General features: G+C 36.1%; 1 long non-coding RNA gene across 1 annotated transcript; it reads left to right on the plus strand.

Moving 5' to 3' along the window:
* The first annotated feature begins 22065 nt into the window (after positions 1–22065).
* Positions 22066–78357, plus strand: LOC129050651 (uncharacterized). Its single transcript, XR_008514322.1, has 3 exons — positions 22066–22198; positions 72728–72839; positions 78046–78357. It is a non-coding gene; the product is annotated as an uncharacterized LOC129050651 (long non-coding RNA).
* Positions 78358–144179: the final 65822 nt, after the last annotated feature.

The raw sequence follows: 144179 nt of genomic DNA on the forward strand, positions 1-144179 counted from the left end.
GACTTCCTTCTTGCTCTGTGCTCATGTGACTTTCCCGGGGTAGAGGAAGCTGGAGAGAGAGAGAGAGAGAGAGAGAGCTCCTCTATGGTGTCTCTTCTGATAAGTACAGCAGTTCTCTCATGAGGGCCCTACCTTCATGAACTTATCTAACCCTAGTTACTTCCAAAAGGTTCCACACCCAAATGCCCAAATTCTATCACATTGATGAGTAGGCCTTCAACATATGAATTTTGTGGGGGACACGATCATTCATTACAAGATGGAAGATCAGAAATATAGGCAAGAATAAAAAGTTGTGAAAATGTTAAATATCTAAGTATTGACCTTGTCCTTATGGTATGATAATAATAATAATTTGAGCATTCTAAAATTTATGTAGAATTAAAATGTATGACATGCATGGCATAAATGTCAGGAAAGAAATAAAAGTGTTTAAAAGTCTGTACATTGTCTGAATAAAAGGTAAAAATATCAGTTAATATTAGACACTGGTGAAAAAAATATGTTCTAATCTCTAGGGTAACTATTAAGGGCATAGTGAAGGAATGCATAACTTGCAAGAGGTAGAAGAGGGGAATGGAATAGCAAGTAATGCTGAATCAAGGAAAAAAGCAAGAAGGAAGAGACAAAAATATAGAACAGGTATGGCAAATAGAAAGCACTTAGTAGGATGATAGATTTAAATACAAATGTAACAGTAGTTATATTAAATGTAAACTGATTAAATTCCATTTAAAATACAAAGTTCAGACCAAATAAAAACAAATCCTAACAACACGTTATTTTTAGAAGGTTCGTGTAAAACACAAGGATTCAGAAAAATGCATGTAAAATGTGAGAAAAAAACAGTATCATCAACATTCAAACATTATTCAAGTGAAAAATTATAGCTACATTAATAGCAGACCAAATAAGCAGGATGCCTAAGTAGGGCCAAAGAGGAAAACAATAATAATAGAGGAACTAAGATATCTATATTTATCTGTATCCAGTAGCATAGCTTTAAAACATATAGTACATAGACCCATGATGAACAGTAGGCAAATCTGCAATTTTTAGTGGCATATTTTAATACTTCCAATCTGTAACTAATAGAAGAATCAATGATGATGTGGAATATTTGAACAACACAAATACCAAACCTGATTTAATGAACATATTAGTATAGAGTACACAAGAAATGAAGAATACACATTCCTTTCTAATGAACGTAAAACCTTTGTAAAAATTAACCATTGAGTCTCCATACATTTCAAATGATCAAAATTTTTCAGTACATATTCTCTGTTAAAAAATACATTTATCTAGAAATCAAAAAATTTACACCACGAATATTTTTATTGCCAGAGAAGAAATAATACTATAATACATTAATAATAAAATAAAATAAGAAATTATTTTCAGAAGAATGATGATAAAATTAAAATACATAAAAATGTGAAATTAGAATCAATCAGTACTTGAGGTAGTTAAGAATCAATGACCTAATAATATTAAAATTTTAGAAAAAGAACAAAAATAATATTAACAAAACATAAAAAGAAGGAAATAAGAAAGGTGAGCACAAAATTAACCTAGAAAATAAACATATAATAGAGGAGATCAAAACATAGAATAGAAGGGATCAATAACATTTAATAACATGTATTACAATTAACAAATGACATCTACATAAACCATTTTTACTTACATAAAAGGTATCACAAAAACCCTACAGTAAACATTATACCTTGTTTTGAAATGTTGAAAGTTTTCCCTTTGAGACAGGAACAAGATGTAAATGTTCATTTCTTTTTTATCTATGTTATATTGTATTAAATGCTCTAGCCATAGCAGTAAGTTAGGAAAATAAAAATAGAAACTGTAAGTATGTATTGAAAATATGAAATAAAACTGTCATTATGCACAGGTAACATTACTGTGTATGCAGAAAATCCAAAAAGATCCACAAAAATGATTAAATATAATAACTGAATTTATAACATAAAGGATCCTAGATACAAGGAACTGAACAAAATTAATTGTATTTTTATATTCTAGAAACAAATAGAAAATGACATTTAAAAACTGATAACAATTTATAATAGAATTAAAAAACCCACCTAGAAATAAATCCAGCTAAAAATGTGCAAGTTGTCTATACTGGAGACTATAAGACAATGTAGAGATCAATTAAATACGAGTTACACAAATGGAGGACTATATCATGAACATAAATTGGAAAACTATTTTTGTCAATATATCTCTTTTTTTATGTTTATCAACAGATTTAATGAAATTCCAATAAGGCATTTTCATTTTTGTTTTGGAGAAAATTGAAAATTTGATTCAAAAATTTATTTTGAAATGCTAACAACCAAAAATTATGTAGGCAGTTTTGAGTACAAATAATAAAGCTGAAAGACCTACATTATCAACAATCAAAACAAAGAATAGTTTTTGATTTCATTTCTATCATGCTCAAAAGAAAAAAATGCAAACAAATCCATGCTTCTTGTGTTCGGGATATATGCTTAGATAGTAAAATTCTTCAGGTTTTCAATAGACAAGTCATAACAATGCTTCCATTTGGAGGAGTGTTGAGAGTGTGCGTTCATTGAGTACAGGCATGAATTGGGCATGGATAATGCATGCAAAATTCTACCTCCTGTGTGGTGGGCACATGATTTATTTCCTAATGATAAATCATTCAGCAGGTCTTTTTTGTTTTGTGCACTTTTCTGTATTCTATTTTCTTTGTGAAAAACATTTCAAAACTTAGAATTAACACATATAAATATATTCTGACATGGGTACATTGGAATAAAGCAATACCAATCTGTGACAGAATTTAAAAACTAAACAAAGTAAAGCTTGAACTGAGTTTTAAATGGGAGAGTAGGAAGTAAGTAAGCTAATGGAGAGTGGGGAGAATGGAAAAAGCATTCTAGACTAAGAAAGAGCCTATGCAAAGGCTTGAGGGCAAGCAAGAGATGCAAAGAATTGAATAAAACCTAGAGTGCCTGCAGCATGGAGAAGTGTAAGTTATATAAAACATATAGGCAGATTTATAGATAGATCAGGTTAATCTTATGAGCAATGGGTAGCTATTAGCAGGTTTTGAGTGGAGTGTTTTGCTGTGTGACACAAACAGATTTGCATTAGAAAAAGTTAACTCTGGTTGCAGTGTGGAGAATGGATAGAAAGGCCATATGAAATATTGTAGGGGCCCAGTTACTGAGAAGGTCTGCGTGAACATTGACAGGATATTCATCTGTGATGGAGACAGTGGAGATGGTGAAAATGGATAGATATGTGGCATTTCTAAACTTGGAGACAAACAAAAAGCTATTGAAACTTGGTTGTTTTATTTGCAAATTAAGTCTGTTACAATACCAACTGCTAAATCCATTTTGTTTCAGAGGATCACAAGCATCAATTAAGGAAATAATAATAATACTTCTAATAGCCAGTTGCATTTCTATCATGAAGAGAAACCAGAACTGTATATACGTATCTCTGCTGCCTGGTACAAATTGGAACATAGAGTCTCTACTTCTTAGATGATATCAAGCAAATCAATTTCTTGCCAGTAAATGCAGTGTGGTCACTATTTCTTCAACATGATTGTATCTAAGTAGGCATTTTTTGCTATGTGACTTACAACAGTTAAAAATGCATATAACCCCATACACTGTACTGACTCCACCTTTTTTCACATTTTCTTCCTAAGTCACAACATAAAGCTTCCCGGCACTTAATACCAAAGGGTCTACTTAATCAATTGTTCATTGTATTGTGCAATGAGTGATCCCAACTACATTGGTTAGTGGAATTTCATTTTAAAAATTATAACCTTTGAGTAAAAACTGGCTCAGCAATTGTCTTGGTATCAAATATTTTGTGTTCTACTTTCAATAACATAGTTTCCCTACTGAGAATTAGGATTACTCATTTCACTCCCTTTTGACTTCATTTTACTCCTTTCATCATTTATATTGTACAGTGATCGGCTTCTCAGAAAGGACTATAAAATGAGATATATTATGCAGTGTCAGTGCTTCCTGATCACAATATTTGATTACTAGAAATCCAAGATCTCTGTAATAGCATGCCATCGAGGTACAAGTGAAGAAAGTGATGCATAGCAATTTCAGTTGATTCATCAGCCATCTAAAATCAAGTCAGTAAAGGCTTTACTAGATTCCAACTCCTAACTGCAGACTTTTCATCACAGAATTCTCTTGATCATTTGCATAAAAGGCTTTTGTTTGTTGCCCAGAGAAAAAGGAATCAGATTAAAGTGGACATATTAAGGTAATTTAGCACTGCAAAATACTCCTCAAACCAGGAACAAAATCTTTCTGGTTTGATATCCACGTCTCACACGATTTTTTTGAATTGCAGTTAGCTATTTGTTCTTAAGATGTACGTTAATATATGAAGCACCGAACAATTTATTGAACTCTAACTCTTTCGTTTAAGTTATTGCCTAATCATTATTCACTAGATGAACAAATAAGGAAAGGTTAAATAATTCATAAGTATTGCTTTGAGAAATGCATTGTTCAAGAAGAGCAGAACTACTTTTTTCATTTCATGTAAGGGATTTCTGAAGTATATTTTTTTAGGGAAAATAAAATATTAACAAGAAATATTGTAGGTTACTGGACACTTTTATTCTATTTCTGCTGATATTTCTCTCCTGAGCAATTTAAGAGTTACTTTTAACACTTTGACACCTATCTTCTTTTAGTTTTCTTAACCATTCTCTGTGAGCAAATTTCTCTGGTCAAAATGAAAAATATCTTCCTCTCCTACTTTTACTTGTGCAGCTAGTTCATATAGATGCTTTGATTTTCCCCTGTTCTTCTATATTTGAGTTGTCATAAATGGATTTTGAGAATTTTTTTGTGTGTGTTAGTTTAGTGAATATAGTATGCCTGATCAAGGCAAAAACTTGCTTCCAGTAAGAGGCATGGAGCATAGCCCATTTTTTTCCTTTCCTACAACACATACAATCAGAGAAATACACGTCAATAAACTATCCATTATTGGCTGCACAGTGTTATGCAATCTTTTGTGATCTGGGTACTTCTTCTCACGGGATAGTTTAAAATCCACAATGTATTTATAGAGGTGATCCATGTCTATATTTCAATTCAAATCTATATTTCATCACAAGTCTTTTATTATTTTTGATGCACGTTTACTGATCTATCATTATTTTAGTAGTGTTTTGTGCCTACTATTCCTTTAGCAAAACCATTCTTCGAAGATAAATTTATATGCAAGCTTGTTTAAACACTATTTGTTTAGACTTTAATGTAGCTACGTATTTGTAACACAAGGCATAACATCAAATTGTCATTATACTTATGATGCTATAAAACCATAACAAATTATCAACCTCATTTACTTTGTGACATTGTTTAATTTGTAATTGTATAATGATGGCAGAGGGTGGCTTATGGGTAACCCATTTCCATCTTGGGAATTTTAAGTGTCATTCAATTGAAATTTAAAATTCAGTCATTTATAAAAAACATGAAGTATGGTTTTATCTTTTCTTTAAACTCTCTATTGTATGGCAATTGTTACATTGTTCTGTTTTCTTTTTCTTCTCATTTGTTCTCTATAACTATACCTAATTTTATACCAATACCATTATATTAATACCATTATGTGAATACCTTATATGAATAATTTGCAAAGAGGTCCAGTTCCCTTTCAATTCACAATTACCATTTCCATAGCTGGGGCAATTGTACTTCTGTGTATTATGTATTTATAAGTATGACTTTATTTGAAAAGTTGTAATTTTAAATACAATTACAATACCAATTGTAATTGTGTGTATTGTATATTTATAAGTATGACTTTATTTGAAAAATATAAATTTATATTAAGCATATAGTTCTCCCACTTCCAACTTTGTGCATAATTTGTAAACAACAATGCACAATGAGCCAAAAGAACTGCAGGAAATGCTGTTATGAAGCTTCGGATTTTCCCATAGCATTGTTTCTTTAAAATTTCAGCCTGAAATTTAGACAGAATTTAGGGCTATTAAGTACAAATTTTGGTTAAACAGAAGAAGTATATAAAGGATGAAAGGTCGTTATGATTACCACTTTAATAACTTTGATTTAAACAATGCATTTTCAAATAAGAGTGATAGTGACAATTTTGAGTCTCAAAATTAGAATTCTAAAGTTAGTCCCTTAGGCTTCTGTTTCAATGGGACAAACACAATCCCCACTAATCATTTTGTTCATTTATTTAACACTGATTTTCTTACTTAACATTTGAATGTGAATAATAAGAGCAATGACTCCTCTTCTTTTCTTGACTATCCACAGAAGCAAAAGAAATCTGGGGCATGAGGCAAGAGTGGCTTCAGCGATGTAGCCATAGGACATGCACTTTCTTTAAAGATTAATTTCAGCCAGGAAGTTAGATTTGTGCTTTTATGCTCCAATTTCAGTTTTCTTATTGGAGTCAGTCACTGCCTCAAACTCTCAGCAGTATTTCTATTTTTGCCTTCTTTAAATGGAAGGTTCATGGAAAAAGACACTACATATGGATGATTTATTATGGTCTGGGAAAGGTCACTTTGGGAATAAATTACTAAAACTTGTTATTCCTGAGCATGCACCATTTAAGCTGTTTCTACTAATGTTCAGATAGCCACTTAAGAATCTGATTTTGTCAGCCTTTTAAGGAGTACTTATTTCAAGAGGAATGTTCTCTAACTTCTACTGATTTGCATACAAATGTTTTGTATTCAAGAATTCTCATTTTGTTTCCTAGTTTTGAATCATATTTTTGTTCTTTCAAAACACTACTTTTTTGTTTCCTGACTAATTGGACTTGAACTTTTCACAAGCAAGGTACATGCTTCTGCTGGTTCCTCTGATTTTTGTTTTATACCTCCCACCATTTTGTTCTGCTGGAGACATCTGGATCCAGCCACAGCAATTCATAGAATTTCTGTAAGAAGGATTTACCCACCCTCCTTGAAGAGGAGAGGCTAATTTAAATAGATGCTTTTGTTTATTGTTATCTCCATTTGAGACAATATCCCATATATGAATAATTTGCAAAGAGGTCCAATTCCCTCTCAATTCACAATTATCATGTCCATAGCTGAGACAATTGTACTTTTTCCTTCAAATTCACTTAAATTATCTTCATTATTAACTATTCTTTTACTATCCTGTTGGCAATAATTTAATAATCGTCAAATTAAGTTTAATATAAGAATAATTTATTATTATTATTAAACACTCTTTGTTTAGACTTCAATGTGTCTACATACTTTTAATACAAGGCATTAAATTGATACCAATGCATTTTGTAGCCAATTTTGGCTACAAAATGCATTGGTATCAATTAAGCAGACAAAGCCACAAACACACGTAGTAGGACAAAAATTTTAAGGGAAAATGTGAGTGGCAAGTAGTAATTTAATTCTTCCTCTGCCTTTGTGTTGTAAAGCATTTATGTGTGAACTCGAAAATGGCAGAGAAAAATGCTTTATAACATTTAAACAGCATTATCCAGAGTCAAGATTCTTATTAAGGTGTTAAAAAAAATCACACATTCTAGATGTTAAAAGTTCTTTTGAGTTCTTTTTGTTCGGCAGTTGTTCAAATGGGTTGCCTTGTTCCCCAAATCTTGACCTCTGAACAAGGGATAGTAAAGGTCATCTCTCACTCATATTAGACTCACCCAAGTGTTACTTTTTTGATTTTTGACCACATATCATCATTCTTGGTACTGTCAGTTCTGTGCTTGCATAAGTCCGACCTAATAAGAGAAAAGGCTTTCAATGTGTCCCAGATAATATGTCTTAAATTTGGTTTCAGGTGACTGGAGAAACATTGAACAAATTTCCCCCACTTTGCAAATAACAATTTGCGGTTACTGTGCTCTAATGCATTGGAGGAGAGAGCCCTTTATTCAGACCTAAATCACAGACAAGATGGTCCTGTGCTTCTGCAGTCAAGTAAAAGTGGAATCTCTGTCAATGTGAATCAGAATCACTTCTCAGCAATACAGCAGCCTTCAGTCCTTGCTGACAGATTCCTTCTAAGCTGCACGGGGGCAACCATGCAGAAAAAGCAAAATCCTACCTTCAGCCAGGGAGTTTGTGAATATAACACGGCCAATCTCTGTGCATTCATATGGGTGATAAAACCCAGGAAAGAATGCTTGCTGTTGATGGGCATTCTCCTGTAGGGACCTTGCTTTTCCTGTGCTTATAATCTTTGCAGAGTATGAATCCAGGCGTCCTCTGGATGCAAATGATTTATGAAGGTTAATTCTTTGGAGGAGGGCTGATTTTACAATGTGTTTTGTGTGAGGTCACCCAATATCCTTTGAATTCTATGTGTGTGTTAATTGCAGCAATTTGAATTATTTTATTTAAATTGCCGGTGAAATTGTAGCAATTATAACAGCATGAACTGTTTCTGTTTCTTTTTTTTCTCTGCTGCATATGCCATTTTGGACTCTGCCAGGTTAACTTTATTAGTGCTATAATTTACTCCTCAACTTTTATATCTGCAGGTTTTACAGAGGATTGTTGTCAGCAACATGAGATTGACTTCTTTTACACATAATTTAGGTGATGCTACATAAAGACACAGCTATCTTCAAATGGCACAGACAGTTTTCTTTCAATGGTCATGTGTTAAAATTTCTATGTATTATATTATAAATGTTAATGCCTGGTGAGAGACTCAAGTGGTTAATCCATGGATTCCAAATCTGAGTCTTCATGATAAACAGGTACTCCCACTTTAAGTTCTGTGTAAAAAGATAAATGGAAAGAGCTCTTCAGAAGTTCACAATTTGATTTTTGTTGTTGTTATAGTGTTTGAGACAGGGTCTCATCCTGTCAGCTAGGCTGGAGTGCAGTAGTGCAATCACAGCTCACTGCAGCCTTGACCTCCTGAGCTCAAACAATCCTCCTGCCTCAGCCTCCAGAATAGCAGGGGCCACAGGTGTGTACTAGCATGACCAGCTGATTTTTGTATTTTTTGTAGAGACAGGGCCTTACCCTTGATTTTAACTGATGTCACCCAGGCAGATTTTAACTCCTGGGCTCAAACAATCCTGCTGCCTGAGCCTCCCAAAGTGCTGGTATCACAGGTATGAGCTACTATGTCCAGCTGGGAGTTCACAATCTGTAATACAAAATTGTCGTAGGCAATTTTTACAGATAGGCATCATCCTGGTAACACACATTTAAAAATGGAAGCTAATACAACTGTGTCTCTCCTTCACCCTTCCTGTGCACATTAAACCCCGTTACCCTAACTATGGACTTGAGAATAAACTACCTCAAGCTATGTATACCTGTCTGAGGACAGAGGAAGTAAGAAAGATCTCTTTCAAGTGTTTCTCCCTCTTTACTTGAAGGTCTCATTTTTCTTTCTCAAATATAGAAGTTATCTTTTGGGTCTGATGATCAAAAGTTGATGACTAAAGGAAGCTCAGAGGCAATTTCATCTTTAATATGTTCTTGTTCATACTAGCAGAGAAAAATCTAAATACACTTCCACTAAATTATAGAAAGACACATACACAGTCAATAACACAAACTGCATTCTTAAGAGATGCAAAAGCATTTATAATGTCACTTACTTTGGCTTACATATGTATCCTGATATGGTTTGGCTGTCTCCCCATCCAAAATCTCATCTTGAATTGTAATCCAAATTATAATCCCCACACGTTGGGGCAGGAACATAGTGGCAGGTGATTAGATCATGGGGGTGGTTCCCTCATGTGGTTCTCATGCTAGTGACTGAGTTCTCATGAGATCTGATGGTTTTACCCACCTTGGCTCTGCAATTTTCTCTCCTGCCACCAGGTGAAGAAGGATGTATTTGCTTCCCCTTCCACCATGATTACAAGCTTCCTGAGACATCCTAAGCCATGCAGAATTGTGAGTCAATTAAACCTTCTTGCTTGATAAATTACCCAGTCTCAGGCAGTTCTTTATAGCAGCATGAAAATGGACCAATACAGTAAATCAGTACCAGGAGTGGGGTGCTACTGTAAAGATACCCCAAAATGTGGAAGTGACTTTGGAACTGGGTAACAAGCAGAAGCTGGAACGGTTTGGAGGGCTCAGAAGAAGACAGGAAAATGTGGGAAAGTCTGGAACTTCCTAGGGACTTGGAAGGCTCAGAAAACAGGAGTATATGGAAAAATGTGGAACTTCCTAGAGACTTGTTAAATGGTTTTGACCAAAATGCTGGTAGTGATATGGACAATGAAGTCCAGGCTGAGGTGGTCTCAGATGGAGAAGAGGAACTTCTTTGGAACTAGAGCAAAGGTGACTCTTGCTATGTTTTAGCAAAGAGACTGGTGGTATTTTGCCCCTGCCCTAGAGATCTGTGGAACTTTGAATTTGAGAGAGATGATTTAGGATATCTGGTGGAAGAAATTTCTAAGCAGCAAAATATTCGAGAGGAAGTAGAGCATAAATATTTGAATAATTTGTAGCATAGCAATGCAATAGAAAAGAAAAACCCATTTTCTCAGAAGAAATTCAAGCCTGCTGCAGAAAATTGCATAAGTAATGAGCTGAATGCTAACCACCAAGACAATGGGGAAAATGTCTACAGGGCATGTCAAAGACCTTTGCTGCAGCCCCTCCCATCACAGGTCCAGAGGCCTAGGAATAGAAAATAGTTTCCTTGGTCAGGTCCAGGGTTCCCCTGCTGTGTGTAGCCCTGGGACTTGGTGCACTGTATCCCAGCCACTCCAGCCATGGCTAAAAGGGGCCAAGGTACAACTCAGGCCATGGCTTCGGAGGGTGCAAGCCCCAAGCCTTGGGAACTTCCATGTGTTGTTGATCCTGCTGGTGTGCAGAAGACAAGAATTGAGGTTTGGGAACCTTCACTTAGATTTCAGAGGATGTATGGAAATGCCTGGATGTCCAGGCAGAGGTATGCTGCAGAAACAAAGCCTTCATGGAAAACCTCTGCTAGGGCAGTGTAGAAGGGAATTGTGGGGTTGGAACCACCACCAAGAGTCCCCCACACTGCACTGCCTAGTAGAGCTGTGAGAAGGGGGCAATCCTACTCCAGACCCCAGAGTGTTAGATCCACTGACAGCTTACATCATGTCCCTGGAAAAGTGTCAGACACTCAGTATCAGCCTGTGTAGCCAGGAGGGGCTTTACCCTACAAAGCCACAGAAGTGAAGCTGCTCAAGGCCGTGGGAGCCTACCTCTTGCATCAGTGTGACCTGGATGTGAGACATAGTCAGAACTGATCATTTTGAAACTTTAAGGTTTAATGATTGCCCTATTGGATTTCAGACTTGCATGGGGCCTGTAGTCTCTTTGTTTTGTCCAATTTCTCCCATTTGAAACAGATGTATTTACCCAATGCCTGTACCCCCACTGTATCTAGGAAGCAATTAACTTGCTTTTGAATTTACAGGCTCATAGGTGGAAGAGACTTGCCTTGTCTCAGATGAGACTTTAGACTTGGACTTTGGGGTTAATGCTGGTGAGTTAAGACTTTGGGTGACTGGAAGACATCATTGTGTTTTGAAATGTGAGGACATGAGATTTGGGAGGAGCCAGAGGGGAATTCTATGGTTTGAGTGTGTTCTCACCCAAAATCACATCTTGAATTGTAATTTGAATTATAATCCCCACATGTTGGAGAAGGAACCTCATAGGAAGTTATTGTATCATGTGGGTGGTTCCCTCACACTCTTCTCACTGTTCTCATGGTAGTGAGTGAGTTCTCATGAGATCTGATGTGTTTATAAGGGGTTTTTCTACTCTTCACTCTGCACTTCTCTCCCCTGCCACCATATGAAGATGAATGTGTTCATTTCCCTTTCTTCCGTGATTATAAGTTTCCTGAGTCCTCCTAAGCCATGCAGAACTGTGAGTCAATTAAACCTCTTTCCTTTATAAATTACTCAGTCTTGGGCAGTTCTTTATAGCACTGTGAGAACGGACTAATACACATTCTTTCTGACGTCTCAAATCTTCCAAATTCTTTCTCAAATCTTCTTTTATCTGTTACACTTTTTGGTAAATGATATCCTTAGAAAATGTGTTGCCGTTTTTAAAGTTGAGAACGTTTTAAGAATATTCAGAGTATTTTGATATTTAAACCTAATAGGATAGGAACCTCTTCTTACATTGTGAGCTTTTAAACACTTTTCTAAACTGTAAATGTAATTAATTGAGAAACATGCAAATATAAGTTAACCTGTTGGGCAGACAGTTTCACCTCCTTCTCCTCTCATGCCTATTGGTCCAATTTATTACAAAGTATTTAATCATATAATGTTCTTAAGAGTAATTTGGCTATAATCTTCGTCCAATTTTGTTTTGTAAGGACAAATCAAGATTATTAACACTAAGATCTCTACCAAACTTTATATCGCAACATGGTAGGCACAGCTCTGAGGACCCAATCTGTAAAATGTGTCGCTGTTGCTAATCACTGTGTGACGCTATAAAGACTAGTTTACTATAAAAATGACTCTCAGGAGACTAGACAAAACAGAGAATGATTCATGGTTGCAAAATGAAATGCTACATTGTTTCAAGGATTATAATTAACTTCTGTGGTGCCAACTAGCTACAGCATTTGAGGTCACATGGTAGTGGTTATCTCCTTCATTCATCAATTACAGTTAGAGGAGAAGAGACTCACTAGTTTCTCATAGACCACACATATGACTAATTCAGGGAATTTGGAGATAACTTCTTGTGAACGTGGAAGTTTGAAACTGGATTTTCTGAAAGATTAATTTTTTTGTTTTGTTTTGTTTTGTTTTTCCAAATTCATGGCTTTCAGCCATAGAAATGATCACCTTTGTTTCTTGTTAGTGACTTTTGTTTACAGCTCTGCTCATTTGTTTTCTAAGGGAAACCTGGTTGCACACATAATTGCAAAGCAGAAATAAAACAGACCCATGTGAGATACTCTTGCTGCTGCAGATCTCTGAGTAATTAACGAAGGTAATTAAGTATGCTGTGGCCATTTTTCATATGCTGCTCTTGCTGGATTTGATCCAGTGTGAGCACAGGAGACCAGCAGAGATGTTGCCTGAAAAAAATTCTAATAAAGGAAACCAGTGGTTTCTACACTTCAATTTACGATATCCTGCTTATTTTAACCAGGTCATATCAATGATATTTTCTTCTTTCTACTTGTCTCCCAGCTGAAAATTTTTTCCTTAAAATGAGAAATTACAGTGCATCCCAGGAAAAAAATAACTTTTCACAGTACACATATACAGACAATTAAATCTAGCAGGGATGCTGTATCTCTTTACCTTTATAACGACAAAGTTTATTCCTTAATCTGTCCTTTAAATTCTGAAAGGTTTTATAATCCATGCCACCCACATTACCACTTGATTGCATACTGCATGCTTTCATAGTTTATATGCTGATGCATAAAACGGGGACTGGGCCAGAAGATTCTTTTCAATGCTCTGAAGCACATGGACTTCTTCCTGGCCCCCTGGTATGTTCTTAAATAATACTTTGATTTTCAACCCAAACTCTACTTGTTATTTCTCTGGTTGAAACATAGATCAGAAAATAATAACATTTATTATTTATACTACAGGAACACTTAAAAGTATAATTAAAAGAACAAAAAATATTTTTATTTTACATAACTATTTATAAGATATATAAGTATCTCATAATTATGTATTACTAGATAAACTGCATAGCCTATTACATGAGAAAAGAAAATAATGATGCCACTTTTCATTTGGAAGGAGCTTCTGACAGTAGTTCCAGTTTCCACTGCATAAAGATACTATTTTCATTACTACTTGAAAAACCAGTCAACCAAAAGGCAAATCCCTTAAGTAATACGTTTTGAAGTTAGGCAGAACTGAGTTTAAGTCCCTTGTCAGTTGCTTCCTATGGTTGTGACCTTGGGTAAGTTGCTCATTTATTCTTTGGTTGAGCCTCACTCTCTTTCTGTGTAAAGAGGAGAAAATGCTCCTTGTTGAGGTTGCTAAGAAGGTTCAGTGACATATGTGAAAATGTCTCACACAGTACATGACTTCTGACAGGAGTTCAGTTAGCTTCCTTTTTAAGTAGAAAACCTCAGGGACACAGAGAAAGAGGATATTGTTTCATACATGTCATCAATTTATATACTATAAAGAGAGTTTGCAATTTTGATGTTGTTAAATTTTTATTTGTACTGTGATAATCGCTTATTTCTTAATTTTCTTCACACATGTGGAGTGCAGCAAGCAGAGACTGTGTATAAAGTTTTGCATAAAAAAATTTCCAAGACAACTTTCAATTAAAGAGAAGACTGCAGTATTAAACGGTGACCTTTTTTGTTGGGGGTGGGGGGAAGAAAGAAGAAAAACACAGAGAAAAAAAGAAACATTAATTACCCTATCACCTCCTATTTTAATTGTAAACTTATATGAATTTAAGGCATTAAAGTTTCAGTGCTTAATTATGTTAAAAATTGGGTAAATTCCTGGCATCTCATGAATAAATATTATGTAATGACTAGTCACAAGGGTTCATACTCCATAATCTATTGAACTTCTTAGCATAATAACTATACTGTCTCATAAAATAAATTTTATAAAGTTATTTTTCATTAGAAGCTCTTCGACTTCATTCTTGTTTTAATGTATTTATTTATTTTTCTCTCTTTACTGAGACACAGTAGAGGGATGCCATAGCAATGTCTATGACCATATGTTTTATGGGGAGATGTGACAAACAAATTATTTAATAATAGTCATCTTCCCTCATTCCCTAGACTCAGAAACTATAAGGGGAAAAAATATGGTAGAGTTACGGTTTAATTACATAATTCTTCATGCTGAAAAGACCTTAAATCATTATCTTCCACTTCTTCCACATTTTTCCCAGAAATCCTCAGTACTGTAGTCATCACAGTGATCTAGCCTCATATCAGACCCACGACAACTACAAGGAAAGAAGTTGTATTCTGATGCAAATAAATGACCAAAGAATACAATTTTATATATGCATATAAACAGAAAGATATAAACTTAGATTTAAATAAATACATTTTATTGTTTAATTTATTTTCACATTTTATCAATATGTTTTTAGCTGTTTTGTTGAAATACTGCTGACATCTGCTGAAATTGAGATCATTCTCATTGTTTTGCTATAAAGAAGAGGTTCCAAACTGGCATGATTTCATCACAAAATGGCATGATTCTATCACTAAAATGTGGTTGGTTTGAAGAGATCAAAGAGACCTGCAAACAAATAAATTCTAGTAATAAAATTTTAGTAAATGGAATTGAACAATGTGTTTCTTTAGTTTTGAATTTTCTATATGCTTTATTTTGTGTGGCTCATATTTGCTAAGTGAATGGCTAATCTCCTACCAAAAGTTAACTTTTGTTAACGTGTACCTTTTCTCAATAATTGATCTAGCATTATTTTTTATATAAGAAATGTAATAATAATTAAAACACTCTTGTATATTTTCCGAATTCAAGAGGAAAAGAAAGAAAAATAAAAGAGAAATTTAGGTAGCTTCATAGTAAAAAATCACTAATAGCATTTTTTGTATTCCATAGCAATATATTTATATCTCTGAAAATTTTTATTTCAAATTTTGAAAAGTTAAGATAGTGTTTAATATATTGTTGCTGCCACATGAATCTTTCAATAATATCAAATTTCTGTGTGTTTATCTACATTTTCTCTCCAGAAATTCATTTAAGAATTTTTCTTTTGAGAAGTGTCTGTTCATGTCCTTTGACAACGTTTTGATGGGGTTGTTTGTTTTTTTCTTGTAAATTTGTTGGAGTTCATTGTAGATTCTAGATATTAGCCCTTTGTCAGATGAGTAGGTTGCGAAAATTTTCTCCCATTTTGTAGGTTGCCTGTTCACTCTGATGGTAGTTTCTTTTGCTGTGCAGAAGCGGGATCTAGAACTAGAAATACCATTTGACCCAGCCATCCCATTACTGGATATATACCCAAAGGACTGTAAATCATGCTGCTATAAAGACACATGCACACGTATGTTTATTGCAGCATTATTCACAATAGCAAACACTTGGAACCAACCCAAATGTCCAACAATGATAGACTGGATTAAGAAAATGTGGCACATATACACCATGGAATACTATGCAGCCATAAAAACTGATGAGTTCATGTCCTTTGTAGGGACACGGATGAAATTGGAAATCATCATTCTCAGTAAACTATCGCAAGAACAAAAAACCAAACACTGCATATTCTCACTCATAGGTGGGAAGTGAACAATGAGAACATATGGACACAGGAAGGGGAACATCACACTGTGGGGACTGTTGTGGGGTGGGGGGAGGGGGGAGGGATAGCATTGGGAGATATACCTAAAGTATAATAATAATAAATAATAAATAAATAAATAAATAAATAAATAAATAAAAGAATTTTTCTTGAATACTTCCCTGGATATTAAACATAAAAATCATATTAAGACACAATCCCTGACTTGGAATTATTTGCAGTCAACTGGGAGAAACAGAGAGGAAAACAAAGACAATAAAGAGAACTTTTTTGGTTTCACATGACCACGTTATAATTCAAATAGTCTTTAAAATCAAAGAAAATGAATTGTCCCATAAAACTAATAGTCCAGGTCCATCTTCAGAAAAGGCTGATGGACACTCATATAGTCAGGAAGTCATCTTTCCGCAAGTCTCAGCTCGAGTTGTCTTTGTGTTGACTTGTTTATCTGATTCAGGAGGATTCTAACTTCATAGGGGCAAGATGGCCTCCAGAAGCTGTAGACGTCACAGGAAAAAGATAATTCCTCTTTCCACATAACTCTAAGAAAAATCCCAGAAAGTACTATCACTGTCCTAGAGAATGAGACACTGTCAGTGGGAAGCCTTGACAGGACTCATATACATGTCCAGAGCACGAGGGACTTAACATTGCTACAACACACGGGCAAAGACATGCAGAGAGCATTCTTCAGAGCAAAATCAGAGTGATGTTTTACACTGGAGAGGAACCTGAGTGCCAGGATGGGCAGATAAAGATTGTAGACTGAAATACTCTAGTAACAACCATGCAGATGGCATGTCTATCCCATTATTGAAAATGGTCTCTATGTCACTATGGAAATGGTCCTGGGTCTCAATAAGAAAAAAAAAAATTATGGCTGGGTATGGTGGCTCACCCCTGTAATCCCAGCACTTTGGGAGGCCAAGGCAGGTGGATCATTTGAGGTCAGGAGTTCAAGACCAGCCTGGCCAACATGGTTAAAACCCCGTGTCTACTAAAAATACAAAAATTAGCCAGTCGTAGTGGCACGCGCCTGTAATCCCAGCTACTTGGGAGGCCAAGGCAGGAGAATTGCTTGAACCCAGGATGCAGAGATTGCAGTGAGCCAAGATTGTGCCACTGTACTCCAGCCTGGGTGACAGAGTGAGACGCTGTCTCAAAACAAACAAACAAACAAAAAAAAACAAAAAAAAAAACTAAAGAAAGAAGAAAGAGAAAGAAAGAGAAAGAAAGAAAGAAAGAAAAAGAAAGAAAGAAAGGAAGAAAGAAAAAGATTATTTTAGCTTCAGATAAAGGGCAGCTATATAATTTTACTCCCGTTCACCCTGTTCTGCCTCATGCCCACTTGCTGGGCAAACTGAAGTTGCAGTTTCAAGTGGACAATTCCAGGGTAATTTTGTTGTCTGAAGATTGAATGCAATTTCCTGCATTCAGTTAGTAAAATGAGCACAGCACATGTGTGAGTAGGTCACCAAGGATTCTTAAGAATCATAGTCATAGTATTTCTCTTCCCATCAACCAGGCTGGCTACCTCATATTCATCTTGATAAAGATGTCTCCAAGAGCATTTGTAACAAGATTTGAGTCCTGACCCTTCTTTACACAGGTAGGATAAATATTCCTTTCCCTGGAAGTTCGTGTGGAGAGGAAGAGAGAAGAGGGAGGGAAAGGGGAGGAGAAGACAATATTATCTGCTCTAGAGGAATTGAAAAGGAATTATGCAGATGTTGATATTATATAGAATAGAGCAATGAGTGGGGGAAGACAGGAACAAAATTATAATGACTATTTGAAATTATCATTTCACAGTAGCATTAATATTCTTTGTTTCTTCATTATATATTATATTATCATAAGAGCAGAAATACATGTAACATAGTTGTCACAAATATACGTATAGGTAATATAAAATTATTTGATTACTCACTATGGAACTGCTAGAGATAGAGTCTCTCTATAAATTGAATATAATAAGTACTAACACTACAGAAAACAATCATGGCAGTCAGGCATTTTATATTATTGCACCCACCTGAATAAATATGTTTTCCTCTTCCTGTCATTAGTAATAGAGATGTTTTATTTTTAATCCTTGTAAGCATCAAAACATTTATTTGACACTTCATAAAATCAAAACTTTCCAAAATCAGTGTAATTATACAATTGACCCTTGAACAACACAGGTTTGAACTTCAGGTCCACTTATACATGGATTTTCTTTGGCCTCTGTCACCCCTGAGACAGCAAGACCAACCCTTCTTCTTTCTCCTCCTCTTCAGTCTATGTAACATGATGATGATGAAGACCTTTATGATTATCCATTTCTACACTTAATAAATAGTACATATACTTTCTCTTCTCTATGATTTTCTTAATAATATTTTGTCTTCTCTGGTTACTTTCCTATAAGAATACAGTGTATAATACATATAACATATAAAATGTGCTGATTGACTGCTTATGTTATCGGCAAGGATTCCAGTCAACAGTAGGCTATAAGTAGTTAAGATCTGGGGGAGTCAAAAGTTATACATGGATTTTCTACTGTGCAGGGCGTTGTTTCTGTTAATCCTTCAAGGGTGAATTGTACTTTACCTTCTTAAGCAAATATATTGAAGATTAGAAAGGAAACAAACAAAAAAAATCTTTGTTCTTGTTTCCAAGGTCATATACATCTTTTAATTATTTTATTTTATTTTTAATTTCTGTTGGTACATAGTAGGGATATATATTTATGAGGTACATGAAATGTTTTGATTCAGGAATGCAGTGCATAATAATCACATAAAGAAGAATGGGATATCCATCCCTCAAGCATTTATCCTTTGTATTACAAACAATCCGGTTACACTCTTAGATATTTTAAAGTGTACAGTTCAGTTATTATTGACTATAGTCACCCTGTTGTGCCATCAAATATTAGGTCTTATTCATTCTGTCTATTTTTTGTACCCATTAATCATCCCCTCCTTCCTCTCCTGCTCTGCACTACCCTTCTCAGCCTTTGGTAACCATCCTTCTACTCTCTAAATCTGTGAGTTCAACTGATTTGATTTTTAGATCCTACAAATGAGTGAGAACATTTAATGTTTGCCTTTCTTTGCCTGCTTACTTCACTTAACATAATGATCTCCAAATCCATCCATGTTGTTGCAAATGACTGGATCTCATTCTTTTTTATGGGTAAATAGTAATTCATTGTATATATGTACCACATTTTCTTTATCCATTCATCTGTTGATGGATAGTTAGGTTGCTTTCAAATCTTAGCTACTGTGAAAAATGCTGCAACAAACAGCGTGCAGATATCTCCTTAATATACTGATTTCTTCTCTTTTGGATATATAATCCAGCAATGGGATTGCTGGACCACATGATAGCTCAATTTTTAGTTTTTTAAGGAACCTCCAAACTGTTCTCCATAGTGGTTGTACTAATTTACATTCCTACCAATAGAGTACAAGGGTTCCCTTTTCCACACATCCTTGCCAGCATTTGTTATTACCTGCCTTTTGGATATAAGCCATTTTAACTGGAGGTGAGATGATATCTCATTGTAGTTTCGATTTGCACTTCTCTGATGATCAATGATGTTGAGCACCTTTTCATATGCCAGTTTGCATTTTGTATGTCTTTTGAGAAATGTCTATTCAAATCTTTGGCACATTTTTTTTTGTATAGGATTCTTAGAATTTTTGCCTATAGAGTTGTTTGAGTACCTTATATATTCTAATTATTAATTCCTTGACAGACGTGGAATTTGTAAATATTTTCACAAATTTTGTGGGTTGTCTCTTCAGTTTGTTGATCATGTCCTTTGCTGTACAGAAGCTCTTTAACTTGATATGATCCCATTTGTCCATTTTTGCTTTGGTTTCCTGTGCTTATGGGGTACTGCTCAAGAAATTTTTGACCAGACCAATGTCCTAGAGATTTCCCCCAAAGTTTACTTTTAGTGGTCTTATAGTTTGACATCTTAGATTTAAGTTTTTAATTTATTTTAATTTTATTTTTGTACTTGTGAAGGATAGAGATCTTGTTTCATTCTTCTGTATATGGATATCCTGTTCTTCTAGCACCATTTATTGAGAAATTATTTTTTCTCCAGTGTATGTTCTTGGCAACTTTGTCAAAATGGGTTTATTGTAGGGGTGTGATAGGTGATCACTGGCAGAGCTGAAACTGAAACCTGTCTTCTTATTCCAAATCTATTTTTACTTTCATTACCAGCTACTGTGGCCAGTCTTGTGGGGATCTGAAATACCACACTGTATGAATTCTAGCTAGATGAACTGTGTTTTACTCAAATATGCAAAGGCCAAATGGCAATCTGCTAGCCATGCTAGCCAATCTGAGGATGGTTTCACTAAACTTTCACCTCTATTCCTATTCCACTTGTTAAGATGGTTATGATATTCTTTCTCAGGGCAAAAGAATGTGTTTGCTTCATTGCCATCCTTTGTAATTCTTTGTTACTGACAACACGTTAGCTCACTCTGTAGGAACTCAAAGGAGAAACTGAGGCAATAGTCTCCCAGAGGAAACTCTACTTATAATGGCAATAAGCCTTCAATCTTTCAGTAAACCAATGGAGAAATCTGGGACCTATTCCAACCCCCACTTCTCTTTAGACTAGCGGTGTCTAACACAACATACAGGGCTTAGATTTTTTTAAATAGGAAACTGAGAAGCCAGCTATAATTTCTGGTTTTTGTCCACCATATTAGAAGTAATATGACTCTCTTGATAAATTTTAAAGTAGTGGTCACTGTGTAAAGTTGAGATGAACCCTCTACCCAAAATATGGTTAAGTGTTGAGACTGATGACATATATGCAACATGGTACAAACACATTTTCTACTTAAATAATGAAACTTTCTGGGAAGAGTTGGAAAGGCCCATTAAGCAGTCCAAAATGGCCTTGATGAGCAGGGGGTAGCAACCAGCTTGGAGTTTTATGGAAGTTAGAAGGTGGGCCTGGGATGAGGGTCACTCTTATCAGCTGAGCATTGTGTAATTTTAACTTCCCACTAGTCCCAAAGGAAGGAACACCAGACTTCTTATTAGCTTTCCCAAATGTGGGACATAAGGGGAAGGGAGAGTTATGGGGCTTGAAATCTGTCAGTAATCAAATACCAAAAATGGAGTCAGTCTGTTTATTATACCTAATAAATATTTAGCAGTTGATAGAAAGAAACACTCTTTTCATCAAGCTTTATTTGTAAGTCCTGTCTTTACAATATGCTCACTCCTTTAAGGATGATCAGTTCAGATTCTGGGGGTATTGGTGGTCTTCAAATGGGAATACTCACTTTCCCAAGATGTATTTATGCGTAAAATAAAGCTAGCAAACAAACAGAACAAATGGTTAGGCAAATATGAACCTACCTCCCAGGAAGGGCTCCACCATCACAATCACATATCTCTTTTGCATATCAGCTCTTTACAAAGGCTTTGACTGCCCACAGGGACTTGTACACTACACTGCGTGCTGTCCATACTTCCTGAAAATTAAACAATAGTGGTAAACCGGCAATCTACAGGCAAGGCACTTAGCAGAGCAATCTGGCTGCTTCTGAATGACCATCAACAGGATTTGCTTCCTTTCATCTCATTCAGCTATGTAACAGAGTGCTTGAAGTACCCCCAGGAAGTTCCTTTATCCTTGGCAGAAGGGGTTTGTGAGTCTTGATTTCAATGCCCTTTTATGCTACTGACTGTCAAAGGGGTTGCTGTGCAAGTAGTGAATCTGTAACAGAAATGACAGCCATGACAGCCTCATAGAGCCAGCGTCAAAAATATTAGTGAGCAATTTAGTAGGCCATCAAGCACATGAATAGACTGGGCCTTTTGCCATGTATGATCCATCTAGGTGGGAAAATATTGCAGCAGGATCAGAGGAAAGAGGTGAGTGGAAATGGCACTCTCTGATGTTGGAGGGACCTTTTCGTTTTCTCAAAATGCTGATTACCATCAGGCCTGACCCATGGTCATTTTTTTCTAAGAACCTGCTAGCGGATCTGTAGGTGGCTCTGTAGGGAGCTCGAAGGCATTATTCCTCTGGGCTCTATTGCAGCTTTCATCACGAGTTTTACTAAAGCTTTCTCAATTAAATGTATCACCTAATCTTAGATGCACAATTTCAGCCCATTTTAACTCTGAAAGTCCATTCTAATTCCCCCTTTTAACATTAAGCTTGCCTATTTATAATGATACTTGTTCACAATTATTATTGCTGTTCTAGTGGAGTAATAGTTATAAAATGTTTTACATTACCAAAGTTCAGTCCTGTTTTCTAGCTCCTGCATCTCTTTTAAAGTTAGATCAGTTTATTTATTTATTTTGACTCAATGTACATTGTTATTTTTGCTTGCCAGCTTAGGTCTTTGAAAGAGCACGGATCACACAGTATATGAACATTTTCATTCTGCATGTTTCTGTGTGTGTGTGTGTGTGTCCACCCACTATATTATATTTTCTTTATTTAACTACAGCTATTTTCTAATTCTTGGATGATGAAAGAAGATTGCTGGAAACATTCTGTAAAGTGTCTGACTAGACCATAAGCTCCGTGAGAGCAAGAGCTTCTATTTTCCTTATCAGGCCTCAGTGCTTAGCATACTACTGAGTTTAGAATAGTGCTCAGCTAATAGTTATTGAATGAATAAATAAGTGAATGCTAGAGATTAACTTTTTCTTGTACTCATTTACAAGAATTGTCTACACTGCCTGCCACTCTTGTGCTTTTTAACCTTTCCTTTTACCTCTATTTTTGGACAATATTTTAACTTATTGGTACTTATAAATCATGGGCAGTGTAGATTGGTGGATGACATGATATGTCCTGACATTTCTTCAGGAGCTAACCTTATCTCCATTGCCACTCTTCTGTCTTCCATGCTTAAATTACTAAACATTGATCAATATTCACATCTGATCTGGAAATTTTCTGGCAATGGCAACTGAGTGCTCCTCCCTGTTCTTTCTAGGAATATCTTTCCATCACGGTGCTTTTCCCCTTATTTCTTGGTATATAATGTGTCCTGGGACTAATAGTTAACGAGTTATTTTACACAGGAAAACCATATCTCTGCCTTTTAAGCTACAAGTCCTTTATTTAACTGTATGATTATTTAGCCTGCTGCTTCTGTGACCTCTCAGTTTATAGATTGCATACTAGTTAATATTTAATTTGCCCTAAACGTAGAGTACTATTGACCTTAGTTTATTTTTCACTGACACAGAAGTCCCTACCAATCCAACCACTATGCTCAAGCTTTATTGTCCAGCAAAAACACATTTGGAACTTCCTAGAGTACTGAGAATGAACGCAAACACCAAAATTTCCATGTTTTCTTTCTGGAAAAAAAAAAAAATCTGGAGCAGATGTTGACTATTCAAATACCTATGGGGGAACCATGTAATGTGCATATGGAAATTAAGTTGTAAGAAAATAGAAAGTGGTCAGTGCTATTGATAAAACAAAATATGCATTCCCTGACTAAAGATTATCAAATTCTATTTTTGTAAAAAGTGGTCTAATAAGACCGTAATAAAAAAAGGTCTAATAAAACAAAATGCGTCTTTAAGCCATATTTAGATTGCAGTTTACACCCACCGATCTCAACACTCCTTGGCAGCTTACTTCTTTCACAAATTTAGTAAGTGGTATTTGACTTTGCATAGAAAAAGATGGATGGGAGAAACATTCAAGCTTCCTAGTCTTTTGGCTTCAAGGTTAAGTTTGAATATCTGTTTTCTCCTTTGTTAAGAGTAAATACAGACCATTGCTTCCACATTTGGGCATTTAATCCTTCTACAATCTGTTAGAGTACACAGATAGCTAGACATGAGCAGGAGGGGAAGCCCTTGAGAAAGGAAGTTCTGGAACATTTCCTATCCCAGAGGCTACCTGAAACATGCACGAAACATACATGCTAAGAGCAGAGGGGAGGGGAAATACCTATGCAGAAAGGAATGCCTGAAATCACCTCTTAAGATGCCCAGTAATTGCTGACTTTGCAGTTAACCTGTCAGACTGTAGCCAGCTACCTGAAGATAAGAAGAGAAAAGGGACAAAGGGGAAATTCCTAAGAGATGTGCAGGCACAGTAAGTACAGATTTGACCACTATATGACCTTCCCGGGCTGGCAGTAATGAGCAACGCTGCCATCAGGCAGAATTTGTATTGACTGACCACCTGGCCCACAGGTGATCATCAACTGAATCTAAGGAAGAATCCCACAAACTTAGGGCAGTAACTAGCTGAGGGATACGACAGAGACTTAAGAGAGAGGCAGGAACTTAAAAAGTGAGACTGACATACTAAAAATCGCAATGCAGAACTCTCAGGGCTGCTGGCTTATTCTCTTTTGAGGAGCCCACTCTGTCTCATCTTTCAGAGCATACTGTCTCTTTAAATAAACTCTGCTACTACTTAATCTTTGCTGCTACTGCTGATGTTTTCCAGCCAGACCATCCTGCTCCTCTCTTAGAGTGTACACTATTTCCTTAGTAAAACTCTCTACTCTCTTTATTAAATTATCTCTTGGCCGAATTCTTTCTCCCAAGAAAGACAAGAACTGAGAACCCCCACACTTCCCAGTAACAAATCTACCTTTCTGTTTCACTGTCAATGCTGACTACCTGATTATTCCACTTTACTCATGGAAGCTTTTGATACCCAGTTTAAATGTTTACTTTCCACTGAAATATCTTATGATCATCTTGAGTGTCTTCGACAAATGTTGTGAAAAGCCAGCTTTTGAACTCTGGGCTCTTGGCCACTGACTTCCTCATTTTTAGGCATCATTACTTCCACACCATTTCATCTACTCATTCATATGATCACACTCTGAACCTTCTTCTCATGTGGAAATGTTACTCTCTTAAAATCCTGAACTCAAACATTCCATTCGCTTCCCTAATTTCCTAACTTTAAAGTAGTCTAATAAGTTACTGCTGATCATTCCCCTCATTTAGTTATTCAGTCCTTTGGTCTACCTACTTTTTCTCTATCAGCCTCCTCACCCAATCCCTATCCTTATTTCATTTCTTATTCATACTGGACTTCAAGTTATCATTACTTTCATGACTCTCTTAGCAATATTTTCAACTCCATCACCTATTTTTGCTGTTGAGCTTGCACAGGGAACACGTTGATTAATTTAATACCCTTGCCTTTACATCTGAGGTGCTTAACACAGCTGAAGAATTCACAGAATGGTGCAGTTTGGTTCACTGTGCATTTAAAACTGCTTCTCAATCTTCCCATGTTTTTATAACCATGTTTTTCTAATCTTTCTTTCCAATTTTACACCTCTCAGAAGACACAATTTACTGATGTTCTTTCCTCTCTCACATAGTTTCACCTCTGCTTCTCTGCTGATTCCTTTCCACAAGCAGTTGAGCATTCTCTTATTGCTACACAAGAAAACACACACACACACACACACCCCACTTCTCCATCTCATATCCCTTCTAGATGCAGTAGTGTCTTTCTCCATTCACAAAGTTCTTGATATAGGTACTGTACTTTTTCTGCTTTATTGTCACTCATTCCTCTCCCAGCGCTTGATTCTTACTCTTTTTTTTGCCAAGGTTATCCTTGTTGATAAATATCAGTTTCAGTCTATGTCTTCCCAGATCTTTTAGCCATATTTGGCACAATTGACCTTCCTGCTTCATGAAGGGTATTTCTTTTGCCCTTTTTTAGACACCAGCTCTCTTGGGTTTTCTCTTACTGTTGTGGCTGCTGCTTCTCAGTTCCATTTATTTTCCTATACCTAGCCCTTAAATTCTAGTCTCAGTGTTATACTCTCCTCTCTTCTCCCTCTACACAATCTTCTTTGGAGATCTCAATCAATTTATTTATCATCTATAGAATGAACACTCTGAAATCTGTACCAATCTATATTTTACATTTTTGCTTCCCACTTTGTATGCCACTGTGAGGTGTACATCTCATATGGAGGTCCTTGAGACACTAAAGCCTAAACATGCCTAAAATTGAACTCATTACCTCCCGTAGTCTTAATTTTGTTTCTGTCATACTCTTCCTTTTCCCCATGAATGGCACCTTCCTTCATCCAGTTGCTTAATCCGAAAGTTGAACATGTTCTTCCTCTACCATTTTTCACAGTGAACTATTAATGCTACCAATTTTACTACTAAACATCTAATCATTAAATCTATTCACAATTTTATAAAAAGTTTTAAAAAGAAGCAGGGTATAATAAGAGTGTATTAAAGGGAAATCTAATTTATATTATAAAGTTTATAAAGAAAAATGACATACAAATTGATATCTAAAGAGGGACTGGAATTATGCAGATGTGGAGAATGAGAGTGGCAATGGGATGGAGAGCCCTCTAGGAGAAAGGAATAGCATGTACAAAGAAGGACTAAGGCACAGTTAAGGAACAGAAGATCAAGTATATAAAAAGTACCAATGTAAAGGAGAGAATACAGGAAGATGAGCGGGTAGGAAAAGCCATGGCTAATTCACCCAGGGCTTTGTATCTTCTATTAAGAATTTTAAACTCTATCTTGAGAAAAAGAGAAAGCTATCAATGGGTTGTAAGCAGGAGACATTGCCTGATAATTTGTCATATAGTATCTACATAATAAGAAGTGACTAATTTCATGGTGTTATTTTCATATGTATGTGTGTGTATATATATATATGGACACACACACATACACACAAATACAAAATAATTCAAGAACTTGAATTCTCTCTTACTTTGCTCTTATATTGTTCCTCTATGTTTCACTATGTTGACCCAAATAACCAGCCTGCTTAACCAAAGAGTAGAACCTCGATGAAAGGAATATTTCTAATAACCCAATCACTTCTTTCTTAGAAAGATAATTTTGATGTATTTGGTAAAACACATTATTCAGGATGTTATTAACTATCTCTATATATTTCACATAGATTTGGTGGATGTCTTCCAAAGGACCATTTGTTTTTTTCAACCCACAATATGTGGCACAAGTAGGTGGCTATTTTATGAACTGATCACCTTTATTTCAAAAGTTATAAGAAAAATTCTATTAGTGGTTTGGAGATTTTATTCTGATTTGACAAACAATGAATAGCTTTTTCTGATAGCACTTTTAGGATGCAGCTGGGTGAAAAATCAACCACAAAGGGAGCTCTATTTTATTTATCATTAGTTTTGACATGCTTCCACAGATGTTTTCTGGGAACCATTTAACCTGCTTAATTTGTCTCTGTATAATGGGAAGCAGATAGCCTCAATTAATGTACTGATTAGTAAATTCTTTAATGAGTTTCAGTAGTTTTACTCATTATTGCTGATATAGTACGCTGAATCCTGGAAGCTGGGATTTGAGCATTATTAGAACATAAAACCTGAACCATTGCAGAATTGCTTTTCTATGGCATATTTGTTGTTTACTGGTGACTTTTCTCTTGTGTGTATGTGTAAGTAGGGAAGACGTTGAAACACAGGAAAATGAATTCATAGACTTGTGGAGTTTGCAAATTTGTTGATGAGTCCATGTAAGCCACATATAATAAGAAACTGGCTGTGGCAACCCCTTGGCGACTAGGAATATGATTATTCCTATGAATGTGTCTGATACCAGGAACTAAAGCAGAGTGCAGCCTCATTATGTGGTTTTGATGCATACATCAAGAAATATATTTATTATGTATATTACATATTATAAATATACGTAAGGAGAGTTCATTTGGTGCTACTTCCTAAAAGTAGGCAATAAAATATCTATCCCTGGGAACAGGATTAACTCTTTCAAAAGGTAGCTTAACCATAGCAGCAGGATTTATGGAAAAGCATTAGAAAGTTATATTTGCCCTGAAAAGGGAGCAGTAAACATCTACTGTTTATGCATTACTGAAATAATAGATGAATCCTCTTCTCTGGCTTAGTATCTTACTCTTCTAAACAAGAGAATTTAAGACCTGTGGGATCGTCTAAATAGCATAGGTACTTGGATAGCATTGGCATTTTTGGTTAGAAAAGGAATATAGAAACTGTGGTCAAAGCATCAGGCATTCTCTTATGAAAGTTTACAGCCAATTTTTCTTCTGCTTTTATTGGGGGCATTTATTCTTATAGCTACAATGTGCCAGATCAAGCAAAGACCAGAGTATCCTGCAAAGGCCTGTTAGAGAACTTCTCTTCCACAGAAAGGTTCTTCCTTGTCGTCATATTTTGTGATAACATAAAGATTAATGACATTTATGGAAGTGTGTGTCATGAAGCAGATGGCTTGTTAGCACATTTTATCAAGCTCACTCATATACATACAATGTTAAAACTTTTCCAAGTTCATGAATTATAAAAGAACACTAGATGCTGTGTAGTCCAAAGAGTCCTTTAATTATTAAAATTAGATATGCCAAAGAATTCAAACCTGAGTGGAAATTAAAGACGGGCTTTGAATCAAGATAAGGATGCTGAATTTGTTTCTTGCAAAATTACTTCTCTTCAGGAGGTAGTGGATTTCTACTAGTATTACAACTACTAATTCAGCTTTACCCCTTATTACTTCCTGACATAAAGCCTTTGTTAGAGTTAAATTTATATTACAGGGACTGTTCACTTCTCTAAGAGGGTGAGACATGCTCTCTTAACTGAGTGTTTTTGTACATCCTGTCCTCATGTCTGAAAGCCTTACCTGAACTCCCATGTGTCCAAATTTCATAAACCTACTTAAATGTCAAGGCCTATCTCAAACAAAATTTATTTTAAGAATACTTTCATGATCTTTGCAATCATGTGTGATTTCCTTCGCCTCTGAATCACGTCATACTTCTTAAGGATATTTTCCATCTTGCCCTGCGTTATTTTCATGTATGTGTTTGTTTTGTGTCATACATTAGATAGCCTTTGTAAGGCTGATGACTCTATTTTCTTTATCTCTGTCCAGCCCCACATTGCCTAATGAAGTGTCTTCAAAATATTAGATGCTTAATGGATATTTATTGAATTTTATTTTTTAAAGTTTCTTGTAAACTTAAAATATGATTTTAATATGTATTTTTCCACCAATTTAAATGTTGAAACATTTAACACTGTTGAATGTTGAAATGTTGAAATATTAACCTTTTAAGCAATTATTTTTATTTTGGCTCTTGAGAAGTTCTGAGCTGTTTTCTGTTCATTTGTAATACCTTCTCTTAGCCTTTGCTTCTGATAATAATTTTTCTTTCCTCTTCTTTAGCATCTGGATCAATATTTTTTACTCTTATTTCCATGGTTATAGATTTTATTGTTACTGCTAGCTACCTCAGATTCTTACTGATTTACCTATCCAACATTTATTGTCTTTTAGGTTGTAGGCATTATGCTGAACAATAATGATATAAAGATTAATAAAAATATAGCCGACACTCTCAAGCAACTCACAGCCTACTAAAACTGAAGTTGGAGTACTTAAACAATTACAAAAAGGAAAATAAAAACAAAATCATAGCGTTCAGTTCTTTACTCTTTTGTAGAGATGGAAAATCATTTATGCCCCAAGCCAAATAGTGCTTTTTAGTGGCTTATTTTCCAGATTTCTGTGAAAAACTAGGTAGCCTTTTCTTTTCATTTATCAATCATCTTTTTTTTTTTGAGGCAAATATATCTTCATGCAGATAGGATGCCAGGGAAAATACCTGGTAGTAGGAATACCTATTAACCTTTTTGGTACTGCAAATGTTTTACTTACTTTGGTGGAAATCATTAATGTTTTAACCTATTTCCTTTTTTTTTTGAAATGGGGTCTCGCTCTGTTGTCCAGGCTGGAGTGTAATGGTACGGTCTTGGGTCACTGCAACCTCCACCTCCTGGATTCAGGTGATTCTCAGCCTCCCGAGTGGCTGGGATTACAGGCATGTGCCACCACATCTGGCTAATTTTTGTATTTATTTATTTTAGCAGAGACGGGATTTCACTATGTTGGCCAGCCTGGTCTTGAACTCCTGATCTCGTGATCCACCAGCCTCTGCCTCCCAAACTGCTGGGATTATAGGCATGAGCCACCGCGGCCAGCCTATTTTAACCTATTTCTTTTTTTTTTCTTTTATTATTATTATTATTATTATTATTATTATTATTATACTTTAGGTTTTATGGTACATGTGCCCAATGTGCAGGTAAGTTACATATGTATACATGTGCCATGCTGGTGCGCTGCACCCACCAACTCGTCATCTAGCATTAGGTATATCTCCCAATGCTATCCCTCCCCCCTCCCCCAACCCACAACAGTCCCCGAAGTGTGATGTTCCCCTTCCTGTGTCCATGTGTTCTCATTGTTCAATTCCCACCTATGAGTGAGAATATGCGGTGTTTGGTTTTTTGTTCTTGCGATAGTTTACTGAGAATGATGATTTCCAATTTCATCCATGTCCCTACAAAGGACATGAACTCATCATTTTAAAAAGAGCCCGCATCACCAAGTCAATCCTAAGCCAAAAGAACAAAGCTGGAGGCATCACGCTACCTGACTTCAAACTATACTACAAGGCTACAGTAACCAAAACAGCATGGTACTGGTACCAAAACAGAGATATAGATCAATGGAACAGAACAGAGCCGTCAGAAATAATGCCACATATCTACAACCAACTGATCTTTGACAAACCTGGGAAAAACAAGAAATGGGGAAAGGATTCCCTATTTAATAAATGGTGCTGGGAAAACTGGCTAGCCGTATGTAGAAAGCTGAAACTGGATCCCTTCCTTACACCTTATACAAAAATCAATTCAAGATGGATTAAAGACTTAAATGTTAGACCTAAAACCATAAAAACCCTAGAAGAAAACCTAGGCAATACCATTCAGGACATCATAGGCATGGGCAAGGACTTCATGTCTAAAACACCAAAAGCAATGGCAACAAAAGCCAAAATTGACAAGTGGGATCTATTTTAACCTATTTCTAAGGTAATGTTGAATCACATTACCAGAAAAATGTTGTTTTAGTGTCAAACTCAAAAGAAAGCCATTAGATTTGACAATGAGTATCCTAATCTGACACTTTCTTTCTTGAAGTGTATCTACAGAAGATTCATAGCATGATGTTTATAAGTGAAGGGTAGAGGTTGGATATAATATGAAAATGTTATTTTTCACCATATCTTACAACATGTTCTTATTTTTCAAGGTGAGATAGGTTTAAGTCATGTTTCTGAAATAATTTAACATATAATTTTATTTCCCTAGTTACTATTGTCAAAAGAATATTAACACATGGGACACCTGAGTTCAAATTCTAAAAAGTCAAATACAGTCATGCACTGCATAATGATGTTTTGGTCAATGACAGATCAGATATATGAGGTGGTCCCATAAGATTATAAGGAAGCTGAAAAATTTCTATCCCCCAAGTAATGCTGTAGCCATCACAATGGCAGAGTGCAATTACTTTTTTTTTTTTAATAAATTTAGTGTAGCCTAAGTGGATAGTGTTCATAAAGTCTACAGTATTGTGCAGTAATGTCCTAGGCATTCAGGCTCACTCACCACTCACTCACTGACTTACCCAGAGAAATTTCAAGTTCTACAAGCTCCATCATGGTAAGTGTCCTATATAGGTGTATGCCATTTTTAATTTTTTATTCCACATTTTTACTATACTTTCCTATGTGTAGATATGTTTAGATACACAAATACTTACTATTATGTTACAGTGGCCTACAGTATTTAGCACAGTAACATGCTATAGAGGTTTGTAGCCTAGGAGCAATAGTCTATACCATATAGTTTAGGTGTGTAGTAGGCTTTAACATCTAGGTGTGTGTAAGTACACTCTACAATGTTAACACAATGATGAAATTGTCTAACGATTCATTTCTCAGAATATATCCTTGTTAAAAGTACATGACTGCACACAAAAACAGAGAAGAAAAGGATGGTTACCAGGAGCTGCGGTGTAGGGAGGGGAAATACAAGTCAAAGGGTAAAAATTTTCAAATGTCTAGGATGAATGTTTAGAGATATAAGGTACACCATGGAAGCTATAGTTTTAATATTGTATTGTATACCGGACATTTGCTTAGAGTTGATTTCAGGTGCTCTTACCACACACACAAAAAAGCAAATACTGTGTGAAACGACGGATATGTTAACTTGATTGAACATAGTAAATATTTCACTATGTATATCAAAACATCATGCTGTACACCTTAAATATACACAATAATAAATAAATAAATAACTCCAAGTACTTAGCTCCAAAAAAAAAAATTGATCATGGAAAGAAACCTCTCTTTGAAACCTCTTCAGCCTCGATTGTCTTATCTACAAAATTAAGAGACTGGACTAGTGCAGTCACTAAGGTTGTTTTCAATGCTAGCATTTTATACTGTTACCAGTTTGATTCAAGGGGTCCTGCAAAACAAAAATTAATATACTTTTATTTATTCAGATAACTTCTTTTATGTTCTTTTGCTTCTCCTAGTTAAAATGAGAACTTTATTTCATTAAGTTTACTGCATTAAAAAAGTTATTCTGAGTATAAATGTTCTGCTCCTACAAACCTTAGGACTATGAAAAAGAGAAAACCGCGTTTGATCTCTGCATCTTGGCAGACAGTAATTGGACTGATCACTTTGAAAATTCACTGTTGGTCAATTAGCTATAGCTAGTCCTTTTAAAATATGCATTCAGGGTGACTAATTTTACGTAAAATTATGTACAAAGAGTCACATAATTAAAGTGAGATCCCCATTTGTTTGTAAAAGGATGATTTTTTCCCCAATTAAAAGCAAGCAAAATGAAGCATGAGTTTTTTTCTCTCTTAAATCGTTTCTAAAACCAGTATCTGATTATATATCAACAAAGTAGGTAGTTTAAAAACAGACAGACAACCAAAGCAGGGTTATACATGCATGTATAGTATTTAGGGACTGTCATGGGTCCCTCTCATTTCCATTATAACAAAACCCCCATTTCTACCTGTCAAAATTGTAGCCTACTCCTAGGTGATCTCACTTAATTAGCAGTCATGAAGATTATCATGGCACATTTATGAAAATTTTTAAAATGTCCTTCAGAAAGTTGACTGGGATAACTACATTGTTCTTTACTGTAAAATCAAAAGGTTATGCAGTCCCCTTCACATCCTGACCTCTCTGAGTCAAACCAATTACGGGCCAATTTTTGATAATGAGCAATCATATAATCATAAGATTGGAAGAGACCTTGAGAGGGCATCTGGTTCACTCTCCGCTACCAATGTGGGGTGGGCTGCACTAAAATCATCTTGGAAAGAAATCCCTACCCTCTCCTTTGACATTTTTAAAGCAAAGGATCCGCTGTCTCCGAGCTCTGGCTGCCCACAGTAGTAACTCCCTTGATCCTGCACCGTGTGTTGGCTTTCTCCTCTTCCCTGTCTTATCCCCCACTCCCATGTTCATGTTTCCTGGGCTCAGGTCACAGAGAAACTGCTTTTCCCCTGATCCTCATCTCAGGGTCCACTTTGGGGGAACTCATTTAAGACACTCTACATATAGCCTTTAATGAAGCAGAAGTTATCAATTAAAGAAAGAAAGCATTAGATTGGTCACATTAATATTAACCCAAACAAAATCTTCTGATTGGTGTATTGTTACAAAAAACAGATTGCAAAATATTAACCCAAACAAAATTTTGTGATTGGTGTATTGTTACAAAAAACAGGTTGCAAAATATCCTTTGCAAAAAAATAGCTCTTTCCTGCATGACTTACTACTGCTGTTTCTAAATCTTAAACTGCTTTTTGCTCAACTTTCATGATGATAATAGAGGTATCCAAATCAATAATTATGCACTTTAACCATTATCCACAATGCAGCTATTTCATCCAGGAATAGGTGGAACCCAATCCTTGTAATATTTCTGGGATGTTGAAAAGCTTTTAAGGGAACATTTGAGGATATCTGTCAAAAAAGATTTGAGAGTCTCATCCTACCCTTATTTTTCACAGATGTAGGTAAATATGGGTTTGAAAAAAAATCACCTCAGCTAAATCTGTTAGAGCTATATTTTGTTTAAATAATGTGTACAGGGGCCTAAAATGTCAGTTTTTCAGTTTAGTTCATTAAAGTTAACATAGATCTAGATCTATTGATAGCTTAAAATGCCATTTAGAAATAGAGCATGTTGAATAAACTTGTCCATAGCATAGCTAGGGGGCCACACACACTCAGCCTGCACTCCTGCTCTCCATTCTGTGTCACGTGGTAGATTTTAAAGGTCATCCAATTGATCACCATAAATAGTATTCTGTCACCACCTCCCTAAGAGCAAGAGGGTGAATCTTTGTGGAACGCAAATGACAATAATGAAATTCTAAATTTTCTCTCTTTAATTTTTTTTTCCTTTTCATCATTTTATAGAAATAGTGAATGGGAAATAAAATGATTTTTTTCTCTCTTTTTTGAGTGATAAAATGTATCTTGGTATACCACTAGCTTTGGGGTATCCCTGAGCTCTGACAGCTTAATTTCAATTGGGGTAAGTACAAAGCCAGGCCTTGAGGGCTGCTGTCTCTGGTCCCATTCTAGTAGAACATCAGAAGGAAGGCTGGGCATGGTGGCTCACGCCTGTAATCTCAGCACTTTGGGAGGCCACAGTGGGTGGATGACCTGAGGTCAGGAGTTTGAGACCAGCCTGGCCAACATGGTGAAACTCCGTCTCTACTAAAAATACAAAAATCATCTGGGCATGGTGGCAAGTGCCTGTAATCCCAGCTACTTGGGAGGCTGAGGCAGGAGAACTGCTTGAACCTGGGAGGTGGAGGTTGCAGTGAGCAGAGAGCGTGCCATTGCACTCCAGCCCAGGCGACAAGAGCGAAACTCCGTCTCAAAAAAAAAAATAAAAATAAAAGAGAGGGATTCAGATTTGCAGAAAAGCCTCCCTGCTTCTTGTCTTCGTTGTCTCAAGCCTACTGCATATGGCACCTTTCCTTTCAAACCCTCACTGGGAATGACAAGTCAATTGGACTTCGTTATCTGATTATGTGCTCATTCTCCAATAGGAGAGTAAACCTATGTTGTATTCAATCTGCTGGACTCTGGTAGGTATTTTTTCCATCTCCTCTTCATTCCATTGTTGAGGGAGATTTCCCCCAACTAAGATTATGAGGATGTCTGAACACACAGCACCCAGTACTGGACACATGAGACTGACAAAAGTTTCTAAGTCATGGATAGTCACAGACGCGGGGAGTAGGACACTACACAATGCAGGGCCACACAGGGCTTGTACACGACAGCAGAGTGAATAAGCATGGGTTGTGAGAGATAGGATCTATAGTAACAAGAGGATGCTGTGATCCCTGGTTCCTGTGGGAGTATGGTATTAATTTTGTTGAATACCTTAATGTGATGATAAGGAGGTGAATCCTGTTAGATTCACTTCTGACAGAACGGGGTGGAGTGTAGCTGCTCTAGCTGACAAAGGAAGCAGCTGGGTGGGGAGCCTTCCCATTTCTGTGAGGGCCACAACTGGTGAGAGCAAGGAAACTCATAGTTCGTTCTTTGGGGTCCTATGAGGTTTGAAGACAGCAAGGCAGCTCATGAAATTTTAGGCCTTATAATATAGTAGGTTAGGTTTTACTCTGGGAATTGGAGACCAATTAGGTGTGTCCCTATTATCCTAGTCACTGTCTGTGGTTCTGAGTAGGATTATCCTTGCTATTTGGAGAGCTTTCTATCCACTTCAAGTTCATCCAGTTTGGGCTAAACTTGAGATATTAATTTCATCTAGTTGATTACTATATAGAATCAATTTAGATTAAATATAGGCTCAACATATTTCATGTAAATTTGTGGATTTCATAATTGTTTTTAGGCACAATAAGCCTCCAAACCTACTTTTCTTTAACCTTATGTTCCTGTTCTTCTGAAGCCTCATTATACATTTTGACTGGTTTTTAAATCTCCTATGCCAGGTGTATCAGTGATCTATAAGAATAATTTTAAATCAGAGCCTTCACACCAACCTTACTCCAATTTCTATTCACTTGTTCATTAGAGACAGAGTCTCACTCTGTCACCCAAGCTGGAGTGCAGTGATGTGAGTATATCTCATTGCAGCCTCAAACTCCTGAGCTCACGTGATCCATTTGCCTCAGCAGCTGGGACTACAGGCATGCACCACTACCCTCAGCTATTTTTTTTTTTTTTTTTTTTTTTGTAAAAATGAGATCTCACTATATTGCCCAGGCTGATCTTGAACTGGGCTCAAGGGATCCTTCCACTTCAGCCTCCCAAAGTGCTGGGATTAAAAGTGTGAGCCACTGCACCCAGTCTTCAACTTCTAATAGCAAATAAAATAATAATAATGAAAAATATTAATAGATATGGTTATTTGTTTATTATTATGTGCTAGCTGCTTGGCTAAGTTCTTTATATACATGTTCTCAGTGAATCCTCACAATCCTAATTTCAGAAGTGAGGAAAGTTAGGCTCAGTGATCCAAGGCAACTTTTTCATAATCAGGCAGCTAGGTAATGGCAAAGTCAGAATTTAAATCTGAGTCTACCTTGACTCTAGGGATTTGCTATATCTATTATAAAACTCATAAAAATTTAAGTGATGTGATTAAGCATTTCAGAATTTCCAAATGAAGATTATGAGTTCATGGAGATTTGGGAAAGCTTGACACATTTAGAAACCCCTGAGCCTGACCAGGACAAGTGCCCAGTGCACTGTTCCTGGATGTCCTGCCAGCACTAGACCTCTGTTGCCAGCCATTATCTCACCGGATAACACCTATGATGCAAGGCAGAGGGCAGAGATCCTCTGGGAGTCACATTTTAGTGTGGGAAGGTAGCTTTTAATGCAAGAGTAACATCTTTGTGTGAGAGGGCAGCAGACATTAAAATGAGGCTATTAGAGCTGTACATTTTGGGAACAATGCCATGGGTCGGAGAGTAGAAGGGAATGTGCCTATAGCGGCAGTGAAATATTTCAAGTCCTTTGGGAAATTATACCAATAATTTTTAGTGTTCAGTGACAGTGTCTTCCTCCATTCCCATTTACTATTGTGGTTAACGCAATTGTATAAAGAGAAGTTTGATATTCCTTAAAATTATAATTTTTATCTCGCCTTTTTGCTGGATGTCAACTTCCAGGGAAGAAAAATAAGACAGACTGATTTTCTGAAGGATTTATAGCTTTGGCGTCACCATCTGGGTGGGACCTTGGTACCCTATAGGCAACAGAGTAATGGAAATTTTCCATGCTCAGGGTTGATTTGAGTTTGCCTATCTGGTCAGTGCCAACTTATTCTGTGGGCAGCATGTGTGAATCCCAAGATATTTTAGTTTTGTTAATCTGATCAGTGCCAGTCCATTTCTGGCTTTCCTGTCCACCTGCTGACTCCCTGGTGCTGGCTTCCTGCTGGTTTGTCCATCTGTTAAGAATTTATTTACAAAATACACTAAAATGCAAACTGCACCAGTGTGGGACTTAGCTTCCCCTTGCCGAGAAAATGGCGTCATGCCAGAGAATAATTTTCAATTGTTACTAAACTTGAGTACAAGAAATTGGAAGATTCAAGGGACTCTTACTTTCACTTGAAATCCCTCAGGCAAAATGTTAATGAAAATCATCTTTATTTCCATCCAGGGTAGGCAATGATTATACTACATAAAAGTATAGAGTCTAATTTCAGAGTGGTTTGTAGAAAGAGCATTATATTGATAATCAAAAATTCATAATTATAATCCAGGATATCTCATTACCAGTTCATATGATTTTAGTCAGAGTTTCAATTTTGAAAAAGGTTGCATCTGTCAATGTCCAAAATTCACTCCAGCAGAAAATAAGGATGTTTTTCATTTGCATGTAGCTATTCACGTGCATGTACATTAAGCACATGGATGTAACACATATGGAAGTCAATATAAAACACCTGGAGATTATTCTGGCTTGACTGTTGCCCCACACTGAGGGGAGGATGCTGTCGTGATTTATAGGTTGCCATGGTGGCAGGGGAGGGGCAAGATTTTGATAGATGAAGTAATAAAGTCCTTCAAGGGAACAAAAAAATAAAAACAAATTCAAATAATTCAAGAACTATTAAAGGAAAAAGTAGAATATTTATGGAGGTGAAAAGAAAGCAAAAAAGAGAGAAATAATCTGTAGTTTTTCAATTTTTTTTCTTTAAGGTTATGTGTATGAGTGGCAGAAATGAGATATTATTCACAGCTGGGCACAGAGTTGGTGATTAAATCAAGATGATAAAACAAATATTTAGAGGAAATTTTCACAGATACGGTTTTGGGGCCAGTAAGGGAATTCTGTTAGAAGGCTCTCAGCAGAACCTAGAGGGGAAGCTGAACTAAGAAGGCTCCACATCACTTACACCCATTAAAAATAAGATTCTCAAAATTGGAGCTCAGTAACTTGTGAAATTTTCAGCTTTCATGTGCCATTATACACTGACTTAATGGTCATTACATACAACCTTTTGTTAAATATCTTCATTGATTACCTTGAGGTAAGATGTAGAAGTAGTTTGGCAAGATTACATTTTTCTGTGTGTCAGGTATTCCCAGAAATACTCAAAAATGATAAAGGTGAGAGCATCCCAGTTGCCTTTGTTCAAGTTGCTATAATAAAACACCATAGACTGGGTAATTTAGAAACAACAGAAATTTATTGCTCACAGTTCTAAAGGCCGGGAATCTAAGATTAAGATGTCAGGAGATTCAGAATCTGGAGAAGGCTCACTCTGCTTCAGTGATGACCGCTTCTTATGGAGTCTTCACATGGCAGAAGGACAAACAAATTTTCCTCAGGACTATTTTGTAAGAGCACTAATCCTAGTTATGGGGGTGTAGCCTTCATGACCTAATCGCCTCCCAAATGCCCCACTTCTTAATATTGTTTCGTTGGGGATTAGGTATCGATCAACATATTAATTTGGGGGGAGCAAAAATATTCAGATCATAGCACCAGAAAAGGTAATATTTCATGAACTCTTTTTTGGGGTTCCACAGATAGGCTAGATTATATTGATATTACATGTTGAATTTTAATTAATTTATTTAACAAATATTTATCTAGAAACTACTGGCCGGGCATGGTGGCTCACGCCTGTAATCCCAGCACTTTGGGAGGCCGATGCGGGCAGATCACTTCAGGTCAGGAGTTCGAGACCAGTCTTGTCAACATGGTGAAACCCCATCTCTACCAAAACTACAAAAATTAGCCAGTCATGGTGTCTGGGGCCTGTAATCCCAGCTACTCAGGAAGCTCAGGCAGGAGAATTGCTTGAACCCCGGAAGCAGAGGTTGCAGTGAGCCCAGATCGCGCCACTGCACTCTAGTCTGGGCAACAAGAGTGAGACTCCGTCTCAAAAAATAAACTACTGAGTTCTGATTCTTATAAAGTTTACAGCATAGAATGGAGAAGACAGAGACATTAAACAATGTTAACACATATTTTGTTATAATTTAAGAATATATTTTATTTTTAGAGCAATTTTAAGTTTGAATAAAAATTGTGCAGAAAGTAGAGAGAGTTCCCATATACTTCTTTCTCCTCCTCTGCCCCCAAAATTTCCCCTATTACTAACACCTCACATTAATGTGGTGTATTTATTGCAATTAATGAACTAATATTAATACATTAACTAAAGTCTATAGTTTACATTGGAGTTAACTCTTTATGTTGTACACTTCTGTGGGTTTTGAAAAACATATAATGTCATGTTTCCAACACTGTAGTGTCTTACAGAATAATTTCACTCTCCTAAAGATGTCCTGTGCTTTGCCTATTTATCACTTCTCTCACCACCCTCAAACCCTGACAACCATCAATATTTTTACTGTGTTTATGCTTTTACTTTTTCCGAAATGTCATGCATGCAGTTGAAATTATGCAGTATGTAGCCTTTTCAGTCTGGCTTCTTTCAGTAAGCAATATGCATTTAAGCTTCCTTCGTGTCTTTTAATGGCTTGATTGCTTATTTCTTTTTAGTGCTGAATAATAGTCCATTGTCTAGATGTTGATCATATAAAATTCTCATACATATAAACAGTTTATTTATCCATTCACCTGTTGAAGAATACATTAGTTGCTTTCATTTTTGACTATTATAAACAAAACTAATATAAGCTTTTGTGTGCAGGTTTTTGTGTGGTCATAAATTTTCAACTGATTTGGATACATACCTAGCAGCACTAAAGCTGATTCATCTACCAAGCCTATGTTTGACTTTGTACAAAACTGCAAAACTATCTTCCAAAGTGGTTGTATTCTCACCAGTCATGAATGAGAATTCCTGTTGGTCCATATCCTTGCCAGCATGTGGCATTGTCAGTATTTTGGATTTTGCCACTCAAATAGGAGTTTAGTCATATCCCATTGTCATTGTTGTTTTGCATCCCCCTAATAATACGTGGCGTTGAACATGTTTTCATATGTTATTTGTCATTGATGTGTTTTCTCTGGCGAAGCGTTGGTTCAGAGCTTTAGCCCATTTTTTATTGAGTTGTTTGTTTTCTTGTTGAGATTTTGTGTTTGTGGAAAACGGGTTTTTCTTTTTTTCAAAAATTGCACCAGAGTAAAGCAAAGCTCTAGTTAATGTCATTAGCAGTGTTACTCTCACTATGATTTCACTGGACAGTAGCGTAATCCCAAGAAAAATATGTTTCATTGTCAGGTTTTAGGAATGCTTTGTATAATTCGGATATGAGTCTATCAGATACATGCTTGTGAAGTGTTTTTTTTGTGGAAAACATTCTATCAGGTCTGGCTTTTTTTAAATCCACTTTGATAGTCTCTTTTAACTGATATATTTAGACCATTTACATTTAAAGTGATATTGATATTATTGATTGGATAGCTACCTTAATTATAACAGCTTTTTGTCATGGGTTTTTTCTTTTTTTTTTCTTCTACTATTTTTCTGACTTCTCTGGTTTTAATTGAGAATTTTATATAACTCCATTTTGTCTCCTTTCTTAGTATATTAAGTATACTTATTTTGAAAATATTTTTAGCCACATCCCTAAAGTTTGCAATATGTATTTACAAGTAATCTAAGTCCACCTTAAAGTAACATTCTATACCTTCATGGGTAATATAGGTACCTTATGTTTAATTATGATTTTGTTAAGTGGTAAATTAGAGCACACGTATATTGGTTGAACTCTAAAATTAGCACAATATATAATCCCTCACATATTTTAATATTATGGATTACTCATAATGATTTAAATCTAATGGAAATATTAGGCAGAGTATGGTGTATTGAATTATTCATCTCAACATTTTACTCTTTTGTAATAGTATTATTACACCTCATGACTCTGTGGTGAATGGTGTTGAAAGATAATTCTGTATGGATTTTTTTTACATTTCTTTACAGTATGGATCTTCTTAGCTGTTTAAGTAGAAAACAACTTAGGAAGGTAAAGACAACATATCCCTGCAGAGAGATTTAGAGTCATACCTTCTTCTAGCTGGATCGTATCTCCCTATGATCCCTCCAGTTCATGGCTACTGTCCCACTTTGAATGGGCTGAGAATTTGAAATCTGTCCAGAGTCATACCTCTTCACAGATATTCCAAGAGAGTAACCATAAACCCTAAAAGCAGCATATATGAATAACTTAGACTCAATAATTTTGTATTATTTTAATTGATATATATTTATATATAAATATATATAAATTCTTTTAATTTATATTTATTAATAAAATGTATTAAGTTTCTTTAATTTATATTTATATATAACATTAAATATATATATATAGCAAAATGAATCTCTAGTTTATGGAATTTCAAACACTGTGGAAAAGGAGATGAAAAACATTTAGTCAAACGGTGTCCAAGGCCTCTGCTAGCACATAAAGGATCTTTGGACATCAGAAATACCCAGTCCTTAAGACACCTTACTTTCATCTGTTGGAAAATTGTGATATGCTGACTTTGCTGCAACAGAACACTGCCATCTGCCAGGAAATTGTTGTTCTAAATAAACAAATTGATGAGGTCTACAATGTGAATTGTCCCCTTTCAGATATGTTATTGTCTTTAGGGTACAAACTGTAGAACCATATGGGGCATCCCTGAGTGGGAGAAAACTTTTCTCAAAATTTTCACCCTTTTGAAAGAGATCCTAGCCTGGAAGTCTGCACCAAACTTCAGGTCTCTTAGAACTTCTCTGCTTTCTACAGACTGCTGAAGCCTCAACTGATTTTCATGAGAGGGAGATTAGCAAGGAAAAGGAAGTCATGTTTATTGAATGTCTACCTACTAGTTACCATATATAGCCCTAGACACTTTATAATGTCTCATTTAATCCTCCTCCTAACACTTTGAGTCAGGTTAAATTATATGTGTTACTAGGAGGAGGAAACTAAGGCTGGTGATTGCAAATGATGTTCCCTGCTAGTAAATCGTCGACCCAGGATATAAGCCCAAGGTTGGCTCTTCCAAAGCTGAAGACTTTCAATGACAAAATTCTACCATCACACATGAATTCTTGACAGTATAGGTGCAAGAAGACTGAACAGAAAGAGTTCTATACAAGTATGTATCTTATGCCCATGTCTCATCACCTTGGGAGTACAAATTATTACCTTTCCAGGAAACTAAAAATCTTGCATTGACTACTAAACCAATGTTTTTCTGACTTTACTTTCACCACTGCCATACCCTGGGACCCCCTGGGAGAAGGTGTCAGCAATGAGGGCCCACAATGTGGTGAGGTCTATAGGACATTCCAATTCATATGCTGTCACCTCTGGGGATTTGGGATTTGCAACAGTGGTACAAATCACAACTGTAGCTGCTTTCACTGTTCTGTATGTGTGGCTTTAACATTGTTTTCTATTTATTGTTTATTATCTTAAGAAGTAGTAGTTTTTAGGGTGCCTTTCATAAGTTAGGGTACCTGATGTTACTTCATGGCTCTGCTGTGGGATATTTAAAAAGTCACAAAAATTTTCTATCCGTGGATTTTCGCAAGTGAAAAACAAAGGTAATAAACACGGTATGCATATAGCAAGATTAAATATATTAATATATATAAGGGAATTTTAGATTCATTGTCTTTGTTGTTTTGAAGGCAGTAGCAGCAGAGGCTGTATTTTTTTAAATGCTTGTCTTAAGCTGACTAATTATTAGAATTTATTTATAAACTTCATATGATGATTTCACTTGCCAATCAGCCCCTGCCTTCTTTCAGCCATTCCCTGCTGGTGCTGCTAATGCCTTCCACCTGTACATTGAGGTTCACTCAGTTTCTGAACAACATTGATCTTGGTAAGCTACCTATTAAGATCATTGGCACCTCAACCTATGGGACATGGAGCTAGTTTTGCTGCCTTTGACTGGATTCTGTCCTAGGCACCTATAGGCTCTTCAAATTGCAGCCTGCCCTTTATCTCTTTCTGCACCTGGAAAAAGTCCGCTTTGCCAAAGTCATTTAACCTCACATCTGTTTGCTTACTGATCACTTTGCTTAATGAACACTTTATTTAAAATTTAACCCACTTTGCCAATTCTCTCTTGCCCTTTCTTGTCTTGCTTCTTTTCTTTGTTGAGGTGTCATCATTGGGCTTTTGGCTTGATTTTGGAATGTGGTACCTAAGCTTTCCTCTAGTACTGAAGCTTTCTTTCTCATCTGCAGTCCACTTGCTGGAGTTAGACACCCTCCATAGCTTCTTCTAGCTGGATCCTATCTCCCTATGATCCCTCCAGTTCGTGGCTACTATCTCACTTTGAATGGGCTGAGAATTTGAAATCTGTCCAGAGCTGCACGTCTGAGGCTAATGTTACCCACTACTTGGGCTTTCCTTGGTGCAGCTCACCTAATGCAATAAATCTTCTGAGTTTTCCAAACTAGGCTATATTGACCACATCTCTTATGACTGCACCCAGTATTTTAAGCTTCTACTTTTCATCCAGAGGCAAACTTTTAGGAAGCTGTCTTTCTTAGCCTGTACCCTTTCTTCCTAAGTTGCTAAAGCTCTATTACAACTCATGCTTCAGTTCATGTCGAGTGTCCATACTAATGAATTTCGTCCCCCAAAACTATGTTTTCCTATGTTGGCTCATACCTTACATCCTGCCTTTTACTATTTTCTGTCTTTCATAACAAAACAGAGTGAGTAGAGATGCTTTGTAATCATGTTTGAGTAGGGAGCCAAGAGCCTATGACTCCTAGAGGCGAGCTTGCCTCTCCTAGCACAGACTGTTAAATAATGCTAGGCAGTCATGCATTTCTGCCAGAGTTCAACAAAACAAATTTTCAGAAGTCCCTGTCAGTAAAGAGGCAAGCAAGCACACAAATAGAAGTGGACTTACGGCAAAGCAGTGCTGTTGTAAAGAGAAAGTGGTAAATTTAACTATGGGCCTTTTGACTCCACAATGTATGCAGCTATCTCTACAGACAGAAAAAAAAAAAGCCTCTAAGCATGTTCCACTGAATTTTATTAAACATTGTATTTGAAATCAGCTCTGACTGAATCACACTTTAGGGTTTGTTCAATGCGATCTGTAGAGACACATTATTAAAGTGCCCTGTTCCAGGATAAAAAGTCAGATCCTCATTAGCTGGGACAAAGAATGTTAGCATCCAAGCTCAAGAATGGAAGGAAAATCCCTATCTCTGAGTGACAGATGCGGGTGTTAGTGGTATTGTCGCATAACCCCGGGAATTCATTAAAAGTGTCAGGCTGTGTCACAGGGGCATGTTGCATTGACAGCCCCAGTGGAAAAAAAACAGTGATAATTGCTTTCATTCTATGCTTACCTTTTACCTTAGCAAGGAAATACGATTGTAAATAACCTGATGCTGACACATTGCGAACTTCTGAGCAGAAAACTGCTTTGTGAAATGTACATCTCAAGGACTGCAGGGCACTTTTCGTAAGAGAACTAATAGAATTTATCCAGCTTCTTTTACTTATGTGTACACTAAATCCCCTTATTCTTAACTAAAGCCAGGTTATGTAGTAACTCTTGACTTCTTGAGACAAAAGACAAAGTAATCAATAGTGAACAGAAAAATATAGTAAAAATAAAGAAAGAAAGAAGCATAGAGAGAAGAGAGAGAAAGATAGAATCATATGTTTTAGAGGCAGACATGCATGTATTGAAAATCTACTAAAGTTCTTACTGGTGGGAAAGAGTAGTTATACTTCTTACTATTTGACACTCTTGTTGTTAGCTGGCAAAGCACAAAAAAAATCCGGAAGAATGTACAAAATAGTCCTTTATCTGATGTGGAGTGTGTCTTTCTATTTATGAGAAGTCCTCAGGGAGCTTGGGCTTCTGAAATGGCCTTTCTAATCTATTCAGCTTTTCATCTTCGCTCCTCAGAAGTCTTTCAGTCTCCAAGATTAGTACCACACCCATCACCACACCCATCACCACACCCTAGAGCAGTTCAATCCATCTGATCTCTTCTTGTGTTTCCTTTATTTCCTCTGCTCTACTTTTCTAGGGTATCTCTGTTATTTGCTTCGACCTCCAGCTCGAGTTTATTTCCACCTGTTTCCAATCTGTATGGGCCCTAAATTGAAGGTAAAGTTGAGAATATTTAGGACACATTCAGTTTTTGTAGATAGCTCATCCATAAGCTAACTTTATCTTTAATCCTGCCAAGATGCATCTTCTTTAACCTGTTGCTGTGCACTATTATGCTAAATAGTTTTAAGGCAATGTAATCATCCAACAGGTTCTTCCTGCCCACTGCGTAGGCAAAATCAATTTACTTAGATCATGGTGTTGCAGTAAAGAAAACGCTTAATTAACTCAAGACTGGCCACGTGACAGAACTGGAGTTATTACTCAAATCAGCCTCCCTGAAAATTCAAAGCCTAGGGTTTTTGTGAATAATCTGATAGGCAGGGGCCTAGCGAATGGGTACTCTTGCTTGGTTGAGGATGAAATCATGGGGGTGAGGAAAATGGTACACATGTGCTGAGTCTGCCACTGGCTGGGCAGCTACAGGACCTGCTGAGTCATGAGTCATGGGTCCAGGTGAAGTCAGTAGGTTGGCAGAATGCAAAATTCTAAAAAAACATCTCAGAAGACCAATCTTAGGTTCTACAATACTGATATTGTCTATAGGATCAATTGGAAAGTCACAAATCTTGTGATTTCTGGTCACATGACTCCTGAGCTGTAAGGGATTATAGAAACTACACCTGCATTTTAGCAGAATTCAGGCCCCTCCCATAACCCTCATCTGATGGCCTTTCATTAGTTTTTGGTCCCTAAGCAAGGAGGGATTTAGTTTTGGAGAGGGCCTAGTATCCTCCTTGTTTCCAAGTTAAACTGTCAACTAAATTCCTTCCATAGTCAGCTTTGCCTACACCCAGGAATGAGTGAAGATAGCCAGAATGTGAGGTTAGAAGCAAGACAGAGTCAGCCATGTTAGATTTCTCTTGCTGTTGTCATAATCTTTGCAAATGTGGTTCCAGTGATATACTGAAAGTGACTCAGTCTTTTCCCCAATGAATCTTAGAGCCAACTGACTCTTTGTTAATCTTAGCCTTGTTATGAACTAGCTCTTTGTAAGAGAGAATGTGTTTATATTAACATCAAGTTTTAAAAAGAAATGGTACTAGAAAAATAATCCTTAGTTCTTTCAGTTTGATAAAAAGTATATATTAATGCCTGTTTTTTAAAAATAAAATAAAGTAGAAAATGCTCTAAAATGTTTAAAAGTTAATGCACATTTAATAAACAGTGACTTCTAGTACTTAGGACTAAACTGCTGAAGAGGATCTGATAATTGACAGGGATACATTGGACCCTGTCAAATGTATACTTCTTTGTCATTATTATTAAATGTTATACTTAAGGAAGAGGACATTTGCATAAATGAGATTTTGTAGCAAGCGAATTCTAGAAAAAAAAATTTATTTGAGGGAACATTTTTGCATCAGCTACCCAATGCAACTTTACAGTCATGTAAACAGCATTCAGAACTGGATTTTGATCTTGACCTTCTGACTACAAGCTATATATAATGAACCAGGCAATTAAGAAGGTGATTTTATTCAGGTTGGTACAATAAGGCTAACTTTCATAATGAGAAAGATTACAAGGAAAAGATAGGATTGAGGTCTTATAAGGGCCAGTCAACAAAGGAATTTTGAAGAAACATGGAGATAGGTCTTGTCTGAGTCATTGAGAAAGGGTGGAGGTGGGTCTTATCTAGGACTATTCCAGGTCAATGTAATTTTTGCAGTTAGCTGGTTAGGTGGTGAGCCTTTCTGGAATACAGAAAAGTTTGGGGATGGGGGAGTTGGTTCCTACAGTCCCTAATTTCTTGGAGTATAGAGTCAGGTGAAGTTCAAAGTTGACTGTCTCTTCTTTAATTTAAGGCAAATATTGCTCATTAATTTTGTGGTGATATTTTATATATATATAACAAATATATACATACATATATGAGTGGGTTCTGAGTGGGTTATAACAAGGTCAAAAAATAGGCCTCTGGAGGCCTTTTCTAGGACTTGATCCTGCAAAACCAGTTGAACCATTTATAGAGAGGTAGTGAAAAAAGTCATTTGCTTTGACGAGTTCAGTCATTTTTAGAAGAGGGATACCTAAAATGAAAAAGAGAAACATTAATATTAGAGATTATATTGAAAAGCCAATAGCTTAACTCTGAAGTTAACCAGTCCAGTGAATTTCAAGACATTGAAGGAGGAAAATCTGTCAGTTATGCAGCATGGATCGTTGAGTTTTTTCCGGTACTCTAGATAGTATGTCAATGCTTTCATTGAAATTGTCCAGTCTTAAACCTCTTATATAATGACATGGATGACCTGAGCATTTCATTCAAGCTTTCTTAGTGAATCAAATAATAATTTGTCTAGGGAGAAATCCAGTCCATATATGAGGTCTTCCATATCACTGAGCTTTGGTTCTGAAGGCTTCTTAAGATCCTGAGGAAAAGGTCAAGCTGGAAGGGAACACAGAGTCTGGATGGGGATCTGGGTTTTAAGGTTTTAGCTGTCAGTGACCTTAGGTCAGGTGGGAGGGAGAAAAATTGGAAAAGTTAGTTTGGAGGATTGTAGCCAAATACTAAAAGAAACGGAAAGAATTCAAAGTTTAGCAAAGATGAACAATTTGCAGGTAGGTAAGCAAATTGTCTTTTTAAAGGGCGGGAGAAGGAGGAGGAAATAAATGAAATCTCTACCAGATAAGAGAAGATGATTCATTGAAACAAAGAATTCCTCAATAGCTTTACCTTGAAAATATAATGAAATACCTAGAAATATATAATTAATATTTTTATTTTTTTGGAAACTGTTTACTAGTGTTACATCACTTATATTGCATGAAAATATTTAAACCAAATAAAGCACAATATATTGTTATTGTATAATAATAGTTGGATGAGTAAATTAAATTTTTTAGGATATCATTACAAGCACCAAATATTGCTAGAGAAAATTAATATATTTACCTAATTCTCTCTTTGGAAGTTATAAAAGTGAAATTTTGAGAAGAGAGAAAACATCATGCACAGTTTAAACTAACTTTTGCCACTTACATACACACATATACAGACATGTACAGACACATATGCATAGGTGAGTTACATTTATACGCTAATAAGTTACTATGATTTTTTTCTGGGTATTAGTGCTATCAGTGAATTAGGATTTTTATCTTTGCACTATTATATTTCCTACAAAAGAACATGTATTAGTTAAATTTAAAAAGTAATTAAATACCTGGAGTAAATAGATGACATTAGTAATGGGGCTTAGCAACACCTGAGGAGTCACATGAAGACTATAACGACAAAGAGAAATGATTCAAATCTTAAAAAATAAAATGTGGCCTCACAGTAAATCCTTCAGACTGCTATTTAGTTAATAATAAGTGAGAACAGCATTTAGTTTATATTCAGAATAAAAGACGTCAGTGGAGAATTTCCTAAATTTCCTAGAAAATAAATATTAAAAGATGTAGTATAATTTTTTATTCTTATAGTCAAATGAATATAAGTTGGTTTTCAGAGTTTACTTTTTATTATTAAAATACTCCTATGATAATCTATCAGCAAATTGCCACAGGCTTTGGTATTGACTTTTGATTGCTAAAATAATCTTTTTAATTTATTTTTTTACTCTTTGGATCAAATATAGGTCTCTATATTCTTTTAAAGATTGAAAAGTGGCAGAATATACCACCCCAAAATATGCCACTGTGGCATAAAGATTATTTTGAGCTGGAGGAAGCTGAGAAACAGCAGATACAAGCAGAGCTCTCTGTCTTCCCCCATTTGCCTGAAAAGCAGGACAAATATTTAAGAAAGCATCTCTCCTCCCCTGTCTTACCAGAAGCACAAAGGTTGATCACTGAAAATGACATCAGCCTGGAGTCAGCACCACAGGATCCTATATCACAAGCTTTACTAGCTGGAATTTATTTAGTTCCCCATATATTTGTCTTCCCACAGTTTGCTGCCCCTGGAGACTCTAGGCCCTTTTCCCTTTGTCCTGTCATTTCTTTACAAATTTATTCTTCTTCAGTGAAGATGCTGCTTAAACAAGAGTTGTAACCACTTCATTGAGAGTTACATTTTCCCTGACTTTTCTCCCATATGTATGAGGTATACATGTTAATAAACTTGTTTGTTTTTCTCTTGTTAATCAGCTTTAGTTACATGGGTCCCAACTGAGAACTTAGAAGGGCAGAGGGAAAATTATTTTTGCTTTCTATGAGATGGACATGTGATTAAAATGGCCATTAGTATATTAGTAAATTTCATGTTCTTATAAAGCAAAATTTATCAGGGGAGAATGAAACCTCTCTTAATAGAAGGAGACTAATGCAAATTTTCTGGAATTAAAATAAACTGTTCCCAGAAACAACATAGTAACTAATGGAATATATCTTTAATATTAAAATGTCAGGATAAAGCAAAATTAGATCGAATGTGTAATGAGAATTATCTTAAAAACCATCAGAAACATCTAAAAGCACTGATAGTTTTGCATATGGCACAAAATATTTGTCTTAAAAATAAAAAGCATATTTAAATGAGTTATTTGGCATTGGGGGAGGCTTTTGTGTGAAGAGTCTAGCAATACACTTCTGTCTCTGGAATAGGGAATGGAAGGCAAATCCAACACAATATAAGGACTACTATGTTATTTTGAGAAGCACAATAGTAAAAATGTAATATGGTTTCAAGGGTGACAATGGCGGCAACTAGAATACCACTGGAAAGAATCACAAGGCTCTTGTGGGCTGTCTCTGTCCCACCCTCCCTTGCCTGTGAGTCTCAGTTATCTCATCCTCAATTTTGGGGTTCTTGGAGATGTTTTGAACCACCACACTGGGAAGTATTTAGTTGAGGCTTATTTCATCAGTTGAGGCACAGCAAATTTTGGGCCCAGCCACTGTCATCTCTCCTAAATGATCATAGAAAACACTAGACAGCTATTGACAGGCGCACTCTCAGACAATAGCATAGCAAGAATGACAGGCCTTTGACTAAGTACAAGAGTGGTTGGAAATTTGGTTTGATTCCCAATCTAATCTATTGTTGCTACAACAAAAACTTTTTTCTTTTTTCTTAAAGACAGAGTCTTACACTGTTGCCCAGGCTGGAGAATAGCAGCATGATTATAGCTCACTGCAGCCTAGAATTCCTGGGCTCAAGCAGTCTTCCTACCTTAGCCTCATGAGTAACTGGGAGTTTAGGCATGTGCCATCATGCCCAGCTAATTTTTTAAAAACAATTTCTTGTAAAGATGGGGATCGTGCTATGTTGCTTAGGCTGATCTTGAACTCCTGGCTTCAAGTGATCTCTAAGCCTTGGTCTCCTGAAGTTCTAGGATTACAGGCTTGAGCCACCATGCCAGCCAAATTCCATTCTTGACTTCCTACTTGGCCATTCCTCTTGGATTCCAAGGCCTTATTTGGAAATTTAAAAAAAAAAAATTGACTTCCTTCTTTCCTTCCTTCCTTCTTTTCTCTCTGTCTGTCTTTATCTCCCTCTCTCTTTTTTTTTTCCATTATCAATCCTTCTTATTTCCTAGGTAATATGAATAGATTCCTGACTAGAAAAAGGGTCAGAGTTAAGAAAGGACAAAACATTTAAAGATTTCTGCTTTAAGAGATTATTTTGCCATATGGATGATATTTTGCCATTTGTTGAATGCCTAGTATATACTAGCTATTTGGATGCATTTCACATAAACCTTCAAAGCAAAGCTTCAAGATCAGTGATTTATAGATGAGGAAAAGATTAAGGGGGCAGCCCTGCTATAAATTCTTAAAAAGGATCTCTGGATTTTAGAGAACACCCTCTTCAGCAAGCAATAGCAAAGGGGCAAAAGAGAAGGATGATACTCAAATATGAAGTCGAAAAAATGCAGTATTTTCTGTGTTCTACCAATGGATACATTTTACCTTCAACCCAGTTCTCTGCTTTCAAGCCTTTTCTACAGGTTAGTAAAGATCACTAATCCCCAATTTTATCTGTGCTTTCCTTTTCAGTGCAATGCAATTTACCAGAATGCTCTGAAAGACATAGATATATTTAAAGCTAGATAAGGGAGTACATTATATAACTCTCTGCTGTTTCACTACAGAAAACATGGGTGCTTTGATAACCTCAATGAAAATAGGATACTTTCAGAGCTTCCTCCAATGACAGAGAAATACCTAATCTCATAGGCATGACAAGGTCTTATACCTTATACAATTTGATGCTGAATGGTATAAAAAAAAACTATCAGTGACCTCAGGCAACATGTGCATATATTTCAAAACACTTCTTCAATATCACTAACAACTGGCCAACCAGCTTTTGCGCAAAAGCATTCAAACAGAAATCCTCCACACTAGTCGTATGGACTTGAGTTCAAATAAAAAGATTCAACTGTCAGCACTGTCACTGACTAAATATATGAATTTTCAGCAAGACATTAACCTTTCTGAACCTCAATTTCTTTGTAAAAGAAAGAGCCTAATACTTTCCTTGTAGAATTATTATGAAGATTAAATTAATAAAGGAAAAAGTAAACTTTAAACATTTCAACTGAGTTCTACTTTGTAGATGGCATACGTAAAATCATGCAGTATATAATTGTTGCTATCAAAGGCTGGGTTTCTTTAAAAGGTTTGAGTACAGGTAGTGTATTTGTGGGGTCGTCCAGGAAACACTGGTAAGAAAGTAAGGAAGTGAAGAATGGAGAGAAATTTAATGAAGTGTGTTATTGAGCAGGTTTCTACAGTGGGCAACCTATGTTCGATTATGCTGGAGAACTCTGGGAAGCAATATAGAATACTCCTCAGCAATGTTGCATTCAAAAAGTAGAAAAAATTGGTGCTTATCTTTAATTGCCTGAGGCATAGTCCTAGGAGATTTAATTCCATGGCACTTCTACTCCTGGCTCCCCTGTGCAGAAAGAGTAACAGGTGATTGCAGTTAAAAGGTGTTGGTGTGTATCCACAACATTTACTATAGATGATTAATAACAAAAACTGGTAATTAATAATAATTTAAATATCAATGCTATGATAGTTTTAGATTTTCTAAATCTTTTGCAAAGGTAACATGGCTTGGTCTTCCTACAATCTTTTTTTTTTTTTTTTTTTTTTATAGAATGAATGTCGCTCTTGCTGGGATGTTCAGTAGTGATTCCATGAAACTGAAGTCTGTATTATGATTTGGTCTTGAGCAATAATTATTTTTACTCCAAAAGAAATTATTTTCTAATTGCCATTACTCTTAATTATTAATAATAACTGAGGGTAACTGAAAGAGCTGCATTAAAATATAAACTATGCTTCATATGTGATTTACAGATATGTGATTTACAAAATATAGAAATTACAGAAAGATGTATATGCGATATCTTTTGGAATGCAGTGTGACATCTCATTTTGTTAATAAGTGTACCACTTTGTGTTGTTATACAAGGTTAAAGGTTGCCACTTCGGTTTGAACGTGATTGAGGTAATGAAAAGAAACCTCATTTGTACAACCTTCTTCCCATGTGAATTATACCATTTTCTTGGAATTACATAAAATTTTAATTGGTACTATGTATGAGATTTTTTTCTGAAAGCAACATATTGATCATTTCTGCAAAACACTATTAGAATGATCTCACAAATAAAATTTTGTACACTGTTTTCACATGAATATTTGTACTATATGATGGAGAAGATATGTAACTACTGTAATTGGAGAAATACTGCTTTTTATAGTTTTTTTCAAGAAGTCAGGCCAAATGCAGTGGCTAATGCCTGTAATCTCAACACTTTGGGAAGCTGAGGCAGGAACGTTGCTTGAGGCCAGGAGTTCAAGGCCAGACTGTGCAACATAGCAAGACTCTGTGTCTCCAAAAAAAAAAAAAAAAAAAAAAAAAGCTGGTCATGGTGATACACCTGTAGCCCTAGCTACTTGAAAGGCTAAGTCCAGGGGATCGCTTGAGCCTATGAATTTGGGGCTGCAGTGAGCTATGATAGCCTTACTGCACTCCATCCTGGGCAAAAGAGCAAGACCTTGTCACACACACACAAAAGTCAGACACTTTTAAAATAACAAAGAAAATAATTTCTTTGTTATTTTACTTGCTTGCTAAATTCTCTTTCAGAATACTCGAGACTTGTCTCATATTTATCTTGAGCACAATGATAAAAACATGATAAGAGGTGTTTAAAACTGTTAATTTTGACAGGTTTACAGGTATCATAGTAATAAATATTAAATTTAAAATATTTTTCTATCAGTTTTTTGGTTGAATCTTTAAAATGTTGAGGACAAAATGATAGCAGCAAGTTGTATTTCTACATTCCTTAGTGAGAACTTACATGATGAAACCCCTAAAGTGTTATGGATTATCTTCTTTTAGTGAGGTGTAGTGGTTAAGAATATTTCTTTTTCCAGTGGCATCATTCAAGTCTCACTATGTGCACTTTATAGTTATGTTATGAAATCCCTCTCATATCAAAGTCACGCAGAAATGAACAGATTGGTACAAGCAGACAACAACTGATACCAGTCTCTAAGGTGCCAAGGACTTCTTGCTCTTACCTGCTTTTGGCCAGGTAGTGAATTGGGTGTGGAAGTTTTCTGTCCAAGGAAGGAGGCTTGAAACCATATTTGGGACTCACTGGCAATTCTGTTTGTTAATGAGACAACAGACCTAAGAACGCAGGGAAATGTGTGCACCTAGGCCAGCTACCACCTCTCTACTCCGCCGCCGTCAAGTTATGCTGTTTGGTATTATTCCTCAGAGTTGTCAGAATAATCATAATGAACAAATAAATTATAGCCACAATAGGTACATTTAGAATCTCCTTCCAGACACTGGGCCCTGTGCTTTACAAACATCATTTGAAGGAACTTCCTTTTCATTTCTGTTTCCTGTGAAGAAAGCTTCATTAGAATACTTTTTTGCCTCTTGCTACACCCCTATAGTCAGTACTCCCTTGAGATGAGGCAGGCAAAGAAGATATGCTCTTCCCTGCTCTTGATCGGGTAGTAAATTGGGTGTGGAAGTTTTGGTCCCAGTAAGTAGGCTATTGTACAATGCTGTTAACAATTCAGAGGGTCAGTTTAGGTCTGGGATAGAGTATAATAAGCAAGCCATGGTCATCACTATAGATTTATCAGAAATATAGGTAATCTTTTTACCTTTATTTGCCTAAATTTTAATTTGTCCTCAATTTAGGGTTGAAAAACAAAGAAGAGTTTTTTTTAGCAAATACCTTCAAACATTAACACACAGCATTTTATTTAATCTCCCCCCACTCCCCATCAACATTCCTAGTGCCTACATGTTATCACTTTCGATCTGACAGATATGAAAACTAAGGGATTAAAAGGTTAACTTGCAAATTTCCAATATAAGAATCATAAATATAAGAGCAATAAGGTTTCTCTGTGCATATTACTAAAGAAGACTTATGCCATTTTTATGATCTAGTTCTAACTTGTTTCATTCTTATAATACATTTGTTTAAAAAGATAAATATTTTAAAAAATGTATAGTAATGGAATAATTCTACAGTAACCCAAGAGTGAAAGCTAAGTTTTTTTTGTGCTGTACCCACTGTATATGGATGTAAGTGCCCTGAGAATAGTTAAAAAGAGGTTTGTATTGCATATAGATAACATACAGAGGACACAGGTACTGCTGATAATAAATTTGTGAAATTTATCATAGGGACACCCAAGCCTGTTAAGACCTACTAAATGTAACTTTAAAGTAATGCTAATTCAGAGAGGGGAAAAAATTATGCATCATCTGTCGACAATTTGATAGCCAGTGATATGTGTAACCAATTGTCCTTATTTACATTAATTTGCATTGTGAAAAGCAATTTTACAGTTTCAGTCAGACTTAATAGGCAATTTGCAGCGAGTGCCTAATGGCATAGTTACTTAAGCCTGCCCCAGGGGGGCTTTCTAGAACTGATATGAGACTAAACCTTTTAAATGTACAATTGAACATCTTAAAAGTCAAAAAGTCTTTAGCTATTAGACCCAGTTTGCATTTGCTTTGTCATATTGAGTGCCACTGCTGAAGACTCCCTTGCATTCGAAGACCATTTCTCTCTGTAGGTGAGAGATTAGATTCTACAAAATATTGTAGCATACACCGGATGACTTTTTCTCCCAGACAATATTTAAAACAATACAGACTCCAGGTAGGTCATAAGTGTTTGATAAGATGCCTTTGGTTCCTAAGACTTGAAATATTTTCTTTTTCTAGAATAAAGCATATGTGAATATGCCTAACATTATATCCCTTTTCAGACTTAAGAAAATAAAGCTTTTACAGAAATAGCTTATGTTTCCATACCTTTCTCATTTTCAAAGTCTTTTCACATACTCCATCTGATTTAGTCATTTTTATGTCTTCTTTTACGATTATTGCCTCCTTTCTTCTTCCTGGGCCTAGCACATTTTCTGACACATAGTAGGCATTTAATAAATATTTACTGAAGTTTGGAATTACTGAGAATTAGAACAGGTATTATACCTAGCTAATGTCTTGAAGAGTGGAAAATTCAGTTAAATATTGACTGTGTTTACATTCCATGATATTAAATCAATTTAATTGGTGCTTTACCCTCAATGGGGAAAGTCAGTTTTATGGAGGAGAGTACACTCCACTCCCATTACAGCTGATTGTGCCAGGGAGATGCAAACAGTGAAGGTCACTAAGGGCTTTCTGTGCTTAGCTCTTCTGTGGGAAGCAGAAGGTGGAGCATTAGATAGGTAAAGCTAGCACCGTATTTTTAAAAGCTACAGAAAGCGACATCATATTTTCAGAAAATTCTTATAAGTGGACTTATAAAAGGCAACTTGTATTGGTTCGCTCAACTTTGCACTATTTAATACAGAACACCCATGAAAGAGAGGAGAAAATCACACACCTGATTAGGATTTGCTAGCAAAAATATTAATATGCTCCAAAGAGCAGGTGCTATCTTGTCTGTAATGTATTCCTCTATGTTTTATTATTATTATTATTTATTTAATTTTTTTTTTTGAGATGGACTCTTGCTCTGTCGCCCAGGCTGGAGTGCAATGGCACAATCTCAGCTCACTGCAACCTCCGCCTCTCGGGTTCAAGTGATTCTCCTGCTTCAGCCTCCTAAGTAGCTGGGATTACAGGTGTGTGCCAACACGCCCGGCTAGTTTTGTACTTTTTGTAGAGATGGGGTTTCACCATGTTGGCCAGGCTGGTCTCAAATTCCTGACCTCAGGTGATCCACCCACCTCAGCCTCCCAAAGTGCTGGGATTACAGGCGTGAGCCACCACACCCGGCCATATTCCTCTGTTTTATGCCAAATGCAGAGAATGCAGAGCCCCTGGATTTGTGTTTGGCTGCACAGCTCCAAGAAAAAGTGGACTATTCAGACTGCTAGTAGCGCATGCTGCTTGGAGTTCTCAGACACTTTCCTGCATACCTATAGAAGTAACAGAGAAAAATCTTTTTGGCAAAAGTTGTCATAGATGCCATAATTGTACCAAATCCTAAAATTGTGTGTGAAATGGAAAGTGTATACGGCTTAAGAACAAAGATCTGGTTTAGAAGATTCAGGTAGGATTTCACACTCCGCTACTATGGAGACAATGACTTTTTAAAAATTGAGACGGCCCAGGCTGGAATGTCATGGTGCGATCATAGCTCACTGCAGACTTCATCTCCTGGGCTCCAGGGATCCTTCTACCTCAGCCTCCCAAGTAGCTGGAGCTACAGGCTCACACCTATGCCCAGCTAATTTTTAAAATGTTTTTGTACAGATATTGTCCTGCTTTGTTGCCTAGACTGGTCTCGAACTCCTGGCCTTAATTAATCAACCCATCTCGGTTTCTCAAAGTCCTGGGGTTGCAGGTATGAGCCACCACACCCGGCCGAGAAATTGATCTAAAAAAGTCACTTTCCTTGATAAACCTATACCTCATCTCCCACATGAAGATATTAACTTCTATACCATGATTATATATGAGGATTAAATGAGATGTATATCCTAGCACATAGTGAATAATGAAAAACAATACATGTTTTCTAGTACCTAGCATGTTGCCTTGTGTATAATCTATGCTCAGAAAGAATTTGTTAGAAAGGACAGGAAAAGGAAGTTTTCTCCTTCTGTGCTTTACACGAATACATAAAGGTTACTGTGGTATCAGGAGTTTGTAAGAGGTCAATTTAGATAAAGCTGATAGCAATAGCATTAGAATTGTAACTCAAATAGCAGGTAGGAGTTACTTCAGGAATAATGTTGGAATAATACTAAAGTTATGTGTTGAATGGCAGTTTTACACTGAAAAAGACTTTTTTTTTTTTTTTTTAAGACAAGTTTCGCTCTGTCACCCAAGCTGCAGTGCAGTGGCTCAATCTCAGTTCACTGCAACCTCTGCCTCCTGGGTTAGAGCAATTCTCCTGCCTCAGCCTTCCGAGTAGCTGGGATTATAGGCACGTGCCACCATGCCCAGCTAATTTTTGTATTTTTAGTAGAGACAGGGTTTCACCATGTTGACCAGGCTGGTCTTGAACTCCTGACCTCAGGTGATCCACCCACCTAGGCCTCCCAAAGTGCTGGGGTTATAGGCATGAGCCACCACGCCCTGCCTGAAAAAGACTTTTATAAATAATTAATTATATGCTTTTATAACTGCACTTTAGCTAGAAGAAATTTGGAAAACTATCATCTATCCATATAATTGTAAAATGGTGACTCTTAATTTATCAAGAGAACTATTAATAATTTGATGTCTTTCCTAAATAATATTTACGGGAATAAGCTTTTGTTGGGACACAGAAGTGGTTGGGTAAGAGTTAAATGTGTATGACAAGGAGACTTGGCTTTGAGTCTTCTGCAGGAATGGCCTCTAGAACATCTTCCATTGTTCACAGAACTCTGGTGGGCCTGCATTTTTAATTACCACCATTACTTCTGGGGAGGGCATTTTTTCTAAGTCCTGAATGTCCATAGCCCACCAGAACATTTCTGCTTCCTTGTGTTTTCTTCTACATGTGTATTAAAAACCTTTGTTTCTGAGTGAGATGGCTGTTCTAGGTCTTCAAACCATAGCAATGATACAACTGAGGTGTGGATGACAGCAATATTGTTGGAGTCCCCTAGTTTATTCTTTTAGGCAGAAGTCCTGAGAGATATCACTATTAGAAGATTTGGGTTTGAATCCAGATTTGCCGTAGGATTGCTCTGCTACCAATTTCATCATCTGTCAATATATACTAAAAGTACACACATGGCACGTGATATTCAATACATATCAGTTCTGTTCTTTATCTAGGGCAAAGGAGTTTTAGAAAGTGGGAGAAACTGTTTGACACTGAGGACAATTAAATGTCACAAAGAATACAATAATTTTAAAGTGAATTATTTCCCCCAATAGTAATATTGGAAGAAGTTCTCCTATTTATTTACATGTCATCTTTGAATTAGTTGGTGTAATGAAATCAACAATTTTTTAATGATTCTCTCTAACTATTCAAATGTGCTTCACAAATCAGCAACATCAACATCACCCCAAAAGACTGTTAAAAATGCAGAATCCTAAAGCTATCCTCATCCCAGATCTATTGAATCAGAAACTGCATTTTAACAAGATTCCTAGAGAATTATACACACGTCGAAGTTAACTGACTCCTACTGCAGACCAACCCTCTTAATTTATAGGCAAGGAAACTGAGACCTAGAGAACTTCAACCGTAGCCTGAAGATCATGGCCAGCTGGCACCAGAAGTAGAACCAGCTGGGGTCCAGATGTTTTTTCCTTTAGACTCAGCAATCTAGTGGATGTGCATCATTTTTCTGTTGTGTTGCATAGGTCTGTGTCAGAAGTCATTGTATAGGGCAGTGATTGGAGTGACAACACAGAAACAAATTACTCCTTTTTAAAAATATTTAATCTAATTTATTAATTAGTTATATTTACATATTATAAATTATATATTATTTATAAAATATGCACGTTTAGAAGTATGCCTTTTCTTTCTTTTCATGTATCACAAAACAACCTTGCTCAAACTCTCCAAAAGTATCTTTGACATCAGTCTCTTTGTTTATACTGGAACTATTTTTTTTAACTTTTTAAAATTAAAAAAATAGTCTTGTTTCTTTTATTTTAGGTTCAGAGGGTATATTTGTGGGTTTGTTACATGAGTAAATTGCATGTTGCTGGGTTGGTGTACAAAGGATTTTGTCACCCAGGTAGTAACATAGCACCTGCTAGGTAGTTTGTCAATCTTCACCTTCCTGTCACCCTCCAGCCTCATGTAAGCCCTGGTGTCTATTGCTCCTGCTTTGTGTTTATGTGTACTCAATGTTTAGCTACCAATAAGTGAGATCATTCAGTATTTGGTTTTCTGTTCCTGTGTTAATTCACTTAGGATAATGATCTCCAGCTGCATTCATGCTGCTGCAAAGGACATAATTTGATTCTTTTTTATGGCTGCATAATATTCCATGGTATATATGTACCACACTGTCTTTATCTAGTTCAACATTAATGGACATCTAGGTCAATCCCATGTCTTTGCTATTGAGAAAAGTACTGTAATGAACATACTTGTGCATGTGCAGTGACAATTTAATTCCTGGAAACAGAAGAAAGCGTTTTTCTTTTGAGACAGAGTCTCACTCTGTCGCCCAGGCTGGAGTGCAGCAGTGGGATCTTGGCTCACTGCAAGCTCCACCTTCCGGGTTCATGCCATTCTCCTGCCTCAGCCTCCCGAGTAGCTGGGACTACAGGCGCCCACCACCATGCCCGGCTAATATTTTGTATTTTTTTTTTTTTTTTTTTTTTTTTTTTTTTTTAGTAGAGACGGGATTTCACCATGTTAGCCAGGATAGTCTCAGTCTCCTGACCTCGTGATCTGCCCGCCTCGGCCTCCCAAAGTGCTGGGATTGCAGGTGTCAGCCACCACGCCCGGCCAGAAGAGAGGGTTTTTCTATTCCAATCAGCCAAGACACATTGCTTCACAGAAAATCAGTAGCAAGTACAAACAACATGCAACAGAAAGATTTAAGGAAAGTGTGGGTGGTTGCCAGGTAAAACACCATGAATATGAAGTTCAAGGCAGAGCTTCCTTATTTGGATGAAGAAATAGCAAATCTCTCAAAGAGGCTTGCCTTGGTTAGCAATGCTTGGTCTGCCCAGTATTTCTATTTGCAGTGAATTACACGAGGAGAAACAAGGGATTTCAGTCTGTGCCTGCACAGCTAAACCCTCTTCTCTGTTGAGTGATTAGAGAGCGGTGTGGGATTGCTTACTTTAAATGCCTTAATAGAATGAAATCAGGGATGTCATTCCTCTTTTTAAAATGCTGATATCCATAGAGAGATGTAAGTCTAATATTTTGACATGTTGAAATTAACAGCTACAATGGTTATTTGCGTATGACTATTTCATGTCCTGGGACCTTTTTAAAAGCTCAGAATATTTTCTGATTAAAACTGGAAACCAGAGGAAATAGGATTTGGGAAATAGATGAGTTTGTCCCTGTGCTTTGGTTCTTTTCACTACAGAATGAGAGCATTTACTTATTGAAAATTATTTTGCATTTATAATTGATTAATTAATTAATAGATTTATTAACTTAAAAATTTTACAGTTTTTCTCCAAATAATTTTAGGCATTTTTCAGGGATACATTTACTAGGAGATAAAAAATTTGATACTGAATTGGGGTTGCAAAGAAAAATGAAGGTCGCAATATGAAGCTGATGAGTCAATATTCAAAACGTTTACTATAAAGTATTACAAATTTAATAGATTTGAGAAGCAATTGTGTCTTTCAGATCCTTATAATTGGGAAAAAAGAAATGAATATAAAAGAATTTATGATGTCTGTAGCAAGGAAGTTGCTCTAAACTCAAAACAACTTTTACTGATCCTGTGGCTAGAGTGGTCTGTGTTTTTTTTTTAAATTTTTTTCTATAAAGGAAACATTTTGAGATCAAGTGCTTTGTCTATTTCATAGAACTCTGAATAGATAGGTTTTCACATAATTAATCTTCATTTTAAAATTCACCATAAAACAAAATTTAGACATGAGATGGATGCACAAAATAAATGTTACATGTAAGAAGATGTTATAATAATTATTGAAGTGCTAGGAATTTTAATTGGTATAGGTAAGATTCTTACTGCTAAACATAAAAAAAAACAGCGTTAATTTACAAAGTAGCTATGAGGAGCTACTGACACATAGTTAGCAGTCTATATAATAAGAACAGATATGCAGAAGACACACAGCAATGAACAAAACACTGTAAACAAATGCAGAGTCCTCACTACCTGAGCGCTGTGAACACACATTCTTCAGGGCACTTAGGTGACATGCAGCCATTAGCTAGTTGGTTTTCACATGCTGTCAATTAATCTTTAAAACCATTAAGGCCTGGCATGGCACTGGAGGAAAGCAATCACAGTAATCTTTCAAACTGGGAAACAAAGATAATTCTACTAATTAGTTTCCTCTCTTTGCTGAAAGCAATTGAAGTCAATGTTGGCATAAGCATACAACTTTTAGCAATTCTCCAAAGGCCTCCCTTTTATTTTTTTTATTCCCCCTTCTCTTTTACATTCTCCTGTTCTTTGATCTTTTTGTAAATCTTTTTTTAAAGTTTCCAGTGCAAAACATAGTCATTTTTTTCATCTGAAAAGGAATTTAATGATTACCAGAGATTCTTATTGAAAAGTATCTAGATACTAGGAATTATAAACCTCCTGTAATTTTAATAAAATTATTTAGTGTATGTACATTTACTACTTTATTCTATAAACATTTATTGCATGACTACTATGTGCAAAGCAGGAAGGTAAATAGAAACAGACACGTTCAATGCCCTCAGCTTAATTTCTAGCTGAGGAGATTAACATGAAACTAGTGATTATTTAACTATAAGCATAGTAGTGTAGTGAGGGCAACATTCTTTGGGTCTGTGTCCTTGCCCAAATCTCACGTAAATTTCATTGTAATCCTTAATGTTGGAGGAGGGACCTCGTGGGGGGTGATTGGATCATGGGGGCCAATTTCCATTTTGGTGCTATTCTGATGATAGTGAGTGAGTTATCATAAGATCTAGTTGTTTGAAAGTGTGTAGCACCACCCCCTTTTCTCTGTTCCTCTTGCTCTGTCCATGTAAGTTTTGCTTGCTTTCTCTTCACGTTCTGCCATGACTGCACGTTTCCTGAGGCCTCCCTAGCCATGATTCCTGTACAGCCTGTGGAACCATGAGCCAATTAAACTTCTTTTCTTTATAAATTACCCAGCCTCGGGTAGTTCTTTACAGCAGTGCAAGAATGAACTAATACAGAGGGTAAAGGGTAAGGTACTATGAGAACATGTAGCTTAGGCAGGTAGGGAAATGATGAGGAAATAGTTTTGAACTGAGTTCTGATGGATGAGTAGGAATTAACTGTGACAGGGATTGTGTGAGGGACTAGGGGAGAGAAGAGTTTGGGGACAGCATCAGTTAGATGAAGCAGCGTCTCTGAAAGCTCTGAGCATTTCATGTCAAGGAACTGAAGGATGGCCAATTAGGCTGAAGCCACAGTGTCTCTAAAAAAAGTAAAGAGACTCAGACTGAATTACACCAGTGGCTTTCCTGGTTCTCCAGCTTACAGATGGCATACGGTGTCATATGGAGACTTTTGGCCTCTGCAATCACACGAGCCATTTTCCATAATAAATCTCCTCATATACATATATACATACATATATCCTATTTATTAGGTTTTCTTTTTCTGGAGAACCCTGATTAATACAGCTGTGTACTGCTCAATTTTATACAGTCTACTTATAGATGCTCTTTGAATTTCCCCAAACCTCTTTTTTTTTCCCTCACCACACACAGAACATCATTAGTTATTGCAAAATTATAATTAGAGAAATAGTACCTGCCTCAAGGAACATGAGACACACTTGGCTCAGTAAAAAGTCTGTGAAGAGAGAAGTGCTCCACTTCATGCAGCATATTCTGCTTCTGTCAGTATAGTGATGGTGGGGGAGGGGCAGAAAAATGAACAAAGAACCAAAAGCTCTGTCCTGTTTTCAATAATGATAGCTAATATGATAGCCTGTAAAACCTCAACAAGATGAGGCAGAAAGAAAGCAAATCAATTTTATCAGTGGGCCTAATGGGACCTTGTTCTGTATCCAAGATTAGCAAGATTAACTCTTCAATAGTAGAGATCTGGAATCCTGTGTATTCAAGCCACTAAGTCACACTGGCCACTGGCACATAAGATATTCTGGAACTGGTCCTGAACTGTCAGAAGGTTAGTGCAGCTCTTTAATGCCTGTCGTTTCTGAAACAGCAACGCATAGGTGTATACTTACAAGTACAGTGTTTACAAACTATAGGGCTTTCATTGAGGAGAACCCATTAAAAGATATACCAAGCTATTTAAGTCTGAAGCCACATATCAGGAAATAGAGATTGCAAAAGTAACTCCTTTTTCTAACAAAAGCCAATCTAATGTTAAAAATCGCTGAAGAGTTTAGAAATTGATTTGTTTTCCCCTTATTGTTGTTGTTATTTTCAATGAAAGAGAGACACAATGAATGCCTTCATTCCACCTTAGCTTTTGTGGGAATATTTTTATGGATAGTGAAAATATGAGTCTTGCTCACATAACTATTGAGAGAATCAGGTACTACCTCATTAAAAGACCTTATTCAAGGATGTGTTTCACATTGAAATATTGAAGTTACTAAGGGTGATTTACAGATCTTAATGAAAATTTTAGGGGAACCGTGTCAAAAAATAAATAGTAAAGTGAAATGGAGTTACACATTGGAATATTATATAGCAGTTGAAATGAATGAATTACAGGGGTATACAGTTACATATAGACAAATACTAGTAGGAATATACTCAACAGGAAAAGTTCTGAAAGATTAAAAACCACATGGTAAACCTGCAAAAATTAAAAACAACTGAAAAATAACTTTTATATATGCAATACAAATATGTAAAAATAAATGCAAGTGAATGATGATCATGTGATTCAGATGATGGTTTGAGTTGGGAAGAAGGGCAGTGATATGATGAGGAAAGTATATCATTACACTTAAGTGTTGCCAAAGTTCTAGTTGTTCTTTTATGTGGTGGATTCTCACGTATTTATTTTCTTTTTAAAAGTGATAAAGTAACTCTAATAAATAAACTGTCAAAATGGCCTCAATTTGTTCTCTCTTTGTATTCATGCCCCTTGCAATGTAACTTTGAAGTTCTTCCCATGAGAAGGTGGAGTCTGTCTATCTATGCCTTGAATCTGGACAGGACTTGAGACTTGCTTTGTACAATAAAAGTGGAGAAGTGATGGTATGCCAGTTCTGTTACAGGCCAAAAGATGACTAACATTATTCATTATTCTACTTTCTTTTTAAATCCTTGCTACAACCATGAAAGCAAGTCCAAACTGGCCCCAAAATGTATTAGAGCCCAGATAAACATAATAAAGCCACCTACCAGCTTTCAGCTGACTCATGAGTCAGCCTGAACAAGACCAGAAAAATTGTGAAGCCAATCTGTAGGCTATTGAGTAAAATTAAATGACTATTGCTGAAAGCCACAGAGTGTGAGCTAGTTTGTTATATAGCAATGGGTAGCAGATACAATAACTAACAAATAAGAGCATCATGTATGGACACCCAATACACAATAAGAACAAGAAAGAAAGGAAGGAAGGAGGGAGGGAAGGAAAAAAGGAAGAATTAAGGCATCCAAAAAGATAAATTTTTAAATTGGGATATAAGATCTCCACCAGAGGCTGGGCACGGTGGTCACGCCTATAATCCCAGCACTTTGGGAGGCTGAGGCGGGCGGATCACGAGGTCAGGGATCGAGACCATCCTGGCTAACACGGTGAAACCCTGTCTCACTACAAATGCAAAAAATTAGCTGGGCATGGTGGTGGGCGCCTGTAGTCCCAGCTACTCGGGAGGCTGAGGCAGGAGAATGGCGTGAACCTGGGGAGGCAGAGCTTGCAGTGAGCCGAGATCGCACCACTGCACTACAGCCTGGGCGACAGAGCAAGACTCCATCTCAAAAAAAAAAAAAAAAAAAAAAAAGATCTCCACCAGAATAATAGTAAAAATATAATTAATAATATTCCATAATGCTCAATGCAAGTTAACATCCAAGGGTTTGTTCTTCTAACAGCAAATTTGTCTCTTCAAAGACAACCACCAGTGCTTGACCCATTTCAGTGCACTTCCTCTGGCTTCAGCTTGCCAAAATGAATCTTTAAAACATACAACATAGGTATGACATGGCCAGAGATTCAGTTGAATTTTGGAACAAAATATTTGGGAAATTAATAGAGTTATTTGAGATCATTAAGTCTATGACCCTTACAGATGTAGAAACTGAGTTATAGAAAATATAAGCAATTTGTTCAATGTCAATCCACTTGGTAGCTTCTAAACTCAAGAGAGCATAAACTTAAGGTTTCTGTAGGTATTTTTTTTCCTCAGGGGAAAAAAAAAAGATATAAACTTACAGCCCGTAGATATGAAAGTGGATACGTTCCAATAGAAAGTTCCTATATTCTCTTCCAACACCATACTTCTTATCTATTTAAAGAAGTCTGGAGAGTAAAGGAAGGAAGAGAATTGAAGAGTTTGTGGGTAAGAACAATCTTTACTCTCGCCTTCTTGCTTGGATGACTCTTGGATAAAGAGAAGAAAAAGAGGATCCATTTAGGAGTTTGGGGGTAAGTCCGAATCTTGGTGGTGGCACTCATCATCTGCAATATACTAAGCAGCAGAATGTTTAGACTTCTCATGCTCTGCAAATGCAAGGGAGAAAGATCCTACAGATCACAGAATGCCATTCTTGATCCTAACTGGTTATTTTAATCGTGCCTTTGGAGGCAGAGGAGGTAAACAAGCATCGTCTCCTCCCTTCAAGGGTAACATCTATCATTTTGGGAGAGCTATAGAGCCTCAGCACTACTTAATTTCAAGTTAAGAAAAGTCGCAGTGGGAATAAAGAGAACATAGTATCTCTAAATTATGAAGTTTTCTTGAATTACTTGCTTTGTCTTCCAAAGCTATGTGGCAATTTAAATAATTAGGATTTATTAGGTGAGAATGATACATGGTATTAGAAGAGGCTTCTTAACAGAGGCATGATTTTAATTTGCGTGCATGTGTATCATTTCCTAGGTTATCAATCAGTTGATCCTGAGAGCTCAGTTGATATTAAATATTTTTTTCATCATAGCTAACCTGACTATATAGTTAACTGGGGAACTTTTCTGGGAGGGGTGGGGGAAATGACATATGGTGAATATCCAAGATCTAATAAATAATAATACAAGATGGGGTGGCGTTTGGTTATTTGTGTTTTTGAAAAGCTCTCTGGACCCCATATATATATCCAGTTAGAGCTAGTTCAAGATCTTCTCACACAACATCAGTCACTGCTTTTACCATTAGTACCTTCTTTCTTTAGCAATGATCATACAGTTTTGAAGCAAGAAGACCCTTATCTTAAAACAGTGTCATTCCTAGGAATATGTGTATCTTACAAAAACCTTAAACAATTTCTCCTGTCAATATACCTTTTAATAAGAAATATCAGAGATATTGGTAGGTATGAAAGGTGATAGTTTGAACAGAAGTATCTACCTGGTATTCTTGCCTTACACTGCATGTGAAAGTATACACTGTTTATCTTTGAGGTCAACCTATAAACTGGCTTGGGATGTAATGTTCCAGTTGGAGTGCTTAGAAGTCATATGGTTGCTATTATTATTAAAACAGTATTAAGGAGTCACTTCTGAAATGATCTATGGAATTTGTATTTTGTTATCCAAAACAGCCTCGGAGCTGCATTATTCAATAGGGAGGCAGGGGATCAGTTCATTGTTTTGGCAAGTATCGGAGAGATAGATGATAATTCATTCTGTTAGGTCCCTGCTTCTGGTTCAACCAAACATGAAGTCAGCTCAATTATCTATGCCGATGAAAGGAAACAGTGACCTAAGTGATTGAAAAATGAAAAAAGAAAAAAAATGAATGGCTTGTCTTGATAACACAATTAACAAAAAAATTAAAAATTACCTACTCAATTATTCCAGAATTAAACTCTGTTTTCATCTCCCTTTTAGCCAGTTGGATGGGGAATCAAGCGTTACTTTATATAATGCAAAATGTATAATAATATTAATGGTGAAGACACTATTATTTAGCAGTTATTGAACACCTACTTTGTGTCAGATATAGCTAGAAAGATTTGGTTATTTTTACTTTATTTCTTTAATGTTTACATGGATTTCTTGTTAGTTCTTACTCTAGTAAGGACTAAAAAAATTTATCAAAATTAAGAGTTTAAACACAGTCATTTCATGGAATAACTACATTTTCTGTAGTAAACAAACATCCATTTACTATTAAATCACACATCTAGTATTCATTAAAATGAACATTAAAAAATTATAGTAGTAGTTTGTAAAAAAGAATTCTAACAAAAAATCATAGCCATCTGCTCCTTCTGTCCACAGATGTAGACTCTCCCTCTACAGATAACACTTTGTTATCTTTTAGATATTTCCTTTGATATTTACACTAACAAAATTTTTAAAATTAAAAAATAAAGCTTATACTGCTCTTTTTTGACTATTACAGAATACTGAGATGTTGCACTGTTACTATTTATATTAGTTATCTATTACTTAGTAACAAATTATGCCAAAATGTAGTGGCTTCACACAACACACATTTATCATCTCTCTGTTTCGGAGGGTCAGTTATCTGGGACCCACATCATTGGCTGGTTTTGTCTCAGGGTGTCTCAGGAAGTTGCACTTGAACTGTGATTGTATCATTTGAAGCTTTGACTGTGGCTGAATAATCTGATTCCAAGAGAGGCTGTTGGCACGTGGACCACTCCAAGGGAGACTCAGTGTTTTCAAGGCATGGCAACTGGCTTCCCCAGGGCATGCACATAGTGATGTTGGGTAATAAAAGATACCATGACTTTATATCACCTAATCTTGGATGTGACTTGTTATCTTCCCTATCATACTCTGTTGGTCATCCAGATAAACTCTAGTGCAATGCCAGAGGAGGATACACACAGGAGTTAATACAAGGAGGCAGGGACATTAGGTTCCCTCATAGGAACTAAATACCACATTTTCCAGCACTGTCTCTGAGCTTCTTGCCACTTTCCGTTTCTCTAACTTACTTCAGTCTAGCCAAGTGGTTGTATTAAAATTTTATTTCAGTCAATGCCCAATTTATACAACTATGGCTACAGGAGTAAATGTTTTGAGACATCACATGTCTGAGAATATCCAAACTAAGTCAATGTGTCTGGGTATAGAATTCTAAGATGAAATTTTTACCCCCAGAGTTTTAAAGGCATTGCTCAATTTTTGTGTATCTTTTTTGTAGTTGCTGTTGGAAAGCCAGATGCCATTCCTATATCTGATTCTTTTAATTTTTTTACGTAAGATTTTAAGATCTCTTTATCTTGAGTATTTTGAAATTTTTTTCAATGATGTACCTCACAGAGTTCCATATACAATATGCAACACAATTAACTCTGTGTTCTCTCTTTTTTTTTAATTTTAGAGACAGGATCTTGCTCTGTTGCTCAGGCTGGAGTGCAGTGGCATGTTCATAGCTCACTGTAACCTCGAATTTGGGGGCTCAAGTGATTCTCCTGCCCCAGCCTCCAGAGTAGCTGGTACTATAGGGATATACCATCATGCTGGGCTTAAATTTAAATTTTCGGTAAATAACAAATATATTTTTACTTGAAGTATGTTCTAAATATTGCATGGAACATATATATGAAAAGATTGTTTGTTGTTTATTTGAAATTCAAATTTTACTGAGTATCCTGTATTTTATTTGCTAAATCTGCCACTCCTAGTGCCTCAGAGTGCTTTTTTTCTTTCCTTCCTTCCTTCTTTCCTTCCTTCCTTCCTTCCTTCCTTCCTTCCTTCCTTCCTTCCTTCCTTCCTTCCTTCCTTCCTCCCTCCCTCTCTCCCTCCCTCCCTCCCTCCCTCCCCCTCTCACTCTGCCTCTGTCTCTCTTATCTAGAAAGTCTTTTTCTTAGTCAGTTTGGGCTACTATAATGGAAGACCATAGATTGTGTGGGTTGAGCCACAGAAATTTATTTTTACAGTTCTGGAGGCTTGGAAGTCCAAGATCAAGGTGCAGGCAGATCCAGTGCCTGGTTGGGCATCTTCCCAGTTTGCTGATGACTGTCTTGTCCTGTATCCTCAGGTGGTGGTGGGCTGGGTGGTGAGCAAGCATTAGCTCTCAGATCTCTCTTATAAGGGCTCCAACTCATGACCTAATTCCCTCCCCAAAGCTCCACCTGCTAGAACTATTACATTGGTAATTAGGATTTCAGTGTATGAATTTTTGGATGGGGGGACCAGGTCACAAACACTCAGTCCATAACAATCCTGTCATTAAGTGTAGGGAGATTAAATAAAGATATTTCTAAAATATCTTTACCCTTTCAGTTTTAGTTCAGTGTCACACCCACACACTCTCCTCTGTGGAGAGGAAGGGCTGTCTTCTGGCTGTAAGAAGTGGAGGCGAACCTGGTTGTTCAGTCTCCTTATTTAGACTTCCAATCAATGTTCCTGCATCAGACATATCCAAAACACCATCTCCTGTAATACTTCATGCTTCTAATTTATGCACATTTCTATGGTTTTTGTGCTATGAACCTGTTTATTTCTTTTTGTCACTCCTATGCAGGCTTTTGGGTTTTAGCTTTTTTTAAAAAAAAAACTTTGCTAAGTATGTTAACACTCTGTATCCTTTCCCTTTTCCAAAAATTTCTGAACTTCCTTACTGCTTGTGCTAGTTTGAGGTCATCTGAGCAGAAGACACCAAGATAGATATAGACATATCAGAAACATATTATTTCTTATAGGAAATGCCTGTGAGGAAAAATTAGGAGGGATCTGAAGGAAGCTGGGAGGGCTGTTAGACCATTATGCTGGTCTGATACTTTTGAAGGGGAGAGGAAAGCAAGGAAGAAAGAAGGGTTAAGTGGAAGAGTCTTAAGCAGCAATGCATTTTTTTAAGAGTTCAGCAAACTTGATGGGATGGATCTAGCCAAAGTCAACCCTCAGGGGAGTACCTCATCTCCCAGGACCTGAACTTAGCATTCCTATAGAGATCACTCTTTTACCAGGAGCAGCTTAGCTGCTTATGGGAAATGTGGCCTCTAGATGAATGCAGTGATGGATTTCAGAATGAAGCAGCTGAGCTGTTCATCATTTATGCTTCCCACAGTAGGAGATCAGAGAGGTACATTTTCATGGCCACTATACTGCTACTTTCCCATTCTATCTATCCTTGTGAGGTATGTATATATAATGTCATTTCAATGGAACTTCAGTAAAGGGTGTAAACAGATGCAGGTGTTCTATCAATGGTGTCTAGACAGGAATCCTGTGTTAATTGCTTTGTCGCCCAGGCTGGAGTGTTGTGGAGTGATTATGGTTCACTGCCTCCTTGAACTCCTGTGCTCAAGTGATTCTTCTACCTCAGCCTCCCTAGTAGTTGGGACTACAGGCACATGCCACCATGCCCAGCTAAATTTTAAAACATTTTTTATGTAGAGATGGGGTCTGATTATGTTGCTCAGACAGGTCTTAAGGGTAGAAAAACCTGCCCCTCTTAATCGAGATATGTCAACATTGAATTGTAGGAAGAGCATATTGGATGGGCTATCACTATCTATCTATCTATCTTTGTATGGTAATCCTTGAAAAATAAATTCTGATATATATCCTCAAATGAAAACTGGAAGAGATATAATTTGTACTTGCTGGAGAGTGTAATGTAAATTTCTTAATCTACTCATCACTTTTAGTTACATTTTATACATCACCCTAAAAGTATTGCTGCTTTAAAATAGAAAAGACATCAAGGAAAAATAATAGCCTGTTAAGACTTGACTACTCAGAAGCAGTTTCTCTTGATTTAAAGTAGCTTTGTCTTGTCTTACAAGATGCCATCTCGATAGTATATAGTGTGATGGTAAGAGCATAGGTTTTAGAGCCATACACAATGAGTTTTAGGGCTCAAATCATTACACTGACTAGCTTTTAAGCTTGGGCAAGTTATTTAATTCAGTTCTCTTCTTTGTGGAAAGGATAATAATAGCTAACTTATAAACAGATTGTATGGGTTAAATAAAATAAGACATGTTGAATACATAATACAGAATTAGTCATTGTATTTCCCTCCTTCATTCGGAAACAGGTCTTTGGAAGAACATTCCTTTTTTAATCCATCCATGAAATAAGCAAGTCTCTTCAAACTAAAATTCTTTTGTCATATAGATTGCAAGTAGGTTATGCTTAAAAATCTAATTTGAAAGACATAAATATATATTGGCTTGCATTGCATTTATATAACTTGAGATATAAAAATTTGAGAACAGCCCAGAAATAATACCCAGAACACTGGATTGTGGAACATTCACTCATTCATTAAAATATCTTCATTAAGTCCCCATTATATGCCTGGCATCAGGCTAGGATCTGGGCACAAAATATTGAACAAAGTAGATAAGTCCTAATAAACAAACACATAACAAAATAACGTTTACTGAATATTTTGTTGTATTAAATGTTATTTTTCCTGCCCTCCTTTTCAAAATTTTTAGAATATTTTCTACAGACACCACTTCTTTTCATCGCTTTATTACTTCACATATTCATGCCACATGATGATCATCTAGGCCTTGTTTTTTCTTTAGTTTATTTTAGAATTCTGGAGGGATTCAGAGAAGAGCTGCCTCACTGGAAGCCACAGAAAGTTTGTGCAATACATAACAGCTGTCTGTTTAGCCTTTATTACATTTCAAACATATTGGGCTTTAAAGGTTGTCTGGAATAAATTTGAAGCAGAGAGACATTGTTTCCATCAAAACTCAAATACTGTTCTTCTTACTTAACTTTTCAGCTAGTGTCCCGCTTTTCTGAATCAAGAAACAAAGTATACAAGAGTTCTACAGTAATGCCAGGTGAAGATGTAGATAGCAGTTCCACTTCTGGTGTGCCAAGGTGTGCCTGAGGTATGATTTCTACTACATTTCTTAAATCTAGGTGCTTGGAGTAGTGAGAGACAGCATTGATATCAGAGATTTCTTGGGCTTTAATTGTATATTACTAGGTCAAAATGCTAAAATTAGACACAGTGTTCACATTTTACATGCCTCTTCTGTATATATTTTTTGTGCTCCATCTCGAAGTCAACTTTTATCAATAATCTATAATCATCAAATGAGCCTATGGTGGTCTTTTTTAAAAGTATATATTTCTAAAGGGACTACAGAGATAAGTTGCTAGAAATCCTACCACTTAAAAGAACATCTTTTTCTGTTATGGTCACAGTACATGTACTCTATGATTTAGGTGTTCTGTGGAAGAGGGGATATATGTTTAGTTTATATTTTAGGATATGACAGTTTTCAGTGTACTTTATACTGGCTTTTAAGTGCTGATAAATTTGATTATATTTAGTATTTTATTACTTCTTATTTGTTCTTTACTTTGGTAAAATTTATTTTTATTGAGATAACAAAAGAAGAGATAGGTAGTACTCACATTCATGAGCTAATATTAATTAAGTCAATAACTACATATCAAGAAGATTTGCTTTCCTCATCCATATATTTCCCATTTCTAGGTGTATTTTATCAAACACAATAGAATTGAAAATGATGGGGTCACTTCAATTAAAATAAAACAGAGATTTGGTTGCAGCAGTTTTTTTAAGTGGAGAAACATTAATAACATTTACTGATTTTTATCTTTTTGAGTGATTCTTAATTATCTGATAATTTCCACTATTGAATTCTGGTTCAAATGTCCATGGCAACATTTTTGATGGCAGACTTGTGTTGCAGAAAATGAAGTAGGAGGAGGAGAAAGAGGAGTAGGACAAGAAGTAGGAAACAAAAAACAAAGACAAAACTCATGGATTTTGAGCTCTTTAGACCTGTGTCATTTGCCGAGTTATCTATTTATTAGCTATGTGATGTTGGGTAGGTTACTTAACCTCTCTTGATTATTTTTTTAATTTGTAAAACAAAGGTTGTTATGAGTAAAATGTAGAATAATATGCCTGGCATAGAGTAAGTGCTCAAATAAGCTTCGTCATTCTTCCTTGCATCACATCACTTTGGTAATTACACACTGATGAAATTCAACACATATTAAAAGGCCAAAATATGGTACATTGAACTAATTGGTTTTGGTACAACTAGTTTTCATTAAGTTTACTGATAGATTTGATGTACACATCAAAAATTCAGCTTATTTATTTTAAAACATTTATTGAGAATTATGGCATTCAAAACACCACAGGGAGGAGAGGTTAAAGAAATAGATAAAAAACAAAGAAATAAGGTCAACTGGAAAGTGACCACAGGGGAACAAATAATCCTAATGTAAATCAGGATCAATTAAGTGCTATTAGAAAGATGCACAATGTTATGGGGGTTTCGTGAAAGGAGAGAATATGTTAAATCAGGTGGGAATAAATTTCAAGTTGCATTTGATTCAGGTATTAATGATTTAAATTGGTGGAAATGGCAGCATCCAAGGCAGTGAAGACAGCATGAACAATATCCAGCAGCTAATAACTATGGGAAAGGCTTATGCAGCAGTGGATAGTTTTATGTGAGATTTTTGAAACATCAGCTTGCAAACCAGTGTTGCGTTCTTTCTGCTTACGTTGAATTTCAGCATTTGAAATTAAACTGTAATCTATAGGGAGATAGTGAGGATTTCTGAGTGAAGGAAAATGAACACCTTCTGAAGGCAAAAAAACTGCAATTGTTTCATCTTTGAGTCTGTTATTGAATGGTTTTTCAGAATTTTGCATTAATTTACTTAAGACTGTAAGCTATTTGAAAACAGGGGCTATTTCAGTCCATTGTTCTTTTCTGTATTATCAAAATATCTAATGGGCTTTAAGTACCTCATATGTTCTGGGCAATGTTCTAAGACTTTATAGATGTAAACCTCATCACAACCCTGTGAGATTGGGACTTCTACTTTTTCCATTGTAAAGACGAGAAGAAAACAGAAGCAGAGAGTGGCTCAGGATCTTTCTGTATATCATATAATTGGTAAATTTTGAGGCTTCAAGCCTGTGTGGTTCAGCTTGCTTTTAATGTCCCAAATTTGGTGTTTCAATGAATTCCATTTACAATATCATAAAAAAACTTAGAAATGAACTTAACAAAGGGAGTGAAAAACTTGTAAAATGGAAACATAAATACATTGCAGAAATAAATTTAAAAACACAAAAATAAATGGAACTACCTCTCATGTTCATTGCTTGGAAGGCAATATTGTTAGGATGTCAGTATTACCCAAAGCAATCTATAGCTTCAATGCAATCCCATTAAAACCCCAATAATATTTTTTGCAGAAATAGAAAACCCCATTCCAAAATTCATATGGACTCTCAGGAGATCCTAAATAGCCACACTTTCTGATTTCAAACTTACTGCAATGCTAAATTAGTCAAATAGTGTGGTATTGGCATAATGACAGATGTATAGAACAATGGAATAGAATAGATAGTGAAGCAATAAACCTTCACATACATGAAAATGATTTTTGACAGGGATACCAAGACCACTCATTGGTAAAGAACAGTCTTATCAACAAATGGTACTGGGAAAACTAGATATCTGCAGGAAAAATAATGAAGTTAGATTCTTAAGACCATATATAAAAATTAACTTAATGGATCAAAGGCCTAAATGTAAGACTTAAAGCTATAAAACTCTTAGAAGAAGACATAGAACAAGAGCTTCAGAACACTGGATTTGGCATTAATTTCTTACATATGACACAAAGCATATGCAACCAAATAAAAAAACAGAAAAGTTTGACTTAATGGAAATTTTAAAAAATATGCAGCAAGAGACACTATTAACACAGTTAAAAGGCAATTCACAAAATGGGAGAAAAGATTTGCAAGTTATATTTTTGATGAAGGACTAATATTCAGAATATATTACGAATTTCTAAAACTCAATGACAGGAAAGCAACAAACAACTAAATTAAGAAATGGGCAAGGAATTTGAATAGACATTTCTCCGAAGAAAATATATGAATAGCGAATAAGCGCCTGAAAGGATGCTCAACATCACTAATCAATTGGGAAATGCAAACCAAAACTACAATGAGATACCACGCGACATTTCAGGATGGCCATTTAAAACAAAACAAAACAAAAAACAAAAACAAAAAGAAACAAACAAACAAAAAGTGTTGATGATGATATGGAGAAATTGGAACGCTTTTTCACCATTAGTGAGAATGTAAAATGGTACAGCAGCTGTGGAAAACAGTATGACAATTTCTTAAAAAATTAAAAATAGAATTATCATATGATCCAACAATTCCACTTTTGGGTATATACCCAAAATAACTAAAAGCAGAATCTCAAAGAGATACTTGTGTACATGTTTATGGCAGCATTATTCACAATAGCTAGAAAGTGTAAGCAGCACAAGTGTCAATTCACAGATAAAATGTGGATATGTAGTCACTCCCTGCATCACGATGTTTCAGTCAGCGATGGACCATATGTACAACAGTGGTCCTATAAAACTATAATGGAGTTGAAAGATTTCTATCACACAGATACTTACCATTATGTTCTTACTTCTTTACACTATTCAGTACAGTAACATGCTGTACAGATTTGTAGCCTAGTAGCAATAGGCCTTACAACATAGCCTATGTGTGTAGTAGGCTATACCATTGTGAATACACACATCAGGGGTCCCCAACCCCTGAGCCACGGACCAGTACTGGTCCCTGGCCTGTTAGGACTCAGACCACACAGCAGGAGGTGAGTGGTGGGCTATCCAGCATTACTGCCTCAGCTCTGCCTCCTGTCAGGTCAGGGGAGGCATTAGATTCTCATAGGAGCACGAGCCCTATTATGAACTGCGTATGTGAGGGATTTAGGTTGCGCCCTGCTTATGAGAATCTAACTAATGCCTGATGATCAGAAGTGGAGCAGTTTCATCCTGGAACCATCTCCCCTAATCCTCAATCCATGGAAAAATTGTCTTCCACGAAACTGATCCTTAGTGCCAAAAGTGCTGGGGACCGCTGCACTGAAGGATGTTCTCCTAATAATGGAAACTCCTGACCAGCCATTTCTCGAATGTATCTCTGTTGTTAAGCAAGGCATGACACACGTTCACACACACACACACACACACACACACATACACATATACAATGGAATATTACACAGCCTCAAAAAGAAAGGAAATTCTGACATGTGCTATAACATGGATTAAGCTTGAGGAAATTAACCAGAAACGAAAAGACAAACACTGTATGATTCCACTTATATGAAGCAATTAGAGTAATTAAAATCATAGAAACAGAAACAGTGGTTGCCAGGGGCTGGGAGGAGGGAGGCATGGGAAATTATTGTTTAATACGGAGAGTTTCAGTTTTACAAGATGAAAAGAGTTATGGAGATGAATGGTGGTGTTGGTTGCAAATTATGAATGTACCTAATACCACTGAACTGTACACCGAAAAAGGGGTAAGATGGTAAGTTTTATGTTATATGTATTTTACAACAATTTAAAAAAGATTTTAAAAACTGGCAGTGAACCCAAAAGACAAAGTAATAAGCAATCCAGAATATGTTTTTTAAAATTATTGGGGTATATTAATAAAATGAATATAAGTTTGTTGTTATTGAGTTTGTTGTTTGTGTTTGATGTTGAGGGAAGAGGAAGAAGGAGTAGGGGGAGCAAAGTACCTGCTTAATTCATCATGCGATTCTTAATTCCTCCTTGCGTTCAGTGCCAACTATTGTGCTGCTTGAAAATTGACTAAAACCAGTGCTGAAACGTAACATGTGAATACATAAGTAGAAGACAGTGTGATTGCTTAGGATTCAGTAGGTGTATTTGACAGATTTAATAAATTAATGAATAATAAGATGTTATAATAATATGGGAAAAAGAAGAAACCCCTCACTAACATTATTTTAATGCTGTAACTGTAGACGTAGACATTCCACAAAAGAGATTCAGAATCGTGTTGTATATTACTTAAAGGTCTATAAAGAGTCCTTGTTTTTCCAGACCAGAAGTTTATGAAAATGATTCACACAAGGATTAAGCAGCAGCTCGAGTAATTGGATCCAAAGAAGGAATAGAACTGTTTAGTGGTTAAGAACTTAAATCATGCTTGATAATTAGATAATGTGTGTTTCATTCCAGGGATGTGAATTGTGAGACTGCTCCATGTAAAGGGCATAATGATTTATCAAAAGCAGAAGAGGAACCTGTTTATCTCTTACTCTGGTAAGAAAAGTAGGCTTAGCCGAGCATGATGATGTGTCTGTAGTCCCAGCTACTTGGGAGGCTGAGGCAGGAGAATCCTTGAGCCCAGGAGTTGGAAGCTGCATGAGCTAAGACCCTACCACTGCACTCCATCCTAGGTGGCAGAATTAGACCCTATCTTGAAAAAAAGTTTAAAAAGGAAAGAAAAATAGCCTTGGATGTGTACAACAACCAATACACCTAACCTAAATCTCTGTCGACATGCAGCCTCAGCTAGTTAAGAGGCAAACCCCAAAATTGTTCGGGTAAAAAACCCCAAATCATACTGGATGATAAACCTGAATTATCAGGTTTTGAATTGCTGAAAAACACATAATTGTGTCTTTTGTGAATGACTATGCTTAATCTTGGGCAGATTTAAAATTAAATTTTAAATGACGAGATAAATCAAATCCATAGTATTTGTAGTTTTGTGTTATATTTGGAAATAATCTGTACATATTTAGTATTTTGAGTATTTGTAACATTAAAGAGGATTTGACATTTTAGGAGTACAATTTGGCAATTTAAAGTTTTTAGCAGATTAGACTTGTAATTTTAATTTAAAATTTGTCACTGTGATTTTTTATACCAAGATTTTCTTAAATTTGTGAAAAATTATTAGTATTTTAAAAAGACATTAAAATTATTAGTTTAATTTTTAACTTATAAGAACTACATAAGAACTTATTAGACAATCAATGTACTTGAAAAATAAGATCGAAATACTAAATTTATATGTAGATTAAAATGTTTAAAAATTTTTAATAAATAAAACTTCTCTTAAAAGTAAATATTGACATGCTGGATTTATCAACAGAATAACATGATATATTTAAATTAGAAGTATAGCTAAAAATTAGGTTTTTAAATTTTTCCATTAATAAAATATTAATAATGTAGATATTGAGTAGCATTTATTTTGTATGAAAGTTACCTTCAAAGACACCAAAAATCTCATATTGATACTCTTTTTGACTCAATTAAATTACACAAGGAGGTATGGGGTTTTAAAAGAATAATTGTTGACACATAATTTTAGTTATTTCAACGGGCTGTTACTTATTTAAATGTGTTATTTATGTATTCAAAATAAGTATATATCTTTTTTTTTTTTTTTTTTTAAGGCAGGGTCTCACTCTGTCATGCAGGCTGGAATGCAGGGGCTGATCTCGGCTCACTGCAACCTCTGCCTCCTGGGCTCAAGCAATCCTCCTACCTCAGTTTCCTGGGTAGTTGAGACTACAGGCACCCACCAGCACACCAGACCTTTTTTTTTTTTTTATTTTTCATACAGACAGGTTTTCACCATGTTGCCCAGCTGATCTTGAACTCCTGAGTTCAAGCAATCCACCAGCCTCAACCTCCCAAAGTGCTGAAATTAGAGGAAATATATATCTTCTTCTTTTTTTTTTTTTTTTTTTTTTGAGATGGAGACTCCCTCTTTCACCCAGGCTAGAGTGCAGTGGCATGATGTCGGCTCACTGCAACCTCCACCTCCTGGGTTCAAGCAATTCTTTTGCCTCAGCCTCCCGAGTATCTGGGACTACAGGTGCCCACCACCAAGCCCGGTGAATTTTTGTATTTTTAGTAGAGATGGGGTTTCACCATGTTGGCCTGGCTGGTCTTGAACACCTGACCTCAGGTGATCCTCCCACCTCGGCCTCCCAAAGTGTTGGGATTACAGGCATGAGCCACCGTGCCTGGCTGGAAATATATATCTTTTTAATGAGGAGCTTTTCTCACCTGCTTCTAAGAAGTAATGCGCCCAATTTCACATAAATTTTCATAAATTTTTTTGATTTCTCAATGTGCTTTCATTCCATTCACAGAAATTCTTTTTGATGTTTAATTAGATACATTAATTGAGTTTAGACTCAGAAACTATACTTCTGAGTAGACAGTTTTTCAATAGTAGTTTCTGAATTCTATTGAGGTTTTATTTTTCTTGAAATTTTTATGTGCCTTTCTTTTTCTCCAAACACCCTTCAATTAATGTTATGAATACATATTCAGCTAAGAGAATTTGAAGGTAAGATAAAAGGTAATTCAACAAATACAAAACATTGTGTTATGAAGGGATATGTGTGGAAGCTCTTGGAAGTAATGCCCCAGACCTCTAGCTCATAACTAGTAATGAAGATATGTTTGAAAACAAAAGTGTTCCATCCATAAATTGACCTGTAATTCAAACATTGATTCTTAGACATTTTGTTAAATTATACAGTGCAATTTTCAAACAGACTGTGATGGTTAATATTGAGATGGTTAATACTGAGATTAACATTTGAGTCAATGGGCTGGGGAAGGCAGATCCACCCTTAATCTGGTGGGCACAATCTAAACAGCTACCAGCGAATATAAAGCAGGCAGAAAAATGTGAAAAGGAGAGAGAGGCCTAGCCTCCCAGCTTGCAGATTTCACCTGTGCTGGATGCTTCCTACCCTGGAAAATCTGACTCGGACTGGCTCTCCTTGCTCCTCAGCTTGCAAACAGCCTATTGTGGGACCTAGTGATTGTGTAAGTTAATACTAAATAAACTCCCCTTTATTGTTGCTTGTTGATTGTTGAAAAAGCCCACCTTAGGGATACTGTTCTGAACACACTGAAAATGTCAAATTCCCAGTTCCGAAGGCACCTCCTCATTGATCTTAGTTATCCCTGTGGTTTTGACTATTAAAGTGCTGGAAGATAATCTTGCTATTGCATGTATTTCCTTGAGAGAATAACAAGTTTGGTTTTTCAAAGCATAATATACTTATTGAGATATAATTTATATGGCATACAATTCACTCATTTTAAGATTACAATTCAATGGTTTTTAGTATATTCACATATTGTATAACAGTCACCACAATCAAATTTAGGACTTTTTGAATCACCCAAAAAAGAAATCCAGCATCTGTTGGCAATCACTCACCATTTTTTCCCAGTTCCCTGCCTCTATCAATATTACGAAGCAACCACTAATCTACTTCCTGTCTGGAGACATTTGCCTGTTCTGGATATTTCATGTAAGTGCAATCATACAAAATGTGCACCTTTATGACTGACTTCTTTCAATTAGCATAATGTTTTTGGGTTCATCCATATTATAGAATGTATCAGGACTTCATTCCTTTGTTTATTTGTTTGTGTTTTTTTTTTTTTTGCTGACTTGAACAGTTTGAAAATTGATTTTTAAAGATTAAGATACCATTACACACACAAAAATGCTCAGATCTTAAGTGGAGAGTTTAGTAAGTTTTGACAAAGTATATGCCCATGTAACCAACACATAAGTTGAAATACAGAGCATTGTTATCACCCTAAAATACCCCCAAATGTCCCTTTTCATTCTTTGCCTCTCCCCGTAAAAAGTAAATCTTATTCTAATTTAAATTTCATGGATTAGTTTTGGCCACTGTTGGACTTTATAAAAATAAAATCATACAGTGCATACTCTTTTTTTCTGGATTATTTTCCTAAACATAGTGCTTTTGAGATTCATTTATGTGGTAGGATGTATCAGAAGTTGCTTCCTCTTTACTGCTGAGTAGTATTCCATTGTACAGATAACATCACAATTTGTTTATTCTTGTGTTGTTGGGCACTTGGTTTGTTTCTGTTTTTCTCCCAGATTTATGAAGGAATAATGGACAAATAAAAATTGTACATATTTGTGGAGTACAGTGTGAGGTTTTAACATATGTATATATTGTGAAATATATCAAACTAATTAACATATCCATCATATATACTTTTTTGTGGTGAGAATATTTAAGATTTAATCTATTTTTCGAGTATATAATACATTATTATTGTTAACTACAGTGATAATGCTGTGCAGTACGTCTTCAGAATCTATTCATTCTAACTGAGACTTTGTGCACTTGAACCAGCATCTCCCCGAGACTTCTCTGCTACACTCTCCACCCATCTCAGCCCCAGGCAAACACCATTCTATTCTTTATGAATTTAACTTTCTTATGTTCCACATATAAGTGAGAACATACGGTATTTGCCTTATCTCACTTAGCATAATGTCTTTCAGGTTTTCCATGTTGTCCCAAGACAAGATTTCCTCCTTGTTTTTAAGGCTGAATAGAATTCAGTTTTGTGTCTGTCTGTCTGTCTGTCTATCCATCCATCATCTATCTATCTATCTATCATCTTTTATCTATAGCACATTTTCTTTATTCAGTTTTTTTGTTGATAGACCTGTAAATTGATTTCATATTTTGGATATTGTGAATAATGCAACAATGGATACGAAAGTACATATATCACTTTGACATATGTAGTGATTAAGTTGTTTTGAACATCTACCCAAAAGAGGGATTACTGGATCATATGGTAATTCTGTTTTTAATTTTTTGAGGAATCTTCATGCTATTGTTCATAATGGCTGCACTAATTTACATCCCCATTAACTTTATACAAGGGTTCCCTTTATTTCCACGTCCTTGCTAATGTTTGTTTTCATTTGTCTTTTTGATAGTAGCCGTTCTAACAGGTGTGAGATGGTATTTCATTGTGGTTTTTATTGGCATTTCTCTGATGGCAAGTGACATTGAGTACATTTTCTTATACCTGTTTGCCATTTTTGTCTTCCTTTGATAAATATCAATTCAGGTCTTTTGCCCAATTTTTAATCAGAATATTTGTTTTCTTGCTATTGAATTGAATTCCTTATATATTTTGAATATTAACTTCTTATTGTATGTATGGTTTGCATTCCATAATTTTTGGAATTTTGTGTCTTCATTTTCTTGCTTCTCAAAGTATTTTATAATTTATCTTGTGATACCTTCTCTGACTCATTGGTTTTAGGAGTGTCTTAATTTTGACATATTCATGAATTTTCATTTTTTAATTATTGATTTCTAATTTTATTTAATTATAGTCAGAAATCACACTCTGTATGGTTTCAATTCTACCTTTTTTCATTATTTTTGAGTGGAGTATTCCATATGTGTTGGTTAGGTCTAGTTGGTTTATAAAATTGTTTAAATTTTAAATTTCATTTTATTTTCCACATAGCTGATATGATTTTTATTACAATTAGGTATGGTAATTTCCAGTTTTTATTTTGAGTTGTCTCTTTGCCTTTCAATTTTGTAAGTTTTTTCTTCATGTGCTTTAGGGTTCTGTTAAGTGGATATATTTTTATAATTATTATAACTTCCTGATGAATTATTACATCATTGTTAATATATCATCCATTATCTCTAGTAACTTTCTTTAGTCTATTTTATATTATATTAGTTAGTTCAGCCACACCAGTTTTCTTATGGTTGCTCTTTGATGATATATATTTTCATCCCTCCACTTTTAACCTATTTCTATGTTTGAATCTAAAGTATGTCCTCTGTGGACCATATGTAGGTGGATTTAAAAAAAAATCAAATTTGAAAATATCTCTCATTTGATTAACTTTTAAAATCTATTTACATTTAATACCATTATTGATATAGTTGGATTTATATCTGCTATTTTACTTTTGTTTTCAATATGTTTCATGTCTTTTTTATTCTTCTTTAGTGCTTTCTTTAGTATCAACTGAATATTTTCTAGTGTGTAAAATTTTGATTTCATTGAAATGTTTCCGAATATTTCTTTAATGTTACAGTATAATGTTACCAGTTCTACATGAGTTTATCTTCTAGTGGATGCTTTAGGACTTACTATATGCTGCTTTCCTATGAGTGTCTACTTCTGGTTTATACTAATTTCAGTGATACACAGAAACTCATTCCTATATTGCTCTATTCTCTTTCCCATTTTTGAACTATTACTGCTGTATATTTTACATATATACATATTAACAACCCAACAGTCTATTGATATAATTATTACTACATATAATTTAATTTTTAAAGAAACTAGGAGAAAAAAAGAGTAAGTATATATTTCTAGAGATCCTTATTTTAATCTTTTTATTTATTGCTTCTGGTTCTCATTATTTGTTCCTCTGCATTCAAGCTATTATCTCACAGCATTCTCCTACCACTTTGCTTTGTCTTATCTCCTTTTCTTCATTGTTATCAAGTATATTCTATATTTCTATATGCTTTAATCCCAACAAGCAGTTATATGTAAATATATTCTTCATAAAATTACTTTTAAAGTAACTTTCGAATGAAAATGAAGAAATATGCACATATGTTGTATTTAATAATTGCATAATTATTTTTACCTGTCTGTGTTTGCATGTGTATTCTAATTCCTGTCTGTGCCACTTGCTTTTGGCCTTAAACTTTCTTTAGTATTTATTGTAAGGCAAATTTGTTACAGATGAATTATCTTAGTTTTCATTTATTTGGGAAAGCCCTTACGTTGTCTTCATCTTGAAACGTACCTTAGCTGAATACAAGATTCTTGACTAACTTTTTAAAAATTTATTTCACCCCTTTGAACGTGCCATCCCACTGCCATCTGGCAGCCAGTGTTTCTGATGAGAAATTAGCTGTTAGCTCTATATTACAAGTACTTTTCTCTTGCTGCTTTCAAGATTTTTGTCTTGTCTTTGGCTTTCTATGTTTTTAATATGATGTGTCGTCTGTGAATCTTTTTATATTTACCTTTTTGGTTACTCTCTTTGCTGATGTGATTGCTTATTTACTCAGAGACTTGGCTGAACTATTTTACTGAAGTTCATTTTTCCCACAGTGAAGCCTCTGATGTCATTTCTTAGAGGAGAAAGCCTTGCACCTGCCAACAATCATATTGGAATGATGGTTCTTTAGCAGGGCTCTCTTCGCCTCTTTCCCTGATCACTGTTAAGCTAGCTGCCTCTGTTAGTATCATACTCAGCATTAGGCTTTCCTAATTGCTATCTGATTGTGTTGTTGTTTGCAGCAATGTCATGGGGCATACATTTTTTTACACTCTGATCCAATTAAATTCAAGTTCCTTTGCAGGTCTAGTTTTTAAAGCCAGTATCTGAGGTTGGTTATGACTCAAGAAGACTCTTCTTAGCTATCTGTTTTCCTGCTTCTCTCTGGTAAACTAGCTGCCCTATGTTTTAGGAGGCACTAACAGCCTTTTCATAATTGCTTAACACCAGAATCTACATTGTTTTCCCAAATACTCTTAGGCTTAAAAATTTCCACACCCTGTTCCAAATAAAGTCAGTTCCTTTGCGTAGAACTTCAGAGTTCTCTCTTATTATGGCCTGCCTCTTTCTCCAGGCTAAATGTCTGAATCAGTACTCCAGAACTAAGGATGGTGATAGTGTCCTACTTTTCCCAGAGTGACAACACTGCTTTATCAGCAGCACCCTGGAAAAATGTGGTAGCATTAGGTTTTCTTGGCTTGCCTTTCCTGGCATTGAACATTTGCCCTACTAGCAGCTACGGTAAGGGTAATTGAGGCCCCCGTATTCTCTGTGTGCCACACATGGAGTACAGACTTTACCCTCTGAGAACTGACTGGATGGAGAAGGGAAATGCTCAAATTCTTGTTGGCACTTGCCTGGAATTGAACATCATTAACATAAAGCTGGGGATTATGAAAAATACTGACAGCCTGACCATACCATGAAGTTACTTTAGCCTTTCACTGTGAGCTTGGGGAAAAGGGAGTGGCATCTTCTTAGCCACAACTTCCTGGAGCAGAGTTTCCATCACATTGGAACAGGAGAAGGAGGAAACTGGTAATGGCTCAAGTACAATCGACTCTCACCGTTCTGACAGAACTTCAGCAGATTTTCTTGAACACATTTCTTAATTGTTATATGCCTTCGGTAAAATTTTCAGAGACCTTAAATGGTTATTTTTTAAATATATAATCTTCACTAATTATGGTTGTTTTACTGGATAACTGGTCCATTGAGCGCCTCATACAACCATTATGAAAGTGAACAATGACAGTGATTTTAAATTTCCCCAAAGAATTAATGCTAAACCAGAGCCACAAAAAATAGAAAAACCAAAAAGTTCTTTCTTTAGTATGTATGCTTCTGTAATTTTAGCAAGTGCCCAAATGCCTATCTATTTTGGCTCCATCTGTGACCCTTCCAGAGTGGTCTGTCTCTCGTCAATACTGGATGACAAATTTGCTACATTACCAGACACAAGGATCATTTAATCAACTAAATTGTCTAACAGAGTATAATACTGATAGATCTCAGGACATATCCAAATTTTCTTTTTGAATGGAAGTATTCATTAATTTTATAACCTAATCAGAGTGTTGGCGGTTGAGTAGAAATTATTCAGGGAAGTTTGGGTTAAGTGTGGGGGAGATGAAGAGAAGTAAGTCATCGTAACTGCTACCTGGGAGGCATAAGAATCACTTGAACCTGGGAGGTGGAGGTTGCAGTGAACTGAGATCACACCACTGCATTTCAGTGGATAGAGGGAGACTCTGTCTCAAAAAAAAAAAAAAAAAAAAAAAAAAAGAAAGAAAGCAGAAGGAGTAACAATGTGTCTAAGAAAATGTGAACTTGAGGAATTACAAGAAACTTTATGTGGCTGGGGTAAAAGATACGGGGTAAAATCTGGCAAGATATTTAATTTTGTACTTACAAAGGGCTATAGCAAAAGGTCCTTTATGTCAGGCTCAGTAGTTTTGATTAAACAGGAAAGTGGTATTGTGCCTCAGTTACTAGAAGAGTTAGATTGGAGTACATTTTTAAAACCTTTCTTTTGTGAGCCACTCTTTAGTTTTATTTGAATTGAATTTTCTCAATTCTTCAAGAAACATTCTTAGAACTTGGATGAAGTAGAATATCGTGTTCCTCAGAGTGATAAAGAGTTTGTAAAGTACAGCTAGTGGGCATAAATGGATTGCAAGGCATCTTTTATTCCCTGGAATCATAAAAACAGAGAAAATTATTACCAAACCATGGAGAACTCTGCATATAAATCATAGATGGAACTGAATAACTGGAACCTATCAGAGAAATGACGTTGTCAAAACAGCTACAGCTCTATTACGCTGTCCACTTTAGCCAGGTCACACACTCAACTGGATTAGTAACAGTGCTAGGTTAGCTGAGTTAAAATTGGATAGAACCGAAACAGATTCGTAAGGCTTTGGGTCTTTAGTTATGACAGAAAACCACCCTGGGGACATCATAATATCCATAGTTTATATTCCACTGGGCTGTTTACTATCAGACCAAAGGGGTTTCAGAAAATTGCTAATTCATGTTTAATTTGGTGAATTGTTCCCTTAGCCTTTAACTCTTGCATTTATATAATTATAATTACAACATAGTTATTTCTAATTACTTTAAGAAAATGGAAGATGTTTCCCCCTGTGTCCAGGCCAAACACCACAGGATTGTGACTCAGTAGAGTCCTTATTTTATTTTATTTTACTTTTTTGAGACAGAGTCTCTCTCTTGTTGCCCAGCTGGAGTGCAGTGGCACCATCTGGGCTCACCACAACTTCCTCCTCCCAGGTTCAACCAATTTTCCTGCCTCAGTCTCCCGTGTTGCTGGGATTACAGGCATGCGCCACCACACCCGGCTAATTTTGTGTTTTTAGTAGAGACGGGGTTTCTCCATGTTGGTCAGGCTGATCTTGAATTCCCGACCTCAGGTGATCCGCCTGCCTTAGTTGCCCAAAGTGCTGGGATTACAGGCGTGAGCCACAGCGCCCAGCCTTTTTCTTTTTTCTTTTTTTTTTTTTTAATTGAGACTGAGTCTCACTGTGGACAAGGCTGGAGTGCAAAGGTGCAATCTCTGCTCACTGCAAGCTCCGCCTTACAGGTTCGAGCGATTCTCCCACCTCAGCCTCCCAGTAGCTGGGATTACAGACGTGTGCCACCAAGCCCAGCTATTTTTTTAAAAAAATTATTATTGTTCCTACCCATGAGCATGAAATGTTCTTCCATTTCTTTGTATCCTCTTTTATTTCATTGAGCAGTGGTTTGTAGTTCTCCTTGAAGAGGTCCTTCACGTCCCTTGTAAGTTGGATTCCGAGGTATTTTATTCTCTTTGAAGCAATTGTGAATGGGAGTTCACTCATGATTTGGCTCTCTGTTTGTCTGTTATTGGTGTATAAGAATGCTTGTGATTTTTGTACATTGATTTTGTATCCTGAGACTTTGCTGAAGTTGCTTATCAGCTTAAGGAGATTTTGGGCTGAGACAATGGGGTTTTCTAGATATACAATCATGTCATCTGCAAACAGGGACAATTTGACTTCCTCTTTTCCTAATTGAATACCCTTTATTTCCTTCTCCTGCCTAATTGCCCTGGCCAGAACTTCCAACACTATGTTGAATAGGAGTGGTGAGAGAGGGCATCCCTGTCTTGTGCCAGTTTTCAAAGGGAATGCTTCCAGTTTTTGCCCATTCAGTATGATATTGGCTGTGGGTTTGTCACAGATAGCTCTTATTATTTTGAGATACGTCCCATCAATACCTAATTTATTGAGAGTTTTTAGCATGAAGGGTTGTTGAATTTTGTCAAAGGCCTTTTCTGCATCTATTGAGATAATCATGTGGTTTTTGTCTTTGGTTCTGTTTATATGCTGGATTACATTTATTGATTTGCGTATATTGAACCAGCCTTGCATCCCAGGGATGAAGCCCACTTGATCATGGTGGATAAGCTTTTTGATGTGCTGCTGGATTCGGTTTGCCAGTATTTTATTGAGGATTTTTGCATCAATGTTCATCAAGGATATTGGTCTAAAATTCTTTTTTTTGGTTGTGTCTCTGCCCGGCTTTGGTATCAGGATGATGCTGGCCTCATAAAATGAGTTAGGGAGGATTCCCTCTTTTTCTATTGATTGAAATAGTTTCAGAAGGAAGGGTACCAGTTCCTCCTTGTACCTCTGGTAGAATTCGGCTGTGAATCCATCTGGTCCTGGACTCTTTTTGGTTGGTAAGCTATTGACTATTGCCACAACTTCAGATCCTGTTATTGGTCTATTCAGAGATTCAACTTCTTCCTGGTTTAGTCTTGGGAGGGTGTATGTGTTGAGGAATTTATCCATTTCTTCTAGATTTTCTAGTTTATATGCGTAGAGGTATTTGTAGTATTCTCTGATGGTAGTTTGTATTTCTGTGGGATTGGTGGTGATATCCCCTTTATCATTTTTTATTGCATCTATTTGATTCTTCTCTGTTTTCTTCTTTATTAGTCTTGCTAGTGGTCTATCAATTTTGTTGATCCTTTCAAAAAACCAGCTCCTGGATTCATTTATTTTTTGAAGGGTTTTTTGTGTCTCTATTTCCTTCAGTTCTGCTCTGATTTTAGTTATTTCTTGCCTTCTGCTAGCTTTTGAATGTGTTTGCTCTTGCTTTTCTAGTTCTTTTAATTGTGATGTTAGGGTGTCAATTTTGGATCTTTCCTGCTTTCTCTTGTGGGCATTTAGTGCTATAAATTTCCCTCTACACACTGCTTTGAATGTGTCCCAGAGATTCTGGTATGTTGTGTCTTTGTTCTCGTTGGTTTCAAAGAACATCTTTATTTCTGCCTTCATTTCGTTACGTACCCAGTAGTCATTCAGGAGCAGGTTGTTCAGTTTCCATGTAGTTGAGCAGTTTTGAGTGAGTTTCTTAATCCTGAGTTCTAGTTTGATTGCACTGTGGTCTGAGAGACAGTTTGTTATAATTTCTGTTCTTTTACATTTGCTGAGGAGAGCTTTACTTCCAACTAAGTGGTCAATTTTGGAATAGGTGTGGTGTGGTGTTGAAAAAAATGTATATTCTGTTGATTTGGGGTGGAGAGTTCTGTAGATGTCTATTAGGTCCCCTTGGTGCAGAGCTGAGTTCAATTCCTGGGTATCTTTGTTAACTTTCTGTCTCGTTGATCTGTCTAATGTTGACAGTGGGGTGTTAAAGTCTCCCATTATTATTGTGTGGGAGTCTAAGTCTCTTTGTAGGTCACTCAGGACTTGCTTTATGAATCTGGGTGCTCCTGTATTGGGTGCATATATGTTTAGGATAGTTAGCTCTTCTTGTTGAATTGATCCCTTTACCATTATGTAATGGCCTTCTTTGTCTCTTTTGATCTTTGTTGGTTTAAAGTCTGTTTTATCAGAGACAGGATTGCAACTCCTGCCTTTTTTTGTTTTCCATTTGCTTGGTAGATCTTCTTCCATCCTTTTATTTTGAGCCTATGTGTGTCTCTGCAGGTGAGATGGGTTTCCTGAATACAGCACACTAATGGGTCTTGACTCTTTATCTAATTTGCCAGTCTGTGTCTTTTAATTGGAGCATTTAGTCCATTTACATTTAAGGTTAATATTGTTATGTGTGAATTTGATCCTGTCATTATGATGTTAGCTGGTTATTTTGCTCGTTAGTTGATGCAGTCTCTTCCTAGCCTCGATGGTCTTTACAATTTGGCATGATTTTGCAGTGGCTGGTACCCGTTGTTCCTTTCCATGTTTAGTGCTTCCTTTAGGAACTCTTTTAGGGCAGGCCTGGTGGTGACAAAATCTCTCAGCATTTGCTTGTCTGTAAAGGATTTTATTTCGCCTTCACTTATGAAGCTTAGTTTGGCTGGATATGAAATTCTGGGTTGAAAATTCTTTTCTTTAAGAATGTTGAATATTGGCCCCCACTCTCTTCTGGCTTGTAGAGTTTCTGCCGAGAGATCCGCTGTTAGTCTGCTGGGCTTCCCTTTGTGGGTAACTCGACCTTTCTCTCTGGCTGCCCTTAACAGTTTTTCCTTCATTTCAACTTTGGTGAATCTGACAATTATGTGTCTTGGAGTTGCTCTTCTCGAGGAGTATCTCTGTGGTATTCTCTGTATTTCATGCTGCTATAAAGACACATGCACTCATATGTTTATTGCTGCACTATTCACAATAACAAAGACTTGGAACCAACCCAAATGTCCAACAATGATAGATTGGATTAAGAAAATGTGGCACATATACACCATGGAATACTATGCAGCCATCAAAAATGATGAGTTCATGTCCTTTGTAGGGACATGGGTGAAATTGGAAATCATCATTCTCAGTAAACTATTGCAAGGACAAAAAAACAGACACCGCATGTTCTCACTCATAGGTGGGAATTAAACAATGAGAACACATGGACACAGGAAGGGGAACATCACACTCTGGGGACTGTTGTGGGGTGGGGGGACGGGGGAGGGATAGCATTGGGAGATATACCTAATGCTAAATGATGAGTTAATGGGTGCAGCACACCAGCATGGCACATGTATACATATGTAACTAACCTGCACATTGTGCACATGTACCCTAAAACTTAAAGTATAATAATAATAAAAAAAATTATTATTACTTATTTTTAGTAAAGACGGGGTTTCACCATGTTGGCCAGGCTGATCTGGAACTCCGGACCTCCGTTATCCATCTGTCTCGGCCCCGCAAAGTGCTGGGATTACAGGCTTGAGCCACCGCGTCCGGCCGCATCAGAGTCCTCCTTAGGGTGTCTCCTTTAAACAATGAAGTCTGGCACAGATTTTGCCACATAATAAGACTCAACAATGCATGTTTTAAATTACACTGAAAGTAGATGACTTTTAGTGCTGGGTGCTGTGGCTTACGTCTGTAATCCCAGCACTTTGGGAGGCTGAGTCAGTCACATTGCCTGAGGTCAGGAGTTCGATACCAGCCTGGCCAACATGGTGAAAACCTGTCTCTACTAAAAATACAAAAATTAGCTGGGTGCAGTGCCAGGCACCTGTAATCCCAGCTACTTGGGAGGCTGAGGTGGGAGAATTGCTTGAACCTGGAAGGCGGAGGTTGCAGTGAGCCAAGATCGGGCCAGTGCACTCCAGCCTGGGTGACAAAGTGAGACTCTGTCTCAAAAAAAAAAAAAAAAAAAAAAAAAAAAGACTTTTGTCCCTATTCTGTAGCTAACATGTTTTATGAAGAACACAACTCCAAAGAATACAGAATTTCCCATTTCCTTCTCTCTTCTTCTCTTTAGGGTCAGTAGTTCACCCCCTCTTCTAAGGGTAGTGTTCTTAATCCCACACTGCTCCTGGGTGAATTTATGCTTCTTAAAAATTGGAAAGCTGAATTGATTACTTATGAAATAATTAGGAAATAAATACAGGAAACTCTGGAATTTCTTTTCACAGAGAAGTAAATCTGAGGATTAGTCTGGCTATACTTAGATTAGAGAATATTAGATAAAACGGCACTTCTATTTGGGAAGAAAGCAATTCCTAGCTTAGGAAGATTTTAAACTTTTAAAAATGTGCCTTTTATTACAAATAGTTTTGAAGCATTTGTAAAGTATGGAAAGGTACAAAGAACAAAATTAAATTACTTATATTCTCATTATTCAATCCTAAGTTCTGTGAAGTTGAAGTAGTTCTTAACAATCCTCTACATAATTTTAAAACAATTAGATCATATAGTTTTTTCTTTTAACATTATTATTTGTACCTTTTCCTATTATTAAATAATCTTTAAAATAATTTTATTTGTTATCAGTCTGTTAGACATTTAGATTGTTTCTACTTTTCTACTTGAATAGTGGCACGGTAATGATGTTTATGTATCCATATTTGTTTGCCCTTTTATTATTATTTCCTATCACATTATTAGAAAGTAATTAATAACAAGATCTGAAGTAAACTAAGGATGATAAATAATCAGCACTCAAAAGACTGTGTATTATTAGTTGATCATGACCTTTGTATTTTCTACTGAACCTGGTCAAGACTTCAGAATACTTCATTTTTCATATATACAGTATGTATTATATATATTTATATATTTCATATATATAATATAGATAGATTTTATTATAAATATATATGTGTTTAAGATATTCCTTCAGTTTGAACCTTTTCATCTAAAAATTTATCCCTGTATTTAACCAATTCAATTTCTACTTTTGAATTCTTGGCTTCTAAAATTACTATATAGGTAGCTTAATTCATTAGTATGATTTTTGTACCCTCTTTTTTTCACTCAATCTCCTTAACTCCTCCAGATTTTCTTCACTCTCTGAATGTCTTGCTCCACTTCCAAACTAGCCTTTTTTTTTTTTTTTACATCCTTTCTTGTTCATGAACTTTAGTAGAGGAAGAAAAATATATTTTTTCTTGAAGCAAGAAAGGACCCTTGAAGCAAGGGTGTCCTTAAATCCTTAGAACCCCTTCACTCTAATTCAGTGACTTGCATAGGACTCAAACACATTAACTGAATAAACTCACTCAATAGAGATCAGTGATTTTTACAACTATAAAATAGCATTTTTATGACCCTTCTCGAATGACAGATTTTTGAAGCTAATGTAACCAAGTTTTGAGCTCTTTGAATTTTTAGTGATTAAAGAGGATACATATCCCCAATGATAGGGAAAGTAGGTTTTAAAATCATAATTTTACAGGAAAATTGAACAAAGAAATAAATGCAAGTCAATTACAGTGAAATGATTTTGGCAATGATGGCTTAGCTTTCTTTCTCTACCACAAAATAAAAAACACTTCCTATTCAAGAAAATATTTAATTATCTTTGACTAGCTGGAGAAAGAGAAAAGTCTAACCAGAAAGAAATCCAATGACATATCAGAAGTTTGGATTTCATATCAGTATAGATATTGTATGTTTGTTTTGTACAGTTTGCATTAAAGTCACTGCTTTGATTTCAGTGTTTAATTTCCTGGACTTTATTTGTTAGTGTCTCAACTTCATCAATATTGGCATGTAGTGCTTTAATAACGTATATTTAGTAGCATCTCTTAAAGGAAATCAGTGATTAGTTACAGTACTTTTTAATTTTACTTCGCATGTAACATTCATGTTTGATGGTACTGCACATACTTATTACCAGCATTTTCATGGAGATCAGTACTATGACTAAAACATAACTTTTAATGATAGTGTTATCAGTCTAAATTGGAGAATGCTAGTATAACTAGGCTTACTAGAGTATAATAGGAAGTAGTGACATTTCTGTAGTAATGAAATGTGCAATGCCAGGAAATTAAGAAAATATGTGTTTCTGCAGAAAAACGGAAGAAGTCCCCTTAAATTTACCATATATTATAAGAAGCTTGAAAGCAGAGTTCCCTTACGGAAGACCTTTGTCTGCACATCAAAATGCAGCTGTTGTCATTTGCAATGTTTTATGGTCTTCAAACTATACTGCGAAGATCAGTGCATTCTTTCAATGCCATCATTATTAGATCATGTAATCTTAGAATCTTCCATTAAAAGTTCTCCAGTAGCCTTAGCTGTTCAATTAGTCGGTGCCATACTCTAATGTTCACATGTTGTATTTATGTAGGATAATTAGATCAGCTTTCTGAGGTTATTTTTAGTCTTTTTAAAGAGTTGAGAATGCAATAGATTTGCTTCATGCTGTTATTTATGGGGAAAATGACTTGTATTTGATGATAGTTTACTCTGCTGGTATTTGGAGAAAATTGGCAAAGTTTTGACTTTTTTTTTTTCATCAATGGCTTCTGTTTCTGGCACTTGCTTTTAAAAAGTGCCATGCCTGCTGCTGTACATAATAAATTCATCACACCACGATTCAGCGCCAAGTCAACTTGGGAAAAAATAGCCTGGGCTCTGTGTCTGGGCTATGCATTCTGGAAATGATGGACTTATGAATCTTAAACCTAAAGTCTCATTATAGGACTGGTGAGAGCCATATGGCCTAAAAAGCCTGAGGAAAATGAATAGAGAAGTACATCTGGCTCTTTTGGCATATACCACCACATTCTGGTTTGAGTCACTGTGGAAATGTGAATAGGTCTTCGGGAGTGAGAGAGTGATCTGGTATTTCAAGCTAGGTTAATAAGCTGTCATTTCAGTTTGGGATGATGTTTGCTATCAGCAAGAAGGATTGTTTCTGTTTAGTTCAACCATCACATGGTTAGAGCTTATTAGGTATCACAGTGGCATATAGGTGCTGTGGAATGTGATCCCTGCCCTGTTGAAGCCTGCAGGGTAGTGGGCAAAACAGTTATATAAATGAATAAGTACAATATCATGTGATAAATGCTATCTATGAGATAAATAGACCATGCAAGTTGGAAGAAATGTATATTTGAAAACCATACCCTCACCTAGGTTGAACCCATCAGCTGTTTCTGTGCTGGGGTGAGAATGGGGGCTCTGTACTGCTAACCAGAGCCTCTCAAACTCATCCATGGCACCCAGGGTCTCTTACTAGGAAACATGTTTCAAAAGTGTGGTTATACTTACTCCAGAAATTTCTCTACCTTTCCAAAACAAAAAGTATCTTGTTAAAAAGGTTATAGTTATGTGACAAGCATATACTTCATTTTTACCTTGACATTTAAGTGGTTAAACAATTCATCTTGAAGATGAATCACTAGGATTAATGCACGGAAAGAATCCTGTCTGATATGTAAGAGACATTATATATTATATCACATTTTTTGTGTGCTCTTTAATTTGTCTGTCAAACTTATTTAAACTTCAGATGACATCTGCTCAGGTGTCAACATTTTTTGTTGTTTTTTAAGTTTTCCTTAACCCTTGCTTTAAAGAAGAGATATACATGACTAACTCTATTTCTTCTACCTTGACATGTATCACATTATATCCAGGCTTTACAATTTGTTTGCTGTGTGATTATGGACAAGTGATTTAACTTCTCTTTCCTCAGTTTCCTTTAATTTGAACTTCAATTTGAACTTTCTCTGAGGGCTAATTGGACTTTGTATGTAAAGAGTCAGGCACAGTATCTGGCACACAGCGATTTATGATCACTGTATTTGGCTTCTCTATGAGAGTATGCACTTCTTAATGCCAGGGACGGCTCCTTGCATATGGTCATATCTCTATAAACCTTGGCTCTACCTAATTATGTCCCAGTCCTTCTAGATTGTAATATCTTTTAGGTAAAAATGGTTGTAAAATGTTTTATTGTTTTTTTTTTTTTTTTTTTTTTTTTGAGAAGGAGTCTCGCTCTGTCACCCAGGTTGGAGTGCAGTGGCGCAATCTCGGCTCACTGCAAGCTCTGCCTCCCAGGTTCACACCATCCTCCTGCCTCAGCCTCCTGAGTAGCTGGGACTACAGGCGCCCACCACCATGCCCGGCGAATTTTTTATATTTGTAGTAGAGACGGGGTTTCACCGTGTTAGCCAGGATGGTTTCAATCTCCTGACCTCGTGATCCGCCCGCCTCGGCCTCCCAAAGTGCTGGGATTACAGGTGTGAGCCACGGCGCCCGGCCAATGTTTTATTGTTTAAACTAACCTGTCAGAGGAAGCATCTCATTTTAAGTCATGGAAATCCCTTGACTTGGAAGATCCTTCAGGCATGATAATCAAGTAGGGTTGTATAATCTTGTTCCAGGGCAGTGGAGGTCTTGGGAACTTGGGGTGTTACATAACTCTAAACTTACATCATGCCCTCAACTACATATTCACTTACAATTCTGGAGGCAGAATTATTAGCAAAATGGATTGAAGATATTCTATAAGGCCGTTTTTGGGGACAAAATCCAAAAGAATGATTTTATAAATTATATATCCTGCACCAGGACAGAAAGATGGCACAGAAAACGGTATGTATTACAGGCCACATTAAATGAGAACAAGTTCAACTTTATATGACGAGTCAGGTTGAATCTAAATTCCACTTACCAGGTGGTCTGGGCAAGTTATTTACTCTAAGGTTCAAGTTTACTGTCAATAAAATAAGGTGAATACTTTTTGTCCTAGGGATTAGCATTAAAATTAAATGTATTGCAGATGAAAGTACAGTACACAATGTTTTCTTGATGTTGGAGACTTTGATGATTGCTAACAAGTTTTTGGTGTTGAATCCTTCTAAAATTCTGGCTTTATGACATATATATTCCTGATGAAGACTGTTTCTTGTGGCCTTTGCCTCTGTCCTTGCAATGTTTGCTCCTGTGAACTCTCCAGCCAGATAGTCTGTCAATTCTCATGCCAAAGTTAGGCATGCATGAAGTTCTGTGCTTTGTTTTACTCCATGCTAATCATGAAGTCCTGTGCTTTGTGTTAGTCCACCCAGGAACCAGGAAAACTGAGCTCAGACCCTCGGACTGCCTAACCACAATGCTGTTTGCTTAGCTATATCCTCTTCTAGGCTTAGGTAGAGGCACTGTCCTCTGGAGTTCTCAATGGCAACCCCAGCAAAAGCCCTCCCTTGGCATTTACCTGGTCAGGGCAATAGCCTGGCTATCTACTTCCCTTCCCCTCCCTCCTTTTGCTGCCTCTAGTCATTCAGTTCCATCTGTAAGATGTGAGCACCCTTTTATAAAAGTCTATCATCAGTTGGGCCTGCCTCCTTGACATGCTAAAGGAAGTGACAAAGTAATTTCGAAACCCCCCTTTTTTTAATCAACAAATATTGGTTTTTAAACTTATTGTTAAAACTTATTTTGGATTCAGATGATAAGCTTTTACATTTCTGCTTTGACAGACAACCATAAAGTACATGGCTTAATATGTTTAAGAATACTGTTGCCAGGCTGGGCAATAGAGCTACCACTTGAGCATGGACACGCCTACATCCCAGGCAAGAGAAACTACACCAATTATCAGCTTACCCCAACCCTCACTATGTTTGGGACAAAACAACATTCAAAAGCTCATAGGAAAGAAATATCCACCTATCTCAGCCTCAACTGAGAATAGCCCTTCCAATTATTACATAATGCTATCTTTTCATCTTTATTTTACTACTCATTTTAAGCCAAATATGATCAAACTAAGGTACTATTAGAAGTTTTATTTATCTATTCCTAGTTTAGTACTTGCATCTATTTATTGTTAAGGACTTTTATAATGCTAATACCTACGGACAAGAGCATCCAAGCTCCTTATAACGGAAGCAGTCCTTTCACACTACTATATACACAGGATAGTCCATCATCTGTTGCACAGCTAAATCTGTCATTAAAGAAGTTCTTTATAGCAAAGTCTTATGGCTACATTTTTATGTACTTGTAACTTGCTCTTTTAACCCATTTATGACTGAGGTTGCAATATTTTGAATTTTTGCATTCAGACCTTGGTGACGACCTTGAGGAGTAGGATATAAATAACCCCCACATGCTTAGTGTTCCAATAATGGAACACTAGGCACAACAAACGACTCCCAAACATTAAAAAAACTTTATGGCAGATAAGTCTGTTGAAGGTAAAATGAGTAGACATCCTTATATAGTTTGATATTTTCTCTAATTTCCATCCCAGTCATAACAAAGTAGGATTTGGGAATCTAGGAGGAGGAAATTCTGGCTCTCTAGAAAGGCACTGTATCACAACGACTGGGCCGTATTCCATTTCATCATCTCAGTGGTCACCGATGGCTGTGCTCTCCTCTTCCTGGACTCACAAATTAGCTCCATTTTCCCACCTCCCTATAGTTAAATATAGCCATAGAACTGAGGTGTGGACAAGTAAATGTGAAACAGTTCTAGGCATGGCCCATAGTGTATCACTCCCATCCTTTTTCAATGCTGGTGGAAGACAGAGGATTTTGAGGACCTGGAGGGAGCAAACCATAGCATGGAAACTTACAGTTCCTTTCATTTTTTCAGCCAAAAAAGTTAGGAGGTAGGGAGTAAAATAACTGTAAAAATATTTTTGTAGTAAAATAACTATGAAAATGTTCTTGAAAACGGGAAATATACAGCTTTCAGCATATTGACTCCACTGTTTTATGATCCTATGAGGACAGATATATAGTGCCTGATTTTTAGTCTATGCTCTTTCTTAAATTTCTTATAGTGCATCTCTATATACTAATTATGTTTCTTTCTCTTCACTGTTTTTAATGGCATTAAAGAGGTGTACCAGTGGATTTAATTGGGGTCTTAAAAGTCACCATATTGGCTGGGTGCAGTGGTTCACACCTGTAATCCCAGCACTTTGGGAGGCCTAGGTGGGTGGATCACCTAAGGTCAGGAGTTCAAGACCAGCCTGGCCAACATGGTGAAACCCCATCTCTATGAAAAATACAAAAGTTAGCCGGGTGTGGTCGTGTGCACCTGTAATTCCAGCTACTCAGGAGGCTGAGGTGGGAGAATTGCTTAAACCCAGGAGGCAAGGTTGCAGTGAGCCGAGATTGCACAACTGCACTCCAGCCTGGGTGACAGAGAGAGACTCTGTCTCAAAAAAAAAGAAAAAAAAAAAATTTCTTAGGAATGTTTGTCTGTCATTGCCTGTGTCCATATTGGGTATTCCAAATTGCATTCCCTTTTTTCCTTCCATATATGAAACATAACTTTTAAAATTTGATTATTTAAGCTCATTTAAAAAAAGTATAAAATTTTCCAAATGTATTATAAAAGTGTTGTTAAACAATATAAAACATATTATATATAAAAAGTATATAATCATGTAAATATAAAAAGTATATTTGAAAAGTGAAAACAGCAACCCCTGGCCCTTTTCCACTCTTATTCTTTCATATTGGACATGTATTACTCCAAATGTTTTCCATTCACATAAATGTAAGTGCTCAATTTTAAGAGTAAAGGTTTAAATTCCCACAATATAAAGTGCAATTTTAAAAACTTACAACTATAATATTAGCCAAAGTTTATTTTAAATAAACCCTAATGTTTTTGAAATATCTTGAAATTGGGGGGAGGAGCCAAGATGGCCGAAAAGGAACAGCTCCGGTCTACAGCTCCCAGCGCGAGCAACGCAGAAGACGGGTGATTTCTGCATTTCCATCTGAGGTACCGTGTTCATCTCACTGGGGAGTGCCAGACAGTGGGTGCAGGTCAGTGGGTGAGCTCACCGTGCGCCAGCCGAAGCAGGGGCAAGGCATTGCCTCACTCGGGAAGCGCAAGGGGTCAGGGAGTTCCCTTTCCAGGGGTGACAGATGGCACCTGGAAAATCGGGCCACTCCCACCCGAATACTGTGCTTTTCCGACGGGCTTAGGAAACGGTGCCCCAGGAGAGTATAGCCCGCACCTGGCTCAGAGGGTCCTATGCCCACGGAGTCTCGCTGATTGCTAGCACAGCAGTCTGAGATCAAACAGCAAGTCGGCAGCGAGGCTGGGGGAGGGGCGCCCGCCATTGCCCAGGCTCCCTTAGGTAAACAAAGCAGCCGGGAAGCTTGAACTGGGTGGAGCCCACCACAGCTCAAGGAAGCCTGCCTGCCTCTGTAGGCTCCACCTCTGGGGGCAGGGCACAGACAAACAAAAAGACAGCAGTAACCTCTGCAGACTGAAATGTCCCTGTCTGACAGCTTTGAGGAGAGCAGTGGTTCTCCCAGCACGCAACTGGAGATCTGAGAATGGGCTGACTGCCTCCTCAAGTGGGTCCCTGACCCCTGACCCCCGTGCAGCCTAACTGGGAGGCACCCCCCAGCAGGGGCAGACTGACACCTCACATGGCCGGCCAGGTACTCCAACAGACCTGAAGCTGAGGGTCCTGTCTGTTAGAAGGAAAACTAACAGAAAGGACATCCACACCAAAAACCCATCTGTACATCACCATCATCAAAGACCAAAAGTAGATAAAACCACAAAGATGGGGAAAAAACAGAGCAGAAAAACTGGAAACTCTAAAAAGCAGAGTACCTCTCCTCCTCCAAAGGAACGCAGTTCCTCACCAGCAACGGAACAAAGCTGGATGGAGAATGACTTTGATGAGCTGAGAGAAGAAGGCTTCAGACGATCAAATTACTCCGAGCTACGGGAGGATATTCAAACCAAAGGCAAAGAAGTTGAAAACTTTGAGAAAAATTTAGAAGAATGTATAACTAGAATAACCAATACAGAGAAGTGCTTCAAGGAGCTGATGGAGCTGAAAACCAAGGCTCGAGAACTACGTGAAGAATGCAGAAGCCTCAGGAGCCGATGCGATCAAATGGAAGAAAGGGTATCAGCCCTGGAAGATGAAATGAATGAAATGAAGCGAGAAGGGAAGTTTAGAGAAAAAAGAATAAAAAGAAACGAGCAAAGCCTCCAAGAAATGTGGGACTATGTGAAAAGACCAAATCTACATCTGATTGGTGTACCTGAAAGTGACGGGGAGAATGGAAACAAGTTGGAAAACACTCTGCAGGATATTATCCAAGAGAACTTCCCCAATCAAGCAAGGCAGGCTAACATTCAGATTCAGGAAATACAGAGAACGCCACAAAGATACTCCTCGAGAAGAGCAACTCCAAGACACATCATTGTCAGATTCACCAAAGTTGAAATGAAGGAAAAAATGTTAAGGGCAGCCAGAGAGAAAGGTCGGGTTACCATCAAAGGGAAGCCCATCAGACTAACAGCGGATCTCTCAGCAGAAACTCTACAAGCTGGAAGAGAGTGGGGAGCAATATTCAACATTCTTAAAGAAAAGAATTTTTAACCCAGAATTTCATATCCTGCCAAACTAAGCTTCATAAGTGAAGGAGAAATAAAATACTTTACAGACAAGCAAATGCTGAGAGAATTTGTCACCACCAGGCCTGCCCTAAAAGAGCTCCTGAAGGAAGCGCTAAACATGGAAAGGCACAACTGGTACCAGCCACTGCAAAATCATGCCGAAATGTAAAGACCATCGAGACTAGGAAGAGACTGCATCAACTAACGAGCAAAATAACCAGCTAACATCATAATGACAGGATCAGATTCACACATAACAATATTAACTTTAAATGTAAATGGACTAAATGCTCCAATTAAAAGACACAGACTGGCAAATTGGATAAAGACTCAAGACCCATCAGTGTGCTGTATTCAGGAAATCCATCTCACGTGCAGAGACACACATAGGCTCAGAATAAAAGGATGGAGGAAGATCTACCAAGCAAATGGAAAACAAAAAAAGGCAGGGGTTGCAATCCTAGTCTCTGATAAAACAGACTTTAAACCAACAAAGATCAAAAGAGACAAAGAAGGCCATTACATAATGGTAAAGGGAATAATTCAACAAGAAGAGCTAACTATCCTAAATATATATGCACCCAATACAGGAGCACCCAGATTCATAAAGCAAGTCCTGAGTGACCTACAAAGAGACTTAGACTCCCACACATTAATAATGGGAGACTTTAACACCCCACTGTCAACATTAGACAGATCAACGAAACAGAAAATCAACAAGGATACCCAGGAATTGAACTCAGCTCTGCACCAAGCAGACCTAATAGACATCTACAGAACTCTCCACCCCAAATCAACAGAATATACATTTTTTTCAGCACCACACCACACCTATTCCAAAATTGACCATATACTTGGAAGTAAAGCTCTCCTCAATAAATGTAAAAGAACAGAAATTATAACAAACTATCTCTCAGATCACAGTGCAATCAAGCTAGAACTCAGGATTAAGAATCTCACTCAAAACCGCTCAACTACGTGGAAACTGAACAACCTGCTCTTGAATGACTACTGGGTACATAACGAAATGAAGGCAGAAATAAAGATGTTCTTTGAAACCAACGAGAACCAAGACACAACATACCAGAATCTCTGGGATGCATTCAAAGCAGTGTGTAGAGGGAAATTTATAGCACTAAATGCCCACAAGAGAAAGCAGGAAAGATCCAAACTTGACACCCTAACATCACAATTAAAAGAACTAGAAAAGCAAGAGCAAACACATTCAAAAACTAGCAGAAGGCAAGAAATAACTAAAATCAGAGCAGAACTGAAGGAAATAGACACACTAAAAACCCTTCAAAAAATAAATGAATCCAGGAGCTGGTTTTTTGAAAGGATCAACAAAATTGATAGACCGCTAGCAAGATTAATAAAGAAAAAAAGAGAGAAGAATCAAATAGATGCAATAAAAAATGATAAAGGGGATATCACCACTGATCCCACAGAAATACAAACTACCATCAGAGAATATTACAAACACCTCTACGCAAATAAACTAGAAAATCTAGAGGAAATGGATAAATTCCTCAACACATACACCCTCCGAAGACTAAACCAGGAAGAAGTTGAATCTCTGAATAGACCAATAACAGGAGCTGAAATTGTGGCAAAATCAATAGCTTACCAACCAAAAAAAGTCCAGGACCAGATGGATTCACAGCTGAATTCTACCAGAGGTACAAGGAGGAGCTGGTACCATTCCTTCTGAAACTATTCCAATCAATAGAAAAAGAGGGAATCCTCCCTAACTCATTTTATGAGGCCAGCATCATCCTGATACCAAAGCCTGGCAGAGACACAACCAAAAAAGAGAATTTTAGACCAATATCCTTGATGAACATTGATGCAAAAATCCTCAATAAAATACTGGCAAACAGAATCCAGCAGCACATCAAAAAGCTTATCCACCATGATCAAGTGGGATTCATCCCTGGGATGCAAGGCTGGTTCAATATACACAAATCAATAAATGTAATCCAGCATATAAACAGAACCAAAGACAAAAACCACATGATTATCTCAATAGATGCAGAAAAGGCCTTTGACAAAATTCAACAACCCTTCATGCTAAAAACTCTCAATAAATTAGGTATTGATGGGATGTATCTCAAAATAATAAGAGCTATTTATGACAAACCCACAGCCAATATCCTACTGAATGGGCAAAAACTGGAAGCATTCCCTTTGAAAACTGGCACAAGACAGGGATGCCCTCTCTCACCACTTCTATTCAACATAGTGTTGGAAGTTCTGGCCAGGGCAATTAGGCAAGAGAAGGAAATCAAGCATATTCAATTAGGAAAAGAAGAAGTCAAATTGTCCCTGTTTGCAGATGACATGATAGTATATCTAGAAAACCCCATTGTCTCAGCCCAAAATCTCCTTAAGCTGATAAGCAACTTCAGCAAAGTCTCAGGATAAAAAATCGATGTACAAAAATCACAAGCATTCTTAAACATCAATAACAGACAAACAGAGAGCGAAATCATGAGTGAACTCCCATTCACAATTGCTTCAAAGAGAATAAAATACCTAGGAATCCAACTTACAAGGGATGTGAAGGACCTCTTCAAGGAGAACTACAAACCACTGCTCAAGGAAATAAAAGAGGATACAAACAAATGGAAGAACATTCCATGCTCATGGGTAGGAAGAATCAATATCATGAAAATGGCCATCCTTCCCCAGGTAATTTACAGATTCAATGCCATCCCCATCAAGTTACCAATGACTTTCTTCACAGAATTGGAAAAAACTACTTTAAAGTTCATATGGAACCAAAAAAGAGCCCGCATCACCAAGTCAATCCTAAGCCAAAAGAACAAAGCTGGAGGCATCACACTACCTGACTTCAAACTATACTACAAGGCTACAGTAACCAAAACAGCATGGTACTGGTACCAAAACAGAGATATAGATCAATGGAACAGAACAGAGCCATCAGAAATAATGCCACATATCTACAACTATCTGATCTTTGACAAACCTGAGAAAAACAAGAAATGGGGAAAGGATTCCCTATTTAATAAATGGTGCTGGGAAAACTGGCTAGCCATATGTAGAAAGCTGAAACTGGATCCCTTCCTTACACCTTATACAAAAATCAATTCAAGATGGATTAAAGACTTAAATGTTAGACCTAAAACCATAAAAACCCTAGAAGAAAACCTAGGCAATACCATTCAGGACATAGGCATGGGCAAGGACTTCATGTCTAAAACACCAAAAGCAATGGCAACAAAAGCCAAAATTGACAAATGGGATCTCATTAAACTAAAGAGCTTCTGCACAGCAAAGGACACTACCATCAGAGTGAACAGGCAGCCTACAAAATCGGAGAAAATTTTTGCAACCTACTCATCTGACAAAGGGCTATTATCCAGAATCTACAATGAACTCCAACAAATTTACAAGAAAAAAACAAACAACCCCATCAAAAAGTGGGCGAAGGACATGAACAGACACTTCTCAAAAGAAGACATTTATGCAGCCAAAAAACACATGAAAAAATGCTCACCATCACTGGCCATCAGAGAAATGCAAATCAAAACCACAATGAGATACCATCTCACACCAGTTAGAATGGCAATCATTAAAAAGTCAGGAAACAACAGGTGCTGGAGAGGATGTGGAGAAATAGGAACACTTTTACACTGTTGGTGGGACTGTAAACTAGTTCAACCCTTGTGGAAGTCAGTGTGGTGATTCCTCAGGGATCTAGAACTAGAAATTCCATTTCACCCAGCCATCCCATTACTGGGTATATACCCAAAGGACTATAAATCATGCTGCTATAAAGACACATGCACACATATGTTTATTGCAGCATTATTCACAATAGCAAAGACTTGGAACCAAGCCAAATGTCCAACAATGATAGACTGGATTAAGAAAATGTGGCACATATACACCATGGAATACTATGCAGCCATAAAAAATGATGAGTTCACGTCCTTTGTAGGGACATGGATGAAATTGGAAATCATCATTCTCAGTAAACTATCGCAAGAACAAAAAACCAAACACCGCATATTCTCACTCATAGTTGGGAATTGAACAATGAGAACACATGGACACAGGAAGAGGAACATCACACTTCGGGGACTGTTGTGGGGTGGGGGGAGGGGGGAGGGATAGCACTGGGAGATATACCTAATGCTAGATGACGAGTTGGTGGGTGCAGCACACCAGCATGGCACATGTATACATATGTAACTTACCTGCACGTTGCGCACATGTACCATAGAGCCTAAAGTATAATAATAATAATAATAATAATAATAAAAAGAAAAAAAAAGAGACAAAATATCTTGAAATTAAAATAATTATAAATTTGCAAAACAATGTGAATTTCATAAGCAGGGGTTATGAAAAATGTATATGACTCTGTGTAATTTCTGATGGCCCCAGGTGACTCAGAGGAATCAGTGAACTCTGAATTAGATTCATAAACTTGACCATGTCATGATACTAAAAAAGGAAAACAATTCCGATTTTTATGGTTAAATTGATGGTATTTCAATTAGCAAAATATTTGTTTAACCTTTAATGTGGTTTTTCCTTTTTTTTTTTGCTGTCTCTACGAATAATTATTAAATCAACAATCCCTCTTGATCTTGGCCTCAGAAAATTAAGGGATTATGCACATAAAATTTAAAGTTGTTTCAATTGAATTACGTCATTACTGAAAATATTTTATTATGCATATTATCAATTTTGTCAGTTTATTTGTTTGTTTGTTTGTTTATTTTGAGACAGAGTTTCACTCTGTTGCCCAGGCTGGAGTGCAGTGGCACAATCTCGGCTCACTGCAACCTCTGCCTCCCACGTTCAAGCGATTCTCCTGCCTCAGCCTCCCGAGTAGCTGGGACTACAGGAGTATGCCACCATACCAGGCTAATTTTTGTATTTTTAATGGAGACAGGGTTTTGCCATGTTAGCCAGCCTGGTTTCAAACTCCTGAGCTCAGGTGATCCACCTGCCTCAGCCTCCCAAAGTCCTGGAATTACAGATGTGAGCCACCGTGCCCAGCCAGTTTCTTTTTTATACTCAGAAACACAGGCATCTTTTTATGTAGTACAGATCTTTCTCAAGACATTTCTAATAGATGAACATGTACACGTTCGTTTCCTTTTCCCTTCCCTATCCTCCCCTCCCCTCCCTTTCTTCCCTTCCTCCCTCCCCCATTCCTTTTCCCTCCCCTTCTGTTTCCCTCCCTTCCTCTACCCTCCCTTCTTCCCCTCCCCCTACCCACTCCCTTTTCCCTCCCCTTTGGTGTCCCTCTCCTCCCCTCCCTATTATTTGTTTTAAACCCAAATTCAAGAGGTGGAGAAATAGATCCCAATTCTTGATAAGAGGTATTTCAAAAAATTGAAGCCAATTTCAGTATACTACAGAATCCATCTGTATCATAACTTCCAGAGAGTTCTCAGTGATCCACTCTATCCTATGTTGCAATGTGTGTGTGTGTGTGTATCTGTGTGTATGTGAGAGAGTGATAGCAAGAGACAGACCCAAATTCATTGAAGATTTGGATTTAGAGATAGAAGAGAAAAATGTATTTTTTCATTCATAGGATGTTTCAGTTAGCTATTTTTGAAAAAATAAACTTTAATTTTATTAATGAAAGGACTAAGTACAAATAATTTGTGTAATATAATTTTTTAAATCTGTTAGTTCTTTAAAAAGCTTACAACAAAAAAAATTTCATGATTCCTTAATCCTGACTTCATTATTTATACATTGTCCTAGCATATTTATATCTTAAATTTTATTAAAAGCATAATCAGCATTTTTATTATTGAGATTATGCAAATGTTCACTACCAAGTAAATATATATTCTTTGATTACATTTCTGCCACAAAATTTTGCTTCTCAAGGTTTAATTATTGCTTCTTTTTTATTTGCTTATTATTCTCAAAACATCTGATCAACACTTCCCGTATTTATTCAAAGTTCCACAAATTACCTCCCACTATTTGGTCAAAACAGTAACATAGTTAATGAGTACATTTTGTTGCCTTGGACACATTCTCTTGGAGACCTTTGGCCTAGAACTTCCATCAGAAGACATTCTTCAGCCCTACTATTGTTTGAGAATTCTCTCAGCTGGTATCCTGGGAACTTTCTTCTCCTCTGTTGCTTCCTGTATTTCCTTTAAACAAAACAAAACAAAAAAAGAGACAAAGTTGTGTTCTGTTGCTCAGGCTAGAGTGCAGTAGTGTTATCAAAGCTCACTGCAGCCTGGAATTCCTGGGCTCAAGCAATCTTCCTGCCTCAGCCTCCCAAGTGATAGAACTAGAGATGTGAGCCACCATGCCCAGTCAATTTTTAATTTTTTTGCTAGAGATGGAGTCTCACTAAGTTGCCCAGGATGGTCTTGAACTCCTGGCCTCAAGTGATCCCCCCACCTCCCAAAATGCTTTGAATAAAGGCATGAACCACTGCACCACAGTATTTCCTTTTTTCCTCTTTTTTGAATTTCTTTCTCATCAGCTAGTAGCTTCCTGATAAAGGCTAAATGGAGTTTAGCCTTTATCTCAAGTTTTTGAGACATTGAAGGTTGATAATTGTTTTTATTATATTCTTACACTTCATTGCTCACCTTATAATGCTATTAATATTTTCAAAATAAACTTCCTAGTTTTCAACATTGCTGTTGGGAATCTTAAGTTATTGTAGTTCTTAGTTCTTTATGTAACTATTTTTTCTCTCTTAGAAAGTTACATATTCTCTTTTTCTCTGGTCTCATGCAATTTATGGTAGTTTGCCTTTGTATAGGTCTTTTAAAAGTTGTTGTTTTGGCTGCTGTTGGGTACTTTCAATATGGAGTCTCATATCTTAACGAGAGATGAAGCCAGCTGGACTTCCTGGGTTGAGTGGGGACTTGAAAAACTTTTCTGTCTTACAAGAGGATTGTAAAATGCACCAATCAGCACTCTGTAGCTAGGATTGTAAAACACACCAATCAGTGTTCTGTAAAATGCACCAATAAGTGCTCTGTAGCTAGCAAGAGGATTGTAAAATGCACCAATCAGCGCTCTGTAAAACACACCAATCAGCAGGATCCTAAAAGTAACCAATTGCAGGGAGGATTAAAAAAGGGCACTCTGATAGGACAGAAACAGACCGTGAGAGGGGACAATAAAGGAATAAAAGCTGGCCACCCCAGCCAGCAGCGGCAACCCACTGGGGTCCCCTTCCACGCTGTGGAAACTTTGTCCTTTTGTTCCTCACAATAAACCTGTTACAGCTCAATCTTTGGGTCATGCCATCTTTAAGAGCTGTAACACTCACCGCAAAGGTCCGTGGCTCCATTCTTGAAGTCAGCAAGACCACGAACCCACTGACAGGAGCCAGCTCTGGACACATTAATGGTCTAGGAAATGTTTTGATTTTTTTTGACAATTTCTTCTCATTGTTTTGGTGATATTTTATACTGACACTCATATTAATCAAATGTTGAAACTCCTGGATTGATTCTTTCTCTATGTGTTTTTCTTTCCTTTTCTTCGTCCATCATTTTGTCTCATGTTTAACTCAATTTTATTTTCTAATTATTTCGTTTCAGTTTAAAAATTGACTAGTGCATTTTTACAAACATTACAAAAGATCTTTATTCTTTCTCGAACGCTTGTTTATATAATTAGTTTTTATGGGTACATTATATTCTTATTTCTTAATGACAATAATTAATTTAGCAGTCTCTTGCTTTTTTGTTTCCTGTGAGTCCTTTTATCATATGTACTAAAATTTACTTCTTTCTTTTATATTTTAGGCTTCTTCAAACAAGAGATATGTTATAATCATTGGTTCCATTCCTTTGTATTTTAGAATGAGACATTAAAATGTTTATTGAAATCTCTGTGCTTGGGTAAGATTGGTAGCTGAGTGGAAATCACTGTATTTAGTGATAATTAGTAATTCCTTGGATTTTGAATAGGAATCCTTAAATGTCAGTATCTATATGTCATTGCTCAAGGCATTCAGCTTTCTAGAGAAAACCTTCTAATATTCTACCTGGCTGCTTTTGCTTCTAATATTCTACCTGGGGATTATAGACCTGGCTGTCGGCATTTCTGGAGATGGCAGGAAAGGGAAATATTTTAATACATACATCAGAGTTAGTGTAACAATAGGCTGCTATAACAAAGAGCTCCCCAAATAACAGATGTTTATTTCAGTCTTACAATATAATTTTCTAAGTAGAACATCATTCATAGTCATAGGCTCCTACTGTCTTGTTTCTTTGTTGTCCTGAAGGTTATTCGTCTTATTTCTAGTTTTAGTTGGGTCAAAGCAATGTCCATGAGTATGTAACAATTTAATGAAGAATATTATAGGACTGGACTACATGTTCACACATCGTTTCTGTTCATATTCCTTTGGGTAGAACTTTGTCTCATGCCTTGATTAAATTGTAAGAGAGGCTGTGGAATATAGAGATTAATGGGCAACCATGTCCTAGCAGTAATTTTCTTACTCAGGGAGGAAAAGTGTATCAATTATTATTGCTTCATAATAAAACACTCCAAACTTTGTGCCATAAAGCCACAACAATTTTTGTATCTTCACAGGATCTGTAGGTTGTTAAACTGGAGAAGATTTGTCAGGAAAAGATATCCTCTGCTCCACAGTATCTGGGACCTCAGTCTGGGGTGAGCAGAGTTGGGGGCTAAAACAGCTGAGACTAGAGGATCTATATCTAAAATGACAGTTTCAGTTACATGGCTGGTACCTGGGCTGGGTTGATTCATGCTAGGATCATACTGTTGCCTGGAGGACTTACAATGTGGCCTGTCCATGCTGTCTGGGCTTCTTATGGCATATCAGCTGGATTCCAAGAGGAAGTATTCTGAGAAGGATTATTGTCAAGAGAACCAGGCAGAAACTGCATGGCCTTTTCTGACTTAATGTCAGAAGTCCTGTGGCATCACTTTCACCACATTCTCTTGGTTACAATCAAGTCATAAGGCTAGATTGGGGAAAACAGGAGAGAAATTACTCTCTACCACTCTTTTGAAATGTGTCAATGTCACACTGTAGAAGAAAGTGTAGAATTGAGTGTATCATGTGAGCATCACTAGAAAAAAAAGCATTGCCACTAAAAGATAATACATTCGGGCAAATAACAAGTAAACTCAACCACAACATACATTTAAAACATGTAAGCAAAATACATAACATAAAGCCAATTGAAAATAACGAGCCAATGCATCAGAAGCTCAAGCAAGTTAAAACATATTATTCTTCCTTGTAATCTACATTTTGTTTGCAAAACTAACTCCTCCTCCTGGCTTTCCAAAAATAACATGCACTTTCAAGGTTCCTTACCTTTACTCATGCTGTCTCTCTCAGCTTGAAATCATTTTCTCTACATTATTTATTGAAATCCTTCAAAAGAGACTTAAATACCATCTCCTCAGAGAGGCTGTCACTGACACTGATCTTCCAAATTACAATTAATCATTCCCTCTCTGATTGCTACAGTACAGTATTTCTGCTTCTACTTAGCACTTACTCTATTCTGCTTTTATTATGATTAGATATTTATAGATGCACTTTCTTTACTAGTCTGTATGCCCCTCCAGAGACAGATAACTTACCTGGGTTCATTTTTGTTTCCTCACAAGACTTTAATAATGACAGACTACTTTATTGATCATCATATAGTTAATTAAGATACAAATGATTCTATGTTTAAAGTGTATGTATTTTACACATTAGTCCACTAATATTTCTAGCTCTCATTTATGCATTATCTATATGAATGGAGTAGGTTAGAGGTGAAAAGAATAAAGCAAACAGGGAAATTTTGGAAAATGGAGGGGATTTTGGTCTAGATATTATAAAATATTCTAAGGAGAGGAAGTATGTTTTCCCTCTAGACCCGGTCAGTCTCAGTATGAGTAAGAACAGTAGTCTATAAAAGCATCTGTATTAGCTTTGTTCAATTATGGCTTCTTAGTTATTAGCAACTTAGAATCTTCTTAGATATATCTGGAAATTCAGAATGAATTAAATCTTGATTCCCATTAGATTCTTATGCTTCCAGATGCTATAGTGTTGCCCAATAGTTTTGCTTCTGGACTGAAATATTTTTAACAATCCATCCTCTACTAGTATCCTTTCCCTCTGGAACCCCCACTGAGGATTTTCTTGCTTTGTGAATCATAACTCAAATGTTCATTCTTTGCTTCAGGTTGATTTAACATATCTTCCTCAACTGTTAGCTACTGGGCTGTGGCTACAGTTGGCTACAATGGAGCTTTAGAAACTTCTGGTTAATGCCACCCTGAATCAGGATGAACCAAACTCATATAAGCTACAAGCTTCTTTTTCATTTTTGTCTACTTTTATCTCTACCAACCTCTATCTTATTCGGTAATGAAGATAGCTCATTACTGAATCCCTTTTTCCTGCATAAGCTGGAGATAAATGCATTGATTCATTTCTCAGGGTGTTGAATGGTTTAACTAGGACTATAAAGGCTATAAAAATGTAATTCGATGCTGTATTAGGTGCTATTAGCAACACATTGCTAATTCCATAAGTCATCATATTCCTCCACACATCTTAAATATTCTTTACCTTAATATTTTTTCATACCCATATAAAGTTCGATTTTAGAATTTTCATGCCTATTCACCACTACTGAGCAAATAGTGATCATGTATCATGTTTTGTTTTAATTTAAAAAAAATAGGTGATTTCTTTAAAAGAAATCATTTAAAAATTATTTATCCCAGCTATGCTGTAAGATGCAGTTTTTCAATGAAATTTTTGACAGAAAAAAACTACTGATCTTAGAAAAAATATCTATAAAATTTCTGCCCATGTAGAGTTTAATTTTAGAATTTTCATGCCTATTCACTACTACTGCTTATTATTTTTAAAATAAAAAGATACATGATATTTCCCTGGCAGCATATAAGTTATAAGAGTAGGAAAAAATAGCTAAATATTGGAAATATGTTCTGGGTTCTGATAAACACTTAAATAGATGTCATTATTTTCTATCTATTAAAAACAAACATTCTCCGTAGAAAATTCTGCATTTGATTCTTTTTTTCTTTAATTTCTGTTCTTTTTACTTGCCCACTAATTGATTTGGTACATCAGTAAATGTGATCATATTTTATTGGTTCCAAGAAGCACATCTATTAATAAAATTGGGATGCATCCTAAAATATTTGCCATACCACAGTTGCTGTTGATCAGGCAACAACTTTGACGTGGTGTGTGAACTTGATCATATTTGTTCATACTGCCATTACATAAGTTGAGTTTGTACATTTTTAACACTGAAGAGTTTAGAATTTAATAGCCATTTAAAATAATTTGAAGAAATTTACACTATGATTCAGCACTTAAGCAAAAAGTTGCTGTGTATACTGAAAGTTCCAGGAAAAGTGCAGTGATATTAATTTGACATGATAGAAGAAAATATTTGTCTTGAGGGAAATGAATCGAATTCTTGCAAAGCAACACATAAGAAAAGGAAAGTACTCAAAGAAGGAACCTTATAAAGAGGTGAGGCTAAATGTTGTTACTGAGGTACATGCATAAGGCTTGTCTAACAAATATTAAACAAAGCAACAGAAAGGCAGGTAAACTGACAATAACAAGTAAAAAATTTCAAAGCAGCAAGAGCCTCATATGATCCACTTATGCATTGTGCAGAACTATCTTTATAGGGTATCAAATATAATTTGTCGGAAACTTTGTGCTTACTTTAAACAGAAGCTACTTCCAGTGACATTCAGTTCAAATGAGAAAAAAAAGAAAGAAATATTGCTGTGTCATAGTTTAATGGAATGTTTTTGTGTCTTAGAGGTATATAAAAATTACAAAATGTCTTACATTAGATGCCATCTATATTTAATGAACTATGGTAATAAAATCACAGTTAAATATAGAAAAAAATAGATTAAAGCAAGATTTTATAAGACATTTATTAAGCTACCACTTTTATTTTCTTCTTTTCTAGTTTCCAATAATGTTATAAGCCACCATTATTGTTACAATCAGTTGAGGCATTGTAGTAATCTCTTTATATTCATTACCTCTTTTATTATTTGTACCTGTTTGGTAAGACAAATGTTATTAACCACAATTTACAGATTAAAAATTTAAGGCTGGGAGAAGGTTTATTATAGCTTGGAAATGACAGAACCAGGGTGGAAATCTAAAACCTGTGCTGTTGCTATACTGCCTCTCAATTAAATCATTAATGGTTTTAAAGAAGCATTCCTTGTACCCTCCTGCTTAGAAGCCTACCAGTAGTAGGCATATTTAGAACAAGCTAGCTTCTAGGCTTTAATGGGTTTGTTGCTTTATATCTTTAATCATTACAGTCTAACTAGATTACTATGCTGGTCAACTCCCTGTTTGCTCTCAGATCCATGACCCAGCCTTCCACTGCTTTTCTTTAGATTGCAAGAGGCTACATTTGCCATTCTCATGTTCTCTTTGATTTTCAGGGAGGCTATGGCAGAGAATTGAGGGAGGAGGTAGGAAAAACGCCTGAGAAAGCTTCATCAGAGATCCTGCTCCACCACAAACAATGCTCTTGTTCAATTTTTCCATGAATTTTTTTGAAGTCTCCTCATATAACTTAGCTTCTCCCCTACCAAATGCATTCACTAATTTCAATCTACTCTATTGTAGGAAGATATTCAATTATAATTAGTATTCATTTCATTTTTTCCTACTTATTATACCTTTGCGTTATCTTTATCTCATTTGATTCTGAAAATATATTTGCCTTACAGTTGAGGAAGTTGAGGCTTATAGGGTCACAGTGACATTCCTATACAAATGTTGATAGGAGATGGCAGAATGAAGGCTCACTTCCTCTGTGAACTTACTTTGAATTTTATCATTTTTCAATCCTATCCTTATGAATGCTACATACAGGTCAGTAGATCTCTTATACCAAAGTACCTGGAATGTTTGATAAAAACTTTCCTAGACTCTACCCTAAAAACTATTAAACAAAACTTCCAGGATGAAGTGCTAGAAACTACACTTCTAACAGTCCTTGAGTGAGTCTGACCAATTTGAAAACCACAACTAAACCTGTCTGCCCTCAGAGTCATAAAAGGACTCTGTCTTTTCCTTGTAAATGAAACAGAAAACTAGTGTTCTTAACACCTTAAAGTATTGTGTGCTTTAGACCAGTATTCTATAAAAGAGAAACATTTTGTTCTAAAGTTCACTTGAAAAAAATAATAAATTGATAAAAACACTTTCAACAAAACTCCACACTTAGGAGTTTAGTTATTTTGTGTACCAATTTTTATACAGTTTTATGAAGTTATATTATTTAGACAAAAACATGTGAGTACTTTCCTTAGACACGTTCTTATCATGATAATAGATTCTTTCTCATACATTTATTGGTGTTATAGTCAGGAAGAGTGTTATGTTTGCAGATGTGAAAATTATCTTAAATTTTCTTCATTCAGACTTAAGGATGTTTGCCAGTTGGCTTTTCTGTCCTAGAATGTATGTAGTTTTTTTTAAATTTTTCACAAAGGAGAACTTTTGGAATGTAACACAATAAAAATGATATCAAGTTGCTCTCTTTGAAAAACTGTCCCGCTTTTTATTGTATTTATTTTATGATATTAAAATCTCACTACAGTTTCAATATTTCAAATGCATCTATTGTTAGTGTAATTCTAAAACATTAAAAGGCATTAGTGTAGTCATTTTTTTAGAAAACAGAAGTGAGACTATTCATATAATTATTTGGTGAGGACAGTTTCTTAAAATACCTTCAGGAAAAAGTAGTTAGCAAGTACTTAAGTTTATATGATCTTCAAGCTCTTAACATTAGAGTGATGTAAGTGAAGAAATAATGAAGATCAGAAAGAATGTAATTTTCTAAGTAAAATAAGATTATATATATATATATACACATTACAGAAATGTCTCCCAACATATCATACCGAAAATACATATACATTAAAATTTTAAAATATTAATTACCAGAAAGACACATTAAAGATTCAATACACAGTCTATGTGCTAATATTAGGACTTGGGTACAAGGTATATATTTATAGACTTTGAAAAAAAATCAGAAGACCCGTAATGAATTCATTACTCTAGTCAATATTGCATGTGCTATAGCAGGAAAGAACATTTTAACAAAGGCTTTTAAGATTTAAAATTACATATAAATGATAATTATTTTCATGGTCACGCTAATCAAGACTAGATTAGCATGATCATTAGAGTAAAATCTGTCCTGGCCAGATCAGAAAATTATTCTAAAAGTCATCATTTGAACCTGGGTACTTTTTTCTTTTCTCTTAGTTCTTGCTGTCTCCCAGGTGAAGGATTGTGCTAATGTCATCCTGGAGATCATTTATTCCTGAAGTCTGAGCATTACTAGTAGGTATTTTTTTCCTTGACCCCAAGTACTTCATTTTCAGCGGAACTTGAAGGATAATAGGAAGGCTTTCCCAAGGTTAGAATCAATAATAGATAGAGTAAGAAAGCTGACTTCTGGAGAGGCGGCTGTATCATATATGAAGACCATTTTGCTACTTTTGTGACAGTTCTTCGGTCGTTTTAAAGAACTCTGTAAATACAAAAATATATAACATATTAACTCAGAGATGAAAAACTCTTTCATGATCTGTGACCTTGTACAAAATGCTGAGATTGCAATAGATAGTTTTGAAGGCTCTTTCTGGCTCTGGAAAGCTAAGATTCTGTAACTTACTCTCAAAGTGTGCAAGTAATCCCAGAAAACATCTCAGAGGAAAACTTTGAGAGTAAGACTGACCTGTTAGGATTTTCCAAAAGTGATTGGAATATTAAAATAAAATGAAAAGCTTCTTGGGCTCTTATTGACTTTTCATAAAATTGAAGACTCCCTTTGGGGCTGCATATCTGCTTCATGAGACATAGAACCACGTTTTCCACTGGCTTTCGTAGTTATAGATTCATCAACTGCTCTTTTCCTCCTTTCTTTCATCCTTTTGTTTCTCTCTTTAATTCCATCACTAGCTATCATTTTTTAAAGTAATATGTTAGAAAAATCTATCTGAGGATTTCCAGTATATTTTCAAGGCTAATTCTTTATTGCAGAAGAACATGAATTCTTTCTTAGATGCAGACTTAATTTACATCTTTCTTGTCTCCAGATGCTTAGGTTGTTGCCCCTAGTACATGGTAAGTTACTCTCATGTAGCATTCAATTAAGAAGGTACAGAACACTTGCCAATAAAACACAGTGTCATTTGTTGTGAGGTTGGCTGACAATGCGAAACTGCCTAAGTCACTTACATACACTGTGCACCTTGTTTTGGCCATGATTTGGTTCCAATGCCAGATTTCTGACAAATGCTAGACCTATATGCTTATACTTACCTGGCAATTGGCCTATTGTTTTCCTTAAAAATTGTAGATTTTCCAATCATACTATGCTTGTGGGAACTTTGAAAACCTTCTTGGCAGCACTGCCTGACTCATATGTTGACTTATTTCATGTTGTTAGATATTTTCGATCCAAACTTGCGATTTGTCAGTTTAATTTATCTAATCTTGACAATAGCATCCATGCTAACTGAAATGATTTCTATGTTTTGCTGATCTCTGTAATTGCTGAATGAGAATAAAGATGCTGTACTACATAGCAGCATTCCTTATCTGTGAGGCTTACATTTTGAGTTTGAGATCCCCCCCAATACCCCCTCACCAGTGCAATTTTTATTGGAGCTATATTTTGCTTTTCTCATAAGATCAGTTTTCCATGTTCATTTCTTGACATGACCATGTTTAAGAGATTCAGAGAAATCATTCTTTGTTATTATAGAGTGCTGTAGAATACAGCTTTGCATTTTAAAACTAACTATGAGACTCATAATACTTGAACATGATAGGCTGTTGTTGATCTTGATCCAAGGGAATCTCCTTAGTAAGTTCAGATGATCTCATAGTTAAGGTCTAGAGGCTCGAAGCCCAGTGATGATAAATCCATTTTTCACAGAATACTTGGCTAAAATCATGTAGTGCTGAAGCTCAGGAAACAAGCATCATAGTCCCCTTATAAGCCTTCTGTCTTGTTTTCTTTGCAGGACTTCCAATTTTGTAGACAAGAATATGAATTTCTCCATGGTGTTTTTCCCTCTTTTCAATAAAAAAGTGACATTCCTTTTGTGTGACCTGTTTGATGTTACTGCATTGCTGCAAAATATCACTACTTTCTCTCCAGAGAAAATGTCAGTTACTCAAAACATCCCTCTTTCTTTAAAATGTCTTTCAGACTTTGTTTATACAGCATAAAGTCAAGTGGTGATTCAGTTTACATGTTCTATCGAATTGATATTTAGACAGCCAAATAAGATAATTCATGGCCTAAATTTGCTAATTGAATTAACTTTGTTAACTGTCATTTATTTATTTATTTATTTATTTATTTATTTATTTATTATTTTACTATTCACATGAATTTTAGGAATTCTGCTCACAAATTATCTTTAAGGTTTTTTTGCCCTTTTCCAATTCATTTGTCAGGTTTTCATGTGTGGGTCTGTTTCTGCGTGAGATCTTTCGGTCTGGTAGTCTATTTGTGATTACTGTGCTGATACCACAATTTGTAATAGATTTATAAAATGTCTTTATACCTTATGTATAAAGATCCTCTACACTGCCCTTCTTTAGCAATTCCTTGGCTTTCTTGACCCTTTGCTTTTCATATAAATATTGAAATCAATATGTCAAGTTCCCCAAACCTTCTGTTGAGATATTTATTGATATTATATTTACTTTGAAGGGTATTATATTTTGGAATAATTAAGATATTCATAATATTGAATGTTTTAATAAGTAAGCATGTCATAGCTATTCATCTATTTAGATCTTCTAAAATTTTCATCTAATTTGGATATCTTTTTTCTATAATGGTCTTATATATTCTTTATTTATTTTTCTCTGTTACTGTCTTTGTGATTGAGGGTTTTTTTTTCTAGCAGTATATTTTGATTTTGTGCTATAAATTTTTGTGTACCTATTACAGGTTTTTGCTTTTTGGTTACCATGAGGCTTACAAAAAATATCTTATAGTTACAACAGGCTATTTTATACTGATAACAACTTACCATTTATTGCAAAGAAAGCATCAAAAACAAACTCTACACTTTAACACCATCCCTCCCTACACTTGGACTTTTGATGTTTTGGATTGCATATATCTCAATCAATTATTATAGTTTTGTTGTTTTTAATAGTTTTGTCTTTTAGTCCTTTTTTTTAGAGACGGGGTTCCTGTCTGTTGCACATGCTGGAGTACAGTGGTGCCATGACAGCTCACTGCAGCCTTGAACTCCTGGGCTCAAAAAACCCTCCCACAACCTTCCAAGTAGATAAGAGTACAGGTGCATGGCAGCATGCCTTGCTACTTATTTTATTTTTTTATAGAGATGGTGTCTTACTATGCTGCCCAGACTGGTCACCAACTCCTAGACTCAAGCAATCCTCCTGTCTTGGCCTACCAAATCATTGGGATAACAGGTGTGGGCCATCATCTGGTGTCTTTTAGTTTTAATATTTAAAATAAAAGTGGTTTATTTATCATAATTACGTTATTAGAGTATTCTGAACTTGTCTGTTTTCTTTCATCAGTGAGGTTTTTATCATTAGATTTTTTGTTTGTTTGTTATGTGTCAGCATCCATTTATTTCTGATTGAAAAACTCTCTTTAGTATTTCCTCTAAGACAGGTCTGCTGTTGATGAATTATCTCAGCTTTTGTTTGTCTGGGAAAGTCTTTATCTCCTTGTATTTAAATAACTGTTTTTTCAGGTAGAGGATTCTTTGTTGTCAGTTTTTTGTTTTGTTTTGTTTTCCCTTTCAGCACTTTAAATGTAGCATCTCTCACTCTCTTGGCCTACAGGGTTTCTACTGAGAGATTTACTGAAAGTTATATTGGGACTCTGTTGAATGTGATATATATTTTATTTTGTCTGTCTTCTTTGAGTATTCTTTCTTGGTCTTTGATTTTTGCTAATTTGATTATGATGTGTCTTGGGAAGTTCCTTTTGTGTTGAGTTTCATTGGAGACCTCTGAATTTCTGTACTTGGATGGTGTTGTCTATCTCAAAATCTGGCCAATTTTTAGCCATTTTTATTAAATATATTTTGTAGGCCAATTTTACCCCTTGTCTACTTTGGGAGTTTCAATTATGTAGAGATTAATGTTCTTGATGGTGTTCCATGATTCTTGTAGGTCTTCTTTACTCTTTTTTTATGCTTTTTTTCTTTTTGATCTTCTGTTATGTAATTTCATATGTTTTGTTTTCAATCTCATTAATTATTTTCTCTGTTTGATCAGGTTTGCTTTTGTAGGTCTCTAATGAGTTTTTTGGTTCAGGTTCTAGGCTTTCTATGTTTTAAATTGTTGTCAATGTTTTTATTGGTTGTTACATTTCTCATTTTGTTTCTGAATTGTGTTCCAAATTTTATTTGGTTTTCTACTCCTATTTTTCTGTTATCCCCTGAACTTCTCTAAGAAAATTATTCTGAATGCTTCAACAGATATTCCAGATATTTGCAACTATTTTGGATCCATTGCTGGAGCTTCACTGGCTTCTTTTCGTGGTGTCATGTTTCTCTGAGTTCTAAAATTCTTGTGTCTTTACATTGATGCCTGTACATTTAAAAACACAGCCACCTCTTCCAGCTTTTGCAGGTGTTCGTTAATGGTGTTAGACCATTACTTCTTAGTATCGGAACCTAAACACTGTCCTGTTGTTGCTTCTCATTCTGGAATGGACTTACAGTGAGCACAAGAATTAATGCACTACACTAGACATAACTTGTTGCCCTGCCATTGTTTCATGGTGTGGGGAAACTTACAGTGAACCCTAGAGCTTAAATACTGTCCTGAAATGACATTGCTGTCCTGCTGTTGTTTCCCAGTGGCCATCTTCCTGGAAAGTAGGCACTGGAACGTAATATCAACCTTTTAGTTGTTTACAGGCCAAAAGAAGGCTTCACCTAAGCTCTTGGGCATTGTGAAAAAACTTGCTAGGGATTCAAGTCTTGTCATGAACTGTGTCCTCTTTTATGATTATGGCACTGAACATTCTCTTCAACATGGTATTCCCACTAGTCTGAGCACTTAATAGCCACTGAGATCTGCACACTGGTCACTAAGATCAGCACCTACTTTTTGTCCCAGTTTAACTCAGGTGGTTAAAGTCCCCCTGGCACTCCCCGTATTTCCCATGGGACAAGACTAGAGTCATTCCCATGAAGATTCCCAAACCAGTGGGGAGATCAAATGTGTACCTCCAATTCTCTCCTCCCCCATTGGCAACCATGGGTTTAGAGAAATTCTCTGTGAGTGGCAGTATGCCAGCTTGCAGGCGGGTGTCATCTAAAGTGAATATTTCTTTTACTCATTGCAGCTTCTCTGAATTCTGTGGGTCTAGGAATTTCCTCCACTTCTCTTTCAAGTTCTGGTGTTTCCAGGGTGGCATTCTTATATTTTAATACTTTCTAGTTGTATTTTTGTAGAGGGAGTGATGCCTGGGGATCTTCTATTTTGCTATCTTTCTTGCTCATGCCACTCTCTCATTTAATATTTATAACATGTATTAAATAGGTACTATTACCCTCTGATTTTACAGAAAACTGATAAATGGAAAAGAAGTGTTTTGTTCTAGGTCACTCAGCTACTATATGATGGAGCCAAGACTTTCACCAAGGAAATATGACTTCAGTGTCTTACTGGTCTTAGGTTACACAAGAACTATTATAACATGGCTGATAAAGATAAATTCCCCTTCTGTAATTCATGGGTCACTCAGTTAAACTTAGCTTCCTGAAAAAACAAATTCTACTTAAGATGCCAAATCTCATGATGACAAATATCAGTCACACCAATCTTCGATCACACTTAGGTAAAATAGTTAATTCAAGGACATATAATTACATGAAAATAAAATTCCTATTTTGTTCTGGAAATATAAACATTTAAAAACAAAAAATGTAAATAAAATTGATTTTAAATGAGATAAACTTAATTTATAGTGAAGTGTTTTGTTTCCTGAATGTTGAATAATCCCTCAGTCTTTTCTTTAAAGCCAACCATAAGACTCATTCTCCAACGCTGACATGACTGATCTATTCTCTAAAATCCATCTATTTTTTGCAAATTGGTGTCAAAAGCCACTAGTGAGCAAGTTTTCAATACCTCTCTCTGGAAATCAAGGCCATTCAACCCAGACAAACTCCATCTAGAGAAAGGGACCATTGCTAGACCTAATAGACTAATTGTAACTTGACTGTCAGAACTAACATTCTATGTATTCACGTTGAAGCTCTGTAATGCTTGATAGAAAAGCACAGGAACAGTCATCCCCTCACTTGGTGCTGGATATAAAATATTTTCTATCTTAGAGAATATTGACAGTGTAATTTTTACTTGTTTGATGAATTAATTACTTTGTTAACATATTTTTGTTAGAGGGTGTGATGGCACATACTTGTAGTCCCAGCTACTTGGGAGGCTGAGACAAGAGGGTTGCTTGAGCCCATGATTTGGAAGCTACAGTGAGCTATGATTGTGTCACTGCACTTCAGCATGGGCAACAGAGCAAGACCCTTCCCTAAAAGTAAGATAAAATAAAATACATATTTGTAAAGGTTTCCTTTTTTTAAGGTACATATCTGGACACAATATCTGAAAGGGATTCTGCTATTTTAGTGGTTTCTGAGTTCCCAGTGCCTCCTTCAAAACATACATAGCTCTACCTTTATTTCATATATTTATTTTTCTGAACTTGGAAAAGTTAAAGGAAAAAAGGCCAACTGCAGTTTAAGTACACATGGCATAGACACTTGTAGAAAATCTGTGGTTGCTTGGCAACCAAAGGGTGCCTTATTTGGAGAGCTCAGAGAGGTGCACAATGTGACTTCAGGATGGATGAAGGGCAGCAGGAGGCACTGAGTTGACTGAAATGATTCAGAACATGGAAGCAATATTCAAATAATATGCATCTGTATGTGATTATTCCCAAAGGATAATAACTGTTGCTGCTAAGCTCCCCTCTGCAGATATAATAAGGAGAGGGTTTCAGAGGCAATATAATATTAGTTTTTGAATTTTACTTCTACAAACATGTCTTGTGCGGTTAGGGTGCTGTGGTAACTGCTGAAATAGCATGTTAATAACCAGAGTAGCTATCAGCACCTCCTTGGTCAATTGACATGTCAGTGAAAGAGATTTGATTTTTAAAATCTCGCCATCCCTAATAAAGATCAGCAATCATTAAAATTAACCACATGCTGATTCAATCAGCATATAGCTTTGTTAATTACTAGTTCTTTCTTCATGTCCATCTGTTTTTAAGATTTTAGTGAACCTGCACCAGATGTTCATGTAAATATAATAAGCTGGTTGCCATGTAAATATAACATTTTCAAGTTTGTTGTGTAACAGTCTTTCAATTTATGCATACTGTTGTCTGTGGTTTTCTTTTAGCAGCTTAAATACAAAACTGATAACTTTGTTAAACGCCCCAATAGGGACTGTTTCTATTTACTTCTTTGTGTGTGTGTGTATGGAGGGGGAGGTTGGGTGTGTATGGAGGGGGAGGTTGGTGGCTATTTATTTATCATATATTGTGCTAAGTGTTCAAATCCATAAGATGTAGCATAGCATCTCAGGGTTTTCTAGGAATGGCAGTAGAGAAATTAGATACAACTATTCCATTTTCCTTAGTTCAATAGTATAAAAAACCATCAAATTCACAATAAATATTATCTATTCAAAAGGAATGATAAAACAGTAATGTGATTCTTGCACATAGGTGTTTCGGTTTTGTGACTGTCACTACCATCCCATCCTCAAGTCTATCTGGAAAATTCACTTGACTAATTAGAGGTCTGACACATGGCATTTTCACATGTTTTACATAAGGAATTGCTGAAATTGATCAAACTGAAAGATTACTGGATTGGTCAGAAGAAAGATCGTAAGAATCAAATTAGGGCAAATTTGGGCTTTTTGAAGAAGAAAGTGCATTTTAAAATGCTGCCCTGTACAATAGGCTTAAAAGAGTGTTTCAGTAACAGTTTTATACCAACTAAAATGTTTGAACCCAGCTGGTTATGGATACAGCAATCAAGTAGAATCTAAGTCACAATGTAATATTGAAAAGATATCAATATAAAGAGCTGAGATCTAAGACAAATTGTAAAATGAGTATTAATTTCTAAGACTGATCACATTTTACCTAGACTTAAGGGATTAGTAAATTGAATTCACTAACAAAGATTAGAGGCGGAATATTTTCTGGATAATCAAAGAAAATAGGCCTGTGAAAATTGAAAAAAAAAGGTTTGAATAAAATAAAAACATAATTTAAAAGTAAATAAGATACATTGTGTGAAAAGAAGGAGAGTGTCCCTTTGTGACATTATAGAAAGAAAGAATTCCCATCACTTTCCGTTTCTTGCCAGTGACTCTAAAGCAAACAATATATCAGAACACTCAGAATCATAGGCCTAGAATGAGAATTTGATTACACAGACTTAGGGAGACAGGGTGAAAACTCTTTAATGAATGTGTGTTTACATAGTTTTGACTATTTTATTAGGCATTCATTTACTTTTCATTCAATTTTAAAATAAGTAGAACATTCACGTGGTTTCAAAAATCTGTAAAAATATACATAGTGTAAATTATCCCATCCCGTTTTTATTTTCATCTCATTTGCCTAGTTCCCGGAAACTCCTCTTTACATGCCATCACTGTCCTTATTTTCTTAAGTATCTTTCCAGAGTATTATTGTGCTTATAACAAAAAAATTGAATTCTTTTTTTCTTTCATTATTTCTTTTCATTTAATTTTTTTTAATTATTAGATTTTATTCTTTTTTAAATTTAATTTTATTTTAAGTTCTGAGATACATGTGCAGGACATCCAGGTTTGCTTCACAGGTAAACGTGTGCCATGTGGTTTTCTGCACCTATCAATGCATTACCTAGGTATTAAGCTCAGCAAGCATTAGCTATTTATCCTGATGGTCTCCCTCCCCCTGCTCCCCGGGCAGGCCCCACCTTGTATTGTTCTCCTCCCTGTGTCCATGTTTTCTCATTATTCAGCTCCCACTTATAAGTGAGAACATGTGGTGTTTGGTTTTCTGTTCCTGTGTTAGTTTGCTTTTGATAATGGCTTCCAGCTTCATCCATGTCCCTGCAAAGGACATGATCTCATTCCTTTTATGGCTGCATAGTATTCTATGGTGTATATGTACCACATTTTCTTTTTCCAGTCTGTCATTGATGGGCATTTGGGTTGATTCTGTATCTTTGGTATTGTGACTAGTGCTGCAGTGAACACAAGAGTGCATGTATCTTCATAATAGAATGATTTATACTCTTCTGTGTATATACCCAGTAATGAGATTGCTGGGTCAAATTGCATTTCTGGTTCTACGTCTTTGAGGAATCGCCACACTGACTTCCACAATGGTTGAACTAATTTACATTCCCAACAACAGTGTAAAGCATTTCTATTTCTCCACAGCCTCATCAACATCTGTTGTTTTTTGACTTTTTAATAATAGCCATTCTGACTGGCATGAGGTGGTATCTCATTGTGGTTTTGATTTGCATTTCTCTAATGATCAGTGATGTTGAGCTTTTTTCCATGTTTGTTGGCTGCATAAATGACTTCTTTTGAGAAGTGTCTGTTCAGGTCCTTTGCCCACTTTTTGATGGGGTTGTTTGTTTTTTTTCTTGTAAATATATTTAAGTTCTTTGTAGATTCTGGATATTAGACCTTTGTCAGATGGATAAATTGCAAATTGTTTCTCCCATTCTTTGGTTGCCTGTTCACTCTGATGATAGTTTGTTTCTTTTGCTGTGCAAAAGCTCTTTAGTTTAATTAGATCTCATTTGTCAATTTTGGCTTCTGTTGCAATTGCTTTTGATGTTTTCTTCATGAAATTTTTGCCCACCTCTATGTCCTGAATGGCATTGCCTAGATTTTCTTCCAGGGATTTTATAGTTTTGAGTTTTACATTTAAGTCTTTAATCTATCTTGAGTTAATTTTTGCAAAAAGTGTAAAGAAGGGATCCAGTTTCAATTTTCTGCATATTAGACAGATCATGGAGATAGAAAATTAGCAAGGATATTCAGGACCTAAACTCAGCTCAGGATCAAGTGGACCTGATAAATATCTACAGAACTCTGCACCCAAAAAGCTAGAATATACATTCTTCTTGGCGCCACATGGCACTTACTTTAAAGTAGATCACATAATTTGAAGTAAAAAACTCCTCAGTAAATGCAAAATAACTGAAATCATAATAACAGTCTCTCAGACCACAGCACAATCAAATTCGAACTCAACATTAAGAAACTCACTGAAAACCACACACAACTACTTGGAAATTGAGCAACCTGCTTTTGAATGACTCTTGGGTAAATAATGACGTTAAGGCAGAAATCAAGAAGTTTTTTGAAGCCAATGAGAACAAAGAAATAACAGACGAGAATCTCTAGGATGCAGCTAAAGCAGTGTAAAGAAGGAAATTTATAGCACTAAGTGCCCACATCAAAAAGCTAGTAAGATCTCAAACTGACACCCTAACATCACAACAAAAAGAACTACAGAACCAAGAGCAAACAAACCCCAAATGGTAGCAGAAGACAAGAAATAGCCAAGATTAGAGTGGAACTGAAGAAGATAGAGACACGAAAAACTCTTCAAAAAATCAATGAATCCAGGAGCTTGTTTTTTGAAAAACAATTGATAAAATAGGTAGACTACTAGCTAGACTAATAAAGAGGAAAAGAGAGAATAATCTAATAGATACAATAAAAAATGATAAAGGGGCTATCACCACTGACCCCATAGAAATATAAACAATCATCAGAACATACTATTTAAACTTCTATGCAACCACACTAGAAAATCTAGAAGAAATGGACAAATTCCTGGACACATACATCCTTTCAAGGCTGAAGTAGGAAGAAATTGAATCCCTGAATAGACCAATAATAAGTTCTGAAATTGAGGCAGTAATAAATAGCCTACCAACCAAAAGAAAGCCCAGGACTAGAGGGATTTACAGCTGAATTCTACCAGAGGTACAAAAAGGATCTGGCACCATTTTTTCAGAAGCTATTCCAAACAACTGAAAAGGAGGGACTTCTCCCTAAATCATTTTATGAGGCCAATGTCACCCTGATACCAAAATCTGGCAGAGATACAACAAAAAAGGAAAACTTTAGGCCAATATCTCTGATGAGCAACGATGAAAAAATCCTCAATAATATACTGGCAAAGCAAATCCAGAAGCACATCAAAAAGCTTATCCACCATGATCTAGTCGGCTTCATCTCTGGTCTGCAGAGTTGGTTCAACATGTGCAAATCAATAAGTGTAATTCATCACGTAAACAGAACTAAAGACAAAAACCACATGATTATCTCAATGATGCAGAAAAGGGCATCAGTAAAACTCAACATCCCTTCATGTTAAAAACTCTCAATAAATTAGGCATTGATGGAACATATCTCAAAATAATAAGAGCCATTTATGTCAAACCCACAGCCAATATCATACTCAATGGGCAAAAACTGGAAGCATTCCCCATGAAAACCGGCACAAGACAAGGATGTCCTTTCTCACCACTCCTATTCAACATAGTATTGGAAGTTCTGGCCAGGGCATTCAGACAAGGGAAAGAAATAAAGCGTATTCAAATAGGAAATGAGGAAGTCAAATTGTCTTTGTTTGCAGACGACATGTATTTTTCAATATTTACAACTTTCACATCTTGGTACAAAATCTACAAATTCAATAAATTTATGTGTAATTAAAATACTCTATGGTTTCTCCCTTTTTTCCTGTCTCTTCAGCCACTTTTACTTGATCTGTTCAAGAAGCCAAAGCCATATAATCTCCAGGATAGACTTTAAAAACTGTATTGTTTTACTTGTGTTTATATATAAAAATGACTTTCAGTTTTGGTTTATAAGAGCATACTTTTCTTTCCAAAGTTCCTAATAATATTTCTGCAGAAAGCTGAACCTGTATTAGTCCTTGCCTTACTGTTCAGCTATGGATAGTTCTTTTAACCTGGTGGGCATTTAAAATTTGTTTCTGAATAATGTGTGATGTTGTTAATTAGCCAGTCCTTTTCAGAGAAATGTAGTAAATAAAAATGGTGTATTATCCAATTTACATTCTTGGACTACAGAGACTTAGATTACTAGAGCCAAAGTGAAAAAGTAGCATCCTAGGAGTTTGAATGAGCTGAATGCTACCCTTAATGGGTTTTGGAGATGGAGACAATAAAGTACAATACAGTCTTGTGTGAGAGGTTTGGAATAAAGAGTGGGGAGATGAGTTAAAGTGGCTCATCTTCTGATTTTTTGTGTCAAAATTCATAAGTCTGCACCAAGAATTTTGGTTATACTCTACCATGTGTATAAAGTACTTGCCCTCTCACTCAATTAAACTCTAGACAAATTTTAAATGACTTTCCCTTTTATTTTGGTGACTATCTTTACAACCTTTTTAATTTATTCGTGATAATTACCCTCTAAGCAATTGGATGGCTTAATTATTAAAACAATAAAAACATGAGCAATGATAACAAAAATAACAAGAAGAGCAAAAATAACAATATTACAATGTATAAAAAAGAGACCAGGGTTAAAACAAACTACAATAAAACAAGTTAAACTGGCTTATTTTTCCTTTTGTAGTCACAAAATATTAGAGTAAAATAATTTCACAAGTATGCTTTTACTGAAGAACTGGATTAGGAAGCTATGCCAAACCAGTCTGGTGGTAAAGTCAACATAGCTGAGATAGTCAGGATGGTAGAGGGCTTTGCTTCCAATAAGAAGTTTATTTTATGGAAGCAAGCAAAAGGGAATCAGTGAGATCTCTGGAACTTACAGTCTTCTATCATCTTCGACGAAAAAAGACAGAATACTAAAAATGGAAACATTTTACTGACTTTATCTTAGTTCTTTTGAAATGCTTGATTTGAGATTATTTCAGGCAACTTTAATTGAATCATTTGGATAACAGCAAGTCTATTTCCCTGTCTTCTTGTCATATTTAGGATCTTAGGTGTTTTTTTTTTTTTTTTTCTGGATGTTTTGATCCAGGGGAGAAAGGTATACATCATTAACTCTTTTTTTATTATTATTATACTTTAAGTTTTAGGGTACATGTGCACAACGTGCAGGTTAGTTACATATGTATCCTTGTGCCACGTTGGTGTGCTGCACCCATTAACTCATCATTTAACATTAGGTATATCTCCCAATGCTATCCCTCCCCCCTCCCCCCACCCCACAACAGGCCCCAGTGTGTGATGTTCCCCTTCCTGTGTCCATGTGTTCTCATTGTATAATTCCCACCTATGAGTGAGAACATGCGGTGTTTGGTTTTTTGTCCTTGCGATAGTTTGCTGAGAATGATGGTTTCCAGCTTCATCCATGTCCCTACAAAGGACATGAACTCATCATTTTTTATGACTGCATAGTATTCCATGGTGTATATGTGCCACATGTTCTTAATCCAGTCTATCATTTTTGGACATTTGGGTTGGTTCCAAGTCTTTGCTATTGTGAATAGTGCCGCAGTAAACATATATGTGCATTTGTCTTGATAGCAGCATGATTTATAGTCCTTTGGGTATATACCCAGTAATGGGATTGCTGGGTCAAATGGTATTTCTAGTTCTAGATCCCTGAGGAATCACCACACTGACTTCCACAAGGGTTGAACTAGTTTACAGTCCCACCAACAGTGTAAAAGTGTTCCTATTTCTCCACATCCTCTCCAGCACCTGTTGTTTCCTGACTTTTTAATGATCGCCATTCTAACTGGTGTGAGATGCCATCTAGTTGTTTCCGTAGTGTAGTGGTTATCACATTCGCCTCATATCATTAACCGTTATCTAAACTCTTAGAGCATACAAGTTTTGTTTTTTTTTTTCGAAAATATTCTGTTCCACTTCTTTTTTTTTTTTTCTTTGAGACAGAGTCTCGCTCTGTTGCCCAGGCTAGAGTGCAGTGACGTGATCTCGGCTCACTGCAACCTCTGCCTCCTGGGTTTAAGCTATTCTCCTGTCTCAGCCTCCTGAGTAGCTGGGACTACAGGCATGTGCCACCACACCTGGCTAATTTTTTGTATTTTTAGTAGAAATGGGGTTTCACCGTGGTAGCTAAGATGGTCTCGATCTCCTGACCTCATGATCCGCCCGCCTCGGCCTCCCAAAGTGCTGGGATTACAGCCATGAGCCACCGCGCCTGGCCTGTTTCACTTCATTTTATGTTGAGTTGAGCTGGCCAAAAATGAAGAAGTAATCTAGTAAACACATGGATGTTAATTTCTTGTCATGTTCACAGTAAACATAAAAATTGACTTTTTTTTATTTTCAAAATTTACGTTTTAAGACAGGAGTATTTTGGGTGCAATTTGTGCATCTGTAGAGCCTGGAAGTAATCCTAAATTAGTTAAATCTCCACGTGTAACTATTGAGCATGATAAGCTCACACAGAGGAGGCAATTATTTACCTGATAAGACAACAGAAAGAATAAATCAAATCCTAAGCAAGAATTATTATTTTAAAATTCAGTTTATCATATTGAAATCTTTGAGAAAGAATTGCTTCTTTAAAATTTTCTAACCAGTAATAAGAACATAACTTGCAATGCCAAAATTTATAGCCTCTTCTCCAGCTGTTTGATAATTAACGAACAAGCACGATAAGGAAACTTATTCAAATCAATGAACAAGTTAGATGGATTTTGACATCCTAGAGGAGAACCTGGATTATATGAGTTGACATTATGCTGAGCGTTCACTTTAAAATAATGAAAGTCATGAGTTTTGCGTGCACAAGAAATGTTAAGAAAGGTCTGCCTGAACTGTTTCCTGTGTAAACAATAGTTTTAATACCTGAATATCCAAATATAGTACACTGTGTTTATCCAAAATAGGTTAAGCTAGGATTTGTTCAGTAGTTCTGAAAGACTAGGGATATTCCTGGAGCAAGAATCTTAAAGAAGCTGTAAACTTTGGGATTTCCTGAGGCCACAGAAATAATCTGCTGCAAGTCAGTAATCATCAGGAAAATATGACCAACACACGTATTATTCAGAGGCCATCATTCTATTTAAGTTGAGGAGCACCTTATGTCTTCATTGATCTATGTATTCCTTACCATTCCTCAACTCTGCCTTTGCTTATGCTTCTTAAGACTTACTCAGCTACAAGAAATGATCAGTAGAAAATCCCAACAGCTATAGCTGACTTTTTATGCTCTTTGTCCACTTATAATTGCTCTTGAATGAATGCTTCTTCTGTAATTTCATGTTAGGGAATAAAGCTAGTTAATGTAGATCAGGGGTCAAAAATTAGTGACTAAAGGAGATTTATCCTTTGGAGTGTTTAATATATTTTTTAATTTGAATACTTTTACAGAGGGCATGTCCTCTCCTCTTCAAAACAGGGCCCACTTTTCTGGATTCTACATTTGCATTTTCTGTCAGGCACCTGAAGTAATTTGAATTTGCTGTCTCTTCATTAGACAAATGGAATCGAAAACTTACAAGTGATGTTTGTAATAATCATCAATTAAAATAATAAATGCACAGCATTCAGGATCTCTCTAGCCTAATATAGAAAAGAGTTTATTTTGGGCACATTTGCACTTACAATTCTATGCATTGGCAAATCCTTAGAAAGTGTGACAGATGTCAAAGGAAGTGACATGTGGGTTCTGTGTGTTGTAATTGTTTTCATACATAAGGGTCTTTATTTGGGCTAGAGGAAAAAGATGTATCAGTGAAAGCTGAATTTAAATTAGTATTCCAAATTTTATTTTGTATTTCCTAGCTTCCACTCCCTTATTTACCATAGGTACTATGAGTACAGATTGGATATGCTAATTTTTTTAAAGAGTAGTATTATTCACTGAAATTTATCCACTAACTTTCAACTTCTATGGATAGGATTATAAGTACTTGGTATTATAAATTATATATTTACTTGTGCTCTTAGATGACTGAGAGGGACACTCAGGTCAGCTTCAATCATAACCGTTTTAGTAACAGTAAATTATCTGGATTTGAAAAATTAAATAGTAATCATACATAATATAGGATTTTATCTGAAGCAGCCTTCGATTGTCTATATATAGCTGTGTCTTAACATTATCTAGCAATCTGTGCTTGCATTTTATTAACATTTATTCTGAATAAATTCTTCCCTCACATATGAATTCATTGAGCACCAGCAAAGGTTCCATTTTTTTTTGCTGTCACGTTGAGATGAAGCCTACTGTGATGAATTATTAGGACAATGAAAATTAAGCAAGAGTGAAGGCTGTAATTTGAAAAGGAAATAAATCTGCAACTTGCAGAAAGGATAGTAGCTTAGAAGATATATTCTCTCTTTTAAAGTTGCCTGTCACAATATGGTAACACTACACATCAGGATTTGAAAGACAGCTTCAAAATTTTCTCATTGACAACATTTCTAAGTGGCCAACTTTTCAAGTGTCACTGCGGGGGGCCTTTGCGCCTATCTTTTATCTTTGCCATGATTAGAAGGCGCCACTTGAGATAATTACAACAGGGAAGGTACAAATAGGCTATTTTGCAAGACACATGACCATACAGTCAGGTAAGAAAGGTAAAATAAGAAACAGACACACACTATTGTGAACTGGTGTTGACATATAGAGCAATGATGGGCCACGATAGGAGGAAATTCCAGGCTCCCCATAATGGGACACTGTGTATTCTTCTGACCTACTTTGTCCTACCAACATTAACTAATTTATAGTTTATGCTTATGTCTCAGATTAGGATTAAGAGAGTAATGCCCAATAAATTTAAAATTTCCAAGTGAAATGAACAGAAAGGTGCATGTTTCAGTAAATGTCTCCTTGCTTATTCTTTGTTTTCTGATGTATTTACTCACATTTGTGGAATTTCTGCCATGTTTTTCTCCATGGGCAATGCAAAGAATATGTGACCAAGACTCAGCTTCTTTGTAACTAGAAGAGAAGAGCATTAAAATTTATGGGGTACCTACTTAGTGCTCAATAATGGCCTAACAATTAATTATAACACAACTATTATTATACTCATTTTACAAAATATAGGCCTTGAGAACTTCAATACTATGACGAAGGTCAGGTAACTAGTGCAAGGTTTTGTCATGATTTGAACCCAACCTTGTCTAACTAGTTTTTCTTCAAATGTTACTTATCATTTTGCCACCCTAGAAAACAATGTTTACTTTGGGAATTTATGAGTATCAGAATGCCTAAGTTCTTATGTGCAAAGGCTAGACCCTCACATGAACACGTCCTTAAGCCTTTCTGAGCCATATTTTTCTTGTGTAAATAGGCCATAGACAGCTATACAGACAGCATAATGGGGGACATTCAGAGGGTCAGGTTATACGTGTGAGTTATTTGGTAAATCTGAGGGGAGCAAGTACAAAATCTTTGTGAAATCTGAAGTCAAATTATCTGTTAAGAATAATAGAGCTACAGTGAGCCAAGATTGTGCCACTGCACTCCAGCTTGGGCAAGACCCTGTCTCAAAAAAAAAAAAAAAATTCTACTGTGGCCAAATATACTTAGGTACATTGTAGGCATTCAAGAAATATTTAATTAATAAATATGTATGCATATGGGGACAAAAAAAAAAAAAGAATAGTAGAGCCAGACTGCTCAGTATAGCACTTTGGCGCCACTAGTGATTCAAGGATATAGCTCAGAACAGAGAGTGTTTCTCTGCAGCCACTTTCACCTGCTGAGGCAGGAGTAGAATGTGAGGAGAGTTGGGTTTAACGAGGGTTGGATTTTAGCTTGGCTTGGAAGGTGGAGTGAGTTGAGGATGTATGCAAAGCAGAAATATAATGATGAATCATAGATGCCAAGCTCAGCGAGGAAGAGAATGAGAGTGTGGAGAGTTGGTGGGTGGTGGGGGGGGAACAGTGAACAAGTGATGGTGCAATTAATTCAATGTTTCATTGAGATCTAAGGAATACTGGAGTAGGGCACTAGCGGGAGTGTTCTAGAAGAACACCAATGAGCTGAGCACTGTTTCATGTGCTGAGGATACAGCAGCAGACAAAACAATGTTAGAGATTCCTGATATTGATACTGAAAAGAGATTCTTATCTGCCAAAAAAGTTGATAACCACTGGTCTAGACAGGGTTAGAAAAAGCTTAATTAACAATTTAATTGAGGAGTAGTAAAGAAAACAATCTACTGTGGCTTTCTAGTTAGGCTCCAGAAAAGAAAAAAAAAAATGTTTCCAGAGCTTTTGTGTTCCTTGTAAGAAATTTCAAATAAAGGACATCTCATCAGAAAATATCCATTAAAAGCCCATATTCATGAACAATATCTCAGAGTTCATTTACTACTGGGAATAATTGTGAAGTTGGGGAGAAACATATTTCAACAATAAGAGCCAAACACGTATTTTCATTTTTTTTCTATCCATTTTGAGCAAAATTTGCAATTAAATTAAATTCACCCAATGTTTACTAAGGTGTCATCTCTGGCCTAAATGTTTTTACAATCTACTTGGAAAGAAAAATATGTTTCAAAATTACCATAACAAAAAGCATGAAGTGACAAGTGTCAAAAGTTAAGTATAAACACATTACTAGGGAGCCCAGAGGAAGATGTGATTCATTCCTGCTTGTGGTGACTGAAGACTTCAGAGTGGAAGTGTCATTTTAGCTGTATTTAGAAGAATGAGTAACATTTATAAAGGCCTGATGGAGATGCAGGAAAAGAAGAGTTTTTGGAAAATATTCCAGGCTCAGGAAAAGCAGGAATAGAAGCCAGAGGCAGGCAAGGACATAATATGTTCAGAGACTCACAAATAGGTTGTGCAATTGTCCCAACATTATCCTCGAAGAGGAGTAACAGCGTAAAGCAGTGACCTGGATTTAGATTACTGTTTAATGTACATATCGCTGGAAGAGGAGAGATATGGTGAGCATAAAAGTATAAGCTTTTTTGCACCATTGAAGGAATGTGATAATGTTATTTTCTTAATAAACATATTTTCTGGGTATTTTGAGTCTGACATTAGAAACCCTGGCTTTGATATAAACTTGGGTTTAACTCAATAACAGAATGACTTTTTTTTTTTTTTTTTTTTGGCATAAGCCTCTCACTACATCTTACTCTTGATTGATTCTTTTGGAGGATGTTGTGAGACTTACATTTGAGAAAAACTCAAGATGCCTACTAAAAATATAGGTCACTTTAAAAAACTATTATCAATTGTTCTTCAACATTCATTGCAGCTCTTATGAATTTTCTATGGTGAAATAAATATGCTTTGAGTTTTTTTTGGTAAACATGAAAGATATAAATTAATTATACATGCATATATATTAATTTCAGAATACTTATCTTTGGCATTTGTCATAAGTAGCTAATATTTTAATATATTTAATATTTTTCTATGCTATGAAAGATTAAAAATTCTTAATTTAATTCTGAAGTTCATATATATAGCAATGTTTATTATGCTTATAAAATCTTACAAGTTTTGTCTAATGGATTGTTACAGTTTTAATTATGAGCTGTATAGAAATGAATGGCTTTATCATTAAAATTGTAGGAATATAACCAGAAATGGGAACTTCAAGTATACTCAATAAAATGAATATACCATTGACTCCTTTGATCTGTATTTTGAATTCTGTATACTCACTAATCTCATTAACTTTCAAAAAAGTGGAAAAATCTTTTGTCTTAAATTTTCATTTAAAAATATGCAAAATATTGGACCCTTAGTAAATCTCAGTAAAAGAAGAAATCAAGAATATTTTCCTTGTTTTCGTAGTGGGACTGAGGCCTGAAGGATTTGGAATATTAATACCTGCATTAGTGTTAGTTTGAGAGCAGTTTTATATAGCCCAATCATATTTTCCCTTTCTGGTGTAAAATTAAATATCAGATCTTTTCTGACTCTGCAACTTTCAGAAGTAGTAAGGATGCACAAAAGAAACAGTGCATGGACCATAACTCCCTCTGCTCCCAGAGACTATTTCCCTTGCTGGAGGTGTTCAGCGTGTATTTAGAGCAGAACACTCATGACATAGAAGCGGAAGGTTCTGTGCTTTCATAATGTGTTATTCCATGTTACCAATCCAAGTGAGTCAGACCAAACCAAACCAAAGTGTTTTATATAAACATAAAGCACCAGCTGAGATTGTAGTATATTAAATTCCTATTTCCATTCTCTTGTATAGCTATTAAGAAAAAGATTTTTCCCTGAGTCAGAGCTTTGTTATTTTTACAGCCTTGCCCTCTGTATTGTGCAATTACAGCTGACGAGAAATTGTGATGTTATTAGTCCCACTTGGAGAAATTTTCTCCAAGGAATAGCCTGTTCTTTATGACATTTACTATTGTAAAGTAATCCTCTTTTGACTTTTATTGATAACAAGTCCCCACTCTAGTGGTTAAAACCCAGCCGTTCTTGAACTAATCAAATGGAAACAGATATGAAGAACTGAAAAAAGATACAAACAGTAAAATCAAAGTATTTATACAGCTTCACTCTCCTTTGATTAAAGTTCCCCAGAAATATATGAGAGAGACTAAATTACTATAATTAGTGCTAAGATCTGCTAAGAAATTTTACCTGACTAAGCTAAGAACTTTAAGCCTTTAAGTGGTTATAATTTTTTTCTTACTTATGGAAAAAGATATTTACTGGCTACGCAATTTCCTTTTCCTATCTGTGACCAATTCTTTTGTGGGTTAGAAATGGATGTGATTAAACTCAAAATATGTGTTTGAATCTATGCAGTCTACATAGACTTGCTCTGTTCGATGGCCCAAATCTTACCTCTAATTCAAGTTGCCTCTTGCCCATATGATCAGTAAAATCATTGGCCTGAATGATAGAACATAGATAGTGGGTCTCAGTTGTCACCACCAGGCCCAGAAAGACAACAGCGTCTTCTTTGAAAGTAAATCTGAGGAGTATGTTCTGGCTTTCATAGCCCAAAACAACAGGCCAAGTTTCAGCTAACAATGGAGCTCCTATTTACTGAATACTTACTATGTACCATGCATTTTATATTTATTGTTTCTAATCCTTATACCAAACCTGCAAGGTAGTTAAGAGTATTGCCATTTTTATACATGAGAAAACTGAGGCTCAGTAAAATTAAGGGGCTTGCCCAAAATGGAATAGTTAGTACAGATGAATCTAGACTTTTACTGTGGGTTTATCTGGCTCTATCCTGGCAGCTCAGGGAAAATTTATTAGATTTACCAGGCTAAACTGCAGTAGACCAGAGCAATATTAGTTTTCTATTGCTGTGTAACAAATTATCACAAACTTAGTGACTTAAAACAAGACATTATTATTATTCTAGAGTATCCATGATATAATAAATATTTATAAGTATAATTTATATATAATTTGTATTGTATTTATACATGTTATAATTATACATATTTATATGTATAAATAAAACATAATGTAAGGATGGGAGTGACACTTCATCAGCTTTATCGATTTCATTGTTTAGAATTGAGTCACATTCAATGGGAGGGGATTCTATGAAGACATGGACAATTGGTGGTCACTCTAGGAGTGTCTGGTCTACTATAGTGCCTACAATCAGAGTAGAACACAGCTATTAGGATATTTTTCCATGAATTCATTACTTTGTCCTGTTCAGTTTATTTTAAAGACAGTTTATTATTCCTCATTTGCCTGAATGTTCTTAAAGGCCTTGCTGCTTATGCAGACACTTAGGAAAAGTAAAAGCAACATTAGTGTTCTTGTCTTTATTTCAATGTTCTGAATGACATTTCCAAAAAGTACGTTATTTATGCTTGTTTGTATATTTCTATTTGTGTAAAATATTGAGAAAAATGATATTCCAGTCCCAATCATTCAAAAACATTAAAATAAAAGCCGAAGAGGGACAGAAAATCATCAGTGTTCTGACCATGGAAATTTCATTTTGTTCTTTGTCTTAATAAGACATGTGGGAAAAGTTTTATTCCAAATGTTTGGCCAGAATTTCATTTATTTTCTTCCTTCCCCTTCCCTTTCTTGCCTTTCCTTTTTTCTTTTCATTTATCTCTTCTTTTTTTTCCCTCTCACCTTTGCCCCCTCTCCCTCCATTTTTGTCTTTCTGCCAATTATACAATGTTATACCTGAAAATAACAAGCCTGGAAGACCTCTGCTTTATTTCTAACTCTACTGCTAATTGTCTTTACACATGTTAGCTTTATTTCCTTTTTCCTTAAAATGAAGAAGCTAGTTGAAGTAACATAGTGCTGCAAAGAAACATATACAGAGAGGGGTAACCCAGTTGCTTCAGGCAGCATCTCACAGGTGTGAGCGGTTTGTTAGAATCACAATAAAACATCATGCGATTCCATCCTCACAGAGTTCATCTATCCTTAATAAACTGACTAGAGGTACTGACACGTACATATGCCATGAAAATCAGGATGCCACCAGACTCACCTGACATTTAAGCAATATTTGACTAATCCAAACTCTGCTGCTGGTCTCCTCTGGTGGGTAAATACATTGTTAGTATTAAAGAGCCTTAATTAAGAGAGAAGGAGATACTACAAAGGGGTCTTTTCATCAGCATAGGGAAGTTTGATGCCATGACTGCCCACAGGCCAGAAACACAGTCACTATGTATTAGTATTAGATTGACACCAAGTGCTCCTTATCCTTTGACATCCACTTTCAATCCTTCATATAGACCACAGACCTTCTGTCAGGTTGGCATATTTACTGTATGTTAAGTTGTTACATTGTACAGCTTGTTTTGTTTTGTTTTGAGAGACATCCATTCTTGCTTGGATTCAGAAAACGTTCTATTTACATAATTATGATATATATCATATCATTGTAATACATAATATATTTAGCACATATACAATCTCATGACTTCAGACTTCTCTAAAACAAAAGGCTGATTTGATTTTTTATCATTTTATTTGTTTTGGAAAAGGGGCTTGTCTTAGACCATTTGTGCTTCTATAAGAAAATACCACAAACTGGGTAATTTATAAAGAAGAGAAGTTTATTGGCTCACAGTTCTGGAAGCTGGGAAGTCCAAGATCAAGATGTTAGCATCTAACCAGGGCCTTCTTGCTGCATCATCACATGATGGAAGGTAGAAGAGTAAGAATTTAAGACAAGAAACCCACTCCCATGAGCCCTTTTCAAGATGGCATTAATCTATTTCTGTGACCTCTGCCCTCATGACCAAAATACCTCCCACTAGAACCCATCTCCCAAAACTGTCCCACTGGGGATTAAGTTTCTAGCACTTGATTCTGGGTAATGCATTCAAACCATAGCAAGGCTTTCACCTGAGTTTGCTACCAAATGCTGTAGATACACCAGTATTGCTATAGCAGCCTTTTACTTCTTATTCTGGAAAGAGTATGATTCACTTTAAGGCTTACACTAGTCTGTTTTGGCAAGAGTTCATACTTAGTAGGCAATAAGTTCAGAGAATCCTACCTTATGCTTTTTTTGTGGCATGTATTCCTTCTTTGTTCTTCTTAACTGTAATTTTTTTGTCTCTGTTATATAGGGGGTAATTTAGTTTACACCAGGGATAAATCTCTTTGTTTACTTTTAATACTTCACTATTATAATCACAAAATACTTTTTAAAAATGGTATTTCATATTTTACAGAGTTTTATATATATATTATCTCATTCGACCCTAACTGCACTTTAGCAATAAAAACACACATTATTTGTAACTTATAGATAAAATAATTATCGTGGGACAGGTTTATCAGTTTATAAAATAATAGCCAATATCTTGTGAATGCTTAATATGTTTCAGACACTGTCCTAAGCATTTTATATGCATAAATTTTATTAGACACACACACACACACACACACACACACACACCCCTATTGTTTCCATTTTGTAGAAGAGGAAACTGAGGCTTAGGAAAATTAAGTGACATGTCTGGAGACACAGTATGCATAAGTGCAGAACTGGGATGCAAGCCCATCCATCTGACTCCAAAGATCATACTCTTCTTCAACATTGTGTTTCCCAAGATGAAAATATGGTTTAGCACTAATAACATTCTGCTAAATTGGAGGAGTAAAGTGTTTGTCTCTGGGAACTGTAATAACTATAGTGTTGCTTAGTGTATTCAAAAAAAACTTCACATTTTAAATACAAGAGGAAAAATAGTGTGTTTTGTAGAAAACTAAAATTAGCTGTACCCTTGAAAAGCAATTTAATATGATCAACTTACCCTTCCAACAATACTATCTAAGATACAACATCTCGCTGTACAATTAACAGGCAGTTAGCAGAATGCTGTTGCTTGGATTCAAATAGCAAACCAAGTGGCTATGCTGGGATTCTACTTTGGGTTTCCTACCTGTTGTCAAGCAGGTCCTTGAATTGTTTATTCCTTTTACCAGTGGAAATTGCTAATGGAATTCCTTCACTGGTGTTTATTCTATGGTCATACAACTTTTTTCTAAGTACTTGAAGAGACCTTTTTCTTTTAGTGGAGCAATTGGAAGCAGAAAACATAAGAGTTCATACCCTATTTCTGCCAATACGAGTGAAGTAATAGGAGAGCTCTCTCATCTTTCTTTAGGTCACAGTTTCTGCCATGATCACAATTGAACAAAACATAGGTAGCTCAACCAGGCGGAAAAAAGTCAAGCCACAGCAAGATGCTATTAGTGATCTTGTTTACCTGGTTTATCTATGTTGGGCATCAGAATTTTGATTGTACTAGGTAGTGGTATATACCAAATACAGAATTTTTTTTTTTTTTTTTTTTTGATGGAGTCTTGCTCTGTCACCAGGCTGGAGTGCAGTGGCTCAATCTCAGCTCACTGCAACCTCTGCCTCCTGGGTTCAGACTATTCCCCTGCCTTAGCCCCCAGAGTAGCTGGGACTACAGGTGCCCGCCACCACGCCCGGTTAATTTTTTGTATTTTTAGTAGAGACCGGGTTTCACCGTGTTAGCCAGGATGGTCTCAATCTCCCGACCTCGTGATCCGCCCGCCTCAGCCTCCCAAAGTGCTGGGATTACAGGCGTGAGCCACTGCGCCTGAACTAGAAATATTTTTTAAAATGCTTGGAGAAGATCCTTTGCCATGTGACATTATGAAGCTAATACAGATTGCTCCAGAATGAATTTCTAACTTGTTCTCACCAGTTAGTAAAATTATTTTCCCCTTTTTATTTTTCTTGCCAACAGAATAATTCTGTTCCACTTTAGACATCTAAAATTATCCAAGTTTTCTTATTTTGTTCCTATCTAAGTCTGTTCTGAAGTATGTTGTGGACATTGGTTGGTTTGCATTTTTGACATCTCTTCCTCTTCCTATTGATAGCATGGAGGTGATTTTGCTTTAAGGAGCCTATCCCATTGGATATGATGCAAAGTAACCATTTATCAAGGGCCCTGCCCTTCTCAAGGCAAAGGGCCAATGATCCAAGTTAAGCCAGCTAGATTTTCTCATCTTAGAATTAGATTCCTAAACTGAGAACCAAAAGAATAAACATGGTGAGAGCTGATTGCTTCTGTTTTTAAAGAGACTGCTCAACAGTTTCTGATTCCAGATTCCTGTAGCTGCTTTTCCAAAACTGTTGGAGATGATTTTTAAAAAATTATTTTCTTTAATTGTGTGTTCTATCCTGTATTCATCTTTCAAATGCCTTTAGCCAGCTCTGGCTTCAGTTGCCTGCCAAAGATTCTAACTGATATAAGAACGTAATTGAATTGTTCATCCATATTTTATCTACACTTGTGTAGGTCCTAAATGTAGCTAACAAGAGTGTTCTTTCCATATGTATATCTACCTGTTCCTCTCTCTGTGTTCTGTTGTTTGTTCTGTCCCTATTGCTACTTTTAGAAAGAAAAGTATGTATATCAAATTGTTGCTGGATGTGTATTGAAAACTAATTCTTCCACTGGAAAGAAATAACAGATATAGTTTATTTTGTATTAATAACCTTGCCTTAAACTCATCCAGGTTGATTGTCTATTTGTTTCCCTCTTATAGCTATGTAGCCTTCAAAATACTAAACACAGTACTAGTCAAATTATCTTAAATGTACATTAACTCTGTCACATTGAGAGTTCTAATAAATTGTTAAGGTATTTAAGCAAAGCCTAAAAGACAACAAAGAGTTCCCTAAAGAGGTAGCAAATTTGACAGTGTGACCTTAAACTGTTAAAACTTTGAGCACCTTTGAGGCCATATTATCTTTGTTGTTAATGGATAAATAGTATCAGATGGAAGGATGGACTCATGGAGCAAGGCTGTGCACAGGCTGTGCAAGCAGGGGACACTGAATGAGGAGATTCTGTTCAGAAAAAAAAAAAAGTGAGATGGTTATGTACTGAGGAGCAACCTTAATCTGAAAAATAACAGTAGGAAGCAGGTCTCTGAGAAAAATATATGTCAGAGTTCATTATTACATCAGAGATCAAAAAAGAGATCTCCAATTCCAAACAGAATGCTAAAACATGCATGAAAAAGGGGTGGAAATGACTGTCATTAAAACACTTTTCTTTTAGCTATACTCACCCAGAAAACCTCAGTAGTCTTGGGCTAACACTTGAGCAAGAATAATATGAATTTCAGCACTCATATATATCCAACACCTTCTAAGAATATGCTTAGTTATTATTTAAACGGTCTAATGTTAATCTGCCATATCTTTCCCACTAACTCCAAAATGCAACTTATTGGCATGTTAGGTAATAAATGTAACGGCATTACTTACTTCTTGGCATGCTTCAAACATTAGGAGGCTTAAGACAGAATATCATGTTTTAGAAATACAAATTTATTTACTACAGAACATCTTCTGTTCTGAAATGAGATGCTTAGGCTTTCTTTGTGTTTTCCTATTTTAAATTTTCTTGATGTTCTCTGGAAAGGTGAATAGTAGATAATCTCTAATTGGTTGAATTTCTGAATCTCTCCAGGAGCTTGCAGAAACATTCTCTTGTATTTAGAATTACATGTAACAAGTTATTAGGGAGATAAAGACAGGGCTACAACTAGAATTCTTACCATAGATATCATGATATATACGTACATACATACACACGAGGTCCTTGTCTTACAAGGTAACTTAGCATAAAATAATAGACATAAGAAAATCTCCTAAAATAAGGTCAAAATTTCATACCAAATGCTGGGAGATGTGGGGGTTGATGGAGGCTTTATTTGAAAAATTAATAATAAAAGTAATTTTATCTTACGCTTTAAAAATCTGGACTACAGGCCAGGCGCGGTGGCTCAGGCCTGTAATCCCAGCACTTTGCGAGGCCGAGGTGGGCAGATCACCTGAGGTCAAGAGTTCGAGACCAGTCTAGTCAATATGGTGAAACCCCGTCTCTACTAAAAATACAAAAATTAGCAGGGCATGGTTGTGGGCACCTGTAATCCCAGCTACTCAGGAGGCTGAGGCAGGAGAATCTCTTGAACCTGGGAGGCGGAGGTTGCAGTGAGCCGAAATTGCGCCATTTCATGCCAGCCTAGGCAACAGAGCAAGACTCCATCTCAAAAAAAAAAAAAAAAAAAAAAAAAAAATCTGTGCTACAATCATAATTTGTTATTAATTTTTAAAACAGACTGACTCAAGCATTATATATATATACGTATACACATATATATAGTATTTTTACATTTAGACAAAATAGTACTATGATAGCACCACATTATATTCTAAATACAATTTTGACTTGTGCAGCAAAATCACAAAAAGAATCAATTTTACAAAGTATACTAGAGCTTCATTAATTTTTCCAAGAGCCATTTTTTAGACTTTAAAACTCAAAGCATTATCATTTGAAGCACCTTGTTGATTTTCTCTTCTTCAATTGTTAACAGGTTTAAATCAGCCTAATCGTCACATACCAGTGGCTTTGCCTATGATTCTAGCAGTTGTTCAAGATCACTTATTCCCATGCCATGAAATGTTATTTTTGCAATATTTAACATTTTGCATGTATATTATATGTTTTCAGTCTTTTATAAGGCAGGAGGTGATCATGTCAACATTAAGAAAAGACCTGTGCTAATAATTAGAAGGATAGATGCTTGAATGCTGTTTCTTCCTGTGGGTACTGGAAACTATATAGACTAAGTAAAAACAGACAATACTTTGCCTAACACACTGAAAACACATTTAGGATTTAATATGAAATTACCTTGAATTATCAAGTAGTGTCTGAAGTTTGTCAAAATCGTTAGGAGATCTTGGGCTTAAGCTTCCAGTCATTCTTTGCTATCATTGATAAATCTGGGTATTAGTGAAAGCACAAATATCTAGAACACCTTTATCACACTATAGAACTAAAAAATGATAGCCAAACCCTTCCTAATTTCTGCTTCCAGCTTCCAGTAGAATGTTTATTACATGATTGTTCTTTGGATGCCTTAGCTGTCACTGAAGACCTCTGGCTATGTAACCTTATGTTCCAGCTTTTCCCCCATGGACTTTGATGGCATGGATTGATTTCTAATCAATATATTATATAGAATGAAAGAAGAAATAAATGAGCCATCTCTCAAAATGTGTGATATAGCTCAGAAACAATGGCTTTTCTTTATATTGATTGTTGGCAAATTCTATGCCTAGTAATAACCATTAAATTGTCCACTCGACGGCTAGGGAGAAGAATAATTTATCTTATATTTTGAGTGTTAGTGGTTAGTTACACAATAAATTATGTTATGCATTTAGT

This window comes from Pongo abelii, chromosome 1 (genome assembly GCF_028885655.2).
Source record: "Pongo abelii isolate AG06213 chromosome 1, NHGRI_mPonAbe1-v2.0_pri, whole genome shotgun sequence".
NCBI classification, from domain to species: Eukaryota; Metazoa; Chordata; class Mammalia; order Primates; family Hominidae; genus Pongo; species Pongo abelii.